This window comes from Saccostrea cucullata, unplaced genomic scaffold, assembly GCF_032062105.1.
Source record: "Saccostrea cucullata isolate Sc308-1 unplaced genomic scaffold, CSIRO_AGI_Scuc_v1 ctg1207, whole genome shotgun sequence".
NCBI classification, from domain to species: domain Eukaryota; kingdom Metazoa; phylum Mollusca; class Bivalvia; order Ostreida; family Ostreidae; genus Saccostrea; species Saccostrea cuccullata.
The window spans coordinates 202,348-329,118 of NW_026928115.1; the positions used below are offsets into that span (position 1 = coordinate 202,348).

A 126,771-nucleotide genomic window follows, 5' to 3' on the forward strand; every position below is an offset into this window, starting at 1 on the left:
TTGGTGTGGTCCAAGTGTTATTGAATACAGTGCCTGAACGATCATTGTAGAATTTATAAGGACAGTTAAGTAAAGAATCATAGTGTCTTACCTTGCTAAACAATTGCTGAACTAGCCTAATCAATTTTTGAGAGGAGCCAATCCTAAATTGTTACATTCACTAAGCAGACTTTTCTCGAAATAAATTTTCTGACAACACATGTTTAGCAGAAAAATTATATCTGCCAAAAGGCCACTTTCCTTATTCAACAATAGACTATTTGGAGTGCAACATCTGGCAAAACATTGTGCTTTCGGCATTAAATTGTTTGAATCATTCGATATTGTTACTACTGTAATGTGGCGGAGTCATATTTATTTAAAATATTTTTTTATCTTTATTGAACATATTATGCAATAAGTATTTCATTACAACAGGGAAGCATTAAAGTTTTAAATGCTGAGAAGTATTTATCTGTGAAAAAATTTAACTTTGAAAATCCTTGTGTAACCGTTTTTTTTTATATATACTGAGTTGAGCATCCCTGTCTGCGGGAAATTTAACTTAAAATAAAGCTTTTCAAAAAGCTTTTTTGAAGTAATCAATCAATATCTGTGAGAGAAGTGATAAACCTTTTGAGCAATACTTTTTTGTGCTGTCTTTTTATTTCAGAACCTTGTAAATATATTTAATTATTTAACTTGTAAAAGAACGATGTCTTTGCTGCAATTTGGGAAGCCGATTTAGCTCAAAGTGTGTGAAAGGGTAGCCAGTGACAATTTTTTTTACTTACTTGAAAATTGAAACAGGCAAAAAAAAGGTGTCTCATTATATCCGGTAGTATAAATCTTTTGCATAAAAAAGTGTAATTTGATTTTTTAAATTTAACTTTCATCATATGATATTAATAAAGCAGAATGGTTAACTTTTATATGGGTTTTTCCCAAGCTTGCAACTCCTCGGTCCCAGTTGTCGGGCATTTTTAAAAAGGAGACCACAAATGTTTCCTAAATTTATAGCCATAGTACACCCCCCCCCCCTTTCACAAACTTTGAAATAAAAGCATGGATGATGTATATGGACCTTCAATTCTTATTTTTTATTTTACAATGTAATGATATTATCTAAAATATACAATTATACAAACTGAAGTTTTTTACATGAACTTTAAAATTTTATAAATTAAAAACATCAGTGGGTAAAAATATTCCGATTTCGTTTTTTGATTTCTGTAAAAAGACCCGAGATGATGCGAATAATTTTCTGCAAGTAGATTTTCTACTTTTTAATCATAAAAAAAAAACATACAGATTTTCTGAAATTTTTTTTCAAAAAAAGCATTGTGAACATTTTAGAGAATGGAATATAACTAGATACATATGTTGTAGGAAAGCATTTTATAATGAAGTAAACAGTATATATGTGTTCATTAATCACTTGAAATGTGATATATTTTTTAATGGAATACATAGGTAAAACCAAAATTTAGGCCTTTGTTAAAGAAATCCAAGATTTTGCACAGGTAATTTCTTCCCGTCAAATTTGGAATGCGAACTTCAAAAGCATTTGCGCAGCACAATTAAGGTTACAAAAAGGAAGGTACATTTTTCTCCTTGCGAAAACTTGACTATGACATCATACACAATATACGTCATACAACATTTCTTAAATATACCACAGAATGAGTTTATCTGCTAAATTAACCAGTAAGAAATCATCAAAATACATAAAAACATACTGCAGCGTATTGTTTCGTCGTTAGTTAAATCCCACATAACAAGTTATAAACAAGTCACTGATAAAAAAACATATAACAAACAAATGAAACAAATAAATTTTCTGACAAAGTAGTTTGTATGCAGTGAGAGACAGATGTGTGTCAACAATATATGTAGAGTTAAATAAAATGTTATTTACAGATATTCTATGGGTCAATAACTTGAATTTAATATCTTCTTCGCTATTTTATTAATATATTTTCTGTACATTACGTATTTAATTGATATGTGTATGCAAGTACATCGGAGGGTAATGTGGGGGGTCTTAATAAATCGATCTAGTGCAAGGGCATACACTCTATGGATCGAAGTAAGCTTTTACATTTCAACTAAAGAACTATTAAGGTATCTGAAAAGTGCTGCGATCCTGATGAAATCTTAAAAACAATTTAATTATATCAATATTTCATGCCGCTGACCAGCAAAAAATATAGCATTCAGTCATACAAGTATAATTTTAACAATGAAATTGCAGAATTTAGACAGGATCGCAGCACTTTTTAGAAACTACAATGCGTGTTGAAAATATTTATATGCTAAACTTTGAAATTTAATTTGGTTATGCCCTTGCTCTAATGATATTTATATGTAACATCAAAGTTTTAAGTCAATTTGCTAAAATCGCGTGACTGCCGCATCACGTGACTAGTCTAAATATAAAATATAATCGTCCTCGATATGTAGTTACTTATCATAATTACAATTATCCGATATAAATAATGTACTAAAAATAAACGCCATCCCGATTACGAACACATTTTTAATTACAAAATTTAGTCGATATTTCCATTGCGCACCTTAACTCTATTGCGTGGTGATTTAACTAGTCCATTAAAATATGGAATAAACCAACAGAAGGGAAACAATTCAGAGAAATCATTATTTATGTTTTGTATGTCCATATTCCGATACATACGATTCATAAGTTGTTTTAAGGAAAAAGATATAGGTTGTAGATAGAATTTCTGAAACTTAGGAAGATGGAGGTTACAATAAGAAACTTTATTTAATGGAAGTTAGCACCCCCATTCATACAATAGAACAGTCCCAAGAAAAGGCGCGAAGATCGCTTACTCGTGACATTTGGCGCGAAAAGACCGATTCACCCCTTTTTTAGAACATAAATGGACTGATCCAGTAGTATAGAAATGCAGAAAAAAAGATAAACGGACACGTTGAAACGGTAAATCACATGGAATAATCTGTTTCATGCAAACAGAGTAAACAAAGTAGATACTGCATTATTTTGCATCAGTAAAATCATTGTTTCCCTGAAGAAAAGTTTCTTTTAAAATGCAGGTAAAAAATTTCCAAGGTAAATCAGCTTGCACAAAATCTAGCTCTCTGGGTATGATCTATTAGTTTCGGATCAAGCAATTATCAATCCTTATACGGCCTGACGCCGTGACGTCAGGCAATTACCAACAGCCCGTTGTCACAACTTGAAAGGTAATTTTTCTTAGTCTATTAATTTTTTGTATTTTATTTATTAAGTTCAAGTTATAATTTCATATTTTTGAGAGAAAGGTATTTTAAACTATGAAATTGACGTTTTGGGCTTAGTAAACTTAAAGTTTCTTAATTTTGAAGTGAATAGGAAATAAAAGTATCTTGTCTCAGTGTCTATGTGTATAATGATATTGTATATATGTTTTTGTATTTGTAGATCTGCCATTATTGCTTTTTCATTTCCAAATAAATTTGTTAAACTGGACCTGCGTTTTCCATCTCTGCTTGGTTACATTTGGCGTTGCCGGAAACTAAAGCAATGGCTAGTGGTGACAACGGAGAATTACATGTAAAATTCCAACAACGTGAGTAGAACTTCAAATTCCATTACATTAATGAAACATCGTGGGAAAGAATTGTTTACTCGAGCGTAAACTACCAGTACTTATAATGAATACCATTCTCAGCTGTAACAATGGCGAGACAGCCAACTGTAAAGTCGTTACAGAAAGAAATTAAAGGTCTGCATAATCAACTTAGCGAAATGGGTTGGAAAACAAATTACAAACCAAAAGAACCAAAAACTGTTTATGTGCAGCGAGATCGCACTGTTCCGAAATTCACCGGCAATAACATGGATATAGAGGACTGGATAGAAAATGTTCAATATGCAGCACGTGGTATGACAAAAGAAGAAGGGGCGGATCTAATTCTCCAAAATCTATCTGGAAATGCGCGAGACAAAATCAAGTATTTGTCAGTTGATGTACGAAAAGATCCTTTACATATGGTTAAAATTTTGCGGGATTTATTCGGTGATAGAGACAGTGCTATTAAATTACAGAAGAAATTTCTTGACAGAAAACTGAATGAAACTAAAACACTGCGTCAATATTCTTACGGTCTGACAGATATCATTAGAAGAATTACTCGGAAAGACTCGTCGGTTTTCGGAAACCAAGATAAAACTTGTATGGACACTTTTCAGAAAATGTCAGAGGCCACTATCTACGGAAACATCTAAAACGTATTCTGCGCACGCAAACGGGATATCACATTTAGGGAACTTAGAGAAGAGGCTATACTCCGGTCAGAAGAAGATGAACATAGCGAAGTCTCGTTTCAAGAATCAGTGGAGAAGAAATCAATTGAACAAAACCGGGAGTCCGAGAGTGAAAAGAAAACTGAGGTATCGACAGAAAAAATATCGAAGCAAACTGAAAGTGGAAACAAAATCGAAGAACTTACCGACGCATTGAAGAGACAATCGTGTCAGATAGAAAATTTAACAAGAGCTGTCAATTCCAAACAAAAATACTACGACAACAACTGGTATTATTATGATCTACCACTTACCATGCTTACATGTGTCCGATGCAAAAATCAGGGACACAAAGCTAATGAATGCCCAACAAAACTGGATTCTACAAATTCTGAACGGGAAAACAAAAGCCCTTTGTAATGCAGAGTCCCGTTATAGAGGGGAGTGAAACGGACTCATGGAAAATGGTAAATGTTCTTCAGTATTTGTGACAATGAATGGTGTTAGTGTTAATTGTTTACTTGATACTGGATCATCAGTTTCTACAGTGACAGAATCATTTTATGAGAAACATCTGAAGTCAGCAACCAAATTAAATACAGACATTGTGTTTTCTTTGAAAGCATCTAACGGACTTTCTATACCGTTTATTGGATACATTGAGGTCTCAATGAGGACATGGGTCAACAGTTAGAACAAGTGGGTGTGTTAGTTGTGAAAAATTCTGTTGATTTTGAAACACGTCAGCGTAAAGAGAACATTCCGGCCATTCTGGTAATGAACACGATTTCACTGTGTAAGGATATATTAGAAACGCAACATGGGGCAGAGTACACAGAAAAAGTTGAAGAAATTTCAGCAAATTACAAATTAAAAGAACAATTCAAAGCATGTGACAGAAATATTAAACGTGATGTCATAGAATATGTTAAAGTCTGTGCAAAGTCTCCAGTACGCATTCCGGGAAAATCTGTGACTGTTATCAATGGTACAACACCAAAGATGCCAAGACTGTATGAAGCCATGGTAGACCTTTAACATCTACTCAGTATATGTCATGAAACATTACGTTGTCCTGACTCTTAGTAAAGTAAACCGTGGATTTCTGTGGTTTCGTATCGCAAATATTGGTACTGACGATGTATGGTTAGCACCCAGAATAAGAGTTGCCATCCTTGTCAATGGCAATGTACTTGAAAATTCATCTAACATCGAATTCACTAGAAAAGGAAATACTGAAGAGATTTTTGTTCAACAAGAATTTATGTGCTGTGAAACCACAAATTCAGAGGAAGTGACATGTGATTTCAAAATTCTACCGGAAATAGAAAAGTTGAATTTAGATCCTGCACAGATGAAAGATATTCGCAACCTTTTCTACCGAAATCAAGATGTATTCTCTCAAAATGATGATGACATAGGATATACTACAGCCATAAAACATACTATTCGGACAACAGACGATCAGCCTATAGTGCAACCTTACAGACGAATACCCCCATCACAATATGAGGAAGTGAAATCACATATTCGTAAATTGTTGAACAACAATATTATAAGGGAGAGTACTAGCCCGTACGCATCACCGATTGTGTTAGTCTGAAAGAAAGATAATTCGCTCCGCTTACATGTGTGCAAACTTAACAGCAAAACTCACAAAGATGCCTATCTATTACCCAGAGTAAAAGAATCATTTGATGCTCTATGGGATGCGAAATTTTTCTCGACGATGGATCTTACCTGTGGCTATAACCAAGTAGCTGTCCATGAAGGTGATATCGAAAAAACGGCATTCACAGCTCCAATGGATCTGTATGAATATCTTCGTATGCCGTTTGGTTTGTGCAACGCCCCTGCGACGTTTCAGAGGTTAATGCAACACTGCTTCAGGGATGAAATATTTAACATTTTAAGTGTTTTTGTACGACATTATCGTCTATTCAGAAGACATATCAGGACATTTGAAGCAATTAGAGACAGTATTTAGAATCATCCGGAAACATGGATTAAAGTTGAAAATGTCAAAGTGCAATTTTTTTTTCAAAGTGAAGTTTGTTATCTCGGACATGTCATATCCTCTGAAGGAATCAAAACTGACCCATAAAAAATAAGTGCTGTGTTAAATTTTGAAAAACCGACAACTTTGAAAAAACTCAAGTCATTTCTTGGATTAGCGGGATACTATAGACGTTTTTTGAAAGGATTAAGTAATACAGCCTCACCGTTACACAAGTTGTCCCAGCAGTTTACACCTTATCCAAGGAAACCGTTTGGAAATAAATGGAATTCTCAGTGTGACGATGCGTTTACTACATTGAAAAAGCTTCTCGTGAGTTCTCCTATCTTAGCATATGCAGATTTCTAAAAGCCGTTTATTCTTGAAACAGACGCAGGTATGTTAGGTTTAGGAGCCGTTTTATCGCAAGTCAAAGACGGAAAACAACATGTCATCGCCTATGCTAGCAGATCCTTGAGACCAAGTGAAAGGAACATGCAAAATTATAGTTCTCGAAAACTGGAATCAGTGATCAGTGTATCAGTGATCCTGATGATTCATCGCGGCAAAGTGATTTAGAGATTCTACTAGAGAAGTTCTCCAATTCTACGAAACTACCCTTGGATCTACAGAAACAAAGTATTTCAAGTGTAATCGTGAATGAAGTTTATGACACTTTTCCATCTACTAAAACCGATGAAATACAGTCTCTTCAGTCAGCTGATTCAAACTTGGCAACATTTCTGAAGATTTTCAATAACGGATCTAAACAACAAAAACAGAAATCAGAAAATTACCGAGATCTGGGATTACATTAGTAAGACAATGGGATAAAATTGTAATGGTGAAAGGAATTCTTTACAGAGTGGTACACTGTAACAGATCCTACATTAGGAGATTTAAAACTTATTCTTCCCAGATCATTACGTGAAAAAGTTTTATTCAGTTGTCATGACAACTTGGGCCATCAACGGATAGAGCGCACTTTTTCTGCTGTTCGTTTAAGATATTATTGGTCTGGAATATTCAATTCTGTGAAGAATTATTGTAAGCGTTGTGAACGTTGTGTAATTTCCAAGATGCCTCAACAAGCTATACGCTCTACAATGAGCCATCTCATCGCATTTAGACCTCTGCAAATTCTAGCAATCAATTTTACTGTTTTGGAACCAGCGCACGGAAAAGAAAACGTTCTTGTGATGACTGATGTCTTAACAAAATTTACGCAAGCTGTTCCAACAAAAGACCAGAAGGCAGATACCGTTGCAAATGTTCTTTTAAACGAATGGTTCTTCAAGTATGGTGTTCCCGATCGTATTCATTCGGATCAAGGCCGAAATTTTGAAGCAAATATCATTGCTCAACTGTGTAGGATGTATGGAATTACACAATCTCGAACCACACCTTACCACCCAGAAGGAAACGCCCAGTGTGAAAGATTTAATAGAACCTTACACAACTTATTGAATAGTCTTACACCTGACCGAAAGCGACATTGGCCAAAATATCTGCCCGAATGACTATTTTCCTACAACGCAACACAGAATTCAACAACCAGATACAACCCATTTTATCTTATGTTTGGACGTCATCCAAAGATACCCATCGATTTTCTACTTGGAGCTTTGGACAGTGACGATGATGATCAGATGACGACTGACGAATGGATCAAATCTCACCAGGACCGACTAAAGTACGCGTTCAACAAAGCAAGTGATCATACGTCTCTGATGGCCAAAAACAGGAAGTTGACCAACGACAGAAAAGCCTTTGACCCGGAATTGAATATTGATGACAAAGTGTATGTTCGAAACCGTCAAATCTGCGGCAGAAACAAAATCCAAGTTCATGGGACTCTACTGTGTATCGTGTTGTGATTATTTCAGGAAATGTTGTTAGTTTCGTGTCAGACGATGGCTGCCAGAAAACTTTAAACCGCCGTGATGTGACGAGATGTGTTTCCTAAATAACGCTTTTACTTATGCAAAAACGTTTTCTTACTTTTGATGTTCATATACTAGTTTTCTGGAGAGTATGTGGCTATTATTGAAAAGTGTATTTTGATAGAATTTATATTTTTTATTTATCGAGACGCCAAATTTAAAGCTTGGGAGTATGTGGCGGAGTCATATTTATTTTAAATAATTATTTTTAATCTTTATTGAATAACTTACTGAGCCATAATTTACTTTATGCCATATTTGGTAGATTGATTGATTGTATATTGTTTAACGTCCCTCTTGAGAATTTTTCACTCATATGGAGACGTCACCGTATGCCGGTGAAGGGCTTCAAATTTAGACCTATACGCGGCACGCAGGGCCAGCCATTGAGCAGTGAGGGTTCTTTATCGTGCCAGCGCCTACTGTGACACGGGACCTACGTTTTTAAGGTCATATCCGAAAGACCCGTGACTTTCACTTCTAGTGCCGAGCGCTTGGCGAAGGAACAGTCACTGCCTTTGTTTACGTCTTAGGTATGACGCGGTGCCGCGAACGAGAATCGAACCCGGGCCTCCCGATCACGAAGCGAACGCTCTACCACTAGGCTACCGTGACCCGTGCATATTTGGTAGAAGTCTCCATTCATGAATTCTACTCACAAAATCTCATTGGCCAGTAAATTTGTACCCCCTTCTTGTTTAACCGGTTTTTCTGTTATATATACTGAGGCATGGGCCTATCCCTGTCAGTGCGGGAAATTTAACTTACTTATTACCAGTTGCCCGATGTCACAACTTGAAAGGTAATTTTCTTAGTCTGTTAAACATGTTAAATTTTTGTATTTTATCTATTAAGTCCAAGTTATAATCTCAAGTATTTATCATATTTTTGAGAGAAAGGTATTTTAAGCTATGAAATTGACATTTTGGGCTTAGTAAATTTAAAGTTTCTTATTTTTGAAGTTAATAGGATATAAAAGTATCTTGTCTCAGTGTCTATGTGTATAATGATATTGTATATATGTTTTTGTATTTGTAGATCTGCTATTGCTTTTTCATTTCCAAATAAATTTGTTAAACTGAACCTGCGCTTTCCATCTCCCCTTGGTTACAGTAAACAATATCATGTGCCCAAAAAATTTAGACCTTTCTCATCTGCCCCGCAAAAGAGCAGAAGAAAGTTAGATAACTGCTAGGTACGCATTGGTATTCACGATGTAATGTATTGACGTTCAGAGCCGGTTAAAGTTTGCAAGATTGATTGAAAGGAATACGAAAGAAGCGGACACCAACACATACCGGTAGTTCTAAAATGAAACATTTATTTAAATGACACTTTAAATAAAAACATTGATATGAACTTTGAGGGTTCTTAAAAGCCAGATATAAAGCAAGAAATTATGTGTAACTTACAAGACAATGGTCAGAACTTTATGAGCCTGAGTCTCATAAGTCAATTAGAACAATGTCGGGAAAACACTTGGAGAGTAACATTTTAAGATTGATTGCCATAGTAACTGAAATGGAGAATGTTAGATACTTCAGACTCAAAATAATAATTTTGAATATATGCTGATTCAAATGATATATAAAATTATGTATGGAGCCTTTGTTGTTATTTATCTCTCTGTCTTCATATGTGTGAAATATATTGTGAAACATCCTGTACATGCTGTACATTCTTATAAACAAAAAGATTCTATTGATTTATAATCGTGCATACGTCATTCTTCAAAAATTACAATTTTTTTTATGTAAGTTAAGTTTATATGTCCGGGACTTTTCTAATAGCCAATGTTCATTATTACATGTAGCTGTGTTTTTCGTTAGATCACGTTTACTACAAAACATACATCCTAAAACAATTCCTGTTATTTTACATATACATACATATAAATCACACTTCCATGAATTGAAATGTAGATTTACATATACATATATATATATAATAGTTTTTATAAATGTAGTACAGTTTTTTGAAAGTGAGTAAGACTCTGAGCAATTAGATAAGTTGTTGCAGCCCGTAGGACTTGGCTGTTCTATACATATATGTTTAAGTCTTGGTGTATTGTATTGGGATGGGAGAAGATATTCAGAATTAAATGTTTTCTAAAATTAAAAAAATTGTTAATCAGAATGTTCTTTCCCTCTATATCTTTTATCAAGAAATAGCCATAGTAGACGTAATCAAGTTTTTCATGAAAGACAAAGATGAAGTTTTGTTTGTACTAATTCCGGAAGTAAACTCACTAACCCGATGTCATTCTTTCTCTTTAAATATAACAATGCCCATTGAGATTGATTAAATATTGAATTAAGTGAAATTATCTTTTTAGTACGTACAGCTGAAGAGTACCTCAGTTATGTTAAGTACCGATGTGGAAAATATGATCTTAGCACCGTTTAAATGTGTATGATTTCTATAAAACATTGTAACAAAGTAACTGAATATATGTAGAAAATGTAATATTGCTATCCTAATGTAGAGTACTTGGCCGTACACAGTGACAATTACTTCGCATGTATATAAGCTGTGTCACGTGATTTGTAAAAAAAAACTGTTAAGCTGAATGTAGAAAATGAAGATAGTTCAAGAGCATACGCTTCTTTTTGAGGGAAAAATTTGATACACAATGAACGGTGTTTTTTTTTTCTCTACCTCACACAAAAGCTTGAAATTTCCACTTCGATTAAATTATGGTATAAATAAAAATAATGTGTTGCAGACCAGGGTCAGCTCCCGTCAAATATCAAAATATCAAAATGTTCACCATATAAGCAATAAATATTCTATATTTCATATCAAACAAAATATAATAGTAGTTTATATGCCCTTTCACTTTTGATGTACATCACTAATACGCTTATCGTTCCAGCAGTATCCTATACATTCCTTGTCCCTTTGTAGATCCAAGGGACAAGGGATATATATATTTATAATCTACAAAATTTATGTTATATTTTAAAATAGGACTTTAAGTTTTAGAAGTGCAGAGCACTGGTGTTATTAGAAAAATCAAAACACACTAATTGCTTGTTGTACAAATAGTCTCCAGTAGATTTATCATTCCAACTCATTTAAGTACTTTCTCGTTATGATTACAGAAAGAGGAACGTAAAGGATGGGTGAGTTTTTTTTATTTCAAATTCAAACATGAAAAGCGTATTCTTTTATACTTAAAATCTATTTCATTTTTCTGTCATTTGAGCTTCATAGGTTACTTGTTGCTATCTGTTTTAATCTACCGTCTGTCATGATATGCGTCATCTGTTCATATTTATACATATATTTTTCATATTTTGTTTATTTCATAAGAACAACTGCCTGAAATATCAAACTATAAAAACATTGTATTTTAATTGAAATCATGATTACAATAATTTATAATTAGAGATAACCGAAATGTTTTCTTTCAAAACAACAATGAATGTTGCAGAAACAATTTTCTAGAATGATAATGAGGATATTATTTATTGGATTTCATTGGGTTGATGAATGTTTTTCTAAAGATATATGTATGATGTACACTGTTAAAAAGCGTTTTTAAAATGTTTCAAGATATTTGTGGATCGATGTTATTAAATGTAGCTCAGAAAAATATTGTTAATTAAGTTATTTGACAGGAAATCGCGATTTTGATAGTTTCATTCACTGTGTGTACATGCACTACAACACCTGAGCAAACAAAACAATTTATTTTGTAATTCATAAGAATAGTCCTGCGAAAACAATATTACAAGAAGGATATGGAGATAACGAACAGTATTCAATCTCAAAGTCCATAAAACAATGCGAAATTGGAGTAGAGCAAACATGGGCCTCCGAAACATCAGAGCTTATTGACAATAATGTTTTCCATTATCAGTGTTCTTTCTGTGACACGTTTTCTCGTACATTTAGAATAAATAATCTTCTGTACAATAATGTATTTTTTACAATACTATGTGCACACTTAGTTGTAAAGATTAATCACCAACGTATTTTAGAGCTTTACATTGCGGTTTGGGGGGGGGGTTGTGTGCTGGTAAGATGTGTTTGTTAAAGCGGAAGATATTTACTGGGTGGTTTGTGTGTGAGGATAAACAAGGTTTTATACAATTTAGTTAATATAATACTTTCCTTGCAGAAGCTCTATTTGATTTTATTGTTTTGTATTTTTACTTCTTATTATACATGTATAGGAAATAGGTATTTTTTATGATATAAACTCCCTTTTTATGTCCCATTATTTTTTGTACACTTATTTCTGCTATTTCTTGTTTATATCTTACTCTTTATGATTATAGGAAATAGAAAAAGAAAAAAAGAAAGCATATAAAAGAGTAAGTATTTTGATCACATATTAATCCAAGCTGGTTTTCCTCTGAAATAATGCGAGATAGCAACAATATTTTTTTTTTCAAAATATCACTGAATGTTACATGTACAAAAATTTAGAAAGATATAGAAATGTGTTATTTATTTGATGGATGGGCATGATTACTATTCTACCATGATAATTTTCGAGATCAAACAAATACCGCGGACATTATTCTCTAATAAATCACGAACGTCATCAAAAAATTAGAAACACATATCAAACCTAAGAAATTCAAATGCATGTTTGGCTGTAGAAAGAAACACTTGCTTAGACCACTTCGATGTGTCGTCTTTTGCAGTATAAACAATGTAGATTAGACAAGGTTGTTGATGACTGTCTTTTTTCATAGCTAAGCGGGACTATTCCACGGACCTCCCTTCACATTTGAATTTAAACAACCTTATTATAGTCCAAATAGAGCAGCAGTAAAACAGAAATGTGTAATTTAAAATTTAAAAAAGGCTATTTTTAATGCAACAAAAGCGCAAATCGTCTGCATTCTATACACAGGTAAGCAAAAGTATTTACACTCTGGTGTTAAATGGAACAGCGTTATCGATACATGGTGACCTAATTCGTTTCTCTATAGAGGAAACAATCAGCACCTATTTTAGCGATTCTTGTAGACATTGTAGAGCAGAAATAAAGTCCTTGTTGTCGTGAATGATGCAGGATAACCTCCTGGGTCTCGAAATGTTGTTTGAAATATAAAAGACTCGGCTTTTATCTTTTAAACAGCATTTCTCGACCCTTGAAGTTATCCTTAAACATTTACGAAAACGCGGACTTCATTTCTTCAACATGTGATAGACGCTGTAGAAAAATTGAAATTGTAATAGTTTTATTAGATTTTAGAACACGCAAGGATTAAATAGAATAACAAATAGCAACTGAGCAGCTGTAAAATAAGGTGTTTTTTCAATTATATGTCGTTGAAAAAGAGTTCGTCTAGTCAATTTCAGTCCATTTATTTGCAAATTTCGGCTAATTTTGTTAATTTTTTGTCTATTAGTATAATAGTGCTTTCTTTTCCAAATTCTTTTTTTTTTTTTATAGCCAAGCGCTCTGAGAAAAAAAATGTTATTAACCAAATAAAAACATTCCAATTGTTTTGTCTGAAAGATTCGATAACATGATTGTTTATTCTACCGTGGCAATATTAAACTATATTTTTTCTTCCGACGATAGAATGTACAAATGTACATGTACTGGAATAAAAGCTTAAAATATTGCGTTTGAACAAAGAGTGGTGTCATCTACCTTAGCAAAGAAAACCATATACGTGTACACACACTAATGTAATAGAAGACATAAGTGTTATATTTAAGATAGTTATCTATAATTTACTTAGATGGTAGAATTTTACTGTGGTAAATCAAAGTATTTTAACAACGAACCTCAACTTGTGAAATTTAAAAGAAATTGTCATTTCATTGCCAGGAAAATCAAAGCAAATTCTGACTGATCTACCTTTTTTCTTTCAAAAAAAATCAAGTCAATTATAAGTCTTTAACCTCTTACAGTAATAGTTTTAATAGATAATAATAGGTAATAGATAATTCCATAGGGAATCGCCCAAAATTCACTTTTTTACTTTAAATTCATTCAGGACTTCATATTTGTTTAGATACGATATTTATTATGCTTTTTATATTGCTAATAGTTGCATTTTTCAATTTTATCCTGTGAAACTGCTTATTTGTTATTTATTTAAAATAAATGAGAGATGTTTGTCGGACAAAAAGGGGTAGAATTTAAATGCCTTAAGACACTTTCTATCAATAATGCATGCAAACACAATATTATAAGGGTATGTTTTTGTGACAGATTTTTTCTGTATTTCGGTAAAAATAAACACCGATACAATGATGTCGTTGAAAAGGACGTTTATCTAGACACTTTCAGTCCAACTACTTGCGAATTTTAGCTTATTTGGTTATTTCTAAAGTCATTCAGTATAATTTTATTTTCTTTTCCAAATTCTTTTCCTTATAGCTAGAAAAAAATTCTATGAACCAAATAAAAACATTCCAATTGTTTTGTCTGACAGATTTGATAAAATGAATGTTTATCTTACCGTTGCAATATTTCAATATTTAACTATAATTGTTTTCTTCCAACAATGAACTGTAGACATGTACATGTACTAGAATAAAAGGTTAAAATATTGTGTTTGAACAAGGCGTGGTATAATCTACCTAACCGGGAAAAGAACATGTATGTGTAAAACACACTAGTATAATAGTATATTAAATATTATAATATTTCAGATAGTTAGCTATAGTTAACTTAGGTAGTAGAATTTTTATTATAATAAATCAAAGTATTCTAACTACGAAGTTCAAATTGTGAACTTTAAAAAAAAATTTCATTAAGAAACTCATGAAAATCAAACCAAATTCTGATTTATGTGCAGTTTTTTTTTTCAAAATTATCAAGTCAATTACATGTATATAATTTCTTACAGTAATAGTTTTTAACATAGATAATAATAGGTACTAAATAATTCCATAGGGAATCGCTGGAAATTCACTATTTTACTTTAAATTCATTTTGGACTTCTTTTTTTAGATTTCAAATTTAATGAGCTTTAAATATTGCTAAAAGTTCCATTTTTAAGCTCACTTGAGCCGAAAGCTCAATTGAGCTTTTCTGATCACATTGTGTCCGTCGTCCGTCCGTCTGTCCGTCCGTCTGAAAACTTTTCACATTTTCGACTTCTTCTCAAGAACCAATGGGCCAATTTTAACCAAACATGGTACAAAGCATTTTTGGGTAAAGGGGAGATTTAATTGTTAAAATGAAGGGCCAAGTCACCTTACAAGGGGAGATAATCAAGAAAATACAAAAATAGGGTGGGGTAACTAAAAAATCTTCTCAAGAACCACTGGGGCAGGAAAGCTGAAACTTATGTTGAAGCATCCTTTGGTAGTGTAGAAATTAAATTGTTAAAATCATGACCCCCGGAGGCAGGGCGGGGCCACAATAGGGAATCCAAGTTTAACATGAAACATATAGAACAAATCTTTAAAAATCTTCTTCTCAAGAACCACTGGGCCAGGAAAGCTGAAACTTATGTGGAAGCATCCTTGGATAGTATAGATTCTAAAGTTTTAAAATAAAAAAGGGAAGGGGGTTGTTGGGCATGATAGGTATAGCAAGAGGGGGAATCTGGTAAAGATTTGCATCACCCAAGTTACTCAGGTTAGCGATGTGGCCCATGGGCCTCTTGTTTAATTCTATCCTTCTCATGTTAAACTACTTATTTGTTCTTAATTTAAAATAATTGAGAGATGTTTGTCGGACAAAAAGGGGAGTAGAAGAATTTAAATGCCTTAAGACAACTTTTTATCAATCATGCTACAAACACAATACATTAATTATTTCATTATCAGTGTATTTATTGTGACAGAATTTTTCGTAGATTTCAGCAAAAATAAGCATCGGTGCAATGATATACATATTTTTACAAAAGTAAAAATTATGAGAATTAACCGATGTATACTAGGCTGTTCAGTAATTAACGTCTTTGTATTGTCTGAAAGTGTGAAGTATTCATATTCAAAACAAGGGGGTAGTTGTTGTGGATTATCTATCCTGACGATATACACTGTCAGGTCTCTATGTGAGAATAAACCGTCTTACAAACAACTAGATTTGACAGAGCATTAAATTATTTCTTCTCTTTACTTCTTTGGATTTTATTGGAAGAGGATGGGGTGGTGGTAGGATATGAGTTATTAGAACTGACGATATTCACTTGTCTTTGTTTTAGGATAAACAAGATTTTACACAATTTATTTCATATAATACTTTCTTTGCAGAAGCTCTATTTGATTTTTTTGCTTTGTATTTTTACTTCTTATTATACAGGAAATAGGTTATCTAATGATATATACTCCTCTTCTATGTCCAATATTTTTTTTACTCTTATTTCTGCCATTTTGTGATAATATCTTTTTTTCTTTATGGTTATAGGAACTTAAGGAATCGCTAAGAGTAAGTATTTTGATAATATATCAATCTAAGCTGGTTTTCCTTTGTAATAAATAGAGATAACAGCAATTTATTTTTTTTTTCAAAACAACACTGAATGTTACATGTACACAAATTTAGAAAGATATACAATGTATTATTTATTGGATGGATAGGTATAATTACCAAACATTTGAGGCACGCTGTATAAAATTTGAAATTGTAATAATTTTATGATATTTTCGAACACGCAAGGATTAAATAGAATAAAAAAATACAACTGAGCAGCTGTAAATTAAGGTTGATTTTTTTTTTTCATTTTTATGTCGTTGAAAAGACGTTCGTCTAGTCACTTTCAGTCCAACTTCTTCCGAATTTTAGCTAATTTGGTTAACTGATTGATTAATTGTATATTGTGTAACGTCCCTTTCGAGAACTGTTCACTCATATGGAAAATTCTAAATCATTTAGTACAATATTGATTTCTTTTCCAAATACTTTTCCTTAGAGCCAAGAAAAAACTGTTATGAACCAAATAAAAAGATTTCAATTGTTTTATCTGACAGATTTGATATCATGATTGTTTACACTATCGTGGCAATATTTAGCCATATTTTTTTCTTCTGACAATAGACTGTACATATGTACATGTACTAGAATAAGAGGTTAAAATAATGTTTTTATATCCTTAAAAAACATACTAGTATAATTGAAGACAATAGTATAACATTTAGGAAAACTAGGTATAGTTTACTTATTTGTTAGAATTTTTATTGTAATAAATCAAAATATTCTAACTCTAAACTTCAAATTGTGCATTTTACACAAATTCTTTTATCAACAAACCCAGGAAACCCAAAGCCAATTTTAATTTATCTACCATTTTTTCTTTGAAAATTATCAAAGCAATATAAATCTATCTATCTATCTAATCGCCGGAAATTCACTATTTTTCCATTAAATTAAGGATGTACAACACACCTACCCCCAAAAATTCCTGTCGTTTAATTTTCGTTATTTTTGTATATTTAGTACATGACTATATCTACTGCATGTATGCACATTTTGGACAAAACCGTTCGAGTGGTTTTTGGACAGGAACTTCCAAAAGTTACCCCCCTTTAGTTGTTTACAAGGAGAGAAAATTTTTAATCAATGAGCTACTTAAACCTTGATTTTCAAAAAAAAACAGGTGAAAATAGGCGATATTTTCTTGTGAAATCGAACTTTCAAGCATCACCATATTTCGAAATAGTTTTAAATATCATAAAATGTATCTCATATCTTTTCTTATGTTTTACGTATATAAATAAAACATATATGAACAAATAAAATACATTTTGTTTTGTTTTGATTCGAGGTAATGCGAACCGACATGCACATTGCATTGTTGGTAGTGACAGAATGTCTGCTGCAATTGCCGATATTCATAAATGCAGATAATAAATTTCAGTACTAGTGAACAATATTTTTCAATTCTATACTTACATTGTGTATATGAGGTCTATAGTATTCAGTTCTCGGATTTATCAGGTCTTGCTGTAAATGTATTTCTGTGGAAAATCGTGAATAAAGGGAGGAAAATAAACATCTCCTACATTTTCAGTGTTGTTCCTCTTTGATCAGTCAGGGTCTGAGAACAACATCGATTTTACATTGTAAAAAGTTTTTGTTTGTTTATCGTTGTTTTATTTAATTAAAGAAGAAAAACAATATCTATATCGTAAATGCACAAATTCTAATGAAGGAGTAGAAGAATTTAAATGCCTTAAGTCTACTTTTTATTAATCATGTTATAAACACAATAAATTAATTATTTCATTATCAACATCGGTGCATTGATGTACATGTTTTTTTTTTCAAAACTGAAAATTATGAGGATTCACCAATGTATACTAGCCTGTTCAGTAATTAACGTCTTTGTAATGTCTGAAAGTGTTAAGTATTTATATTCAGAACAAGGGGGTAGTTGTTGATTTTTAATCCTGACGATATACACTGTCAGGTCTCTATGTGAGAATAAACCGTCTTACAAACAACTAGATTTGACAGAGCATTAAATTATTTCTTCTCTTTACTTCTTTCCTTCTTTGGATTGCATTGGAAGAGGATGGGGTGGTGGTAGGATGTGGGTTTTTAAAACTGACGATATTCACTTGTCTGTGTGTGAGGAAAAACAAGATTTTACACAATTTATTTCATATAATACTTTCTTTGCAAAAGCTCTTTTTGATTTTTTTTGCTTTGTATTTTTACTTCTTATTATACAGGAAATAGGTTATCTAATGATATATACTCCTTTTCTATGCCCAATATTTTCTTTACTCTTATTTCTGCCATTTTGTGATAATATATTTTTTCTTTATGGTTATAGGAACTTAAGGAATCGCTAAGAGTAAGTATTTTGATAATATATCAATCTAAGCTTGTTTTCTTCTGTAATAAATAGAGATAACAGCAATTTGTTTTTTATTTTAATGCAATAAGTATTTCGATACCCCGGTTACCCATCAACTGGTTAATTTCTTTCCATAATCCTTTGAAAGCTAGAACACCTTATCTTTTCCTCCTTCAATGAGTAAAAAGTCTGTAAAACAGTTTGTCGTGTGTTGCCACCTTTGTGACGTTTAATAATATGTTTGAAATTCTCTCTATGTTTGAAAGTATTATTAATAATGACATATAATTTTTAGCAGACACAAGATATCAAGATGAGAAATAAAACCAATTTTGTAAAGGGAGATAATCCAAATTTACAGTAATTGCCACTTAGATTTAACAGAAAAATCATGAAAATGGGTCTGAAAACGCTAAAACATAAATTTAAACAACAAACAAATGGCGGAGGCGGGGCGGCAGGAGGTAAATAACAAACTTTGAAACAACGTCCGTCCTCCAAGGATGTAGATGGGAGAAAAGGCAGAGTAACGCACCGAATGGTCAGAATTTCATTTGTTAGATTTTGATTGGTCAGATTTTGATTGGTCAATCTCTGCCTCTCCTACCACGGTAAGACATGGAACAAAATTAAACTTAAATTTTTTTTTCCAAAACAACACTGAATGTTACATGTACACAAATTTAGAAAGATATAGAAATGTGTTAAATTATTTGATGGATGGGCATGATTACCAAACATGTGGGGCACGCTTTAGGAAACTTGAAATTGTAATTATTTCATGATATATTGGAACACGCAAGGATTCAAAAGAATAAAAAAAATTACAATTGAGTAGCTGTAAATTAAGGTGGTTTTTCATTTTTATGTCTTTGAAAAAGACGTTCGTCTAGTCACTTTCAGTCCAACTACTTCCGAAGTTTAAACACTGTGCCGAATAATTATGCCACTTCAAAAGTGGCATTTTGGCGCCCGCCAAATCCTCATTTCACATAAAAATCATGTATACCAAGTGGTAGACCATCACTCACAGAGTTCATAACTACCTTTGTTACAGGTAAATATCACCTGTCAGGTGAGATAATCACCTTTGAGCAAAAAATTCCCATAGGAAAAATAAAGTTCCTATAGGAAAAATAAAATTCCTGAGGGATATTATCAAAATCCTGCAGGATTTCTTAATTTCCTGCAGGATATTTAAAAATTCCTGTAGGACTTTATTTTACCATGGGAGAATTTAATTTCCTAGGGGAATTTATTTTCCTAAAGGAGAAAAATAAATCCTATAGGAGAAAATATATCCTACAGGGAAAAAAAATTCTCCTAAGGGAATTTTTTTCTCCCTTAGGAAGAAAAATTCCCATAGGATTAAAATTCCCATAGGAATTAGAGAGTTTTTCCTATAGGATTATTTTTTTGTGCTATCTTCTTCTTAATTTCATAATCTTCGTTTTAAAAAAAATCCCTTAGGAATTTAAAATATTACTCCAATAGGATTTTTTGTATCTACCCATTTTGAGTATGTTGTACTGTTTCCTCTTATTTGTGTGTGGATGTCAGTGTAAAATAAGAACATTAGCCCCAAGAGCCTTGAATCCCTCTTCTGATAAATTATACAATCTATCACAAAGCCTTGAAATTCCAAAAGTAGGCCATCATGACCTACATTTTTGTTAAAAGACTCTGAAGACCTATGATGATAAACTGACAAAGGATGATGATTCTTAGCCAATAAGTACTAGAGATATTCAAATATGGCCATAAATTTCAAAATGTAAGTCTTTGTGACCTATTTTTTAGTTGACGTTATCTGAAGACCCAGTTTGCTAGGTATTCCTAATATGAAAATTTTGATTCCCTACTGTGGCCCCATCCTACCCCTACCCCTATGGGTCATGACTGATTTGATTTGAAGATGAAAAATTCACCTACAGTACTTGAGGATGTTTCCATATCAAAAGGATTAAATCATGGCTTTGCTTCTCTCAAAAATAAGATTTTAAACTTTTTTAAATATATATATTGCTGTGTGTAAAACTTTGATTTTCTGTTGTGACAAACTTGAATCTATACTGCATGATGATACTTCCATATCAAAATGACTGATCAAATCTTTGTTGTTCTTGAAAAAAAGATTTAAAAAAAAAAATACAGGGTATTCCTATGTACAATTTTGATTTCCTATTGTGACCCACCCTTATCCCTGGGGTCATGATATGATCAAACTTGAATCTAAACTATGTAATAAATGTTTCACATAAGTTTAAACTTTTCTGGGCCAATGAATAGTTCTTGGGAAGATTTTTGAAAGATGGCTACAAATATACATATTTCTTTATTAAATCCCCTTTAAATAGTGTGCCATTATCTGAACATACCTTATTAAAAATTCTTACACTGACAAGATAACCCTAATTTTTCAATCAAAATGTTATCAGATAGACTGTTATGTGACAGAATGTGGCCTAACGTGTGCAAGTTGTGCTAATCCGTTTGTGCGGTACGAACCATCCTAACCGTACTTACAGTTTGACACATTCAAGGCACTTCCGTCTGCTGACTTTTGGTCTTGGTCAAGTTGGTGGTGATGTTAACGGAGTAATTCACACAGGTTAAATCAAGAAACTCAAACAGAATGATTTACACTTGCATGAATTATCCCTTCAATCTTCTTCAGTTCTTGTTCTTACTTTCGATTTCATGCTCTTTTTAATAAAGCGTTTTACTGACTTGGATCATAGGGTGCGTCAATTTACCCAAATGGACCCAAATGGACCCAAATGGAACCCAAATGGACCCAAATGGAACCCAAATGGACCCAAATGGAAACTCAAATGGACCCAAATGGAAATCAAATGGACCCAAATGGAATACAAAATATATATATTATATCGTATTTCAAGTTTTTACTTTTTTAAAATATAGAAAATTATGAAATTAAAACAAATAGAGAATATTATGATATCATTATTTTCTTTAATTGTATTTTTAAAAATGTGATTTAATTCTATTTGTAATAAATATAATTGAACATACTTGAACACAAATACAAAACTGAAGTATTTGATATTTTTTATGGCCATATATAGGAACGGAGGTGGGGGGTGGGGTGGAGGCCATGCCTACCTCCTGCCCCTACCCCCAAATAATTTTGCCGGTATATAGAATACTATCAAAACTTCGTGTTTCAAAATACAATATTATAGATTATTAAGTTAAAAAAATCCATTTGTAACTGTAAGTTCATCTATTTTCATCATTTAAATAAGTATTAAAATACGATAATACATATTCAATATTCCATTTGATTTCCATTTGGGTCCATTTGAGTTTCCATTTGGGTCCATTTGGGTTCCATTTGGGTCCATTTGGGTAAATCGACGCGCCGGGATCATATCGCGGTGTACACTATATAAGGACCCGGACCACAATTAGCTTACATATAGACTTATATAGTAAAAACATGTGTTTTATTTTCTTTGTAACTTTTTTAAAAACCTTCATTTCCAAAATATCTTTGACCACATGATAGAGCAATATGTTAGATAAATATTCACATCCAGAAATAGGGGTGTTGAATGTGGAATTCCCTGGTTATTAATAAACTTCTGACGTCATGACCTCGGGATAGCTCTCGCTTGGCAAAAAAAGTGACTAAACAAACCAAATGAATGCTCTTTTCAATTCATATTTCTAGGCATAATTTTTGCTTGAAATGCACCTTGCTGCATATCATTGTAAACTTTAGACACTCTACTTTTATTCTATACCCCAAAAGTATCTAAAACATGTGAGCTATTTTTATTTTTATCATTGAAAGGGAGGCATATGAATTTCCTACATGTGCTACGTTTTAGCCATTTGACCTTCACCCTTTAATTGTGGCCCGGATCAATTTTCATGCCCCCGTAATCGAACTCGGGGGGGGGGGGGGGGGGGTTTACAGGTTTTTTTTTCTAATTTATACAGGTATCATACCATTTACAAGCACATTCTGTTTAATTTGTGTTTTGTATTGTTATAAAATAAGATCTACCGAAGTTGAAAATAATTTTTTTTTTTAGAATTTATTTTAAAAAAAAAAGAACTTACCATTTACAAATGCTCAGAAAGTTAAATATGCGACATAAAGGGAATTAGTTTTGTGTTCTAGTTTTATTTTGAATAGTAAAAACAAATATTTTCATGGGAGGAGGTGTTATAGCGAACTACTATACGTAAGTTGTAAATCACATTTTCAAGGAAACTGTACACTCCAATTTGAAAAAAAAACGTGTTTCCGTGTTTTGCGTGAAAATAAAAAAAAACTTTAATCAGAGCAAAGTTTTTAAAAACAGGGACCCATATCATTGCCGGGCGGATCCAGGGGGGGGGGGTCGGTGGTTAGAACCCCACCCACCCCCTTTATTTTTGTACACAGAGAGAGAAAGAGAAAGATTTCTCTGTAATATAGATATAACGTCTAATAATTTGAAGAAAAAACTCTGTCCTTTCTGTTCGCTAGATCTGTAGATTTTTGTGTATATTTGCTTTCTTTTGTGTACTCGTACCATAACAACCCCGGCTACGGGCTCCGACCACCCACAATTAAGTAATATGCGAGGAAGATTCCGGCGAAGTTAAACTATACCATTTTTAGACCATCTTCAGAAGTAACTAACTTTTTGAAGTATGTATAAAATATTTCAATATTTCATATTCAATGACGAAGAGAAAGGTTCCTGTAGAATGCAGATTGAAAGAGGTGTGTGGGTCTGACTGTAGCTCTCCGGTCTTTCAAAATATTTTTTCGGGGAGTTACAGTATCTGTTATGCTATGCATCTAATGCAAAATAAAAGCTGATATAATTGTCTCAAAACCTGTACATCAAATAAACAATTTGAAGAAACTTATCGTAGTCATTTTACCATGCAGGGACCTATATACTAGTATATACAGGGGTGGATCCAGCAATTGTAGAAAACGGGGGGGGGGGGGGGTCCCTGGTCGGTGTCCCCAACATTCTTGCATAGAATCACATATTGGACGGGAACCTCCAAAAACAATTAAGAAGCAAAAATGAAAAAAAAAATACCAAAAACAAAAAATGAATTTAAAAAAAAAACAACACCTAATGTATGCACCATGTTCTAATTGGGGGGGGGGGGATTCCTGTAACTTAATTTTTCTGTTCGGTACATGAATTTACATTTAATGCTTGAATTTGCGTATTTTCCGGAAACAAAATGTATGGAAGGAGCTTCCAAACTATAGTATTATTACAGCAAAATTAGATTATTCTCAGATTGTTGTTTCCATATCCTTGAAGTTCCTTCGTACATTTAATTAATTTAATTAATATTTTACTATGTAAAGTGCGATTACATTATTGGATATACATTATAGTATTATTCAAACATGTACACGTACATGTCCTGAATCAAAATAATTAATTTCCCCTTCAAATAGTTAGAATTACTAGATGTAATATATTTTTGTGTGATAAAATGTAATGACCGTGAACGCAAATTAATCAAAATTTTATTTATTATATTGGTGTTGGTAAACTCATATATCGAATGCGTGAATTGGAATAAGTGCAGTTACATAAAATCAGTGATAAAGAAATAAGTTGCGACAATTGATTAAAAAAAAAAAAAGAAAAAAAAGAAGAGTAAGTATAGTTACATAGAAATCTATGTAAACTGATCTGATAGAACTCATTCATCGGATAGGGTAGCTAGGCTCTGAGTATTATATTATTTAGTATTTTGCTATAGTACATTGTTTGGTTTTCTTTTATTTATTTATTTTTATTTGTTTTGTTTGTCTTTTTTTCTTGGGAAGCCCCCCCCCGGGGGGGGGGGGCAAAAAAAACCCCAACAAAGTCTTTTGAAAACGTTGTTACGGTCTGTGTAACTACGGGCACCTGTCCTCACGTGTCATATCAGGGGGAGACACGTGTCAGGAAGACACCTGTCACCGTGTATTTTTTGTATATTCTATGTGATTTGAGAGGGTTTTCTACCTAAAGGGAACAAAGGGCTGTTGTCGTTCATGTACACACACAGTCTCCGCAAGATGATGATTCAATTTGTGTGCGTTTTTTATATTCAATCACTAAAAATTATTGTGTAATAATTCATAAGTTACACAAGAGAACATTATTTTAAGAAGTTCAATGAAAGAACAACAATTTAGAACTTAAGATTTCATTTTTCATTACTGATTAAAAAAAAATATCCGGTTAAAAAATTATATAAATTTCTTAAATACCGGTATTTCACATGATTTTCTTTTCCTCAAGAGCAACCGTTACGGCTTTTGAAGTTACCCTATGCTAAGGCAATCTATAAAAAGAATTAATTGTATAGTTGTATTTTTATGCAGTTTCTGTTGATATCATTATATAAAGATGTGAAGTTTGTCAAAACTACTACAAACATGTCTTTATCTGCGTTGTCCAATATTTTATTTTAATTCGCCGACATGCTGGATCAATTTACTCTTTTTAAGAAAAAAGATGTGTGTCCTTAAATTTATAACGATAGACTCGATCAAACTACAGGCCTGTAGGAAAGTTATTTCCGTTTAGGTAACCGTATAGTCCGAAAAATCTGACGTTTTTCTGGCTTTTTTACGATTTTGATATTTTACATGCCAGGAAAACGTCAGAACCGGCGCCATTACGAAAACTGGGAAATCGCCGCCTCCAACCGGAGGCGGCATTCAGAGGGTGATGTTCGATACTTGTAAACCGAATTAAATGCTGAATTCACATATTATCAATAGTACAAAACCTTTAGTACTCACCAACATCGTTTTTATGTTTCGTTTATGAAATAATATAATCCGATGAACACATTTTATCTGACTGTCGAGATTTGTTTTCATTTCGTGCATTTTAAAATCGTGCAAGTTCTGAATCGGAATGTGGAGTGGTAATTTCTATTCATCGCTATTGGTGAGTTCTAGTAGCATTGTGCCATTGATAAATTGTGATTTCGGCATCTAATTCGGTTCCCAAGTATAGAAAATCAACTTCGGTTGAAGACGGTGAAATTCCCAGTTTTCGTAATGGCGCCGGTTCTGACGTTTTCCTGGCATGTAAAATATCAAATCGTAAAAAAGCCAGATAAACGTCAGATTTTTCGGACTAGTAACCGTAATGAATTTTCCGGGAATTATTTACTAGCATACCTTACCAGATTCTTAACGAAAAAATTACATTAGAAGAGATACAGGGCGAGAACAGCTAAAACTGTGTATATAAGTACAGCCCACACATTAACGATTAATCAAGACTTTCCTGTGGCTTTCGCTGAATATTCAGCGAAAGCGCAGTATTACTTTTCTTTCCGCGATTCAAAACAGCTTACCGCGAGAAAAATCGTGCTTTCCGATGACAAATTATACAGCTTTTTCCGCTATTGTACTCTCTGCTTTCTCGTGACATATTTTAGCCTTTACCTCTTTCGATCCGTTAGCAATCTAAAACCTGCCTTTTCCTTTACTCATCATCACTATGCAACCTGGGCAATTCTTTGTTTTTATCTCATCAATTAAGAAATGATGTTCTAAATAATAATTAAATTATATTGTTATGCAATTAATACATGTACATGTATATTGTATAGCCTGTACAAATGTTATGTTTGAATATTGTATACCTATGAGATGTAATGTCTCTGGTTCAAATAAAATACAAATACAAATATTCTGTCTACTATATTCACATTATACTGAGATAGTCCAAATTACTGAAATTTATCGCCGATTATAATTGCGCAGGTAACTGAATATAACACGTTCACTCGATTATCAATTTTGAATGAAAAAAAATTATCTTGGACATGATTCTTTTGACATTATTACACCTTTGGAATAATCATAACAGTTTTAAATTTCATAAAATAGTTCTTATATGTCTCTGTTAGGAGTAAATTAATTATTTCATAATTGGTTGGGCAAGAAACCATTCCGCAATCCTAGTACCGTAATTATGTCAAATCTGTAACTATTTCTTGAATGTATCATTTGCAAATTGAAAAGGGTAGATGGCATAATATTGACAGAAATTAAAAAATTTTAAGAATATGTACCGTTTGTGATTTTAAAACTGTTGGTGATGAATATAATCATATTATGGAATGTAATTACTTTTCGAAAGACAGAAAAAATATTTCTCCCAAACAGATATTGTAATAATCCTAGCACTTTCAAATTCAATGAACTAATGAGTAGTAATAATGCAGAAATACAAAACTCATTATCAAAATTTAAAAAGAAAATTTTTAAAACTGTCTGTTCTTCTTGAATCCTCCATGCGTTTTATATATGGACGACTACATTTTTTTCTCACTCTTTTCTTGTTTCTTTATTTACTTGTCTATTTCTTGACCCTTGACTGTAATATTTTGTTTGTACATGTATATATGTATATATGTACCTCTTGTACCAGTGATCTGGTTTTGAGCGAATAAAGAATTGAAATCGAAACATGGTATAATTATGAAAGGATGAAAATAATTTGGGAAAAGATTTTTTTTATTATTATTCAAATATAGCATTGAATCTCTCTCTTTACACCCTCCCCTAACATTACGTTGACTGACATAGCCCTGTTGCTGTTTACCATGTTTAGGGCTATCGTTGAAGTTCAGGCGTGCGTAACAGTGTATATACACCATGTACACTGTTAGTACTTCTTGAGTAATCCCAGCAAGCCCACTCGGCTCTACTCCTCGTCGAACCTCATCTACACAATTGTATCGTAAATTAATGTTGAATTTCTGTATGACTCTCAGCGGTGTGTTCCCGTTTTGCACACATTTTATAATAAGGTATAAAACAAAAATGGTGTAAAATGTGTTTAATAACAATTATAGTCTGATTTTGGTTTACCTTATTTTACCTTTGTATCATAAACAGAAGGAATAAATAGTAATTCAATGTAACTATATGAATATTTATTTGGAAAAAGTGAATTTATTGAACATTTAATCTAACATTATAATTTAAAGAGACTGCCATTTCTAGAAAAACAAATAATTTTGTTTAAAGCTGGTAATTCAGAAATTGACACCGATTACTATTCATGATTAATTATTTAGCATAACTTTTTATTTTGTTATTAAAGTAATAAATGAAAACTTGTAAATGCACATGATAATTTTTGTTAGTTTAATTTTTCATTTTATTTCAAATTCCTTCCTATAGGCTCATATTTCCCCTATCTACTGGCTTTGGTATAGACTATACTAATAAAGTAATTATCTTACTCTTTTATGTACTCACAAGGTCAAATTGATTTCCCGTTTTGTCTCAAATTCAAGTTTATTTATTCACTCAAAACCATTTCAAATACATGGTACATGATGAGGATAATGAAAAATATATACATATACATCAATTCAGGTCAGGGGTACAAGAATATGAAGTACACTGTACATAATCAGAATATGAAAAGGGAGATAAAGAAAAACACATATGAACATAAAATTATGAAGTAAGCGCCTGGCAAAATCATGGAAGATAGACTAAATCATGTATTTTCAATATAGAAGTTCCTCACTGTCACAATGATCATCAATAATGACTATCGAATATGTGTTAATTTTGTAATTATGTATTTGTCCTTCAATTAATTTTTTTTACGTCGATGAAAAAGTATAAAAGAATGATGATAATATATTCATATTTTCGTTAGGAATAAAGACAGACGTTAGTGGAAATTCGATTTAATACAAGTACTAATTATAACATAGTGTAGATGGTTTCCATATGTAAACCGGTATTTACGAAGATAACACATGTGAAAAGTGAATCTTTTGTAATCCAATGTATTCCATTTTATCATTGGACTTTCAATTACGGCAAATCACTCCCAAAAATTCTACAGATATCTTGGACGACATACCTCACACAAGAACCATTTAGAAATGAAGATTGAAAACATGTATTTAGCCGCAGAACTGTAGCGTTATGGTTTAATATCTTAAGATTTGACATAACGCAACAGATCCAGTAATGCAAAAAAAAGCGTAATAAAAGTATTTTTCGCACTGTTGGGGAGAATTTCTCAACTTTACAAAATTTGTAAATCACCAACCTGTCCATGCATAACATTATGATTCTAGACACGTTTTAAATAAATCTGTATATTTCATACGCCTCCCAACCCTTTATAACCGTCTCTACAAGCAAAAAACTCGTTTGTGTTAGAATTTCTTCAATCTCTCAGACAATTCAAAATCAAGCCAGTTTATCGCGCACCTGTAAGTAGACTTTCTCAGAGGCGTCTATAAAGGGTTGAGAAGTGTATAAAACATATAGATATAAGTAATGGTCGTTTTAGAGAACAGTGCACAAATTAATTATATCATGTTAATGGTTGCTCTTTTAGAAAATTTTAGGCTTAATTTTTAATCAAAATGTAATATTACAAAAGAGCCCAGAGGTATGTTAGGTCTTCTTTTAATTAATTAACAATAATTAATATTTAGAAAGTTTAAGTATCATAAGAAAAAAAATCAAGTTTGACATGCATGTAGATCTATTTCAAAGAAAAAAGCAATATCGCCTAACTGCACCATGCAGGATGAAAATTCAGTTTTCTTTTAAGGTCATACCCAACATATTTTGTTTTGTTAAGTAGTTCGAACTTTATTAGGTTCTTCCCTGGAGTTTAAGAGTTTCACTAAATGAAGGACCTGTGTGCAATACTTTTAATGTCTATACATGTATATGGATCCGTACACCTCTTCTTAAACAATGTTTGATGAAAAAAATCTGGAAATTATGTTTTGTAATTTTTGTATTTTTCTTTGAATAATGCAAACATTTTCACAATTTGATATCTTTTCAAAACCCCTGGTAACATGTGCTGATTTTTTTGTCAAAGAAAATGAGGTGAGATTGAAAGTTAAAATTTAGAATATCTTGATAAATTATCAGTAGGTAAGGTACCTTGCCTATGTCCTTAATTTCAGAACTTCTTTTTTTTTTCTAAATTAGAAACAGAAAGAATTTTTGTTGACTTCCTATATATAAATTCTAATATTAATTATAATGAACATAATTTATGTAAAACCTTAATTGATTTGTTATCCAATGTAGTTTTAATAGTCGAGCTGGTGGATGTGATCATGGTGATAGGGATAAATTTCAAAAACTTACTAGTAGTAAATAAAGTACCATAGTATATCTATGAATGCTTTTATAAAAATGTCTTATTTCATCATGTTCATTGTACTTTTTTTTTTTTTTTTTTTTTTTTTTTGCTGATATTAAGTGGTTATTTCAGTAAGGTTTATCAAGAGAAACATACAGATGCAATTAAATTTCATTCTTATTATTATTCTAATTCATTCTAATAATTATTGCAAATTTATTTCAAACATTTAGGTAATCTTTCTTTGTGTGATAAGTGGTGGATCAAAGGCATGTATATTTTACCAATAAATGTTTTGATAGTTGTGGTGGATTCAAGAGGGGTGGATAGATATATTTTTAGATATTTGTAATGTGTCAAAGGAATCAATAATGATCATGTGATGATTATGGTTAATTGATTTTAAACATTTAACTTATATTTCATATGTGATCAAAATCTAAACTTATAAGTGGTGGATCCAAGGGGGTGGATGTTAATCATTTTTAAATATTTGTGGTGGATGCAGGATCAAAGAATGTTAATGATCAATGATTATGGTTAATTTATTTCAGACATTTAGCTTATATGTCATGTGTATTCATGATCTTAATTTTAAAGTGGTGGGTTTTGAATATTTGTGGTGGGTAAAAGGATATTGATGATTATGGCTAATTGATTTCAATCATTAAGCTTATATGTCATGTGTGATCGAGATCTAAACTTATATAAGTGGTGGATCTATGGGGAGTGGATATTAATTTTATTTTGTTTAAATATTTGTTGTGGATCAACTGACAAAGGATATAAATCATTATGGCTAATTGATTTCAACATTAAGCTTTTATGTCATATGTGATCAAGATCTAAACTTATTAGTGGTGGATCCATGGAGAGTGGATATTAATTTTATTTTGCTTAAATTGTGGTGGATCAAAGGATATTAATGATTATGGCTAATATTGAGTTCAAACATTAAGCTCATAATTGATTTCAACATTAAGCTTTTATGTCATATGTGATCAAGATCTAAACTTTTAAGTGGTGGATCCATGGGGAGTGTATATTAATTTTATTTTGTTTAAATATTTGTTGTGGATCAAATGATTATGTGTAATTGATTTCAACATTCAGCTTATATATCATGTGTGATCAAGATCTAAAGTTATAAGTGGCAGATCCATGGGGAGTGGATATTGATTTTATTTTGTTTGAATTGTGGTGGATCAAAGGATATTAATAATAATGGTTGATTGAGTTTAAACATTAAGCTCATATGTCATGTGTGACAAAGATCTAAACTTGTAAGTGGTGGATCCATGGGGAGTGTATATTAATTATATTTTGTTTAAATATTTGTTGTGGATCAAAGGATATTAATGATGAAGGCTAATTGATTTCAAACATTAAGCTAATATCATGTGTGATCATGGTCTAAATTTACACGTGGTGGAGTAAATATTTTATTTTTTTAATATGTGTGATGGATCAAAGATTTATAGTTTTTCTTTTATGATATTTAACTGATTGATTTCAACTACATGTAATTAATATTTTGCTTTATAATATATTAATTTATTGTACCTGAATTAATTAAATCCAACCATATAAGTGGTAAATGCAAGGGGAATGGAGATTAAAAAATCCACAAACTAGACACGATAAGCATAAAAATCAAATATTTTCCCATCAGTTAAAGGAAGAGAACCTCTTTGGACACTGTAAATTAGTTTCTTTTGTATATATTATGTTTGTATTAAATTATCTTGTTTCATTTCCTTATTTAAAGACTACCCTACATATATTCAGATTAAATGTCATTGATCAAATAATCTGCAAAAATTCTATAATAAATATTTCATTATAGGAGACAGCTGCCTAATAGAAACCTGTTTTCATATAAATCTTCTTTTACATAAGCATAAATTTGAAGAATGAATACTTGAAAATTTGAAAAAAGATAATAGATATTTGTGATAACTATCCACTTTTATAGAACGACAAACAGAGAAGATACAAATGATCCATTAGTTTAAGAAAAAAACCCAAGTTTTTAAGAATCATCTCCAGTAAAAATATAAGCAACATATGGGTTTAAAAACCCCACATTGAATTTTATGGGTATATTTCGCCCATGGGGGAAATTCTAAACCACATCGGGTTTTTGTTGGTTTTTTCATGGGGTAATTTTAAGTACATGATTCCCCATGGATATTTATTTTTGACACTAAATATCTCAAAAACTAGCAGAAAATGTTGCATTTTTTATTTTAGAAATTCATATAGGTAGAAAAATCCCATCATTTAAAAAAAAATTCTAGAGGATAGCTTCAAAGGAAAAGGGTGCACAAGTTCGGAAAAATGTCCATTCCGAAGTTGTCTGTCCCACTGTTCAATATTCATTTGTAAATGTGTGTTTTCATCTATATTTTTTCAAAGTGATTCTTTCTATGGACCATGTTGACACATTATAAGGTTTATTGCTGATTTTTAGCTGTAGCTAAAAGCAGTTGAATCAAATTCAAATAGGAGAAGAAGAAATCCTATAGGAATTTAAAATTTCCTACAGGATATTTTTCTCCCTTAGGAGCAAGTAAATAATTCAAAAGTGAAAAAATTTCCTACAGGAATTTCTGACTGAAAAAGAGAATCCTACAGGAATTTAAGAAATCCTATGGGATATATTTTTCCTAAGGGATTTTTTCTCTCTCCTATAGGAAACTGTATTCCTACAGGAGATTAAATTCTCCCATAGTAATTTAATTTCCTGTAGGATTTCTTAAATATCCCACAGGAAATTAAGAAATCCTGCAGGATTTTGATAATATCCCTCAGGAATTTTATTTTTCCTATAGGAACTTTATTTTTCCTATGGGAATTTTTTGTTCAAAGGTGATTATCTCACCTGACAGGTGATATTTACCTGTAACAAAGGTAGTTATGAACTCTGTGAGTGATGGTCTACCACTTGGTATACATGATTTTTATGAGATATAAGGATTTGGCGGGCGCCAAAATGCCACTTTTGAAGTGGCATAATTATCCGGCACAGTGTTTTTAGCTAATTTGGTTAATAGATTGATTTATTGTATATTGATGAACGTGCACCTTAAGAAGTTTTAACTCATATGGAGAATTATTCTAAAGCTATTTAGCATAATATTGATTTCTCTTCCAAATTCTTTATCTTAGAACCAAGAAAAAAACTTATAGACCAAATAAAAAGATTTCAATTGTTTTGTCTAACAGATTTGATAACATGATTGTTTATTTTACTGTGGCAATATTTAATTATATTTTTTCTTCCGACAATAGACTATACATATGTAAATGTACAAGAATAAAAGGTTAAATAATATATTTGAATAAGGCGTGTTTTGATCTACCTTAGCAAAAAAACATAAACATGTAAAACATACGGTATAATAGAAGACAATAGTATAATATTTAAGATATTAAAAAATCAAAGCAAATCTTGACTTATCTACCACTTTTTCCTTGGAAAACTTTCAAGTCAATTACATATTTAAACAGATAAATCCATAGGAAATCGCCATTAATTCTCTTCTTTTCTAATACTCATTTGGGACTTAATTTTTTTTTTTTTTTTTTTTTTGATTTCAAATTGAATAAGCTTTATATATTGCTAAAAATTGCAAATTTTCAATTCTATCCTTCTCATGTTAAACTGCTCATTTGTTCTTTATTTAAAATCTCTTAGAGATGTTTGTCGGACTAAAATGGGTGTAGAAGAGTTTAAATGCCTTTAGTCCACTTTTTTCAATCATGCTACAGACACAATACGTTAATTATTTCATTATCAGTGTATTAATTGTGACAGATTTTTTCTTAGATTTCAGTAAAAAAAAAAAAAAAAAAAAAAAAAAAAAAACATAGGTGCCTTGATGTACATTTTTTTCTTCAAAACTGAAAATAATGAGGATTCACCAATGTATACTAGACTGTTTAATAATTAACGTCTTTGTATTGTCTGAAAGTGTTAAGTATTCATATTCAAAACAAGGGGGTAGTTGTTGATTTTTAATCCTGACGATATACTCTGTCCGGTTTCTACATGAGAATAAACCTTCTTAGAAACAACTACATTTGACAGAGCATTAAATTATTTCTTCTCCTTACTTCTTTGGATTGCATTGGATAAGGATGGGGTGGTGGTAAGATGTGGGTTGTTAAAGCTGGCGATATTCACTGGATGGTCTGTGTGTGAAGATAAACAAGATGCTACACAATTTATTTGATATAAAACTTTCCTTACAGAAGCTCTCTTTGATATTCTCTTTTGTTGTGTATTTTTACTTCTGATTACAAAGGAAATAGGCTATTTCATGATATAAACTCCTTTTCTATGTCCAATAATTCTTTTACACTTATTTTACCATTTTGTGATTATATCTTTCTCTTTTATGGTTATAGGTACTTAAAGAATCAGAGAGAGTAAGTATTTTAATAATATATCAATCTAAGCTGGTTTTCTCTGTAATAACTAGAGATGTCAACAATTCCTTTTGCTCAAAACAACACTGAAAGTTACATTTACACAAATTTAGAAAGATATAAAATTATTTTTTTTTTGGGTGGATGGGAATGATTACCAAACATTTGAGGCACACTGTAGAAAATTTGAAATTGTAATAATTTTATGATATTTTGGTACACGCAAGGATGAAATGGCATAAAAAAAATTACAACTAAGCAGCAGTAAAATAAGGTGGTTTTTCATTTTTATGTCGTTGTAAAGACATTCGTCCAGTCACTTTCAGTCAAACTACTTCCGAATATTAGTTAATTTGGTTAACTGATTGATTTATTGTATATTGTTTAACGCCCCCCTCAAGAATTTTTCACTCATATGGAGAATTCTAAAGTCATTTGGTATAATATTGATTTCTTTTCCAAATTCCTTTTCTTAGAACAAAGAAAAAAGACTGTTATGAACCAAATAAAAAAGATTTCAACTGTTTTGTCTACAGATTTGATAACATGATTGTTATGATTATTAGTTATGATTCATTGTAAAATGATTATTTTGATACCCATTTTGATACAAAAAGAATTTAAACTGAATATGATATTCTTAAAAATATAGTACCCAGGTAACTCTTACACTAGGATTGTCACTAAATTTTAGACATTAAACCCATTAAAATCCGCAGCATATTTAAAACAAATAGTAGAATATGTTTTTCATCTTTCTTTTTCGATGGTAGATTTTTGTGTTTTATCTTTAATGAATTTAATTTCAATCATGATTTGATGCTTACATGTACGTGTATAATTCTTCGAATAACAGAGCGAAGAATTCATTACATCAATCTTAAAGCCAAACTCAACGATTGAGAAATATTAATATTAAATATTAATATTAATGTGATATAAGCCTTTTAAAAAAGATCCATAAATATAATTGTTTATTTTTTGATTGATAAATCAATTCAATACTTTGGAAACTTTCAACAAAATACGAGGGTCATTAAAAAAGTTCGTAGACTTTTGTCATAACTTTTTTATTTAACGTCATATTTAAACCAAATTTGGTACATATATTTTAACAACAGATTCAACAGAAACGAGGTAAATTATTGACAAGCAAGATGATGAAACAAGAATATCAACAGTCTCGTTTAAAGTCATCATTTCGTAAATTCTATGGTCGGTACAATGACCTTGTCAGCAAATACAAATTATCATTGAGTCATATGCTGACTGACGTTTTTCATACTAATTGTTAGTCCATTATTTATACACTGAATTGACGACGGATTTTTTCTGTTATTTCCTGATCATGATAACGAGCACACGGCGGGTGTGACCGGTCGGCAGGGGATGCTCACTCCTCCATGGCACCTGATCCCACCTCTGATGTTTCGGAGGTCCGTGTTTGCTCTGCTCTTATTTTGTATATTGTTTAATGGACGTTGAGATTGAATACTGTTCGTTATCTCCATATCCTTCTTCATTCAAATATTTTGAGCAAAGAAAGTGGAATATATGTTGATTTTTGTCAAAATTATCAAAGATTTAAGACAGCAAAAATGGGGTCATGGAGCAGGGTCAAAATTGAGTTATTGACTGATTATTCACTTTTCATATCTATAGCCATAACTCTTTAAAATTGGCCTTAAATAAAATAAAATTTACAAACTTAAATTTAGTATTGTTTCATTCCTTCAAAAGCAAAAAGTTAATGTAATACATTGCTTTGTTTAAAAGATATCCATTTCTATAGACAGATAGACTTGATTTAAAAAAGCAAAAAATCATGACGTCGAAGGACGTCACGGAGCAGCGAGTAGTAATATAATTTTGATCTGCATTTGGAAACTTTTAAAACAAACTCCGAAAATTCTGGAGAGACCAGGAAAAATACATAAAATGAGCCGTGTATTTGTTTATAATGGAACAGATAATTTTTGAGGGGTAAAGACTTTAAATTTGGCGATGGGCGTTCTGCAAACAAACAGATTATAGTTCAAAATCTTGTCAAAAGAGTTAGTAACGTCATGAAACGTGATGTGGGATTCACTTTTGCGGAACCTGTAAGATCAGAGTTACATAGTAAAGGATTTGAAAACATTGGCAATCTTATTTAAATTATACTCAAATTATTGTTAGCATACTAGGTGTCAAGTGTTGTGGAAACGTTGTAATGAATGAGGAATACGATACAAACCATGTATAAAATTAAAAGGCACTGTGAGTTTGAGAAATGTTCTTTAACGTTGTTTTTGACGTTACACTGGTTTTGACCGTGCTCCGTGGTGACAAAACATGTTGCATTTAAAATTGTCTAGTATGAGTTCCTTTTAATAAAATAGAATGAAACTTCAGAATTCTATAAAATATATCCTTTTACATTTAAAAATGTACTGATATTAAGATTTGTAAAAATAATGTGATGATAAGGAACATTGTATACGTATTTTTTTGAATGACCCTCGTATATACTTCCGAAGATAGACTGCATGTGTATTTGTACATGTACTAGAATTAACTGTTAAAATATTGCTTTTGAACAAGGCGTGGTTTGATTTACCTTAGCGAAAAAAAGATATAGTACACAATAGTGTTATATTTAAGATAGTTTCATGTATCTATGATTTACTTACATGGTAGAATTTTTTACTATAATAAATCAAAGTATTCTAACTATAAACTTCAATTGAGATTAAAAAAAAAATATGTCATTTACAAATCCATGAAAATTTAAGCCAATCTTGACTTACCTACCAATTTTTCTTACAAAATTTATAAGTTAATTACATGTATATAACTTATTAGAGTTATAGGTTTTTTTTTAAAAAGATAAATCAATAGGGAATCGCCGGAAATTCACTATTTTACTTTTTATTCAGTCTGGATTTTAATTGATTGCAATATTTCATTTTTGTTTAGTTTTTGAAAGTCAATATGCCTAATATACTGCCAAAAGTTGGATTTTTCAATTTTATCTTTTCTCATGTGAAACTGCTTATTTGTTATTTATTGAAAATGACTGAGAGATGTTTGTCAGCCAGAAAAGGAGTGAAATTTAAATACCTTAGAGCCCTTTTAATTAAATATGCATGGAAACATTATTATGTATATACAGCTATTTTCCAACCTTTTCCAACTTTGTAAATTTTTAAAAAATAATTAGTATTATTTATGGAAAAAACCGGTCTAATTTTTTTTTCTTCAAGACGTGATCAATCGAGTGGCTTGCTTGAGGTGTTTATGCATTTAATCGCACATCTTAATCAATTGGTCATCGTCATGAAAAAAAACCTGACAGTTATTTCGTATACATGTATTTACATGCTGTTGATTCCGTCAATATATACGCGTGCTACAAGCCCCGCTTCTGACTCTAATTGTACTGGCCCGCACGTAATATTTTTAATCCGTGCCTATGGATGACCGAGTGCCTTTAAGTAAAAATAAGGTACATTAACTATTTGTTATTTTATCTCAGACAAAGACATTGTAATGTAACGACTACTTACGGTGTAGATCATTGACGCCGAAGTTATTGACAGGGCGGTTTTCGTGTGAGCTAGGATAATCAGTCTTCCAAATAGCTAAGTTTGGCAGTCAAATAATTTGTTTTTATTAATTTCATTTATTTATAACTTTTTTTTTTAAAGCCTGTGATTCTCTGGAAATCTGATGAAGAATCTGATGATGAAGACGTATAATGGAAATATGGATGCCGTGCTTAACCGCATGAATTGAAATTCATTTTACAAACCAGTCCTGTAAACTGCTTAAATTAAATGCCATTAGTTTAAAGTATCATATTTTATACTTTTATAGTATGTGTTTTTCTTTATTTGAATATTGCTGTATAGGCACGCAGTAGCCTTTTGAAAGTCGCACGTTTAGGGGCGATGACTGCAAAATGACAATTGACCTGAAAACCCTGTCAAGAAAAAAAAATGGGAACTGTCCAAATTCCCAAGCTGGAACATTTTGTTTCGGAAGGAGGAAGAGGGAAGATGATAATGATAACTTTCTTTACAGCCACATTTTGATAATACAGTATTAAGTTACTTTGCTCTCAGAAAATGGATGAACCAGCCTTTTAATGTCCATTTTAGATAACAAAAGATTATTATTGAAAAAAAAGTTTTGGTGCATCCCCCCGATGCTGTAAGCCTACTGTATTGTACATGTTTTTGTAACTAGCATAGAAATTATGACAAATGTACATAAAATGCATTGATGAATATATTACAACTTTTATCTTTTGTGCAATGTAGGTTCTTTTTATCTAACTGATTTTATAATGCTTATAAATTCTGTGAAGAATGTGTAAAAATACTTGATTTCTTATGAATCAAAAGTTTTCTAGCAAAAATTGCTAAATATATAAGCATATTACTGTCAAGAAATGTCAAAATTTAAACAGGAATATAATATTTAAAATTGTGTGCTATATTCTCGACATCACAAATCTTAAAATAACAATTTTTCCAAAATAATACTGAATATATATTTAAAAAGAAAATAATGGGTATAAGAAGTCATTTTACTTTTTTTAATGCATTTTAAATACCAGTATTTTCGATTCATGCTGACCGAATATTATTTTTCACAATTGATGTCTGGATTTAACTTGACAATAAAACGTATAAGTTTTTAATATTCAATCGCGACACTTTGTTCTGCCATACACTGCCGACGGCAATAATGTGTACGAAATTATACAGCAACAGCTAATGTCTCCTGTTTTAATTGTATAGAAAACTGAAAAACTGTATCTGGAATAATAATAAAGAAAAATCTAGATGAAGGTAAAAATAATATAATTAGTGGTACGAATAAAATAATATCAATATGCTTATCAGATCTGCTTTTACTATAATATAAATGAAACTATCAAAGAAATAACAGCCCCTTGAACCTACGATCAACTCTGGCTTAAGGTATCCGATCCATATTAGCCTCAGATTCAAGGGAATTGAATGCACAATAGATATGTATGGGCTGAATAATCAGTGTAGTTAGAACTAATTTTCATCTTTTACTTTTAGTATAAGAATGTAAGAGTGGGACATGTCCTAATTTATGACCTTTTCCTGCCCTTGACGAGTTATCTCCCTTTGATTTTACTCAATGAAAATCAATTTAAAAAAATCTGTCTGGTAAAAAAAACATTTCTAATTGTTTTTCTATTCCCAGTGATTAAATACATCTTTCCACCATAGCATTTTTTTTTATATTTGAAGTATTTATTTCTTTATCTTAAAAAACTTACTTCCTTCCATAGACTTCAATGCAATCTTCAATAATTGATTTCTGCTTAGGTAATAAAATTTTTAAAAATTTCTCTTGGTTAATCCCTTTCTACTCTAAAATGCTTTAAAATTTTATCAGAATATTTTACAAACAATTGATATTTAAGGTTATAATATGGGTCGGATACCTTAAGGAGTATTTATAATTCAAAGCGTTTATTAATCTGTTGTATAGAGCCTACGAACAAAATTCTTCCACATTTATAGTATAAAATTACCCTAACTTGAATTATTATCAGGTGCGGTCTGTTTCAACGTGAAATTACCATTTTTTCCAACATTCTTCATATTGGCACTTATTCCCTTTTTATCGTATCAATTTTGCTTGTTCTTGTCACAATTTATTGATTTTAAATGATAATGCTATATTTTGTAAAAGAATATATATTTGGTTTATAAAGTGGCTTTCATTTTTTTGACTTTCAAATATTGAATATTATAAGCTTTTTCTATTGTATTATAATTTATGTTAGGCATATTTTTGCCGTTTTATACATCGATTGTGCTGGGTTTTTTTTCTCTTCTTCTTAATAATTGTGAGTTGTTAGGTCGTTGTTGATTTCTTACCGAAATAAAATAAAAAAATTGTCAGCATATAAGGTAGGATTCTTCTCACATTTCTTGTATTTAAAATTAATCAAATTTTCACAGAATCAAGAGGACAATATCAGTAAGTCATGGTATCAGTGATATTTAATTTGACCGTTCAATATTAAAGGCAATGTCAGGTCAAGGTCATTACCTTTTTTTCTGGACATTAAGAATAAAAAAATCACTGTTTCCATTCATGCGATCTCTACTTGAAATTCAAGAGATTGAATGTTTTTCTTTTTGCAGAAAAAGATACAACCGTTTTGGGCCTATAAGATGAAATTACCAGATTGACATGGATAATTTAAATAAAATGGATATTTGCTTATCCGAATTTCCTCTACTTTTCTAAATTTTTTAGAATGAATTAGTTATTTTTATATGCTTTCTATATTAACTTTTTCCAGTTTTCATATATAGTAAAGTTGTCGCATTAAGGTACAAAATGATACAAAAACTAAAAGTGTTGATCGTTTACTAAGAGAGAAATAACACTTTTTACGGATTTTTGGCTCAAATCTATACTTAGATTTGAAGCATTTAAAAGCCAACATAGTTCTAGTATGTGTGAAAAATCTTATTTATTTGATATATTTTGAAACTTTGTCCCTTATTATTAATTTAACTTACAATTGAAAATTTCGTCTACTCTTTGATTACGTAAAAATTATAACTAAATTCAATGTTCTATGATAATTTTGGGAAGCAGAAAAGAAGATTTTTTCATACGCCATCATTCTGCCAAAAGTTTTTCCTTTCAAGTTCTCAAACACAGTTTACCATTTCTATTTAAAGTTGTCTAATTGTGATGAGGGAAGAAAATATGGTCTTTAAAATCTCTTACATCTAAATATATAAAGAACATCAACAAATGTTCATTGAATATTCCATCTAGTCAGAAACCATAGAAGAATCCCACCTTAACAGAGACAGACACGGCATGGTACTGTAAGTCATATTTTATCCCATATTATATACTGTATCTGAGTTAAAGACATGATTTGATTAATTCTATGCCCTTTAGAGATTTTTAATTTTATGTAATCATCATATATTTTTTATTCTTCATATTTCATTTAGTCTGATAAGGGAAGTCTACTTCTGAGTCTTGTAGTGTTACAGTGTATAAAAAATATTGACTAAAAGGCGTTTGAAACTCCTTTAATTTATGAACTTATGAATATCTTTTTAAAAACCATTTTGTTTAAAAAGTGAGAGAAATTACATGTTATATAGATGTGCTACTTGTAGGAAAGCTGTTAAATCACAATAACAAATTGTTGCATTTACTTCAATACGTTTTATCTTAATGAACTGTTACACAGGAAAAATGTCCACATGTGTTAAACATATGTTAAACATGTGTCTAACATATATTTTTTACACATGTAAAACACATAAAAAGAGCACACATGTATAGGGTGTTTATTTTTACACATGTTAAACATATGTTTCACATGTGTTTAATATGTGTAAAAATAAACACATTGTATATTTATACATATGAAACATGTGTTAAACATGTGTTTTATATATGTTATACTTTATATGTGAATTATACGTGTATAATATTACTGTTGTACTTATTATCATTTTTCTACTTTTTTTCATGCCTGTCCACATATGTGAATCATATGAAAAGGGCAGCATTTGTAAATCATATGAAATAGTTACAATGTGTTCTCTTTCAATATTTATCACAAGGAAAAACACATTCTTGTACACATTTAAAAATCAGATATTTCTGCTTTAGATGAAAATCCATTACATTCCAATGATCTATCTTCATGGGTTCCCGTGGGGATCCGGGTTAGAATAGGTCCTCAGTACCCCCTTGCTTGTCGTAAAAGGCGACTAAATGGGGCGGTCCTTCGGATGAGACCGTATAAACCGTGGCCCCGTGTCACAGCAGGTGTGGCACGATAAAGATCCCTCCCTGCTCAAAGGTTGTAAGTGCCGAGCATAGGCCTAAATTTGCAGCCCTTCACCGGCACTGGTGACGTCTCCATATCAGTGAAATATTCTGGAGAGGGACGTTAAACAGTATACAATCAATCAATCAATCTTCATGGGTTAAATATTTGAAAATTAATATCTTAAAATGCTTACACAACTTTTTTGATAAATTATTTTCATCAAGAGAAATAACTTATTTTTCAGTGTACTTTCTAAACATGAAAGTATACAAACAAGTCAGTGGTATTTGTCGATACATATATTTTACATATTCTAAGTTGAGTACAAATTATAAGATTTCCACAAAATGATTAAATAGTTAAACATGCATACATGTACAAATGAATAACATAATTAGTCCATGTACTTTTTTATAAATATGATTTGACATGAAATGACACCAAAGCAAAATTGAAATATCACATATAACATTTGTCATGTATTCTCTATTGTAAATTTATGAAAAATCAAGTTATTTGATATTACAGCATACAAATAAGAATGGGAATTAAATCTTTACAGGTCAAATGCAGACAAGATTGTGTACATCATCCCAATTTCATAATCATTTCATATATTTTCTTGTTCTTTTTCCTTCTGTATCTTTCAGTTTTCTTCAGTTGTCCTCCCTCTGATCTTCCATGAGTTTGACCTTTTTGAACTCTGTTTGAACTGTACCCAAAATGCAAATCCACCATTTCTCCCTTTCCTGAACAATTTCTTTGTGGCACAGAATGGTCTCTACGAAAATTTCAAAAGTAAAAATAAAACAATTCTTAAATTACAAAATCAATTCTACAAGTAATATTAAAGTTCAGCAAACAAATGTATGCCCAATTCACCAACACAGATATGATACGAGATAAAACTAATGTTATACCCAGTATATGTCCCTATACTAGGTGTTTTGTGGAATCCTATGATGTAATTTGCAAGACAATTACACTGTTGGAAGATATGTTTCATAATAAAGTCAAAAAAGCATTCTTTTTTTTTGATTTTGACAATTAAATTTGGAATGTTCAAACAGTATTACTAATTCATATTGCCAAAAATTAAGAAGATTCTGACACAAATAATTTATTTTTGGACAAAAAATACAACAGAGAAGTAGACAGGCAGAAAAACAGACAGCGTGATTCCAGGATATCCCAAAGATTGTTGGGAAGAATATAACAAAGTTTATTTAACACTATAACAGTGTATAGTTACCTTAATTAAGCTTTTAAGCAAGTCTTGGATCTGGGGATTAGTTCTTATGAGACGCTGACTGTATATTGAACCTGTAAAACAAATATTCATGCAGTAGATATCTTCTAAGCACAACTAAAACTTAATTAAACTACAAAACTACAAAAAAGAGAGAGTACATGTTTGTAGGTTCTTAATAGTCTTAATTAATATCTTACATTTTACCAGAAACTATGTTCTCTAGTGTTGGAAAAAAAATTATAAATGTCAGGTACATAATAGATGTAAATATCCAATGGATTAACTAGCTGATGTATTTTCAACAATCATCACATATGCACATGTACTTGTACCTTGAAAGTTGGATGTCACTGTTATTATTAATTTTTAACTGAAATTCAAAAATTCAATTACCCCCCCCCCGAAGTCATTTACAGTACATGTACCAGTTTCATAGCTTTTAAAGCCAGCAAATTCTATTCATACTTTCCATATTTTAAAAGTGCACTGGATTAAAACTGTTTTATGATAAAGAATAAAATTATTGTAGTATTGAGTTGGACTTATTTTTTATAAAGTCGTGCAAACAATATAATGTAGAATTATAAAGGAACAAAAAGAAATTATCAAGAAATATTTTGTCATGAAGGAGTCCTTACAGATGTTTACTTTGATTTTTTTATTGCAAGTATTTATTTTTACCTTTAATATTGCGATGATGCAATCATCTGTCAAATCAGCCTTAGGATCAATCGCCAGTCTTATCATCTTTGGGCTTTTTAGACGCAGCACTTTGACACTGAACAGGTCCAGTCCAAAGACTATTTCTACCTACGTAGGTATTAATAGCTACGTAGGTATTTAAAGCTACCCAAAGTAGCTATTTTTACCTACTTTCTGCTTTACTTGCATTTTGTGGCCAAATGCAAGCACGGCGCAACATGGTGAGCACACAATTTCTTTATACAGTCACACTGATGATGAATATGACAAAAATTTGGCCAAAAAATGAAAACTTCGTATATTATCAATTTTGCATAGAAACTAATGTAATATTGCCGATTCAGGAAGTAATCATTTTTTGGCAAAAATTTTGTCGTATTCATCATTAGTGTGACCATATCAAAAAATATGGTATTCACCATGCTGCGCCGTTTGGTCTCTTGGTCGCAAAATGCATAAATTATATAAAGTAGGTAAAAATAGCTACTTTGGGTAGCTTTAAATACCTACGTAGCTATTAATACCTACGTAGGTAGAAATAGTCTTTGGACTGGACCTGCTTAACATGTAATATTTACGTTCATTCAGAAACAAATTTATCCAAAATTACTTACCTGTATACAGATTATAAAAAATAGTAATGCCTTTAGCCTAACATGTAACCGCTTACATTCATTCAGAAACATTTTTCTCCAAAATTACTTAGGCCCTACAGATCACTATCGTTAGGTTTACGAAATGCATGACAAGTCACAATGATAAGAGTATTACATGTACATAGAAAGTTTATACGCACCTGTAACTATAATGAAATGATATTTAAACAATATGAATTAAAAGTCTTTAAAAAAATTGTTTGGAGATCACTTAGCCTACCTTTCCAATACACCAAGCACGTCTGCTTCAGCAGTGACGTCAAAAATGACGTACATTTTCATCCGATAAAAGACAAAACCGGCCCGGAGACAAATACGGAATTATTTTAATTTTACTCAAGAAGTAAGCCAAGCCCAAAAGATTTAAAATGAAAAGAAAATGAATTTATTCTTTATCAATTTTGTCTGATTAATGCATTATAACAGAAAAAAAATTGTGAAAGTTTTTTTAGAAGGGAAAAGGGGGGGGGGATCTAACATTTACAAATTCTTTTGTACACACATATGAGATAAAACTTAAACATGTGTATAACATGTGTATATGAATACACATACTTTTTATATAAATTAAACATGTATAATTCAAATAATTGAATATTTATTTTTTTCTTTTTCAAGCAATGCTAAACCTTATCAAACTTGATCACCAATGCCAAGTATATACCTTTAGCTTTGCCTTTGTATAAGGCTTGTACATGCGGGTGAAGATATAAATACATAGACTATGTATTATTTCACTGTGGATATGAGTTAGTATGACAATCCTAATAAATTCATTTAAAAAATAACACCCTCTGATAAAAGAATGGCAATTATTCCATACACATGACAATTAAAAGATTCTTTCTTTTCCCTCTCCCGACTCAGTACTAAAAACAGATCAATAGGAATGTTTTCAAAAATATTCAATATACTTTTTGAAAATATGAGAATATTTTAGGAAAAACGAGCTCTTGCAGATAAAAACATGTTTGAATACGCGAGTGTTAAGCAATCGGATGGAGAGGGCACACAAACAATGTTTTAAAGATGGTCAGTGATTGTACTGCTATCATATAAAAACGTTTTACGTTTTATATCAAAAACAGCTAATTATAATCAGTTAAGTTCCTTCTGTTTAATTAATAATATTTTTTAATCTTTTCACGACCATTCCGTGTTGAAAAAAATCCCAGAAAGTTGATTGAACAAGCAGAAAAGCCCTTGAATGATTTAGGACGAATGATTCTTCATTGTATATATATATATATATATCGAATTACTTCCATAGCAGACCATTTATATTAATAAGGAAATCCAATCCCCATATACACTGTACCTTACCAACGTAGCCAGGTAATTACATGTATATAGTGAGGACTTGTATTGGAAGCATTATTGTTGTTTGAAGGGTTAATGTTCTCTAGAAAATTGTCGAAAATTGTGTCCCGACTTCTTAGTGAACACATGTTAAGCTTAATATCATTATAGTCTACTTTTGTGCCATCTTTTTTCAGTATTTTTTTTGTTGTAGTCCAACGATTTCGTTTGACGTATATACGTGTTTATAACTGTTTGATTTATGACAATAAGAAAAAATCTTTTAATTTTTTTTAAACTAATCATGTTTGAGCTCAGCTGATATATAATAAAAAATCATAATGCATACAAGAATAAACGTGGTAAGATTCGTATGGCACATCCTTATGTAATCAAATCGTTCGTGAATAAAGTACTTGTCAGTCGTTTCACTTTACGTCCACCTGTAAACTGTTAACAAATTTTAAGCTTAATTTAAAAGAAAACTGTACCATTTTCATAATTCTCGAAAGCATTCCTTAGACAAAAGGATTTAGACTTGTTCAAAAAGGGACATATCCTATTTCAAGGTGAGAACCATATTATAATAAAGAAGTTACAGTTGTGAATATATTGTTATCGAAACATACTGTTATAAAAAATCAAAGCTTTTTATTTGCTTTGAAATCATTTTCAAAACATTTTAACAAGTGTGAATTCAAAATAGTTCAATCAAAGGTCAAACATATATGTAGAAGCTAAGGTTTGGACTACCTAAAGGTGTTGCATACGGTAATATAGGGTATACACAGGAAAATAATTTAAGAATTTTTTTTTCTGAAGAAAACAGTCTCGGTCAAAATATCTACGAGGGGTTATCAAAAAGTCCGTGGACTGAGGCTATAAAATTAGTACTATGTCGTCTGAGCTTACAAAATTTATAAGGAACATAAAACAATAAAAACTAGAGGTACTGTGAGCGATGGGCTCACTAAATGATACCCCCCGCCTCCCATATGTGTATAAATGGCAGTGCCCATGTTTTGCTATGGGAAACCCAAAATATGTGTCGGATCAAAAAGTAAAATAGGAGGTGCACAATGGCAATATGTAATAAAGATTCTGTGAAAGTGTCATCAAATTTCATTTAGTGGTATAAGAGGAGTTGCGGATAAGAGATGTGTACTCCAAAGCGTAACAGACAGACGGACAGACAGACAGACGGACGGACGGACGGACGGAATTAACGATTACTATATATACCCTCCCGCTTTTTAAGCAGGGGGTATAAAAAAAGACATACTAAAAATTTTAGCTTGATTTGGTCATTATTTCCCAAATTATTATAAAATAAACAAGACATGATATGATCACCAGGCGCCGTCGCCATTTAGTCTCATGACGTCCGACAACGTCATTATTATACCCCCCGCTTGAAAAGCGGGAGGGTATATAGTAATCGTTAATTCCGTCCGTCTGTACGTCCGTCCGTCCGTCCGTCTGTTACGCTTTGGGGTACCCATCTCTTATCCGCAACTCCTCTCATACCACTGACGGAAATTTGATGCAACTTTCACAGAATCTTTATTACATATTGCCATTGTGCACCTTTTATTTTACTTTTTGATCCGACACATATTTTGGGTTTTCCGGCCACAGGAAAACATAGAATTTTTCACCAGTTATAACCATATGGGAGGCGGGGGTATCATTTAGTGAGCTCATCGCTCACAGTACCTCTAGTTTAAACATTTCCTAGGTGTATACAAGTGTTTCCAGGGGCAAAACTTTATAAATTGTTGGAAAAGGAAACCCCTCCCCCTTTTGACGTCATTTTCAAGGCAATATTTGTTTCGATACTCCGTGTAAAATTTACGATAAAATTTCATAGATCTTCCAGAATGAGGGAAAAATTTAATATTTTATGAAAAAATAGTGTCATAACATATACCTGAACTTACGGGATATTTGGATGTCAAATGTTCATATCAAAATAGTTTTTCTTAGTTACAATTAGGTCGGAAAAAAACGTCGTTTTCGAGGTTGCGCCGCATGGACCTACCATTGCTTACAAAGCATTATTAATTTATTTAAAAAATAAATTTTATGATTTGTGATTTATTCTATAAATAGAAAAGATTATGATAACTAAAAATTTTAAAATTCATTGATGTAGCTAAAGCGGTTTTAATTTTATGGCGCTAGTCCACGAACTTTTTGATAACCCCTCGTATATACAAGTGAAGAGATTATAAAATTTTCCTATCATACTTGTATTCTAACGGAATTTTGGAGCTGAGTAAGAAATCAAACTTTTACATATTACAGTAAGGGAAAAATCTTATAATTTTCAAAGTAATTTTAGAGAAATACATGTAACTTCATAAACATTTTGATATTGATGTCATATCAATATACAAGCTTCCTTCAGTGGCACAGATTCAACTTTGCAGTTAAAATCCCCGCGGGGGCGAAAGTGATTATATTAAAAAATTCAGTTTATTAAAATGACATTGGAACCTTTGATTGGATAGAGACTAAATTCCTTGATCAAAAGTATACAGGAAAAGATTTTCTTGATAAATATTCATTTTTTATTCTGATACATGTATTTCAACATGTATACATGTACCAGTTAATCGGGGCATAGTGTTTCACAAACACAACTTGTACACATAATTATGTATTTCTTTTTTTTTAACCTTAGTGTTTGACATTCATTTACAATAACCTTATCTAATCTAATACATGCAGGGTCATAAGGGTTTCACACACACATCTTTTTCATCTTCTGTTCAAATCAACATTCAATTGCCGAACATCAGACTGTTTTTCCTAACATCTATAGCTTATATTGGTTTAGAAATTGTACGTCTAAAGATCATGCTCGTGGGTAAACTAAACGTATCACAAATTGAGAACAATGTTTTTTAATCCTTTGAAAAAATCACAAAATAACCACCTTAACTATTCTGAGGGAAGAATTGTGATTTTGCATAAAGAATCATAAGAGAAGTGTAGAATCGTACGCATGAATGATCGTTCATGTAACTCGTTAAAGCGTGTGTTAATTGTGCAGAATCACTCCTGTTACGGGATCGTTCGTATTTGTTGTTATTAATAAAACTGTATCCACTTTATCTCCCTAATTTTACGATACTCTAGGGCATACTTCGAGTAACATTAATTTTTGAAACATGCTAATGACAGATAAGTTGATGTCACAGATATTTCAAAACTCTCGTTGAAGTCAGCATTTCGTAAATTCGTTATAATGACTTTGTTGGAAGTAGAACCTCTCACATGTTCGAATGTTATTTCAGAACAATTGTTACACCTTTTATAGTATTTTGAATTTAACTTTGTCTCCTTATGAGTGAAATTCCCAAGGGGGACGTTAAACAACAAACAGCAGAACACACCTCAGAATGTTCCCTATACCTAATCTATGCAAGGGTTAACTGCAGATATGTGAGTCAACAGGGGGTTCTTAGTCCCTATCTCTACTCTGGAATTTCCAGGGGCCCGTGTGTTATGTGCACATGTAACTAACACATTTGTGTTAATCATTGATTTTTTTTTTCGATCGCTCCTTGTTATGTTAATCTTGTCAAATTTGTAATTATATTTACTTTTTTCTATTACTAACTTAATGAGAAAGAAAAGAATTCTATCTGTCTAAATTTTAACGTTTACATTTGTTGTATTTTTAATGTATACAGAAGTGGCCAATATTATAAATTATTATGAACAGGTCACCTTTTATCTTCAATACACGGGGTATTCAATACGTTGGTATATGTAATCAATGTCGTCGGATAAACAATTTTCAACAAGGCAAATTACTTATCCGAATATGAAATTTGCTGAGCATATTCTGAACCTGAAGCTTGAAAGAATGTATTATTTCTGAAATAAATTATTTGTGTTTATTTTCTTTTTGTTTTACATGCAGCTGTATTCCAAACACGTATCCTATTTATTTTTGTTTACTTTGTTATCTGGATTTTTACTACTTCATACGTGTTTATCATTTATCTGTGTAACTATCTGGTTAAGCGTTTCGACTATTAACTTACTCATGCAGGAGGTGGTGAATCCGCCATATTACTATTCTTCTTTAACAAAAGATATATCGGAACTTTTACTATTTCAAAGTTATTTATTGAGGTAAACATTAACACTAATGTGTTTAAGACAGTTAGACAAGACAACGTCCCATTATGCCAATGGAACGAAACAAGACAATGGTATATCTTTGGATTTTCCTTACCACACTGTTTTGCTGGATAGTAAAATGTGTAAGTTAAAATTACGGATTCTTGATTTGAAAATACTTATTTTACTTCTGCTTTTCCATAATGTGCTGATTAAACACCTTTCGACCTAGTTATACAATGTATATTGGTGTGAAATGCTAATGAGTCTTCAATTTTTTGTTTGCACCAGCAGTCCTCGAAAGTGCTCGTATTTCCGGGAGTCATCACTATGAGTAATGTCATTTCCTTTATTTAGTTGTGGAAATCGAATATTCTCGTCATATGGACGGTTAGTTATGTATAAACCCCGAAAACTGTATCTTTAGCTTGGTAGTGGAATCGGTTGAAGATAAAAATCAAATACCTTGACAACTGAATTACATTGTATTTTTATTATTAAGACAGATGGGTTACATTATCAATATCATGCAGTTCTTTCAGACGACCTATTAAATAGGGAAAAAAGTGTTTCAATATCAAATTAAACGAGAAAAAATAGGGGGGGGGGGGTTAAGCCCCCCATTGCCTGTGGTCGCGCAATGCTGTGGACAAGTCAATCTTTTCAACTTACAATATGGTGTTTGCTTACATGGAGATTTTATAAAACCTCTCTTATTTTAATCTTTATTTTGCAACGAATATATGAATGATTATTAATTTGAGATGTTTATTATTACAACATTTGTATCAATCGAACACGTGATTACTCGGTGGTTATGTAGACTTTCAGTTACATTTTCTATTGTACCTGTATTCATAGAATACAAAAATGTGCAATGAAGTCGTATTTTTTCAGTTCATTGAATAGCAGGTTTGGTTAATTTTTATAAAACGATAACTGTAACAAAATGGCACACCCGTGATCGAAGGAGGTTAAAATGAATATTCGTAAAATGTTTAGTAGACCCTCTCTCTGTTTCGTGTACAAGGAAATTTCATGTTATTTTGATAGAGAGATTTAATACACAGGGCCGTTATCTACATACATGTACGATCAATGTCTCAATCGAGCCTCGATATTGAGAAGTAAGTTGATGAAACGAGGATATCAAGATCAACTTTTTAAGACCACAGTTCGCAAATTCTGTCGATATAATGAATTTATTTGCAAATACAATTTATCGTTAAGTGAATATTTACTGACTGGCCCCCTTTAAGATGATTATAAGCCCATATTTTCACAATAAATTGTCTATTGAATTTTCGTTTATTCGATTTTAAAAGAGACTACAGATGTGTCTCTGTTGATCTATTGTTATTGTTTTGTCCATCATTATTTATCTTTAGAAACAGATCTTTCATTGTGTATGTACATAAATTGCATCAGAGGTTGTGCTTTATATGAAATATTGCAAAAAAATACTTCAATTTTAGACCATTTTTAAGGAATTTACAGGATATGATGAAAATGACGCATTTCATGACGTCACAATACGTCTCGTCTTGATCAATAAATACGTGATCACCAACACTCCAGATGATGAATACTGCATTTGCAACCTAAACTGAACGGTTTTGACTTTTAGAAATTCTCAGGGCCAAATAAGGCACAAAACGGCTCTCAATACTTTAATTCCTTTTAATACTTTTACTAAATCTATGTCAAAATTTTAAATATGGAATATCCCTATGGAATACCCAAATTAAAAACATAAATTTTATTTTAAATTAAAAGGGTAAACTGAGCGGCTATTCTTTCCCAGTGTATGCCACATTATCTTGTCCCAGGAACCAATCAGAATGGAGAAATAGGTCATCTGACCTAAACTGTACAGAGAGTAATGGATACATGTGTATACCTAACGAGAACATTACACAGCTGTTGGAGTTTTGTTACAGATATCCAAAGATACCAGTTGAAAAGAGTAAAAACATTTCAAATGGCAATTTGATTTAAAACTTTTTAAAGGAGAATTTGTAAATGTAAAGTAAACACTAAACATTGTTGACATTATTGAATTGGCGATAACTATGATTCATAGTTCAAAAAATCAAATTGATCGTTGTACATGTAAGTAATGTAATGATGCATTATTATTAACACATCATATTAACGCATCAGCTTTTTATTTTGCAAGTATTCTCTCGCAACTTTCATAAGTCCAAACTTTTTAATAATGACAGTATTACATTGAATACATAGGTATATGTTTGATCCTGAAGAAATCTACATTTCTTGTTGATGCCTACAGCTGTAAACAATTTAGAAATGGATGCCCCAATAAGTTGTATTGGAGTGATGAAGTCTTTAAATGTACGTATAATGTATAAAGTATGTTTTTCACACATTCTTAGACGGTCATTAAAAAGGTTACATATAAAAATATGCAAAGATACATGTACACTGTACTAAAAAACAAAATATGTCTTCAAAATTTTGTTAAGACTTATGGTATAAACTTTAATTTTGTCATGACGTGTCATTTGAAAAGCTGTAAATCGTATAAAAAAGAAAAATAAGTGTGTCTCCGATGTAGATTGATAACTGGCTTAGGACTGTAAAAATCGGAACAGAGATAGAACATAATCCAATGTGATCTTGAATACTAAGCATTGTGTTTTTATGAAATTTAGATGTTATCTATATACTGTAAAAACACAAATATTTGTGGGAATTAAATTTCGTTTATTTCGTTGTTAATAATTTTCAACGAAATTAAATTCCACAACGATGTTTTTATTACTATAATTTGAATAGGGGTACATTTAAAACAATGAAACTAAAGGCCCACGAAACTATTGTTGATGACAAATCAACGAAATGATCCCCACGTAACCTTTTGCTTCTACAGTATTTATTTATTTAATTTTTAGATCAAAGTTGCCTTTCTATTGGAAACAGATGCTTTCTTGCTGAGCCTCTCTGTACTGAAAAAAGGTACATATGTATGTGATTAGTTTTTCTGCCTCAGATGGTTCAAAATATCCGCTTTGTACAAAAACCCTCTTTTTTGTCATTCGCTGTTTGTTAACTTTTAATTTTTTTATTTATACTCCAGAACCGTTAGGTCAAACTTTAGATAGTTTATCTAACAAAGTATTCGCCGATCAAGGGAGAATGATACCGACGTAATAAATATACTATCATTAAAAAAGAGTCTTTCAAAAAGAAAAAAAAATGTCATTTTTCTAGGAAGTATAACCCTTACATATGCATCTCCTACTGTTTATCTCAAATATTGTTTGTTCAAGGTCGATTATTTTCTTTTTTACATTTTTATTGCTTAAATTCTACCCCCATCGTGCTTAAAATACATCATTCTTATTTAAAAAAAAACTTCGTGTACAACAGTCCATCTAAGTAAAAGATTTTGTTTATTGCGGAGATTTGAATTTGTCTAATCTTAACCCAACTGAAGTAAAGTGAAAATTCAAACTTGTCTTTAAAAAAAAAATTAAAAACAAAACAATCTAAAATCTGTCATACTCCAGAGTAAATAACAGTGAACATTCAAAATGTTCTGTAAGACAAGGAGACACATTGAAATCCCCCGGACTTTCTTTCTCTCTGTGATTTAAAAATAGTCGTATATATGATACAGTTAAATACTGATTTATCTTGAAAAAATCAAGTTTCTTAAACCTCAAAACAATTAATAGTTAGAGTTTTCTCTCATGTAATGGATATTAATACAGTCTCAAATATGCAGGGTTGAACGATTTATGATTCATTAGTGCTTTTATATGGAAAAATAATATTTTTGCTTTTAAATAGAATTGCAACAATTGGACCTACAGAAACCAAGGGTGACGTCAGGGCAGGGGATGTTAATGAAAACAATTCATGGGTTTGGATCCTAGTTACAGGCGTATTTCTGCTGTTTTTACTCATAGCTATCTGTGTGCTTGTTATCATTAGAGGAGGAAAACAGAAGACTTCTGTCGGTATTAAAATATCTAAATAAGAAAGAAAAAAAAAAGAAATCCCTACGCAGCAGACTCTCATTCACCTCTACTTAGTGTGTTTCAAGATTTTAATTGATTTGATTATTTCAATATTAACTGGTCTACTACCGATATTAAGATTTTCATCTAATTCATTATCCACAATGCAACTTTAGTCCGAATGTGTAATTTGTGTGTTTCTATTCAATGCATCTTAGAAAAAAAGTCATTCTTTAGTTTAAAATACAATAGAATTTATTCAAAATAGTTAAAATAGACACCGAACTGATTGAAAATCAAACGGATATATATTTTTTACATGATATTATAAATCTGCTATTTTTTTTTCTTTTTAATTCAGTGGCGAAGACTCAAAATGGGGAGGATGATATTCCCTCTAGAAGACACAGCTTAAGAGAAAGAGATATAGATAATATGGGTAAATATGTCCCGTTCATGTCTTTTACTTTATTTATTCAGTGACAATGTAAATAAATAACGAACAGTGGTCGATCTTATCAATCTAAAAAAGAAAAAAAAATTAAGAATTGTAAGAAGGGCATACAACACGGATGGGAACTTCAGAGGGGGGATCAAGTCTCTAAGAGGAGTAAGCAACTTTTCTTGATCAGTCACAATCGCTTTTAGCCCTATTGCTCACGTAGACAGAACATTCAGAAGTCAAATTTAGTTTTTAAATAAAGCTTACAAATTGGGATGAAAAATGTCAGGCAAAATATATCCCAATGATAAGTTTTATTTGCTAACAAGCTTTAGGTCATTTAAAGAACACGGATTCTACGAAATGATGACTGTAAACTAGGTTACTGATATCTATTTTGAATATCAACACCTTTTTGTCGGTAGCTTGCCTCGGTTAAAACAATTATGATACTTAGAAATAAAAGGTCAATGGGCCTTACAGGTCACCTGAGTATCATGTAATAACTTTCCTACAATTGAATTTGTACCCTGAACCCAGGGGCCATGGAATTAACCATTTTGGCAAAGACACTTTTTACATCATAAATATGTTCTCAAATCATTTGCATTATACCAAAGAGCATATGACAAAAAAATCAAAGAATTAATGCATTTTCACTATATAATCATTATAACCACACCCAAACACCAGAACCCCTACCCAAGGGCCACAAAATTCTGCATTTTGAAAAAATCATTCTCACTCATTTTAACAAAGTTCTTAGTTTTTATCCCAATAATACCCAGGAGCAGAGAAGAAGATTTTCAAGGAATTAGTGTATGTTCATTTATCTATATAACCAATAGAATAGAATATAACACCAGAACCCACGACCAAAGGGCCAGGAAATTCACAATTTGAAAGAGGCATACTAATTCAACGCAACTATGAACTTGGTTACACATGTAGTTTATTTAATGCCCAAGAGCAGAGAAGATTTTTTTAGAAGAATTAATGCATTTTCACTTTATAATCAAAAGAGCCCTGCCTTGAACAACTGACCAAAGGGCAATGGTTTTCACAATTTTGGTAGAGGCAATCTCGCTCATTATAACTATGAACTTACACATATAGTTAGTTTGTTTAATACCCAGGAACAAGGAAGTCTAGTTTCAAAGGATTAATGTATTTTCACTATATAATCAGTAGAACCACGCCCCAACATCAGAACTCCTGCACCAGGGGCAATGAATTTATCAATCTTGGAAGAGGCATCCTTATTCATCATAACGATGTACATGTTTGTTTATTTCATGACTAGGAACAGATCAAGAGAGGAAGATTTTTCAAGAAAAATTAATCGTCACTATGATATTAATCGCGCCCCGTCCTACATGTAAAACCATAATCCCCGACCCTGAGGCCATTAAATTAACAGTTTTCGAAGAGGCAGCCTTATTCAACATAACAATGTATTTGTTTATTTTATTTAATGTCCAGGAGCAGAGATGAAGATTTTCAAATAATTAATGCATCTTCACAATATTATAAAAAGGGTTCTGTCCTAACACCAGAAAAACTGACCCAGGGGCTATGACTTTCGCAATTTTGGTAGAGGCATTCTCGCTCATTATAACTTTGTACATAGATTGTTTAAAACCCAGGAGCAGAGAAGAAGATTTTCAAGGAATAAATAAATATTCACAATATAATCAACAGAGCCCCACTCTAACATCAGAACCCTAACCCAGTGACCATGAATTTAACAATTTTAGTAGAGGACTCAATGCTGATTCCAATCTTGCCAACAGTTTTACTGCCTGATGTCCAGGAGTATAGAACCATATTTTTAAAGGTTGATTTAAGTTGTTTTGGCCGCACCCCTCAGGCCCCAGAGGGGCAAGGACAATGATTTTTTTTATTTCCCTTCAACCATAGATGCTTTGTGCTAAACTTGGTTGAGATTGGTAGAGCGGTAGCGGAGAAGAGGCTGAAAATGTCTAAATAATAACACAGAACGAACGACGCAGGACGACGACGGACGAAAACCTTAACGTAGGTCGCGGGTTTGCTGACGTCATTAAAACTGGGTACGCAATTTATATGATTTGGACGACTTTCTTGTGCACATCTGATTATGACGTCACGGTGAGAAAGGGAAAAATACAGTACATTATCTAGCTATACCTTTTATTGAAATTGGTTGTTTAGTGTAACCGTATACATAGAACATGCTGAAGTTATAAAAAATAATGAAGGCCTATTTTGATTCGAATGACCATCACTGAAAGTGTTAGAAAGCGTTTCATTATGTGTTATCAATCACATTATGTGTTTTCAAACGCATATTCTCGGGTCTATTCTGAGAGCACATGTACTTGTTTCGGAAATAAATTTTAACCCTTGTATCTAATATGATTTATAAATATTAAATACATGTATTAAATATGTATAATTATAAAACAGGTTATCTAACTCCGATTTACACTCGATTCCCCCTCCTCAGAAACGCACTCATTTTAGTGTACACTTTCAGTGGAAAAGCACTAACAAATTGTTTATTGCCATTGTTATCTACACAACCATATATGGCTGGCTGCAGTTCTGTAGCTCTCCGAAAAAATAATTTGACAGACCGGAGAGCTACAGTGCCACCCATTGAAAAAACTGTATATTTATTGCGCACAAAAATGTGCGCTGTTTATCGATTTATTTCTCCATGTTTTTAAAAATATAATTTCAAAATATTGCTAGCCGTGTACATGTATTCTCAACATAAGCTTTCACTGTTTTCACAACAAAACATACCTTACAGTTGCTGTTTATAGCCCTCCTTGCCCTGAAGTCGAGATCATAGAAAATTTCGTCTGTTTATACCGTCTTTTGGTTTGTTAGATAATTTGGCCTAACGCACTTCGTGTAGATGTCAACTACGAGAGTACTTGATAGAAGAGTAGGGAATTTTTTGAAATCTAATTTTTTTGCAATTGAGGTAAGAATTTGGAAGAATTAATCCATACACAAGCGCAAGTTTTTTGCGCAATAAATATTAAGTTACAGTTTTTCAATGCGTGGCACTGTAGCTCTCCGGTCTATCAATATATTTTTCGGAGAGCTACAGTTCTGCAGCTTATATATGGCATGCCTTTGTTTTCATTTATCTCCGTAAACAGCGTCAAAACTCGGCACACCGATGGAAAGTCGAACTCAATTATGAAAAGGTATGTGCTAATCTCGGACAAATCTATATACAGGTTGATCACAAATTAAAAACTGCTAAGGCACTTCCGGGGTAATACTAATGAAAAATAAACTAAATTATACACATTTTTTGAGCGGCACTGACCTCTTGTAAATAACCACAGGCACGTAGGATATGAACCCCCCCTCCTTTCCATTTACGTGCTACATGTAACGCCGGGGGTAAGTAAACTTTTCCCATTTTAAAATTTTAACTCCACGCTATATGTGCATGTTGATTTAATCGAAATATTAACTAATCGGAAGCACATAAAGAATTAATTTTATATAAATTGAAATCTGAAAAGGAAAAAGAGCGTGTTTCAAATTTATCGATGTCTGCATATTCCATGATTCTCCACGCTTTAGATAGTGATCAAGTGAAGATAAAGTGAGGCAGACGTCGAGAATAAAAACAAATTGCAAGCCATCTCTTTTTATTCGAAAACGAAAAACATGTATTTAAAAACAGCGTAAAGAGATAAAAAGGTTAACATTATTAATAACATGCAATACATATTAAAAATCCAAAATAGTTAAACCCCTAAGAAAAACAGAAAGGGGTGTGTGGGGGGGGGGGGTTCGATACTCCAATTGCCTGTGTAAGTAATAGCACGCGTTGTTGCTAGTAAGTAGTTACATGTACATATCTTATTCGCTGCGTTGCTTTCCACGTTCATGAAGTAGAATCAATGTTATATGTATACATTGAAAGTCTAAGAACAAAATAAAAACGCTTTTTCTATCCTTATACGTATATATAAACATAAAATAAAAACAAGTTAAGATTCATTTTAGTTATTCGCTGCCTCTTTGTAAACTTAAACAAAAACATGTTCAGTATATACACTGAATGCATTAATGCTTATACTCGGGAGGACATTTGGCGGAAATTGATTCAGAAGAAGTTATTGTTGATTTGATAGCCTTGCTGAATTTACTAAAGAAAAGGGATATATGCAAAGCGTAAAAACATATTTCGGGGTTGGGGGTGTTATTTTCCTTGACTTCTATATTTTCCTCGTACCTACGACTTTTCAAACAAACTTAGATCACAGATTTCCGATTTCAACGGGGATTGGGAGTCTTTCTTTTCCAGAGGGGAATACAAAATCACTATTATTTTGCAAATTCCGGCGAGAATCCGCGCATAAAAAAAAGAAAGAAACGGTAAGAAATAAACACATAAAGAAAAAATATATATATAAAAAAAAACTAAAGGACTGATTGTTGGTTTACACCTTTTACGTGAATTTACCTAATATTAGACGTAATAAGCTGAAAGGGAAAAATGTTTTATATTTATTTTATTGAAATATTATGATACTGGTCATTTAAAAGCTGATATACGTGAATTTCCTTTTTCTTAAAATCCGTATAATTTTTTTGTGCTCTGTATACAGGATCGATATTCGCGACGTCAAGCGTGACGTCGCGATATATTATGACGCTGTTCTTAGAAATACTACATTTTTCAATCTAAAAATAATTATCTACAATTAAATTATGAAAAAATGAACCCAAAGACATATTAATTTTTTTTTTTACATAGATTTATTTCAAATCAATTCTATATTTAAATACCAAAGGATAAAAAATTCGTCTGAACGATTTCAAAGTTATTGATATTTTTTTGAAAATCATATTAAATGATGAAGCTAATCTCCCTGAATAAATTGATATATAGCATGTGTGCATATTTTAAAAAAAAATATGAGTTGGAGGGAGACGCAAACCTTACCTTAAAAGCAAATATCGTGAAAATATGGTGAAATTCATATGGAGTTCAGGTAATAAAACAGGTATGCTAATTTATTTTCATCGATTTGATTCTCTTTAGAAGCCAGTCAGCTATATATGTCTCCCAGTCAGCCTTAAAATTTTCTCTGTCATTGTGACAAAAAAAAAATCATCAGAACAACAATAAGCTGTATGTTTCAAAACATAAGATTTGTACAGATGGAAAGTTTGTCTTTTAAAATACTTGGAAATTGAACTAGAATCCCGAGTTCAGCATGGTTTTACGAAAATACTCGCTTCATATGTAAAAAAAAAATCCAAATCATTGGGTAAGGTTTCGTGCGAATGTGTGGAATAATTATTTTGCTGACGGGACGGTGAGTTTTAGGTGCACTTTTTAGGCAAAATAGATGTCATTTCAACTACATAATTTACTCAAAGAAAGTATTAAACTCCGGGGTATTCTTGTTCTGTCATCTTTTTTGCTAAGGAAAATTTGGCTATTAATAGAATTCAATTGATTTCGTTGTGGTGGTGCACGTTTTTGCAATAAATAATAATAGTTTACGTTTTTCAGAGGTTTTGGTAAATCATGAACTTAATTTTCCAAGTCTAAATTTCCCGAAAAATGAATTATATGCCTTCTTAACATATCCGTGTTCTGTTACGTTAAGAGAATCTTTTAAAGTATAGGAGTCAAGTAAAATCATTTTTACTTGTAGAAGAAACTCCATTCATAAAATATGAAGATGAAGAACGGGAAATGGAAGACAAGCAAGATGAAGATGCTGAAATTGCACTTTTGTCGGCAAATAAAAAAACCTTGGAAAAAGAAAATATTTCTTCGGACAGATATTCAAGTATGTAATTTTCTAATTCATAAAAATATCCAAAGTTATATTATAATTCAAGATAATAAATAATGAGAAAACAAATCTGATCGATAAAACTTTTAACGTGCAATCGAAAAATACAAATGTTATGAAATATTTCGGGTAATAATTGGCTTAGAATCATCAAACTTTGAGTAAAACACCATGCACGTTATTCTTTTATGAACAAGTGATCTTCACAATGTCATTTAGACAAGTATTTTTAAACGCGTATGGACTTATCATATTTTAATACCGATGATGGAGTCGATAGCAATATGTGAATATTATACTATCTTGCTTATTTAACCGATTATGGTGAAGCTTGAAGTTCTAAAACTCGCAAGATGTCGTCTTTAAAGTCATGGAATGCATTTAAAAATTCTAAGACAAAGGTTCTATGTTTCAGAATGCCTGAACTTTATGAGAGTTGTGTTTAAATCTCATAAATGAATCTGTGCCCTCTACAGACTGACTGACAGAGATTCCCTGAATCAAAACTTTCTTAAGTCAAAAAAACTTTTTTTTTCTCATTTTTAAGTTACTCGTGTCTCATCACACTAATAATTTTACATCACATTCGCAAGTATTTTTTGAACAAAAAAATACCCCAAAATTACCGACGCCATATTGTTATCCTGAGTCGTGAGAGGGCAAAAAACATACCGTATAGCGGGCATTTTTAGCAGGGTGCTAACGTTGGTTTGTTTCAGCGATTATATAACAACCTTATAAAATTGAAATCACTAACTTTGCACCTTTGTGTATAAGTGTTAACGACAAGAAGTTATCTTGGATCTGTATGTTGCTAAACAATGTATCTTTTATCTCTTATTAATTGCACTCAAACACCTGCGTTAATCGGTATCTAACGCAGATTAAACGAACGGAAAACTTATCTAATTAATGAACTTCTTCTTTTACAATCTCATTGAACTGCAAGTCCGCCAAAGGAAGTTCAACCAAAGTTATTGGCATTCATTTCAAGCAATACGCCATATTTTTACCCTCTAATGAAACTCTTTATACAGTATTTTTTAAAGATAACCCTGCATTAAACTTTATTTGATGGTGTATTGAATTATGAATGTTATTATAAAACCATTTATCATTCTTATTTAACAATATTACCCGCTATGCAGGGATAAGAGACAAAGATTAAGTTCAGTATGAGAATAATTATAAACATGAGATTTTTTTAAATGATGGAAATAAAGAACAATGGTAAATTATTATAACTGGGTACTTTTATCATATGATCTAAAAGTCTTTTTAAAAATGTATCTACACAAGCCAAAAAACTAGGATAGGGTGGTGTTATTACGACCACCTGGTTTATTTCGACCCTTCATAAAAACATCACACAAAATAAAAATCCACCATTTAATCGAGTGAATAATAACTGAATGCCCACTGAATGGTCACTGAAAGGTCACTGAAAAGACTCTCTCCGTGACCTTTCCGTGATCATTCAGTTACCATTCAGTCGACTGAATGGCACATACATTTCAGTGATCTTCTGTTATCATTCAGTTGCATCTTTTTATTGAATAATCGGATTATTTTGAAATTAAAGACTTTATTTCACTTTTTCCCGGTATAATAGCATCAAATTTATCTTATCCCGAATAAAAAAAAATGGGGAAAAAATTAATGCAAGTAAAAAAAATACGTGCACAAGGCCAGAATTGAACCCCGTGTCCTGCTTTACTGTCCGCGACCTTATCAATTACGCTACAACTTTTTTTTAAAATAAAACGGATTTAAAATCAATGAATTTGTAGAAATTACACAACACACATATCTTGTAAATCAAACACATTTATTTCATATTATGACCAAAAAATATATAGAAAATCAAAGTAAACTGACAGATAAAAGGTTTTTCGAAGGTAAAAGTATCCCATACAAGCTGTAGCATAACATAACAGTAACATACTTTTACAAATCTTAAGTACAAAAAAGAATCGGTCGAAAAAACACCAACCTACCCTAATTTATACATCTTCATCACCTAATCTGTATGAAACAACCTGTGAACAAGTTAATAGTCCTTTTGATTAAAATATTTTTCTCTTTAGATGAAATAAACAGAGAGAAATTTGAGGAAGAGCTGACAGAAAGGGATTCTGATGATAAATCCTTGTCAGATTGTATCATAGAAAAACAGGATGACCAACTATGTTTAGAAGAAACCAGCAAGACAGCAGACTCTTCATCTGAAGACATTAGCATAGAAAAATATTCCTTATTGAATAAAGATGTTTCAGACGAGATAGATAGTTATTCAAAACAAAAGGAGAACATTGATAAGATCAGTTCGGAAAAACTTGAGACAGGTGAGGTTGAACTTAGAGAATCCAATATAGGAAATCCACATTCCCATTTATTTTTTGACAAATAAGTCGAAACATTTACATCAGGTCAAATTTAAGCCTGTAGGTTTCGGTGCTCCTATTTGAAAAAAAAGAAACAAACAACCGATTTAAATTAATCTACTTGCAAAGGATTATAATACGTTTTAATTGAATATGTATTTTGTGTATTAAAAAAAATCCCTTAAATGTGACAAAAAAGAGTAACTGATAATTCTAGCATATAAAAATATAATTCTATCATGTATTGTGAATGAAATTTTGTTTTTGCATTTGCTTATCACATTTTATTTCTTGAAGTCTTAAAAATGTTTTTTTAACTATTAAGTGTTTAACCCATTTTTGAAGAATATGATGAAACATTGTATACAATAAGATTTGGAAATAATTTTTTCTACTGTCTATTTTTTACCGTTACTGATCTTTACAGTTAACAAAATCAAGTGATATTCTGATTTATTATTACACACCTATTAATAGGTAAATGATTTTTCATATGTGATATGACTGGCGTCACAATAGCCGTATCAGCCCTGCAGGGCTGATACGGCTATTGTGACGTCTATATCACACCCTTAGTAAATTAAACCACAAAAACAGTACGTGTGTTCATACACAATTTTGGTGGGTTCATATTCCCTTAATTTTAACTTTTTGAAAATAAGGTTAATCTTAATTTACAAATACATGTAATAAATTATTTTCAAATTACGGATCGAGTGCATTGAAATAGAAGTAGAAACAAACCCAAATCGTACGAGACTATAGACCATGTACATGTATGTAAGAAGTCCATGCATGATTATTTACTTTTTTTCTTCTCAACCTAATGCATGTTGTATTTTATTACTAAGTATGTAATAAACATATTTATACATACCATTTTCTACATCACATCCTGTATCAGCCCTCGGGACTTCGGCCATCTGGCTGATATTGATGTCTCAGGCTGATCCAGGATGTGATATACAAAAGGGTATGTATTATTATTATCTATAGATCGATTGCTATAAAAAGAGTTTGATAAAGATTAGTTTGCTTATATATTTCTTTAAACTTTGCTTTAATGCAAACATAGGGGTAGACAATAATTAGTGGCAACCATTAAAAGAATGCAAACGTCTCCTCAATATGTAAGACTTTATTTGACAAACTCACAGTTCTGAGGCGTGGATCCGGGAACAATGAATGGAAAATGTTTTGTTTTTTTAAGTATTGTCATCACAATGATTTGCAAGACCTTGTAAAATGTTGACATTGTATGACTCGATAGCAGCTTCCATTTCTTATTCCATAATTCAAGACTAATTATGTTGAAAATGAAATATTTTAGACTTTCAGAGGTGCTTTATTAATAAATCTTTTTCATTGTAAACGCATTTAATTATCGAAATCATTATTTTGTTAATATAGAATGGTAATCATTTAGTATTTTGGTAAATCCCCGCCCTCCTACCATATGTTAGAGACGGATATACTAATATTGGTTTTGTGAAAGAGCTATATACTGTAGATTGGCAAATAATCACGAAGGTTTGAATTTCACTAGGTTCGCGATTCAACATTTTCCATGAAATTAAACCCATCCTGAATGCTCTTATTAACAATTAAATACTTGTGCGAAATTTGAATTAAAACCATCGTAATTGGTATATCTCGTGAAATTTAAACAACGTGGAATTAAAACGACTTAAATTAATACGTAAAGTCTTTAAGTTTTTTAATGCTAATGATGCAGTAATTCTTTAGCTTTCTTTGTTAAAATTAATTTTATTTTTGCGATAACAATGTGTTGTTTTGGGGATTTCACAAAAATGTTGCTTTGAATCTTATTATTAATTTTACCTTTTTTAAACATGATCAATTTGTAAAAAATGCATTACATTTCAATTGTTGGGTACTCCACATAAAAATGTGTTTGTGAAACACTGATGCTCCCGTATGACAACATAATAAAGATTAAATTTTTCTTAAATGCAAATTTAATATACTTTTATAAAAAGAGGCGGATTCTCACTTTATATACAATTGTGAAATATGAAAGTAGACCAAAGTTAAAGGTTTGTCATAAGTATGGAAATCTTCAAAGTGAATGTCATTGGTACATGTATCCAATGAAAGGACTTGCAACAAAAATACAAATGTAAAGTATGGACGCACTAGCCCTTACCCTCCAGAAGCTATGGTCAAGGCTAAAAATAAAAAAAGGAAGTTAAACTCCAACTACAAGGTCAAAGGTCTCGCTATCAAATGAAAGGTCTTGTCAAAAAGATTAAATATGTAATGTATGAAATCACTATCCATAAACCTTTCAAAAATCATGGATAATGTTTGCTTTTTAAAAGTAGGCCAAGCTCCAAGGTAAAGATCAAAGGGTCAATGTATTTGGTATTCAAAAAAGGGTCTTTTCACAAGGATTACATACGTGAAGTATGGAAGCCATATCCATTCCTTTTTCGCCATGGTTAAAGTTTTTTTTTCCCACAGAAACAGAAATCACGAACGCCAAGGTCACAAGGTCAAAGTTGTTGATATCCAATGAAAGATCTTTTAACAAAGAATATATATGTGAATTAAAAATGTCGTTGTATCTACTGTTCAAAAGATATGGCCAAAGCAAAACTGAAATTTTTGTGTAAAAAGTGTCTCAAAATGGTCAAAAAAAGGTCAAAATGGTGGTACGCACCAAAAACAGGTCTTCTCGTAAGAAATATAGATGTGGAATAAGAAAGTCATAGCTCCAGTAAATCTAACGTTATTAGCAAAGTAAACGTTTTTGCGAACAAACAAATAGACAGACTGGCTGAAAGACAGCTAGACAGACGGACAACACAATACCCTAAAAACTTCGTTTACGGGGACTAAAAATTAAAAAAAAATTATGCTTTGCTACATGTACTCATTTGCATGTGTAAAGTCCTGTATGTAAATTTCAATTCTCCAGACAGAGACTTTTTCTGTTTAGATAAAATAAACAGAGAAAAAACTGAGGAAGAGGGAGGAGATTCGAAGTCCAATGATGAATCCTTGAAAACTGATATAGCAGAAAGACATGACAACACACTACATTTAGATGAAACCAATGAAACGACAGACCTCTCTTCAGAAAGCTACAGCGAAAAAGAAAATTTACCGCTTGCTGAAGAAGTTCAAGAATGGAGAATCAGGTATGCAGAACAGCAGGAGAAAAGTGACAGAATCAGTTCGGAAGAGCTAGATAAAGGTGAGATTGAAGTAATTTTAGAAAATACAATATTGGCAATTTGCAAATTTGCTTTTTGATTAATTTACCGATATTGCTCTTTAGTGAGTAGACGAATTACTTGAAATTGTGCTCAAAACGTTCGTTTTTCTACGTTATTGGTCGTAGTGGTACAGCGCTTGATGTATGTATAATCAGGAGATACTGGGTCAATAATTGTTCCCAATGCCAATGCAGCGTCAAACTTGAATTAAAAATATCCCTACTTTGGTGAATCTTTTAGAAAGTTTCTCATATAATTATCAAACATTGACCCTTTACTTCCAAAAAATATTATTTTTTTTAGTTTGTTTACAATCATATAGATAAATTTGATCTATTTTCAGTTGGTATATATCTTGATGACTATGAAATATGGAAAACAGAGATTTCAGGTAAAGAAATGTCTCATCGTTTGCTATTTTTGTTATTTCAATTAAAGTTACATAATTGATTGATAGTATCAGAATGTATATTGTTTAACGTCCGATTCGAGATGTTTTTACTCATATAGTGAGTAACATATGTAACCTTACGCCGTAGATGGGCCCAAAAAAGATAAGATTACAAAATTATGTTTTTCTCTTTTTCTCTTTTTCTACACTACAATTAATAATTATATTAAATCTAAATTAAACCTTTTGTGTTGTTTGCATTGTTCATTATTTTCAAGAATACCGCATTATCTTTGGATTTTTAGACACTATATTAACACAATTAAGCCTGGTTTGTGACCGTTTGGTCTTTTACGAGTAAAGATATGTAGAACAGACGGGTGAAAGTACAAAAGAGGCATATGGATTTCCGAGAAATATGGTAATCTTAATTAATTCACTCAAATTTCAGTGCCTCCTATTATTTCATAGAAGTATAAGTACGTTACTTGAACCTATTCATAATTCCATGGACAGTTTAACTTGTTATTAAATCTGGAGAAAAAATAAACAAATACAGCTATATTTAAGATTATAATATTCCAACATTCATATTATTTTACCTGGATATTATTTCATTTTTTAAGGTAAAAACCATGTTCTACTTTTGCTTTCGGCGCCGCATCAATCCTTAGATTTTTAGCATTGATAATGGGTGTTTGATCAACAAGAACGCTTGCATAAAAAGTGAAAAACATAAATAATGATTATTTCGGGTGAGACCTTCAAATTAGGACCCCTTTCACGCACAAAAGAACTCGTGCAGCCAAGAGTGCAAAGTCTTAATTTTAAATCCGTTCGCCACTTATACGGCGTTGTCTCAGATGAGTAAAAATTCTCACAGGAGACATAAAACCTGATCCAATTTAATCGTCAGAACTGAGATGAAACACACCCTTTAAGCTTGGTTTAATGGTGGCTTATAGGTCCTTAATGATGGTTTAATGATTGTCTTTAAGTCACCATTAAGCGCCTTTAAGTAACATTCACACCACCATTAAGTTACCATGAGGCCATCTCAAAGTCCTAAATAGGTGCTTAAATATAGCTTAATGGTAGCTTACAGGTCCTTAATGTTAGCTTTTAGACCACCATTAAGTCACAATTAAACTACCATTAAGCTAGACTTACAGATGCTTTATGTCCAAAAACTCTATAAAGTTACCATTAAGCTACCATTAAGCCATCATTAAGGTCTTCCTTTTCTAAAGGAAGACCTTCTACTGATTCTGAAGATTGAGATTATTAAGGTCTCCCGCTCAGGCGGAAGACCTTCTACTGATTCTGATGGTTACGATTATTCCTATTATTCTTTTTTTTCCTAGACGCCAACTTTGAGACCTCGTAACTCGCTCATTTCTTAACGGATTTCGATCAAATTTTCAGAGTTTTTGGACGTTACAAAACTCAATTCAAATGTTTTCATACATTTCAAAAATTTCCTTCCGCTTTTGAGTTATTTCCCTTTAATTGAAAATTTGGTGCTGTTTGTTTCCAGACAAAGGCTCAGAAACGACAAAAGCTGGAGCAGAATGTCTACTGCATTTAAATACTAGAAGAATTGAAGTTGTGCACATCGGTTTTTCTTTTTCGATTTCTGCGCTCAAAACAGTGCTAGATAAGGGTAAAAAATAAGAATGCCTAAAAGCGCAAAAATTTACATCTATTTCCTTATGTATCTTTTAAACTAAAAATAATTTGTTAAGACATGTTTCACAAATATTGTGCATAATTTTAAGATCTATCATTTGACATCATTAAAAAGGGGCTGGCCCCTTAAATTACGGGCCAAGGGCGCTCGAAAGTTTTTGCTTTATAACTTAAAAACGGTAAATATTTCGATATGATTATCGATTTGAAATGGGTTCTTCAGCATCTTATTGATCTCATGAAAACGTAATTTTGTTTTAGTCATGTTTTATTAGATGAGCAGAAAACTTTATAGTCCATGTACAGGTAAGTGATTTTATACGGCAAGTGAAGAAGAATTCTATATGCGTACGCGTATAACACGTATAACTGAAATTAACTGGATAAGAATAATATACCTAGCTAAATTGAATGTTTAACTTTGTTGAAATAAGAATTTTAACGTATTCTCTAGCTGGATGTCATACAGATTATTCAGAGACAACTTTCTCCCTGTGTTTACTGTAAAGAACAAGACGGGAGAGAGGAAATATTTTTAAGTATTAATTATTTATTAAAAAAAAAATTCAAGCTTAAGATAATTCACTGTCATTCAATTCATGCATCGTGAATTTTACTCGGACCCTGAAAGTTTCGTGTGTACAGTGTGCGTGTTTTGTGTGTACAGTTATCACATGGTTATGAAACCCGTTTATCGATCGCGCATTGAACTGTATACATTCGTGAGGTCAACATTACCGTTGTTTGATTTTTACTAGAGTCCTAGATTTAAGATCAAGAAAACATGTCATTTGTGCTAATCGTAAGAATATTTCTTTACACAAATTTTAAGGTTTTCTTGAACATGATTTAAAAGTGTTGAATGTCGGATTCTATTCTTTGACGAATAAATAAAAGGTGCTGCGTATACGCGCGCTTTTCTCATCTGCTAAGGTATCTATGGACGAGTTCATCGGTTACACTGAAGGGTGACACAGGATGACCTATCGATGACTCTGCCAATATTGATAGTGATTTTAATTGCACATATACCATTAACATGATAAATTAATGTTCAATTCTACCCTTGTGAAGTCCATTATAGTCTCATTATTTAAAAAAATTGGGGATATCAATACTGCAACTTGTTTTTGATTTGTGCGGATGATTCTATTATTGGAAAGGTACACACGTAGTACGACGATTTTTTAGGCCCCGTCTCCCCCTCTACTTTGAAGTAATTGCAATTGTTACATGTATACGGGCCTATATCAAGTTATTCTAATTGATTTATATCAGAAAAATTTGCGATGTTGTTTAAATTAGCAAATATCTTGCAATGTTTATACATTGCACAGTAAATTGTAAGTGAAAGTGACGTTTCCAATTCTCATGAAAATCGCAAATGAAGCAACTTGGAGATTTGCATGAATTGATACATAACTCATAATTGCATTGTACCGAATATATTCCTTTTATTTCCTCGAATAAAAAGAATATCCCTATGATATGATTTTACGGGTACATGATGGTAACTAAATACATGCTATTTTACACGGAAGAACCCCCAAAATATATACATTCCGAGCTTTCAGAATACGAGAGAAAAAAAAATGAATAATTAGAAATTTTTTTTAACAAATTCAAAATTGTTTCTGAGAAAGCCATGTAGTTGCATACAAATATTCCAAGCCATTCTTTCGTGTTAATTGGACTAAAAGTGATAATTAAATTTCCTCTCACCGTGATACGTAACCCCCCTTCCCTCAAATGATATGTTTTCCTTCAGAGTCGAGAATGTCAGTTGGTTAGTTTGTTCAGGTACGTACAGGTCAGGACTGGTGTTGAAATCCATGATTAATCAATAACCTATTTTAATGTTAACCAACAATCATACGCGACTTTTTTTTTATTCACAGGTCGTCAAATAAATAAAAACTAGAAGTACTGTGAGCAATGATCTCACTAAATGATACCCCCCGCCTCCCATATGAATATATTGGAAGTATCTATGTTTTGTTTTGGAAAATCCAAAATATAAGTCAAATCAAAAAGTAAAATAGGAGGTGCACAATGGCAATATGTAATAAAGATTCTGTGAAAGTTTCATTAAATTTCCTTCAGTGGTATGAGAGGAGTTGCGGATAAGAGATGGGTACCCCAAAGCGTAACAGACGGACGGACGGACAGACGGAAGGACGGACGGACAGACGGACGGACGGACGGACAGACGTACAGACGGACGGAAATACCGATTACTATATACCCTCCCGCTTTTCAAGCGGGGGGTATAAAAAGATAAGTATGCGTCAAGCAATAAAAAGTTAAAGTACGTTTGTTTTTATGCCCCCGTAAACGAAGTTTCGGGGGCATATAGTTTTTGTCGTGTCTGTCTGTCTGTCTGTCTGTCTGTCTCTCTGTTTGTCTGTTTGTCCGCAAAAACTTTAACCTTGCCCATAACTTTTGATTTAGTTGAGCTATGACTTTCATACTTCATATGTGTATTCCTTGTGACAAGACCTTTCTTTGAGTACCACCAAATTTGACCTTTTGACCTTGACCTTGGAGTTTGACCCAATTTTACATGAAAATTTTAAAATTTTACTTTGGCCATATCTTTTGAGCAATAGATACCAAGACATTTATACTTCACATATGTAATGTTTGTTAAAAGACCTTTCACTGGAGACCAACAACCTTGACCTTTTGACCTTCACCTTGTAGATTTCAGTACTTGTGAAAAAACTTTAACCTTTGCCATAACTTTTGAACAATTAGGGATAGGGCTTTCATACTTCATATATGTACTCCTTGTGAAAATACCCTTTATTAGATACCAAGAACTTTGACCCTTTGACCTTGACCCTTGAGATTGACTTACTTTAAAAAAGCAAACCTTGACCATGACTTTTAAAGATTAAGTCTAGTGCTTTTATACTTTACATATTTAATCCTTATGACAAGACCTTTCATTTGATAACAATAACTTTGACCCTTTGACCTTGACCTTGGAGTTTGACCCACTTTTACATGAAAATTTTAAAATTTTACTGTGGCCATATCTTTTGAACAAAAGACACCAGGACATTTATACTTCACATATGTAATGTTTGTTAAAAGACCTTTCACTGGATACCAACAACCTTGACCCTTTGACCTTGACCATGTAGATTTCCGTACTTGTGAAAAAAAAACTTCAACCTTGGCCATAACTTTTGAACGGTAAGGGATAGGGCTTTCATACTTCATATATGTAATCCTTGTGAGAAGACCCTTTATTAGATACCAAGAACTTTGACCCTTTGACCTTGATCCTTGAGATTGACCTACTTTGAAAGAGCAAACCTTGACTGTAACTTTTATAGAGTTAGGGCTAGTGCTTTCATACTTTACATATTTAATCCTCATGACAAGAACTTTCATTTGATAACAATAACTTTGACCCTTTGACCTTGAACTTGGAGTTTGACCTACTTTGTAAGAAATTGAACGTTGACCATAACTTCTGAACGGTTAGGGCTACGGCTTTCAAGCTCTACATAAGTATTTTATGTGGCAAGACCTTTCATTTGATACTTATAACATTGACCTTTTGACCTTGACCTTGGAGATTTTTGTACTTATTAAAAAAATTTAACATAAGCTTACTTTCAAATTTCACAATCATTTTCCAGTGAGAATACCCTACTTTTGGTACCAATTAATTAAATTTGCATTTAAGAAAAGCATTATCTTTGATATGTTGCCATACGGGGGCATCAGTGTTTTACAAACACATCTTGTTGATAAATAAATCAAATCAAGTCACAGAAAACAAAGACAGGTTGTAAAGCTCACAAACCGACACACACACAAACGTTTTGGTAACACGGAATAGTCCAGAGTAAAACTATATTTTCTTGATGAAGGAATCTCCTGTACATCTAATGTTCACGTCCGGGATAGTCCGCGGAGGATCTAAAAACTCTCTCACACAACATACAGGTTTCACTCAAATTTCAATTAACACATTTACGCAATTTATATCATATACATACAAGTCAGACGCTCTTTGATGTAGAGGATTGACACTAATTTCTTAGATAAATACTTAGTGACAAATTCCTTTTTACTATTTAAACTCAATTTGATAGGTTAATAACTTAAGCATATGTCAAAAATAAGCATTAAAAATAATTCTTTTCATAAAAATAAATTTTGTTTAAACAATATAAATCACTAGCAGCGCAAAGACAGACTTTTAAAAAAAAATCAGAGGTGGAATCAGGCGAATTAAATCCTTTTATGGCACCACCAACCCCATAACGAGACATCTCATCGAAATGACCGGTCTCCGCGTCTTGAACCTCCAAGAACATGTATTGAATGTTCTTGAATAATATGTATTAATACGTCTTTAAGGAAATCTCATGTAGAAAACCTGATTTATATTCTAATATATTCTATTGTGTATTTTTTTTTAATTAGTCGTACTTCTCAATCTATCATGTTCAAATTACATGTATGGCACGCCAAATTCACAAAAATGAGATAATCATAGTTTCACAATCAATAAACTAGGTTTATCGGTTGTAAACCATAGTTTACGGACCGTAAACTACAGTTAACAACATTAATCTATATTTTACATCTGTAAACAATATTAGTTAGCGCGATAATCTATGTTTCACAACCGTAAACTATACTTAACACCGAAAACTATCATTTGCGATTGCAAAACATAGATTATCTGATAAATACAGTTTCACGATTTGTAAACTATAGTTTACAAACCGTTAACTATAGTTAACGATCTGATAAATATAGTTTCACGATTTGTGAAACTATGATTAACAACTGTTAACTATAGTTTACGATTGTAAACTATAGTTTACAAACTTGAATCTATGTTTATCAACAAAATCTATTGTTAACGCTTTATTCAGACAGATAAACTTAGATTAGCATTCGTAAACTATAGTTAACGACGGTTAAATAAAGTTTTACAGATGAAAACTATACTTAACAAATCGTTAACTATACTTAACGAATCGTTAACTATAGTTTACGGTCGATAAACCTAATTTATCAATTGTGAAACCAGGTTTATCTCATTTTTGTGAATTTGGCGTGCCATATACATGTATTTATTTTTTAGGGAACATTAAACCTTATTCGTCATCCAGTCTGTCCATCTGTTACGAGAACTTTAAACTTGATAATAACTATTGAATGAGTTGAAATAGGACTTTGATATTTCACATGAGCATTATTTGTGACATCTGATTTTCAAATATATTGTGATTTTTGACCCTGTGACCTTGATCTTGGAGCTTGACCTACTTAAAAAAATAACATTACTTTAAATTGACCATAACATTTGAAAGCTTCCATTTTATAAAAATGTATTGTGACAACACCTTTTAAAATTCACTATTTTTTTACCCTTTGACCTTGAAGTTTGACCTGCTTTTCAAAAACATTAACAATACTCATACCTTTTGACTGAGAAGAGATAGGGCTTTTATTTTATCCCTATGAATTACCTATGCCAACTCTTTTCTAAATACACTGACTTTTGACAACTTGACCTTGAGGCTTGATCATAACTTTTTAAATGAGGAGAGATAGGGCTTTCATATTCCCCATTTTCAAAAGTGAGATATCTCCCCTCAAAATCGGAACTTTTCTATACTAGCCCAACTTCCGCGGACTAGCGTTACGATAGTCCAACAAAATAGTGATCAACTTACACGCTGTATTTAAAAATTTTAAAAGAAGGAAACGGTTTGCATTTTTTTTTAGATAATAAATTAATATATCAGGGGTCTGTTACCCCCCCCCCCCCCTTCTAGAAAGCTAAACATGTACGAATTAGCCAGGCACGTAGCATCGTCTTTAAAAGTGAGGGGGGGGGTATCCAAAGAAATATTTTTTTCTTACCTGGAAACGTTGACAAGCAAAGAAAAACCTTGCCCTTGCCAGTTCCTGGCATACAGTACTACATTTCCCTTATATAACTTTACCGTAGTATAAACTGTGTGTGGGTGGGTGGGGGGGGGGTGGCAACCCGTCTATCAATGAACATTTTCAATAGAAAAAGTAATATTGGGGAAAAAGTGGGGTGGGGCTAAGCCCCTTGAACCCCCCCCCCCCCCCCCCCCCCGTGCGTACAGGTACAGAGAACGAATATGTAACTGGGTTGAACAGTTGAATAAGAACCATAGTTGTGAAAATTAAAAATTATTAGAATTATTAATTATGTATTCAATAAAATTACGGTACATGATGTACATGTATTTCAGTTACTCGGGGTTACATGAGTCTCTCTCTCTCTCTCTCTCTCTCTCTTTCTCTCTCTCTCTGATATTGTTTTTACACACTTTGCAAAAAAGAATAACTTGTACTTACACTGAAAGGATTTAAAAAAAATAAATAACACTTGAGAAAAGAATGTTTTCTCTTAATTAACGAGAATTATTGCATCAGTTTCGTGTTTCTGCTCTCAATTCTCTGATCAATCTAAAATAAAATGTGTATTTTACTCGGGAATATACATGTACATATGCTTAGATCCTACACTAAAACTTTGATTAAATGCAGCTCAGACTTTATACGACATAATATGTAACACGAATTCAGGTCGTTGCTATTTTAATTAGTCTTTCTTCGTTACATGAGCACATGAGATTAAATTATTCATTTAGAATTCCATTCAAAGTTTTAATACTATACAGTGAATCAATTATTTTACAAATAAAAAATTCTAGAAACATGGTTAATTCAAATGTAATAGGCCTTTAATTGTCACCAAATGTGTTCTAATAAGTAAAAGGTCTATGTTATAACATGTATACAATCGAGCAAAACCGGCGCTGTTTCTTGGTATCGGTCGCGGAAGACGAACTACTGCTGTATATGCAGCAATTTCAGAGGTAAAACTCTAGATTGACATGTCATCAGTCTCAAAAAAATTTCCAGAGATACAAAGATAATATGGCTGCAGCAGGCTAGATTAATTCGTAAAAATTTTGTAACTAAAAATTTGTTCCGCACATTTTGTAAATAATGATGATCCGTATGCAGAACATCCACTACCGAAAATAATCTTTTCTTTTTTTTAAATAGGCCTATTCGAATACGTATCAGCATTTTATCAGTAATTTGTTTCTTTTCTTTTCTTTTTTTTTTGTAAGGGGAGGGGGGTAAAACAGCATCTTTTTATAGTACGACACAGATTAATACAAATCCAGAAAGAGACTATGAGTGGGCAATTTAAAAAAAAATACAAACCAGTTAAGATTTCTTTTTATTCACAAACACAATAACATTTTTCCATATGACAGAGGCATTACACCATGAACATATTTACATCAAGAACGTCCGCGCAAGTGACTTTATTTATAGCGCATGCGTATTAAACACAGTATAAGAGTTCCCTTCAGGGGAAATAACTCACCTTTTGAAAATGGGGAATTACACAAACACCACAATGTCATGTACGTAACCTGTGATAAAATCATATCAAATACTAGTATATCATGAACTTTGACCTTGAAGTTTATCCGGCTTTTCCCAAATTTAAACATTGCTTAAAATTGACCATAACTTTTTACACATGTATATTAGCTGTGACAAGGCCTATCTAAAAAAAAGTATGGCTTAAATCATGGAGAGTGTGTTATGGCCTTGAATCAAGGTCATTTAGGATAAGATATTTTGACTGGATGCATTGTTTGAAAAAAAAAAAAACATGTGTGAATTTGTCAATACAGTAACACACAAATGGGGTATGCTCATCAGCATCTTTTTGTGTCATGGTGTCACTCAAGGCCATTTTGACAAATTCAAGGTCGCAAACATTCCTTTACTATCACTTTTTTAATAGTAAGACATAATAAGATGATATCTACCCTTAAAAGATTGCTTTATCATTAGAACGTGGCATGACCTTGACTCAAGGTCATTTCTCTCTGTCCGTAGCTCCGACGGAAGACCTACTCGTTGCTTTGCAACGAGCTTGGCTCTAGTTCTTATTATTCTTTTTTTTTTCTTCCTAGACGCCAACTTTGAGGCCTCATATCTCACTCATTTTTCAATGGATTTTGTTAAAATTTTCAGACATTATAGACGCTAATAAACTCTATCAGAATGCTGTCAATAATTTCAAAAAGTCACTTCCGGTTTTGAGTTATTTCCCTTTAAACGAAAAATTATAGGCTTTCATTTCCAGACAAAGGCTCAGAGACCACTAGAGCTGGAGCAGAAATTTTACTGGTTTTAGATAACAGAAGGATTGAAGTTGTGCAAATTCGTTTTTGTTTTTCGATTTCTCTATTCAAAATGGCGCTATACAGGGGTCAAAAAATAGAACGCCTAAAAGAGCGAAAATTTACACATGTTTTCTTTTTTATCTTGACAACTAAAATTATTTTGATAAGACATGTTGAACAAAAGTTGTGCATAATTGCCAGAGCTTTCATATAATTCTATTCAAAAAGGGCTGGCCCCTATGATTAGGGATTTAGGGAGCTTGAAAGTTTTTGCTTTATAACTCAAAAACGGTAAATATTTCGATCTGGATTATACGAACAAAATTGTTCTTTGACACCTTTTTAATCTGATGAAAATGTTTTGTGTTCGATTATACCCGGGGTATTGCGTAATACGTAGTTGAAAGCAGGCCAGGTAACGGGTAGCGTTTTTCATCCGGAAAGGAAATCAGACCTCTTCATGTGTATAATTTACACAAACTTCCTATCAGTAATAAATCCTATGGTATTTCATGTTAATTTTCTTCTAAATAGGGCTTTATACGTGTTCTACGGTTCACTATTAAATTATTTATAACGATTAGTCTTTCTTTTTTATTTATTATTAATTAGTTTTACAGTGAACACGTCTTCATAAACGGAATATATTAAATCTATCTTTCTACATTGATTATTATTACAATTATAAGTTATTTTAACTTTATGCATCGAATAATTCACGATCATTAGTTGTATACATTTGGCGATCCCCAAGATCGCCCAGATGTTTACACAAGTAACAGTTATGTAATCCAACTCGCAAATCCCACGCTGTCTATCTAGGTCACTAGTGTACCAGCCACCTGTCGTAAACAATGCAAGTGTCTGTGATCGTGTTTAAAATCCATTGTGTACAAAGACCTATCGATGTATAGAAAATCATGTTTTTAATTTATCGAATCAATAATAATATTTCACCGATCTCTCATTTAATCGTAGTTCGAAACACTGGTGCATAAATCATTTTGAATTGTGATCGCTTTCTTTGGCCTGTTCACGCAAAATTATTTCTTTATTCCGTGTTAATGTATTTTATTTAAATTATAATTGAAAAGGGGCTTCGGCAAATAATTAAAATTAGTGATGGAAGTCTTATGATACGTAATGTACTATTATGTACGTTTTATTTTTACCATCAATCTTTTGTTTCTCCATTATTTTTATTAATATAAATAAACATTGAACGTTAAAAAATACTTTAAAATATACTACTATTCACGTATTTGTAATAAACAGTTTACATCCAGTAAGTTCAAAACAATTTTCACTAGAAGTTGAAAAACTCCTCATTTTTTTTATTCACCATGCACTTTAACCACATCATCATTATCCGGAAAATCAAGATATTTCTTTTCAAATCTTACACACTCTCAGGCTGTGGAGTATCTGATGTAAACTCTTATTTATGACCATAAATTATCGACGATCATGAGATATTAATGGCAATGAAATTGAAATATATTTCAACATTTAATATTAAGTTTAATCAAGTTTTTAAATATTTTACGCATGATTTTTACTTCTTATAATTTACGAATTATTTTATTGAAGTAATAAAAAACGTCTCATTTCCCGATGTGCACTCCAACACAATCACAAAAAGATTGGCCGCTACCGCAGCCGATAATAATTACATGTTTTATATGTATGAACTTTTTCATAGAAGAGCGACCAAACATATACATTCAGAACTTTCAGAGTGCGATTTTACAAAATTAGAAAATTCGTTATTGCCTATTTATCATAAAATATAAAATAATTTCTTTCCTTCATTATTGAATTCCTGTGTATTTAACTAGGTACTTAAATTATCGATTCGCTCTGATATTTGGTTGTATAATGATTACAATGTATATAAACGTCCATCTGGTCAGTCATTGTTGCTTGACGACGTCTTGCTTTCTCCTCTCACATTGATAGCGCATATGAACAGCGGTATGAACACAAGCTTGTAAACAAAATAAACGGCAATTCACAAAAACGGAAAACCAGAAGAAAAAACAGTGTCTGTATAGATGAAATACACAACTAATTAATTTGTTTTTGAACGACCCCATACGTTTCTTTCTTTCTCCCATGCATTTCGACTATACAGAACAAAGATCACTAGAACCTTTGGTTATATTAAAAGAAAGGTGTTGGACCTTCAAACGGCACTATATCCGAACAGCTATTATACAGCCTATCAAATATATAACAGCGTCAATAAAAGAATTATTTAAATATTTCAAAAAATACTAATTTCATTCTAAGAAAAGCCACGCAGCTGTATACAGACATTCCAAAGTAATGTTTCATGGGCCGACAGGTTGTTAAATTCCTCTCATCACTATAATTACCCCATCCCTTAAAATGAATATAATGTCTTCCTTCTAAGCAGAGAATGTCAGTCGGTTGATTTGTTTTTGTACATGCATGTATACATTAGTTTAAGGGTTGAATTCCGAGACTGAAAGTTACGACCTATTTTTATGTAAACCAATAATCATACATGACATTTTATGCCCTGTCATGAATATGGCCAAGGCATTTGGTGTTTGTCGGAGTCTTCCATCCTTCCTACTTTTTGTCCTTCCGTCTCTCCTTCTGTCACACTTTGCCTTTAGCTCAGTTCAAAGCTCAGTTTCAAATAAACTATCCAAGATATTTTTATCAATCTTTATACACTGAAAGAAATTAAATAGAGTTGTGCAATTGCATTAACATTTTTTAAAACTTGACTTTATATACATGTACATGTATATACCTCACTTTTCTTAAATTAGTGTTTAGCTCAATTTTAAACATACCATTTAAAATGGTGTTATCAAACTTCACATGTTGATGCATATTGATGAGAGCTATTTAATGGCATCACCATTTTTGAACTTGGCCTTTCTTCCGACCTTGACCTAACTCTTTTTATCTCAATTTTAACTCTAACGAGAGTTAGTTATTGCTTAGCACAAGGTCATTTGAAAAGATCAAGGTCAAACATAAATGTTTTCCTTTACAGTCTTTTTCCTAGCAAAACATTGTAAGTTGCTTCTCTTACAAGGTTTTTTTTTATTTTTATTGGCTCTTTCTTCATATACAAACTTATAAAATAGAAAAGCATGCAACAAATTCAACTATAGACAATAACATCTATCTACATCTTTTAGGACAATGTTTCTGATTTATAAATCATTAAAAACTATTGTGGAGCTTACTATCTACAATAATATTTGATAAGAGTCTCAAATGGCCCCTAAAAATGAATATCTCAATTCTACTATATGTATAGCTTTAATCTGTTCAGCTATACATGCGACCTTTATTAGTCATTGTCAATTTGATCAAAATGCCGTTAATTTAGAAATATGACGTCATAAAGTTCACGTTTTCCCGCTATTTAAGCATATTTTTGTATAGATCTGCTTATTTTCAAGCAGTTTTTCTTCCAGAAAATATCGAGCGCAAAATAGAACATGCTTTAAATTTTTACCAAAGATGTATCTATCCAATACTAATTAGTGACAGAAAAATTATTCATGTTCTAAATTGCGCTCTATGTTTCCCATAAGAAAAAAACATCAAGAAAAAGGCATATTTTTGGCATTTTTGGGTAAATAACAAAAATAGCATTATTTTTCAGATCATTTACAGCCAGTGAGTGCCTATAAATGTGAAAAATATATTGGACATATTTCTAAAATAATCTCTTCCACAAAATAAATATCAATTAAACATATCTGAATATCATTCTAAAATGTTGAATTATAGGGGGCCAAAATCGGCTCTTGCCACATTTACTCCTTTATACAAATTTTCTGTTCATTGTTTTAACAAAGAAATCTATTATAGGGGAAATTACATTTTGATTTTAACACTTAATTTAATAGCATAGTATATCAAAAATATGATAAAATCTAAGATAATTATTATAATATATCTAATATTGGTTGCCAGATTTCATTAAAATTATCTAAATCACTATTTGAGCAATACACTTCTTTTTTAAGCAGTAATTTCTTTTTCAACATATTTAAAAAGTTGTGAAACTCTGGTACATTTACTTTTCTAATGACATCCAAATTAGATACTGTCACCGAATGTATATATGACTTTGCGATCAAAATGCAGTAATTCAAACAGTCACATTTTCTCTCATATAGACCTAAAATAACATTTTTACAAGAAAGATTTTCTACATTAAATATATGTAGATCATTCCACCATGTTAGAAAATGGTTCCAAAAAGTTGCAACACATGTGCAAAAATAAACTTTGTGTTCTAAAGTATCTTCTTTTTTACAAAATAAACATTGTGCTGAAGTTTGAATTTTCATTTGAAAGAGTAGTTTATTATGTGATAAAAATCTATGAGTTAGCTTATATTGAAAAGACTGTAATGATGTTTCATTAGAACACACAAAAGGTAGCATAAAAATTTTTTCTAAGTCTGCAGGTGAAAAGTTTGTGTTAAATATTTTCTCCTATTTTTGTACACATGTTGGTACTTCATTTAGACTATCTATTATAATCCAGTAAAAGTCTTTACAAGATAATTTTGACAATGGACTTATTTTATCATTGAATCTTAAGATCAAAGAATCTCTATTGATTAAAACTTTTTTGTTTTGCCTTAAGTATTTTCGCCAATGATATGGAATGGCATTCCTTAAACAAAAGTAGTCAAAAAAAGATACATTTAAGTTATATGTTTACCTAATTCCTCATGACTTAAAAAATCATAATCATCACCTAAAATATCTCCAATATATAAGATTCCTTTTGTGTACCATTTTTTCCAGAACACAGTTTCATTATTGATTTTAATGTTATCATTGAACCAAAGAGCTTCTTTAAAAATTTTTGGTTCAATATCAATATCCTTACATCTTAGTTGTGTCCATGTTTCAAAAATTTCTCTGTAAAACTGTGGTAATGTTAAATCTGTATATAGGCTATTTAAGCAACCTCTGCTAATTATAAAGTCATTTAATACTATATCCTTCAGATAATATTGAATTGTACTTCTCCATCTTGCTTTTGTATTACTAAATATCCTTCTAACCCAACCAAGTTTTAATGATTTCATTTGTGCTTCAAAATTAGGAACTTTCAATCCACCCTTATCACTTTTTTGGCAAGATACTGAACTTTTAACCTTTGGTTTTTCATTATTCCATATGAACTTATTCAGTTCTTTAGACACTTCCTTTATCATTTGTGAGGGAAGTGGAAGTACTTGTGCTTGATATACTATTTTAGATATTGCTAAAGTTTTTACTATTAGAATTTTGCCAATAAGTGTTAAGTTCCTCATTTTCCATAAATTCAAAGTTGCTTTTAGTTCATCTAGTTTTGTATTTAAGTTTTTAGAAAGAACTTTTTGTTCCCCACTTGAACTAAACCAAATTCCAAGGGTAAAAATTCACCTTTTGACCATTTTACTGGCAGAATTCCTGGTATGAAGTTTTTATTCTTTCCTATCCAAATTGCTTCAGTCTTATTCAGATTAATTTTCAATCCAGAACAATGCTTAAAATTTTGAATAACATTTAATATTTCAATTCCTGATTTTTCATCACTTAGCTGCTAACTGGCTAATCTTAAATTCGGTCTCCCCTATTTTTATGCCGCGTATATTTTTATTTGCTCTTTTAGCTATTGCAAGCAATTCAACACATAAAATGAACAAGTACGGTAATAAAGGGCATCCTTGTCTTACCCCTCTACTTAATTTGAAAAAAGATGTTGCATATCCATTGTTTATGACAGTACTAGATATATCTGTATACAGGATTTGAACCCAATGCCTAAAACGTTCACCAAAACCAAATATTTTTAAAGCTTTATCAATGAAACACCATTCTACTGTATCAAATGCCTTTTCAAAATCTACTAAAAGAATTAATCCAGGGATATTCTAGATACTAGTATAGTTTATAAGATCAGAGATTGTTCTGATATTTTCTCCTATAAATCTATTTTCTAGATATCCAGTTTGGTCAGAATCTATTAAATGAGGTAAATAAGTTTTCATTCTCTTTGCCAATGCCTTTGATAATATTTTATAATCAAAATTTAGAAGAGATATTGGTCTCCAATTTTTTAACAAAGTTCTATCCTTATCTTTTTTTGGAACTAAAGTTATTATTCCCTTTCTTTGGTCAACAGAGAGGGCCAGTTTTTTAGTGCTTTCATTTATGCTATCTATAACTAGTTCTGATATCTCTTTCCAAAAAACTCATAAAATTCCATTTGAAACCCATCTGTCCCAGGTGTTTTATTATGTATGAATGTTTTCAAAATATTTTCACATTCTTTATATGTAATTGGGCCTTCACATGAAAGGGATTCCTCAGCTTTAAGTTTTGGAATGTTAGAATTATTAAAAAAAATAACCAAGATTTTCTTTATATTCATTAAAATCCAAGTCAGATGTATATAATTTCTTGTAAAATTTCATCTCCTCTTCTAATATTTCATTTTTACATTGTACCATATTGTCATTTATATTTAATGTTGAAATACATTTATTTCTGTAATTTCTTTTTTCCAGAGATAAGAAAAATTTTGTGCATTTTTCCCCTTCTTCATGCCATTTGGCCTGAGATCTTAATATAATTCCTTTGGTTTTGTTTTCATTTATTATTTCCAACTCTTCTTTTATTTTATTATATATGTTTACATTTTCTTCAGTTGGGTCTGTTGCTATTTTTACATTTTGTTCCTCTAATTTCTTAGTTAGACATTCTTCATTCTCTCGATTTCTACGTGCTTTAAGTTTTGAATAATAAACTTACAATAAAACCCCTTTGTTCACATTTAATTGTGTCCCATTTTAACTGTTTATTTTCTAATCTAGAGTATTTTTCTTTTAACTGTACAATTGTTTCTTTTATTTTCTCTACAAATATCTCATCTTGTAGTAAGGATGCATTGAATTTCCAAAAACCAGGGCCTCTATCAACAAATATTTTCCCTTTCAAAGTTATGATTATAACACTATGATCTGTTTTTATCGATGGTTTTATACTTGCAGTTCCAAAAGGTACCAAAAAAGATGGAATCAAGAAAAAATCTAATCTTGACAAAATAATTGGGTTTTTTCGCAAAAATGTAAACAGTTTTCTGACATGATTTTTTTCTCTCCAAATATCAATTAAATTTAGGTCTTCCATTGCAGCAATTAGATTATCCCTATATCTTGATTTCCGTTCAATGCTTCCACCCTGTTTGTCTATGGTAGGATTTAAGGTAATATTAAAGTCACCACCTAATATCAAATTCTTATCACTCTCTTCATCTAAATGAGTCAACAAAAATTCTAAAAATTCAACTTGTTCAGCTGAGTTATCTTTTGTTGGAGCATACACATTTATCAATGTAAATTTTGAATCATCTATTAAAATGGATACTTTTAAAAATCTGCCAATATTGTCACTTGTTTTTTCAATTATTTTATAATCTATATTATGTGGACATAAAATAGCTACTCCTTTGTTATTTGATTCTCCATGGCAAAAAATTATATCAGATTCCAAATCAGTTTTCCATATTTGTTGATCTAGCTCAGTAAAATGTGTTTCTTGTAAATAAATAAAATGATCAGGAAATTTTTCTTTAAACCATGTAAACAAGCATCTTCTTTTACTAAGTAAACGTAATCCCCTTACATTCAGAGATATAATAGATATATTAAAAGACATAATCTATTTCCATTTCGTTATAGTACATCAACACAAGCTCACCATAAAAAAAACGAATGCAATAAACATTGTCTATACCAATGCAGTTGCAAGTAAACAAAAAAATCCTTTTTAACATAGAGCCAGGTTTATATCAAAAACACAAACAAAAAACATACAGCTTATATACAAAAATGGATAGTTAATTTTTATTCAGAGTACCTTAGGTTTTAACCCAAAATGTGATTATCATCTTGAATCGGGTTCGATACCGGAAAGGAAAAGCGGTGACAAATTTTAGACTCAAAACATAACGGATCTGAAAATTCCGTATTGTTAAATATTAGAAATGGGAGTGAAATTTTACTAAATGTTCAGTTTAGACATTAATTTTAAATACGTAAGTATATATAATAATAATCATTGATGAAAAAAAAACGCTACACATTTTACTATGCAACCAGGTCTGTTGATAAGAAGGAAATAAATACATTACATATATTACATATGATTTGCTGACCATGTTAACGATGGTTAACTATTAATACACCTCATTACATTGAGCACGACAGTTCCAATATACTGATTACCTGACCTGAGTACATAATTAGCCACTATGTGCAAGAACAATGTCTGCCATCAAGTGTTCCATGATTTGAAACCTGCGAAAGCCCAAATGTTTCCCATAGAATCTGGAAATCACGCATGTCATGTTTGTAACATTCATCGATCGTAGAATTTGAATAAGCCGCCTTCCTGCACCGTACTCACCGTCATCGTTGTGACCCTCGTGGATTACTCCGTTACCATCTTTGAAACGATACACTAAAATATTGTGTTCTGCCGTTGCGTATGATGGGTCTATAACAATTTTTTTGTAAAAGTTTCTAACCTGGTTGTATGTATCTGTTGTTGCTGCGGCTGCTTTGAAAGTATTTCCTTCGTCTGAGCAATCAATGGTAGACATAGGAATCTGCTGAAGCTTTTCCTTCTCTGCTTTGGTCATATCTAGTATATTTTCTGGCTTTGGTTTCAATACTTTGTCTCTGTACACATTTCCATTTGGAAAAACTAGCTTGTCTCCTACGAATCGTGTCTTCACTTTCTCTTTCCAGTACTGATCATTTATTTCCTGAAGTTTCTTTCGGTTTTCCGCGACTTCTATTGGTCTCTGTGGCGTGACGTAAAAGGTTCTTTCGGGTGACTTTGGTTCTGCAGTCTGATCCGTCTGGTCAGAGGCTTCACGCTCTCTTTTGTTTAGTTCTCTTTGCGCTCGGAGAATTTTTTCTTTATCACTGAATTTTGAAAGTCTGCCAGTAATAATTCGAGGTGTACCTGAAGTTTTTGGCCCATTTCTATGAATGTTTGCGAAGGAAGTGTCCACTCCAAAATGCTCCTTTATGAGACGGGGGATTTTCTCGAATAAATTTTCCTCATTTTCCTCTTCTGGTAGATTGTGAATAAGAATATTCTGATTCATTGACCTTGACTTTAAATTTGTAATTTCAGATTGCTGTTTTCTGACTGTTCTGTCTAAATAAATGACAACTGATTTTAACATGTTGACATTTTCTCTTAACATTTTGTTTTCCTGCTGAAGCATCTGAATATTGTCGATGTTCTCCTCCTGTTGTTGAGCAACATGAGATATACGAAAATCAAATCCATCTTCATCCCATAGATCTTTCTTTATATTACTTATATCTTGTGTTAAGCCTTTAATTGCCTTCAAAGATTCTGTTATTTCCCCCAGGCTTATCTGCAAGTTCGGTAGGGTCTGCATTGCACCGAGTAACTCAGGCGTGAACGGCGGCATGAATTGAGGAACAAACGATATACCGCTAGTGCTGGAGTCCGAAGTAGGCTGACCGTGTCCACTGTTCCTTTTTTGTACTGACATCTGCTCACGACTGGAACTCATAATTCTATTGTTCAAAAAGGGGCAAAAAGAAAACACAAATAAATCACTAAAAAACTTGCCAAAAACTCCAGTTTTTTTCCTTTAAGAAATGGTAATCATTACTCTTTAGGTCTGGCCACACATATCTTTAATCCCTGATCCAGAAGAACACACTTAAGGTAAAAAACCTCGGAGCTCAGAAATTCATGACTACCCGGCCATAAATCACGAGATCAATGTTACAAGGTTTTTTACTTGTATATCTCTAGTATGTGGCTTTTGACCTCGACTCAAGGTTACGTCTTCTAGTTCGTAGCTCCGACGGAAGACCTATTCGTTGCTTTGCAACCAGCTCGGCTCTAGTTACGCAGACTGTTTTTATGGGTGAAAAATTATTATTATAGTGATTTGTCATCACAAATTATAAATGTCGAGCTCACACATATCTTGATTTGGTAAAAATAAGGAAAAGGAAAAATAAAAAAAAATGTCAGCCATCTTAACCTTTAGGCTAACACCGCTCTTGTTATTCAGAGGAAAATATTAAACATTTATATTGCACAAAGGTTGTTTTGGACTTGTAAAAGCATTTAAATTTAATTGAACGTTTCCAAAGTCTTGAATTGATTTATTAATCAAACTATTAACAGTTTTATTTATGTTTTCTTTTTTTTAAAGGCTTATATTACATTAACATTTCTAAACGGGTTGAGTACGGTTTTTAAATTGTAATGAATTCTTCGCTCTGTTATTCGAAGATTTATACATGTAAGCATTAAATCATGATTGAAATTAAATTCATTATAGATAAAAAAAACAACAACGAAAACTATCATCGGGAAAGACAGATGTTTTTTTTTATTAAATAATAGAATATTCTGCGGATATTAACGGTTTTTATTTGTCTAAAATTTAGGCCCAGTGACAATCCTCGTTTACGAGCTTTCTGGTTTTGTTTACAAAAAACTTTTTTGGAATGTCATATTCAGTTAAAATTCTTTTTGTATCATAATAGGTATCAAAATAATTGTTTTATTTTTACAATAAATCATAATTTTTATTTTTCTATATGCTTGCGTTAAATTTAAATTTTGTAAAGATACTTGATCATCAAAATCTGTTAGTGTATATGTAAAGATTCCTGTTAGTCGACCGGGGACTGTGGAGACCTAATTAAGGTCTTTTGTCTAACCAGTCGGTATACTGTACACTGTTAATCTTACCCCGTTTCCCATTGTGTATATATCTAGTCGGATGTCATGTTTAATCTGGTTGGCTGTTCTTCTGGAAATCGATTTTGAAATAACAATATATATCATTGAAGACCAACTAGATTTTGACAGATACTTACCGCTGCATCAGAAAAAAAAATAACGAATTAATTCAAATTATTTTTGATGTAAAAGTCAAACTTTGAAAACTAAACATGTTTATACTGTGACACCCCCCCCCCTCTCCAAAAAAGAAAACAGATATTTTTTTTCATGAGAACATGGCTTTATATTCCTGGGAATTCTGTAGCGGAATATGTTGCTTTTAACACATGAAATAAAAATACCATCTCTTTGTAAAAAAGTAATATATATATTATGTTTTCATGGATAGAGATTAATTTAAGAACAAATTGAATTTCGGTAGTGAGAAAAATTAAGATGTTTTACAGGGGGTTGCCCTCGGCGTGTAATAATATATAATTATTTATTTTTTAAAACAAAAATCATATACACAAAGAATAAAAACAATGTATTTAATAATTATATATTTTTACAGAAAAAATCTGATGCGGTAATAAGATATAACGTCTTTTTATATTGAAACTGTAAATGATTTTTAAAAATATTAAAAACCGGGAGCAACCCCCTGTGGCTATTAGCTAACTTTATTCTCAGTGCCCGAGATTTCGCAGATTGTTGTCAGAAATGTTATATAATCAAAGTACTGAAAATACTCATTGGAGTTGAACATTGTTATCTGAAAGATCTCACAGGAAGTATAGGAACATCTTCATGCATTCAGATTCAAGTCAGCTAGAACTGAATTATTAGAGATACAAAATGATGCAATTAATTAAAAAAAACTGTACATGTATATTTATTATGCTATCCATTGAAAAAACTGTATATGTATATTTATTGCGCACGAACAGTTAAGTTTAGTTCTGGATTAAATGTTTCTAATTCTTGCCTCAACAATCTGACCAAACCAAACAAACAACCCCCATCACCAAAAAAAAAAAAAACAAGTATATACTGACAAAACGTCAGAAATACTCAAGCTGTAGAAAGTCAGTTAGGAAGTATCATTAATTTATCCTAAAATGGCATAAGATGAGGGCTATCGAGTTCAATCCTCTGTTGAATAAACTACATGACTGTATATATACATGAAACAACATTCATATATTGAATTTTATTAGAAAAAAAAAACATTATTATTAATCGTACTACTTTTTAAGATAAATTTACGTGATACACTTTCAGGAATATTTTATAGAGCATAGTAACGTTTCCGTTTCTGAATGAAATATTTTTTATGTAGACATTTAGTATACATGTACTTCAAACTATATACGTTTTTGTATTTTTTGCTTAATGACGTACATCTCATTCAATATATACATCAATTAAGATAGCTTGCTAAAAGCCTGAAGAAGAGTTTTTCAAAGTGGAAGGGGGGGGGGGGCTCCGCGGGCTCAAAAAATCCACGTGACTACGGGTTCATCCATCGTTGCAAACCACGGACAAAATGTACGATCCTCTCCTACTCCGGACCGTGGCTTGAGACGATGGGGTTCATCTATCTGAGCAGCATGTCCAATGCATATTCCGTACGAACCAAAGGAAGTTATTTAAGTTCCGGTATCAAAGCTCAATACGAGAATTCAACATTGATTTTGTGCTTTTATTTTACTGTCTCTCAAATTACACATCATTTACAGGCCCGTGGAAAGCAATTTTAGTTGGGGGGGGGGGGTACAGCCATACATTTTCTGGCCATGCATTGAAGAATTTGTTAACAATGGGGTAACCTGCGTCACCTTTCAAAGTCTGCAGTGGACTCGTCCAAGGATGCTTTGTCGGCGACTGTAAAAAGTTACCTGAGATTCATACGCAAAGGAAAGCGTGAAATCTCTGTATAGAAACTGTTGCGGCTGCGACGCTTCACTCATTGTTCATTCGCCATAGAAAATAATCCGCTATTTAACACTTAATATCTTTGAATATACAGACGTTTTCAAGATAAGCTTCATTTTTGTTTTTAGAAATATTTTTATCTACAAAAATAATATATTTTTGTAATTTTAAACTGAGTAATTCGATGACCTAGCATCGTTTTAGATAACTCAAGCCCCTCTAGGGCTTGAGTAAAAATCAAACTCGAAAATACTATTTTTGTTGTTAGGTTTCAAACTTCTTTCAGTACCATTTATTACTAAAACTCAAACACTACCCTTATATTTCTTAAATATTTGAATCAAAACGCCCCCTACTCTCTTTAGAATGTGTACAATATATTTGGTCCCAAGAAACAAACAAACAAACACTCTTTATATTCGATGTTACCATCACCAGACACTAGATTGTCATTTTTCTTCCTCTGATTAAAACAGGTATTTGCTATTCTCTTTTGGGTACATGTATGAATGTTTTTTTCGGACACAATAATTAATTCTTATAGAACACCATGTTCATCTATTTTATCAAATGTATCTATCTTTATAACTTAATCATCAAGTTTTGTTATTCCATAATTTTAAATTTCATTTCAAGTAATATCTATATAGAAGTAAGTTTGTCTGAATACTTTACATTTTGTTTGTTTTACGTTCATTAATTTTTCAATCATATTGAAACACTTAGCTACATGTAAGTCTACATTTTTTTTACCTATACACGACTCTTAAAACCATTGAGTAGTGAGGGATCGTTTTGTGCAAGCACATACTGCGACATATGGGATTTCGGTTTTATTGTCTCATCAAAAGAGTTTATCTCCAAATGCATCCCACAGGATTCGAACCTGCGACGGAAGGATCAATTAACACATTACGTTGAATCTCTAAAGCAAACTATTTTAACAACTGCGCCATGCGAGTGAGACTTAAAGTTTGTGATTTTGATTTGATTCAAATGTAATTAAAAAGTTAGATATAGTTTAACGAGCTACTATAAGAAAAAAAATAGTTGTAATCATGAGGAACGATCTTTCTCACATATCGATCATTTGGATTATTAGACCATTGTGTCTGTGCATACGCATCTATTCATTAATCTTAACTGTTTTAATTATATAGTAAAATCAAATGATACATTTTGTAAGGTATTACTGCAATGCAAGTACACACACATTTTTCAAGTTCAGATTTCGTGTTGTACACGTGACCAACTGAATGCTGATAAATTCATGAAATTAAGGATGCAAAATTAATGTCATTTGAAATTGTGTGATCGAATATAAACAAACTTTAATGCTATAATTTTTCCCTTTACCAACGTAAAAAAATGAGTTGCATGTATCTGGTCTGACAAAAATTTTTCAGTCTAAAAGATCATTTTACTTGTCAGAGCAAATAAATATTTTTCGCACGGTTAGCTTCGCTAACCGCTTTATGACATGTGTCCGATTTTTCTCGACATCGGAAACTTCCATAAGGCGCTACCTATCGACAACGGAAACTTCAACAAAGCCTCTACCTAGTACCTATGATTTGTTTCTAACATATATAACAGATGTTAAATAAAATCAAGACTATCAAAACAACATAATCTTTCGTTTTTTTAATTTTTTTTTCTGATTTTGTTTGTCAATGAAATAAATTTATAATTGTTGTATTTAAAAAAAATGATGTATAGGAGCATTTGGTGTCGAGATTAAATTTCCGTGACATCAGCTGATGGCGATCGGACCTGTGACGAAATTCGAAGTCAGCATGAAGTTTAGCTGATAACATTATCAACGCGTTAGATTTAAACTTTTGGAAGAAATGTATAGCGAGAAATATCATATTTGAACCCAATGCTACGCGAAAACAAGTAGGCATTTCCAATTTATGTGTTAAATTGAAGCCTGAATCGAACAGATGGTCAAAATGGCGTTGGACACCTTTTGTATTTATATACTGTTAAAGCACAAATATTCGTGGGGGATTAAATTTCGTTTATTTCGTTGTTAACAAAATTCAACGAAATTAAATCCCACACGAAACTTTATCTGACTATATATTGAATAAGGTAAGTTTTAAAACAACGAATTTAAATGCACACAAAATTAATTTTGATGACAAAACAACGAAATTTTATGCCCACGAAAATTTGTGCTTCTACAGTATAGAGGGGGTAGAATGTTTCGATATTTGGCTAATTTAGAGACTTACTGATAAAAATTCAGGTGCCTGTGATTAATTATAAGGCACCCCTCATAAACAATAAATATTTGACCGAATTATGCTACTGGGCACAGGGAGGACGGGTTAATTACTGGCTAAAAGGGTTGAAGGTTATTACCGACTGCAAAACATCGGAGAATCTCTCGATCGAGTTTCATTTTCCAAAATATTAAGGCATCCCTTTTATTAACTTAAAGGCAGAGGTTTTAAGCACCGCCTTCAAAATACCTGGTCTGGGTAGCCCTGTCAATCAAGTGCGTGAAGGTCCATCATTGGATGCTGAAACTTGATTGACATTTACTTACTGGTCCCTGTGTACATGTATACCCTGTACACCTTGTTTGGACTCACAGTGACCTTTTAATTAACTTTTGATCCTTTGATGTTTACTGAACATGGTATACACAAACTGTATTGCTATGAAAATTTTATATTGATAATATATGAATAATATATGAATTAAATATACCTTTAGTATTTGGAAGTATTATAATATAATATGCATTAAAAAATAAACTTACAGTGCAGGGAACTAATTTTGTTACATAAACCAGCATCAGGATCAGCATAAGTAGGATCAGGATAGAACTAGCATCAGCATCAGCATTAAAAAAAACAGCATTACTTGGATCAGCATCAGCAAGCAAAGGATAGAACTAGCATTGACCAAAGTGAAAACAGATAAAGGAAAGTCATTTAATACAAATTACAAATAAAAATTACCCCCAAAATTATTTTTAATGGCTTTAAATAGCGATGCTGTTTTTGAATTATCCACTTCCGGCAGGATAATCCTACTTCCGGTAGCATTACTAGCATTGACCTAGTTTCAAACCAGCATCAGGATAAGGATCAAACCAGGATCAGGATAAGGATAACTAGCATCAAAATCAGCAAGCAAAGGAAGCATCAAAATCAGCAAGCATAGGAAGCACCAAAATCAGCATTGATGCTGTAACAAAATTAGTTCCCTGCACTGTAAGCACATAAAACTTTTTTTTCAAATGAAATTTTGATATTAATTTTGATATGCTAAATGGTAAGCCTAAAGTGGGGGTGTTATTGACAAAGTTCAGAGCAGCACTGTGTGACGTAATTAAATTTAAAAATAATGTTTCCAATCATGGGTCCCTTATTTTCATTTTTTATGCAGTTAAGAATTTACAAGAAATCTTTTTAGCATGATTCATGGTGACAAAGTCCTATTGAGGTTAGGATAAACCTAGATATTTTTCTTCGTGAAAAGTAGTTGAATCAAGAAGAAGGTACAGTTTCAATACAAAATAAGCCTGATATTTTTCTAAAATATGAGAGTGGTATAAGAAAACAAAATTCATTCTTTCTACTTCGTAAAAATTTCCTGCAGCAAGAATATACAACTCGTTTTTCTCATATGACTTCCTTAATGCTTAAAACATACTCTGCCACCGTCGCCCGGAAAGATTTTGAGATATGTGATTTTTCATAACAGTTGACATAATATATCCAAAAATTAAAATGGCAGACACTATTTTCTAAAGGAAAATAAGTACAGAAATGAGTCATTTTGAGGCTTTTCTGCATGAAACTTAGAAATACACCAAATTAATGATGTCATACTTCCAGAAAGGACCTCCTTAACTCCATGTTCTTTCATGATTTATCATATTCATCTACTCAACTATTGTTAAAGCCAATATAATAACTTTTTAAGACCAATCAGTTTTAGGGCACATTAAAGCTCAATCTGTACCTTCTTCTTTATTTTCGTTTTATTAATAGATGGGATCCTGGGGAGGAATGAATTTTTAAAGTCTGATCTGGTTGTTACAGGAGTTTTTTTTTAAATCAACACATACACTAACATCTAAAACTATCTTTATTTTAATATTTGAATTTACAGTATGATAAAATAATAATTTTTTAACGGGTAAGGGTATTTTCAAAATGTTAAAAATAAATCAAAGTAAAATTGAAAAAAAAAACTTTTTACAACTAATTTTAAAATTTTCTCAAAATCTCCAACACAGGTAAAGTTTGACATCTGGGTATTTCACTGTGTATTAAATCACTTCCTGTGTATAGGGATTAGAAGACAGATGACCACAGGTAGACTGCTAGCCCCCAAGGCATTCACACCTGTACAAAATAAGCCCCTCCCTCACCTGGAATTTACCACCCGGTAAAAAATCTCTGCCTTTAAGTAATACTAGTACACGAAGAAAGCCTTTATATAAAAATACTGAATACATCTGTAAGTTGTACAGTTATGGAATACTTCCATAATGAAACGTTTGTTTTCTTCTCCTTTTTTTCTCAATTGAAATTATTTAAAAGATAATAAAAGCTTTGTTTCCAGGGATAAATTCTATACTCAGTCTAATTATTACAAATGATTTTAAACGATCACATATTTATTTTTTAAAAAATGGGAGCCTGAAAACTAAAATTAATTTTTAAAAAATTGGAGAAAAAAATTAAATCGGCATTCGTTCCTTTTCTAAAAATCAGCCGATATAAAATATGCACAGAAAAGAGGCATGAAAAATCTTGACTATAAGCACAAATTGAAAATTATATCTAATGAATGATTTTTTTTTGAAAGTTTGCTAAATTCCTATGCAAGGTTTAAGTTGTAAAAATACTTTATAAATTTGAATTTGTCCAATTTGTTAATTATCATTTTGAGCCTTTGAGAAGAAATAAAAATTAAAATACAGATGCTTACAGACATATTGATAGAAATTCGCATACTTGTTTTTAGTAAAGAAAAAAAAAACAATGTACTGCTTATGCGACATATTGAAGAAAGTGACAATGATACCTAGGTTCTGTAATTCTTGCAATGGACAATTAAATTGTTTGTTATACACTGACTTTTAGTGAACCTTTGATTTTTTTAAAATACTAGTATTGATGGATTAAACAACAAATTTCCTTTTCACACGGTTTTTTTTATACAATATTTCATGAAAAATATTTGCCAGATACTCAGTATATGTTCGCTTATACATATCGTGCAAGGATCTTTTTTAAATAATTGTCATATACCATTTACTTATTCGAACATTTAATTGTATGAAAAGTCAATAATGTCGTTTCTTAAAACTTTGTTATCTTGTTTACTTGTCTTTCTTCCTGTGAGAGAAATAGTTCATAATATTAATAAACAGATATACTCAGTATCTGTATCAAAATACAGAATGAACAGTGATCGGTCTCAAAAGAAAAACGGATCATTGAAAGTTCCGGTGCCTAGGAGAAGTAAGCATCCCCAATGACAGGTCACACCTGCTGACCCGCAGTGAGCCTACGAAACTGAAGCTCTCTGAAATTAATTAATTCTTTGCTCGTCCATCCGTTTTTCTCAGACTAGCCAGCTAAAGATCTATGTACAGTACTCCAAATCAATTAATCTAAAGAATTTGAATTATCATTTTATTTTATTTTCGAGTTGTTTGCTATAGAAGCCTTTACAATTACCTAATTTCAGAATCAATAGAGCATGAAAGCCAATTAATTTGCAGCATCAATATAATTTTTTTTCGTTCTGAGCACTTTTGGACGCCACCATTGGAGACAATTAGGGAGAAATTTTTGAAATTGAACTTCCTGTCTTTCAAACTAAAAATCTCAGGTTGATATTTTGAAACAAACATTTGTTACATCAGTCTGGGATGTAATTGGTTATACCATTTAGTTAAGTACTACAAAATTCAGTGTGCCTGCTTCTTTGCTGATGACACTGGAAAAAGATATGCATGCCTACTTTAATATCATCATTCAATGCATTTTTTGGTATTTTACACTGTACATATTCCATGAACGCATGCTAACCGTTTTTTTTAGTACTTTCAGTACTTTGATTGTAATGAAGCGTAGTGGAGTCAACCGAGAATTGCCGAATGATAAATGTCGGAAAACTGGGACTTTTTTTCATACGGAAATAAAAATTTATGTGTCATTTCTCAAGAAAGATAACAAAAACATGCTTTTCAAATTAAGTTAAATAAATTTCTATTTCATTTACTTTCAAATCTTTCATTAAAATTAGATTAATTCAGAAAAATGAGATGGACTATTTTTATTGCGAAAGTTTCTTCGAGTTATATAGACTGGTACGAGTTTTTATTGAATATCGCTGGGAGTAAATTGGGCGACACAGAAACACCACGAAGCCCGCTATATAATTCATTGTAAAATTACTGCGCTAGAAACCGCGTGACAAGCTAGGCAGTCTGAACATAGTTCAACTCCCAAAAATAACAATCGAGGCAAAATTATAGTCCCCCCCCCCCAAAAAAAATGGGTAAATGACATTGGAATAACTTAAAAATATAAATTAAAGATTCGATATAAGATGCGTAAAAGTTTAATGAGGTTTGACCATTAAGTCATCATTAAACTCGGCTTAATGAAGTTTGAACATTAAGCACCTGTAAGTTGCAGCTTAATGGTGGTTTAATGGTGGCTTAATGGAGTTAACTTCTTTAAGCACCATTAAGCGATTGCTTAAAGGTAGTCTTTCGTCTTGTGGCATATAGAAATTGAATATACAATATTCCTTTTTACACAACATCTATTGATCAAATAGATAAAGGATATCTGCGCCCAGTTGAAAATTTTAAAATCACATCAAGAATTTAGGAGAAGTACCATGTTTAGTTAGAACGGTGCTTTTGAAAATAAATTTCCCTTTGATTTGAATATGAATAACAACTTCACATCTTAACATGTTTAATGATTACACACAGATTAGAATCTAGTGTTTTTTTAAATATATAATTAGCATGTTACAACGTGTTAGTAAGAAGGCGTAGCAATATAATTATATTTTAATTGATGAAATCTTATACATGTAGTATGAGTAACTTTGTTAATTTTTGTAGGAAAATACAAGGAGTTGTCAGATGAGGAACGTGCTGTTTTATTTCTTCTACTCTGCAGCAATAAGAATAGCTTTATCCTGGAGAAACCAAAAACATTAACAAAACGAGTATCAGGAATGATTGGTACACTGGACGTTTCAAAGAGCATTACTGAAAGTATTCAAACATTGCAATCGAAAGGACTTGTATCCATTCAGAATGAAAAGGTGGAATTTGCTTCAGATGACGTCCACGACGAGACTATGTTTGATTATGTACACACATGTTGGAAGAGAAGCAAAGTTTATGTTCAACAAAAGTACAAAATTACAAATCTGTTTGAGAACATAGATAACCAAATATTCAGAAAATTTCGTTACTTTTTTTAAGAGACAGTTTCAAAAAGTTTCAGTGGAGAGTTCGCTGAAATATATAAGATCGCAATACTTCCAAAAAGGTAAATTTGTTCGCTGTTTAGGAAAAAACAGTGGAGAAACAAATACGAAAGATTGTTTTAAAGGGACGCCTTATCAAAAGATACTAACCAGAATTATATCTGAGCTTGGAAAAGATATACTCATTCATGACATCTTGGATGATAAAGCATTGCATTCTATTATTTCCATCCATTGTAAGTACCCTGCCTTTTTTCATGTTATCTCTTTCTTTCTATATCTCTCATGAAATGCACTGGTCCTGTAATATATCTTTTAAGATCATCTTTTCACAAGTATAGAAGATAGAATAGAATATAATAGAAGATACTCAAATTCGTACGAATAAAATGTAAATTATAAGTTTTTATATACTTTTGCCTTACACAGGATGAAATTACACCTATCAGTCGACGGAATGGTAACTGAATGCCCACTGAAAAGATCCTTTCCATTTATTTTTCCGTAATCATTCAGTCACTATTCAGTCGACTGAATTGCACATACATTTTAGCTTTTGTATCGTGGAGGGTTTTTTGTGTATATATCTTTCATCCCGCTTCAGAAAAATTTGTAGATTACTGATTGAATAAAAGCTATAATATGATCACTTGAAGCCCTGAAATTTTCCGTTTTACGTACGTAAAATGAAAATTGGTCACGCAATTCCGTTCGCAGCATTGTTATTGTAAATAAAATGGCTAAGAAACGGTTTGCATAGGTAGGTTAGTTAAATTTCTTGTAACGATATTTTATGTTGATTGTTATTTGATTAAAACTTGATATTTTCAGAATATGCACATCATATTTTAAAAAGGTCTTCAGTGGGATAAATTTGTAACACAACAAGATTGCCACTTTTCCTAAGGGTTAAGAATAAAGTTAAAATTTGTGAAAGCTAGGGAAAGAATTTGTCAATCAAACCCGCCAAAAAATCAAAAGTTTAAATAACTTTTAAATGAAATAAGATTTTTATATAATTTTTAAGTGAAATGCTATTAAAATATACAATTTGTGATATTATACAGAAAAATTTGCTTCAAATCTGTGTCAAAGTACATGTACCTTTAAGGACCTAGTAGACACCTTAGAACGAACGTAACTCGGCCTAACTTCCCGTATCTCTATAGTTTTCTCAGGACCAGTGATTGCACCCATGTAAGGTTTTAAATCAGAAGAAAAAGTATATGTGTAAAATAGAAGGGATAGTGTTTTAACCACTTTGTAATTAAAAATTGCTTGTGTCAAATTTATTCTAATCACTTACAATGTTTTAGCAAAGTGAACAAATAGAAGAAAATGCACCATATTACTTTAGAATGATTTGAAAACACGTTTGTCATGCGTCAGTGATTAAACGTCTACAAACTATTCGTAGTGTCCGCCTTGTTCATATGGAGAAAGATTAATTTTTATAGCTTGAAAAGAAATAAATCGGTGCAATCAAATACATGTAAATAGGTAGTGCGCTTTATAAGTGTCTTGTAGAGAGAGAGAGAGAGAGAGAGAGAGAGAGAGAGAGAGAGAGAGAGAGAGAGAGACAGAGAGAGAGAGACAGCGACGGACAGGGAGATAACTAACAGTATTCAATCTTAAAGTCCATTAAACAATATACAAAATAAGAGCAGAGCAAACACGGACCTCCGAAATATCAGAGGTGGGATCAGGTGCCATGAAGAAGTGAGCATCCCCTGCCGACCGGTCACACCATCTATGTGCTCGTTGTCATGATCAGGAAATAACGGAAAAAATCCGTCGTCAATTCAGAGTATATATAATGGACTAACAATTCGTATGAAAAACGTTAGTCAGCATTTGACTCAATGATAAATTGCATTTGCTGACAAGGTCATTGTATCGACCATAAAACTTACAAAATGATTACTTTAAACAAGACTGTTGATATTTTTGTTTCATCAACCTTCTTGTCAATAATTTACCTCGTTTAAGAAATTGTTCATACGTAGAGCATGCTCTTGCGTATCGAATCAACTGAAATATATATACTCCGTATGCAGGTGATGAAGGTATATTGCTGCATAAGTAAGTGAAGTTGACGATAGAAAAGTTAAAGTCTTCACGTCTATCATATAGCTTGGTTGTTAAATTACCATTAGTGTCTTTGTCAAGTAAAACATCCCAGTATGAAGCAGAAGTGTCGGACTCTGTGGTATCTTTTATCTCAAGCTCACCAGGATATATCGTATCGACGTAGGAATGGAAATTATCATTATTAATAGACAATACGTCGTCGATATATCTAAACGTCGAGTTGAAGGCCACAGCAAGTGTTTTTTTTTCTTTTCACGCATAAGATTTTGCATAAATTCTGCTTCATATGATTACAAAAATAAGTCTGCTAATAACGGAGCGTAATTTGTACCCACGGGAATTCCAATAGATTGTTGGAATACCTGGTTTTCAAAACCCACATAGATATTGTCAATCAGAAAATCAAGCATCTTCTTGATGTCAACTTAAGAGTACTTATATGTGCAATCAGAATCTGTTTTAACAAAATAATTTTGCAAATGACCAATGACAAGGTAAGTAAATTTTCGAGAGAGAGAGAGAGAGAGGGAGGGAGAGAGAGATTCTTTTTAAATTCAAAATATCACCTCAAAGAAATTCGTGAGATAGACAGTTTCTTCTTAGATGATGTATAAATGGCGAACTTACTATATTATCTTGGGCTGCTTTCATTTTATATATGTAACAGGCATGAAGCAAGCAATTTCAGTTGAGGGGGTATGGCAACGCACAATGAAAAAATTACGCACTTTGAAATTTTGTAACATTGGTACAAAATCAACACACTTTGAAAAAAAAATTGGGACCAACTCAACGTACTTTGAAATTTTTTTTACATCAACATATTTTATCATGTAGAGAAAAAAAGAAGATATATATGAAAAAACAAAAATTCTGGTTTTAGATTTTAGTAATGGAAATATTTTATTTTAGTTTATTTAAAATAAAACTTATGAATTATTAACTCCCGTGAAAAAGAGAATATCTCAGCGTAATTCTTTCTCTTTTAATACACAGGCGTCGGTAACAAATAAAACAGAGGGAGGGGAGTTAATAAACCCCAAAAGGGTAAGCCGCATTTTCAGTACCTATTTTATATATATATTTCCAAAATAAGTGGGGGGCTCAGCCCCATTCTCTTGCCCTTCGCCCGGTTTCGATTCCCATGCTATCCAAAATCATTGAGTGACGTTAGATACTTTGAATAAATGAATTAACTTAGAACAGATGAAAACTAGATTTTTTAATTACATTAAAACGTATTAGAGAAAAAGAATTTCTATAGTTTGCCCCCCCCCCCAATTCTTAAGATAAATGCTATGCTTTAAGTCTTTCACCTTTATCCCCCACCCCCTTACATCTACTTATTACAGACTACAATTTTTTAAAAGAAACGAAATAATGAAATTAAACAATCAACTCTCTATTTTTTTCTTAAAGATCCATTTCTCTTTTATGATATTTATCAAAACCTAAGATATTTCAAACATCAATACCTCATGTCCTGAAGTGATTTAATTTTTAAGTCAATTATTTATCACACCAATCATTTGTAAGAATATTGATCAAGCTTTACATTTTTGTCAAAGTGCGTTGATATGGTCGATATTAACGCACTTTGAAAAAAAAATTATTTTTTCAAAGTGCGTTAGCTTGGTCCCAAATTTAACGCACTTTGAAATTTTTTTTCAAAGTGCGTAATTTTTCAAAGTGCGTTTTAACAAGGGGGCACAACCAAGCCATTTTAGTTTAGGGCTACCAAATCATTCCTTTGGAAGCCAAAATGAAAGATTTTTTTTGTATTGAGGGTCCACAAGTATACGGTTACTAAGTTTTCTATAATATTACATTGTTTATTATCGACTTCATTATGAGGGGGGAGGGGGCTTATCACACACCCCTCAACCCCGTTCCAATATATATGTACTATATACGAACGTGTGTACATGATGTATATCTGTTTATATATGTTGACTACAAAAAAAGCTGACAATATGCATTCATGTAGGAATTTTAAGGTGCATTTTTCCTAGTCAAGTTCTTTTCTTTGTCTGAAAGTTTTGCTCCATTATGTCAGTGCTTGTTTACTATGCATCAATCGTCAAAATATAAGATTAGAAGATGCACTTTATACTTTTGACCACACACACCGAGGGTCCAATATACAAATAAAAACTATAACCGAAATTATAACTTGCTTCATTTGTAAGGACAAATAAACATTCACCGTTCTTTAAAAAAAATGATTTCAGAATACCGGCAAAAAGATACCGGACTTTTAAAAGTGTAAATAATATGAAAACGTAGTTCTCACTTACTTATCATGGCATTCTTGAAAAGTATGTGCACACATTTGCTTATCACACGTGCTTGTAGACCAGATAACCTCCCTTTACTCCCCCCAACCATATACTAGTACATATCTACCGGGTCCCAAGATATTCATATTTTTCTTCTTTTATGAATGAACCCTCTGGGACATACACAATGTATTTCATATAAACAATCCAAAAAGTATGCAGAATTCTCTTTTTATTAAAAAAAACATGCCGTATTATCTTAAATCGCCTTCATTTTATAATGAAAGAAAGCCACAAATATCTTTGGACCCGGGTTTATATATATGCCAGGGGTTGGGGGAGGGGGGGGGGGGGGTAGGTCCTATGATGGCATGTTCATCTGGAATTTGCTTTCATATATCTTAAATTGTGTCAATACACAATTCACTATACTTTCATTTTTGCGCCGACCCCCCTCCCCACTGAAATTTGGTGATTTTAATTTCGGTCTGCCTGTTCGTCTTTTAATTCTGTCCGTCTATCACACTTTTGTTTCAAGCAATATCTCGAGAAGCCTTTAAGCTTTTACAGTGAAATAAAAAATAGCTTTGGGTCTGGGATGTTAAAGGTGGGGGGGGGGTGTCTTGTCCACTTGTTCCCGTGAGAATTATATGAAGATTTTTAAGATATGTTTGTAACAAGAAGATTTATCAACCGACAAATTACAAACAGGCATCCCTCCTGATTTAAAATATGTCTAAAATACCTGAATATTATTGCCATAATTTTATATTACACAGCATATTGTATTTTGAACAAGAAGGATATGGAGATAACGAACAGTATTCAATCTCAAAGTCCATTAAACAATATACAAAAAAAGAGCAGAGCAAACACGGACCTCAGAAACATCAAAGGTGGTATCAGGTGCTACGGAACAAGAATTTCTTTTTGGGGTTTTGCAAATTATTTTTAGACCATAACTCCTTATTGTCCCAAAGGCCCTTCGTGCCCCCCCCCCCCCTTCCATTCGACCCCTACTAGGTCCGCACATAAAAACTATTATTTTGTTTAATTTCATGTCACATAATGACATTTTGTTTAACTAATTTTCTGTATACTGTGGAGAAAGATGCGCAACACAGTAAAATTAATGGCATGTGAAAATGGATTGACAGCCAGTTACTTGATGTTAATTTCCTTAAAGATGGTTTCTTTTTCAGTGAAAATCCCTGAAGAGGTATTACAATGGGATTTAGATGCCCGAAATCGGTACTTGAAATACTGGAAAAAAGGAAAAACACCCATTCATAGAGCACGGACTATGATAGTTGGTTGTGCGGGTGCCGGAAAAACAACACTGTTAGCAAGACTGCAAAAGAAATCAATGGAAGAGATACAAAACATCGAGTCTACTGTGGGACTAAATGTGCACAATGATATTTTTGAAGTACTGGAAAAAGAAGGAAAGCTAGAAGGTGAAAAATCTTAGATATGCACGACAAATTAGTTGTGTTGATAGGTAGATTGGTAGAGAGAGAGAGAGAGAGAGAGAGAGAGAGAGAGAGAGAGAGAGAGAGAGAGAGAGAGAGAGAGAGAGAGATGAAACACATTTTTTAATATTTAATTAATATATTTGATATTGTTTCCTACATCTTCAAGCATTTCTTTAACAATAAATATTGAAGACGTCAATATACACTCCCTCCCCCTAAAACACCTTTCGATATAACATCACAATTACTTAATGCTTTATACATGTATCTGTACATGTATAAGTTACTGAGTTTTTTTTTTTTGTAAATCATATTAAGATGAAAACACTGTATATTGTAACTGGTATTATAATTAAATAAAATTATGTTACATATTTTAATTTTATAGTTGCTATGCATAAATGCGATCCTGCAATCCATATAAAAGAAAATGTTCCAATTGATGATGCAGAAAAGATAGAGGAGAAAAAACTTTTAAGTATCTTGGATTTTGGAGGACAGTGTATGTATTACGCCTGTCATCAAATCTACCTCAGCAAACGAGCGTTCTACATTCTGGTAGTTGACATGTCTAAAAAGCTGGAAGATGTCATAGATGAAGAGCTGTGCGATCAGAAGGATACAATGTTCTCAAAATGGAGTCATAGGGGTAGGCTGAATCTCCATAAATATATCTTTTTTTTTTTAACAACCGTTATTGGTCAACCTCAGTGTGAATATTTAGTTCATTTGCGGTGAATAAAAAATGACCATATTTGATAAATTTTGATTATATATTGTTTAACGTCTATTTCGATAGGTTTTCACTCATATGAAGACGCCACCACATGTCGGTGGAGAGCTGCAAATTTTGTTCTATACTCGGGACTAGGGCCATTAAGCAGGGAAGGGTCTTTTTCGTTTTAGCACCTACTGCGACACGGGACCTAGGTTTATACGGTCTCATTCAAAGCACAGGTCTCCACGTCCATTTGAAAAAAATTCAACTGACCATAGCACATTTATCACTCTTATTATCATACTGTACTTGCATTCCAGTTAAGATTCCTGAAGTCACAATAGAATATAGAATTATGAAAAGTAGCATTAGAAATCTGTCGGAAAAATGACAGGTTAACATTTGTTACCTACTTCTGTCGTAGAGATTTCTTTTTTTTAGCTCAACTGAGCTGAAATCTCAATTGAGCTTTTCTGAGCATACGGCGTTCGTTGTCCGTCTAACTGTCTCTCTGTCCATCTGTAAAATCTTCACATTTCCACTTCTCAAGAACCACTGGGGACATTTTAATAAAACTTTATACAAAGCATTGCTATGGGAAAGGGAGTTTAAATTGTTGAAATGAAGGACCTAGTCCTCGTACACGGGGAGATAATCAAGATAAGAGAAAAAAATAGGGTATGGCGAGTTTTTAAAATTTTCTCAGGAATCACTGGGACAGAAAAGCTGAATCTTCTGTGGAAGATCCTGAGATATTGTTAATTCTAAATTCATAAAATCATGATCCCCGGAGAATCACAAATGAGAACTGAAATATGTAGGAAAAAATGTTTAAAAGTCCTCTCCTTAAGAACCTATGAGCTAAAATAAATCCTGAAACTTATTTGCTAGATTTAACATTCTCCAAATTTAGACTCCGGTTGGGGTCGCAATAGGTATACCAAAGGGGAAATCTGGTGAGGAATGGCTTGTAAAAGTTACTCAGGTGAGCTATGTGGTCAATGTTTTATTTTTTTTACTTTTTTGTCACATACATGAATTTCAAAACTGTCGACCATCTAGGTGGTCTAAATGATTATAGCGAACGTAGCTAGCCTCATGAAGCGAGTTATTATGTGATACCTTCCCAGAATTCCTGTACCAGCTAATACCCTTTGTGCGAATAAATAAATAAATAATAAAGTAAAGCATAACAAACTTTCAGTTTTTAGAAATCTTTAAAAGAAACAAAAATAACTGCAATGCCTTTCGACAAAAATTGCACTAAGTTAATAGTTTCAACTAGACGCTCGGTTATTTAAGTAAACCCCGACAAGCTCTCGAGTTACTTCATAGTCTAGATGTCTCTTGCGATTTGAAGTGCCGGATCGACGATTCAGAAGTAATACTGCGCTCGTCCCAATGGTCACACCGTAAAACATATTAACAAACATAATTCTTTTTCTCAATTGTTGGATAGTGATGCAGAGCACATGGAACACACAATATGGCTGAATCCGAAATACTTTATTGAATTATTGCGCAATGTAATTAAGCATCAAATAATATAACAAAAACCAATTACGAAAGAAATTACAAATCCGGAAAAAGATATAACATATCCTCCCTCCTTAATGTCAATGTCTGCAAATGTCCTGATCAACTTAATCAAATGTAAATCAAAATTAATTAACAATCAAACTTATAATTGACTTACAACATAATTGAAGAATTCAAATTCATGCAATTACAATTATTCACATGGTGAGGATTATTATGCCTCAAAACACAATTAACACAAATAAAGATCACTCGGCAATCAATCGCTTTGTTGGTTTTCGGTCGCGCACAGGGTAACGTCGTTCACAAGGTGGTGGTGTCTGTGTAACAATCTGTTTTTATACGACATGAGGTTTGCCTCCAGTTGAACGGTCTGCACAAGGTATGTTTCGATTAGTACTTTGTGTTTTACGACTTGGAATTGCCGGTGTTCCAGGTGAAATGGTATCATTTGTAGGTGGTGCAGCGTATATCTCATTTGGAACTACTGACTAAGAATCTAAAGTGTCCGTAACTGTTCTCTCTTTCATGTTTTCTGAAGTTTTCCTCATTTGATCTACGTGACGACGCCACACTCCTCCTTCATCTGTTTTGACTTGGTAAGTCAACGGTAGCATGAATCCACGGTGTGTGTTCCCGGTAGTCTCGTTCCATGACGGATTGACCAATGGTAAATATGCGTACGCTGGATCCTGTATGTCTTGATAATAAAGTACATGCGCCCTTTAAACGGTCCTGCAAAATCAACATGAATTCTCTCCCATGGTGAATTGGTCCATTCCCAAGGGTGTACAGGAGCAGTCTAGGGGTATAGTAAGTAATGTTGACAATCTGAACAGCTTTGACACATAGCCTCAATATCAATATCGATGTTCGGCCACCAAACATGGGATCTGGCAAGACTCTTTGTCCTCACAATCCCTGTGTGACTTCTATGAAGTTCAGACAAAACTTCTCTTTGTAGTGTTGTAGGAATGATGACTCTCTTTCCCCAAAGTAGACAATTTTGCTGCACTGTGAGTTCCATATGTCTATTTCTGTAAGGTTTGAATTCATTTCCCGAGGGAAAGTCCCGTGTACCTTGTAACACAATGTCAAGCACATGAGATAAAGTAGGATCACGTTGAGTCTCCTTTCTCACATGCACACATGATACAGGTAAGCTTTCAAACTGTGACGAGTAGTAGATTGTATCGATATCCTTATCTGTGGTATCGGTTACCGATGAAGTCAGCGGAAGTCTGGAGAGTCCTTCAGCGTTTCCGTGGTTAGCTGTCTTCCGGTACTTCCATCTGTAAGTGCGGCTGCGTTAAGTCAATCTTGCTAAATTTCTGTCCTCCGCTAAGGGACGCAAAGATATCTGCTATCTTTGGTAATGGATACTGTTCGATTTTCATGGCAGGATTAACTGTCACTTTGTAATCACCACAAATTCTCACTTTGCCGTTTGCCTTAGGTAGGGATACTATTGGGGTTGCACAATCACTAAACTCGATAGGTGAGATGACGCCTTCCTGCTGTAATCTGTTGAGTTCCTCTTCCACGCGAGGTCTGAGGGAATATGCCACTTCTCTGGCCTTGTAAAATTTTGGTCTCACACCATCCTGCATTGTAAGTTTTCCTTTGATGTCCGACAGTTTTCCGATTCCTGGTTCAAACACTTTCTTATGTTTCTCAAGAATTTCCTGAACAGTCATTTTCCCGGAAATGTTCTGTTTGTCATTCGATAATCTAATTGATTTGATTTCCTTCCAATCAAGTCGTAGAAATTTCATCCAGTTTCGTCCCATGAGTGTCGGTCCTTCCTGCTTCACCACAAGTAAGTCCAAAGTTTCACTCTGTCCATTCAAATCGACCTTGACCTGCACTTTACTTACTGGACGGATCTGCTCCCCACTGTAAGTCTTTAAACGAGTGTCTATATCCTCTAGGGTGTATGACTAAGGAATTTGTCCAACGTAGTCTCAGAGATGATCGACACAGCAGACCCTGTGTCAACTTCCATAGGAATGTCAGATCCTGCAATTTTAGGAGTCACAATGATTGGGTCTATCGAGACTTTGTTCACATCTCTGTAGTAGCTTGAGAAATGCAGCAGATAACCACCATTATCCTCATAGTTGTCGATTCCGTACTCATCTGCATCAACGTAATTCAGTTTTCCCCCGTTTTCACGCTTCTTCTTAAGACATACTCTCTCCAAATGTCCAACTCTTGAACAATATCTACATTTTGTGTTTGTGTGTTTACAGTCATTTGCTCTGTGTTCCCCTCCGCATCTGTAACATTTTCCCTTTACTGGTTTGGGTAGTGTTCTTGGTTTTGTTTTACTATAGTTCGTTTTCTTTGTTTTATTCACAGAAAGTTTATTTACAATTTCACGCTTTCCCTGTAATTCTAGTGCGTCGCGACTAGCCGTTTCCATGGCGACAGCTGTCTGAATGGCTTTTTTCTAAATCCAACTGTGATTCGGCAAGCAGTCGTTTCTGGATGTGTTCCTGCTGTAAGCCACATACAAATCTGTCTCTCAAAGTCTCAACGAATCCCCGAAATTACAATGTATCGCTAAACGACGTTATTCTGCCATGTAAACTGTCACGCTCTCCCCTGCAGCCTGATCTCGTTTGTGAAAACGAAAACGTTCAGCAATTTTTGAGGGTTTGGGGCTTAAATGTGCTGAAAGTTTCTGAATGAGTTCGGCAAATGTCATTGTAGAGGTCTTTGTGGGTGCACATAAATTTTTCAACAATGTGTAGCATTTGGGCCCGATGATAGAAAGAAGTGAGGGTACCTTCAGATCCTCGTTCACATTGTTTGCAATAAAATACTAGCCCAGACGTTCTGTATACGACTCCCACGTTTCCATCGATTCGTCATAAGGTCCCACCTTTCCGATGATCAATGCCATGGCTTATTGATGCTTCTGTTTTTAATCCTCGTCGCCAATTTGTTGGATAGTGATGCAGAGCACATGGAACACACAATATGGCTGAATTCCAACTACTTTATTGAATTATTGCGCAATGTAATTAATCATCAAATAATAGAACAAAAACCAATTACGAAACATATTACAAATCCGGAAAAAGATATAACATCAATGACCAATACCTCCAAATCTTCTACTGTAAACCAACTATTATACGCGTCATTTTTTATTCGCGACTGACCGCCAGAGAACTAATCCGCGACGATTTATTTCCGCGAACGAGTGGTCATATTTTTTTTATTTCCACGAGTATTTTTGAATCAAATAAACTTTCATATCCGCCCATAAACTAGGTAAAATGGTAGCGTGAGGTCTGCTTATGCATTATTCAAGACATTCTGTGCATTGCGTCCATTTAAAATCTTACATCCGCCCCCTAAAGTAGATAAAATGTTTACCATGAGTATACTTCATACGCATTTTCACAACGCTCTTGAAACAAAAATCGGGGTAAAATCTAGGAGATTAAAATTGATTTCAAACTCTCAATTGTAAAAGTGCCTGATACTAATTGGGTAATCGACGCTTTCTAAGATCTACACAGCCAAGGGGCAATTATTATAAATGGTTTGGACAGAGCAGGACTGTGCCATAATTAGCCGTAATTAACCAGGCTATCTCTGACTCGTCTGTAACAATAAATGAACAATAATAACACAAGCTAAAATGCTTATTGACATTTTAATCATTTTAGACAAATAGTTTTAGATTTGCCATTCGTTTTTATTTTTTCTGAATGTTTGTAATTGAATTTCAACTGCTTCTTGTACACTAACTGTAAAGTTTTTCCGTGATTACTTGTTGAACCGTCGGGATCGGTATTGAAAAAAGGGCAAATAACTCTACATAAATCATGATATAGGAATATAATGAACAACTGGTTCGCGACGATAAATATCCGCGAGCAGAGGTTACTCGCGGAACTCGCGGATATTTATCGCACGCGTATAATACTTGGTTTACAGTATACTGTTCTTATCAACGAAAATTAATTAAGTTAAATAAAAATAACAATACAATGTTTAAGTTGCTGGTATGGTTTTTTTTTAATTTCTGTTATCAGTTAGTGAGGGTAAAATATCAAAAGACTTCTTTTTTACTGAATGGAGTCTTGTGTCATTCTAAAACGTCATACATCTTACAAAATCGGAGCCATCCGCCGAGCCATTGCATGATTTCCCTTAATTTAAAAAAAGTTCATTTTCAGACCCATAAACTTTACATGTATTCATTAAATTTAAATTTGACTTCGGTATGTGCACGTTCAGTATCACAGAATCTAACAACGATTACACTAACTTCATGTCTTGTTTTTTTTTTATTATGTTTAAATGCAAATATCAAAAAGAATACCCGGAAAACAACATTCCTTTAGACCAAACCGACGCTGCTAATAACTATCAAAAAGCAGACACAGACCTTATAATAAAATAGAATAAATTTTTTGAAAAGAAAGCATTTTAATTGGCTTTTCTGATACCGTACTAATATATTCGAATGTTGTTATGTCCATGTACGTTATTTGTTTTCACTGTTTCATGTTCATTCAATTAAAAAGTAGTTCTTGCCATACACACGTGTTTTCTTCATTACTGGTCAAGTGTGTTCCAATGCACAACATTGGCGACGAGAAATGTTTTCAAGCCTACGCATAAATGTATGAGTTACTCGGATAAACTGTTTTGGTGAGTGTGACATTCTGATACAGTAGAATTTGTGCAAGTAAATGTTCGGATGGGGGAAGAATTTGTTCTGTGTACCGATCCACTTGCTTTCACAGTCATGGCAGGGAAAATAGGCCGATTTGAACCATTTGATAGTGCAGTTGAATCATGGGATTCATATCATGAAGGCCTTGAACAATATTTTATTTGTAATGAAATTAAATCAGAGAAAAAAGTACCCGATTAACTTACACTGATTGGTGGAAAGACTTATTCACTGCTGTGAGGGCTCACGGGACCCAAGAAACCTTCAGAAGTATCGATGGCGACCTAGTAGCGACATTACGAAAGCATCTGTGTCCAAAGCCTCTTGTAATAGCTGAACGTTTTTGCTTTCATAAGAGGGAGCAAGCAGAAAGTGAGACTATTCTTGATAATGTAGCAGCACTGAGGAAGTTATCTGAACATTGCTTATTTGATGAGGCTATTCTGGATGATATGTTACGAGAAAGACTTATTTGTGGCTTACGCAATGAGCATATACAAAATAAACTTTTATCTGAGGCTGAACTAACCTTTAGGTCTGCTACGGATATAGCCGTTGCCAGGGATGCTACAGAATTACACTCTAAACAAAGTCCTAGTACAAATGTACATAAACTACATACTAAAAAGAAGTCTCACGGATATGGTGGAACATCAGGGAAATATACGCTCAAGGGAAGAAAATCATGTTTCCGGTGCAATGGTGACCACAACCCACAAAGTTGTTATTACAGAGACAAGGAGTGTTTCAAGTGTCACAATAAGGGTCACTCTAAACATGCATGTCGCAGCCAGAAGAAAAAATAAGATGAGTGTTCACATGATAAAGATAAATGACAGTTCAGATAGTGATGAGATCTACATCAAGACTTTAGAGATGGATATTAACTCCATAAGAAGATCAGATGATGTAATAAGGATCAATCCCACGGTAAACAGTGTAAGTCTGGGAATGGAATTGGATGCAGTGGCCGCAGTATCTGTTTTTCCCGAGAAGATATTCAGGGAGAAATTTCAAAACGTCAAGATGAAACCCAGTGACATTCTGTTGAAGACTTACACAGGAGAAAGAATTAAACCTGCGGGTGTTACAGAAGTCAGTGTGAGACACCCGGACCAGCGAAAGGACCTTAATCTATATGTTGTGAAGAAAGCTGGAGTTACACTGTTTGGTCGAGATTGGCTGAGACAGATTACATTGAACTGGCCAGAAATAAAAGCGCTTGCAAAATGTAAAGCCGAGAAAAATCTCAAAACTGTGTTAGATAAACATTCGAGTGTATTCAAGGATGATTGAGGAACCTTTAAAGGAATCAAGGCCAAGTTGACAGTTCAACCTGATGCAAAACCCAAGTTTGTCAAGGCCAGACAGTTACCTTATGCACTTAAACCTAAAGTGGAGGTAGAACTAGAAAAGTTGGTGAAAGATGGTGTCCTGGAGAAGTGCAACTTTAGTGAATGGGCAACACCGATTGTACCCGTCAGTAAGAAAGATGGTTCAGTTCCTTTGTGCGGAGACTTCAAAGTGACTCTTAACCCAGTATTAGAAGTTGACCAGTACCCTCTTCCAAGAATTGAAGATATATTTGCTGCTCTGTCTGGAGGACAACAATTCTCAAAAGTGGATTTAAAACATGCTTACCTACAGATGGAGGTAGAAGACGATTCCCTTACTTACGATAAACACTGAGAAAGGCTTGTATCGTTACAGTCGCCTTTTGTATGATGTTGCGTCTGCGCCAGCGATTTCGCAGCGTTCAATGGATATGGTGCTTCAAGGACTTCGTGCAGTGAAGTGTATCATCGACGATATGATCATCACGGGTAAAGATGAAGCAGAGCATTTAAGAAATTTAGACGCAGTGTTTGGCAGATTGGCAGAATATGGACTCAGAGTAAATTTACACAAATGCCATTTTTTTCAAAGATAAAGTCTCTTTTTGAGGGCATGATATTGACCGCCATGGTTTACAAAAGACACAGAAGAAGATACAAGCTGTTGTAAATGTACCACAACCTACTAATGTGTCCGAGCTTCGTTCATTCTTGGGGATTGTGAACTACTATGCACGTTTCATTCCCCATTTATCTACAATGCTTCACCCACTGTACAACTTACTGGAAAAGGAACGCAAGTGGTCTTGGACAAAAGATTTTCAAGACTGTTAAAAATCTCATAACATCAAATGAAGTACTTACCCATTATGATCCAAACTTACCTTTATGTCTTTCGACAGACGCCCTACTTATGGCCTTGGGGCTGTTTTGAGCCACATTATGCCCAATGGTGAAGAGAGACCAATTGCTAATGCGTCACGTTCACTCAGCACATCTGAGAAAAAACTACTCACAGATAGAGAAGGAAGCTCTAGGAATTATCTGGGAAGTAAAACGTTTCAACACTTATGTTTATGGAAGACGTTTTCGTCTCATTACAGACCATGAACCGCTAATCTCCATATTTGGTCCAAAGAAGGGCATCGCAATCACAACAGCAGCTAGGCTGCAGATGTACGCATTGTTCCTGGCTGGCTACAGCTATGATATGATCTACAGAAATACAAAGAAACAATGCTGACAGTTTGTCCCGCTTAGCTGTCATGTGAGGGTAACCGATTAGTAGACAAAGAAGAGGAAGCGGAAGTGGAGATGTTGCATGTTAGTCAACTGGAACATCTACCTATCAAATCTGAAGAAATTCAACGTGAAACTAGGCGTGATTACCTCTTGTCGAAAGTTTACGATAATGTGTCCAGAGGTTACACGCCGAAGTGAACTTACTATTCATCAGAACTGTCTAGTATGGGGAATAAGTGTTGTGATTCCGCCGTCACTGGGAAGTCAAGTTTTAGATGAGCTACATCAAGGTCATATTGGATTTGTTAAAATGAAAACCTTAGCAAGAAGTCATGCTTGGTGGCCAGGGATAGATCGGGATATAGAACTTTTGACAAAGAGCTGTGCTGGATGTCAGGCAGTAAAGCATGCACCACCAGCCGCACCTATTTACCCATGGGAATGGCCGTCTAGACCATGGGAAGGGATCCATATCAATTTTGCGGGTCCGTTTCTCATTTCAATATTCTTAATCATTGTTGACGCTTACTCTAAGTGGCCAGAGGTGATACCTATGAAAACTACCACATTTCCCCAGACCATAGATGTATTACGTACCGTTTTTGCACTTAATGGCTTACCATCACAAATTGTAAGTGACAAAGGATCTAAATTCACATCAGAAGAGTTTGCGAATTTTACCAGAGGAAACAGTATAAAACACATAACCTCAGCACCCTATCACCCCAGTTCTAACGGTTTAGCAGAAAGATGTGTGCAGTCATTCAAGATAAGTCTCAAGTCGAGTAAAAAGGAAAGTGGTAGCATGGTGAAGAAACTTAGCAACTTTCTTATGGCTTACCGTAACGCTCCACAGTGCACAACAAATGAAAGTCCAAAAAACTATTCATGGGCAGAAACTTACCATCTCGTTTAGATCTCATGAAACCAGATGTCAGAAGGAAGGTAGAGGAGAAACAGTATGAAGTGCGTGAAAGAAGAAAAAGTGTGTTACGTAAATTCGAACCAGGAGATTCTGTTGCTGTTCGTGACTACCGAAAGCATCATTCTCAGTGGACTTTCGGAACCGTGACAGCTCAGACTGGACCTGTATCATATTCTGTAGAATTAACACCAGGAGTCACATGGGAACGACACGATGATCAGTTGCGTTCTTTGAATGTGCCAATTCAGGAGGACTTACATATTCAAGCTAGTAACACAGATGTGAGTCAACAACCAGTGAAGTCAAACACCACGAAACGGAACTCACCCGCGTCCAATGTAGAACCACGTCCTTTGCATCCATCCAATGACGACCGTGCTATGCCATCTACTCAAGCTGTTCCTGAACCAAAATCTGAGTTGTGTCAGGAAACCGCCCAAGCATCTTGCTGATTATGTTTGAAGTGATTATGTGATACTAGTGAAGACTGAGGCATAATAATCCTCATGGTATCACAGGGAAACTAAAGTTTCTCATTTGTACATATGTTGCTAATGCTTTGTTCGTAAATGTATAGTTTACATTTTTATGTTGTAATATGATTCCGTGAACTACATTATGTACAAACAAGACACAGAAATTAATGTGAAGGGGTAAATCTTGCTTCAAAACTTAAGAGGGAGGAATGTTATGTCCATTTATTCCGAAACTATATTATGTGTACGTTATTGGTTTTAACTGTTACATGTTCATTCAATTAAAAAGTAGTTCCTGCCATACACACACACTTGTTTTCTTCATCACTGGTCAAGTGTGTTCCAATACACAACAAACGTTGTATTATTGCTCATTGAATTGTATATCATTGTTCTGATTTCTTCCTCAGAAACTGTCACTTAAAACAAACAGAAGTAAATCAAAAATTCATTTTTTCATGATCAAAATAATGTTTTGATTACATACACTGCAGAATACTAACAGTAAATTCTGTAATTGTTTAAATATACATAGTTTTGCGTACAATATTTTTTTGCAGATTATCTCCTGTTTTGGTTGAAATCTGTAAACTGTTACTGTGGAAGTGCGGCCCCTGTTATTCTTGTAGCTACACACGCAGAGGGAAAATCGGAACAGGTATATATATATCCGTTTCTAAGTCACATCTATAATAATTTATTAAGATTTTTTATCGTATCTAGAATTATTTGAAGATTACGATCAACAACAGATCATATAATGAAATCATATTTTCAAGGAAAAATCTGAATATTACCGCCGAGAACTTATCAAGAAGTTTCCTAGGCCTTCGACGATTAAAAAAAACTTGTCCAGCGATAGATATTTTACACTAAGTCTCAAAGAGCATAATGGAGCATGTCTTGAAAGTCTAGAAGAATTAGAAAGAAGCATTGTGGAAGTGGTAAAGTCACTAAACCATTGGGGAGAAGAGATACCCCTGGATTGGGCTATATTTGAAAAATTCATTTCAGAGAAAAAAGAGACAAAGCTTCAGGAACTTGACAAATTAAAGGAATCATTTGATAAATTGCTTCCTTTAAGCAGACGGGAATTCAAAGACTTATTACGCTTTTATCACGATATTGGTGTGATTTTATATTTTCCATCTGAAGAACCAATGCGAAATGAAGACAGTCACTTTCATTTTTGTCCTGAAATAGTTATCCTGGATATTCAGTGGTTTGTAAATTCATTTAAATATGTTATGACTGATTCAAAACAAGACAGTTTCAACAAAGTAGTAGATGCAGCTCCAACTACAGAGGCGCTAGATACATTTACAACTACGGGAGAAATATCCGGGGCATTCTTAAAAGCAATCTGGACAGCTACAAAAAACCAAACAGCAGTTGAATACAAGGATGAAATGTTGAATTACATGGAAAGACTGGGTCTCATGGCGATAGAAGAAAAGTCTGATATTTGTTTTATACCAAGCATGAATAGAATGACAGTTCAAGAGCACGTAAAATCAAAGATTAATTCACATCCAAACAAATCACCGACTCTGTATTTTGAATTCCCTGTTCTGCCTGTCTTTCTCTTCTACAGACTGATTGTGCTTTGTTTGAAAAAAGGATGGGAACCATTAATGGACGGAAGAAAATGTATCTTTATTGACACTGCTATGTTTTATTATAAAGAATATGTTCTAGTTCTAGGTGTAAGTGAGAGTTACATACAGCTGATGTTGTATAATGATAATCATACTCGAGACGGATCAATACAGACGGCCTTGAGAAACATTACGGAGATGCGCATGCTGTATTCTCTACAACAGGCATTTGATTATCAGATGCAAGAAATATCAATGAATATGGCCTTTATTAACGTTAAAAGAGAAGTAATGGAGATGTTGTCATCTCTTACAAAAACATTTAACATCGACCTTCATTATAAAGTTGGACTTAGCTGTACACCTACAGAGTTTGGTAAAGAGTTAGACAACACTTTTATTACAGAAGATAATTTGTTCAAATACAACGGGAGAAAATGTCCCCTCCACGCCTATGCAAAAGACCATGATGTTGAAGACTTGCGCAGATTCCTGGTAAGATTCTTGCAGGAGAAATAACTATTTTTATGACCTCATTATCAATTGTATTGGTATTTTTTTTTATTATCTCATAAGCTTTAGCAAATTATTTCAGCATAATGTGAAGTTTCTTGCAAATCACCATTTGTTGGTGATTTCTTTTTCAGCATAGGTATATGAGCTACTATTTACTAATTATTATTTAGGACATAACAAACATATACTTTTTCGCAAAAAACAGTCTCTAAGGTGAAAGTGAACGAACAGAATATGATGTCTACCGAATATAATTGTATTTTAATATATACGAGGATTGTCCGAAAAAAACGAACTTTTTATCAACTCAAATACTATTCAACCAATGCTAATAATTTTTTGCATGCTGTTAGAAAATCATCCTGTAGATATGTTGACAAAATATTTAAAGCCTGTAGTGTTATATGCACATGAAAAGAGCTTTTAAGGGATGTTAAATATCAGTGTTCGGCGCACGGCAATTTTTTGACTTTTACAAATTGCATTGTCAATGAAGTTTTCTTTGCTATCGGGCTATATGGCAAGATAATGTAAAAAATTTTACCCAAATAGATTTTCTATAATTTGATGTACTCGAATTTAAAATAAATTTATATGACATCATACATGTGTAGATGACAAATAGATGACATATGTGCAAAAGCACTTTAATTAAAGATGGTCAAAATGGTGACGTTAAGCGTTAATGTGGAGCAACAAATTGTTAAGCAACACTATGTTGAGCGGAATAAGACTCCTGTAAGAAGGGAAAAGAAATTTTAACGATGAAATACATAACAATGGGAAACAGGTTTATCTCTAGTAGAAGGGATTAAAGGCTGATTTGACTGGCTTTCCGATTGAAGAGAATATACAAGTACGATGTAACTCAAGGCAAACAGAAAAGACAGGAGCAGAACGTCATAGCCTAAGTGAAGACTGCTGGTAAACATTTTGATCTGTTAGGTTTATGATCGGGAATTTGAAATTGTTTTAATTTCACTCTAGTTTACGGACTCTGTACTATAATGCAGTATCTCGAAAACTTAGTAGCCCTTGTTTTGCAGCTTCGAATAATGAAAATATGTGATGAAAAGTGGTCACATAAACTATTATCATTTTATCATAGATTCAATCATGAGAAAAAGTCAAGCGTTATGTAATATGAGATTTATTTGTATGTCATAGAGTTCGTGACATTGTTTATTATACAGGCCTCGCAAAGGTACAAAAGATCAATTAAATTCAGTTTTATACAGATATCATGGTTATTGAAGTTTAGTGTACAGTTTCGAAATCGAGATAATTGAAATATTATACATGTGATTTATCCGTTATTGTGCCCTATTAGCATGAAGGATGATACGTTTTCTCTAATAAATATGCAAAGATCTTTTGTTCTAGATAATCAAAAAATAGTTGGTTTCGGAACGGTTCAATTGCACGTATTTAAACATTGTTTTTATATACATATTAAACTTTTCATCGTTGTATCGCAAATGATATACTATTCCTAATGGGGACATAAAAGAAAATAGTTACATGTCTTCATAGTCTAACTATTAAATTCTAGAATACATATAAATTCTGTAGAACTGAAAAAAGGTGAAGAAAAGGAAAAGGTTTGAAATCGGATTGTCACGTTCGCCTTATGTCATGTTACTGCGTGGAACCTATTACTGTACATTAAAATCATTAATTATTTTCAAAATTAAACTATTGTTTGATTTTTATCATTTTTAAAAGACTTAAAATAGTAATTAATCGTAGATACACCTTCAAAGTACGAGGTAAATGTTCGTTAACTTTTGTATGCAGGACTGTTCTAATTATCCTTGTTCATACTTAGCTGTGGTTTTTTGTTAGAACACATTTATTTACCTTTGATAAATTTGCAAAAGTCGTTTGAGTGGCGCAGTGGTTAGAGTGTCTGCTCTTGAAACGGGAAGTAATACAATGGATTACAATTACAGTTATTGAAAATAAAATCAGTTACAAACCATATCCAATCGATTTGATAAACGTACATGTAATTCAATGCAGTCAATTACAATTACTTTCTTCCATATTACCCCATCCTTCGAAAGAAATGTAGTATGCTATACATTTTAGCAATTAAAACCATGTGCATTTATCAAAAATGTTACTAATATTCTTTTGTAATTCTATACGTCTTTGTGATGTCTTAGAGTGTTATGGATAATTACCAGTCATTATAGAACATACGAGTGAGTAGTCATACATGTAACAAGCATAGTAGTGGTGGGTTGCAGATTAAATTGTTAGAACTGAAGATATTCACTGGGTGGTCTTTGTGAGAAGACAAACATTCTTACAAACATTAGATTTAGCAGACCACTTTATTATTTCTCTTCTTTTTTTATAGAATTTTCAAAGGTTTTTGATGGTAAGTTATTTTTATCATTAATATTTTCTTAAAATTTTGATGATATGATATTTTCCTTAGTATAGAAACTTCACTTTCAGTTTGTTGTTACGTTATAGAAATGGGTTCTTTGGATAATGTAAAAACAATTTCTTTGGCTGATTTTGTTTTTCTTTTTATTTCTGCTATTTTTTATTTTTACTTGATAATTTGATTTATATATTATTTTGGAAAATAAAACTGCATATCAATATTCATGGCTGCACTTACATGTAGATGTTATGACAAATCATGATGGAGGTGAAAACATACACTTTAGATAAAAGATAGATATATATATTCTAATCCTTGGTGTATTTTTAAACCATACACATGGGAAATATACACATGGAAAATTTATTGAAAGGTTAAAGAAATGCATGAGAACATAATATGTGAAAACTTTTGATTATGTGACTAAAAAGTATGAAAATTGGTTAGATATGTATTTTTGTTACTATGGCCTAAAATTGCGAATCAAAACAAAAGGGATAAAAAAGCCAAATACACATGCATGTTGATCGCTTTGTGATCACAGTTTGTAATGTCATACGATGCATAAAAGTTAAAGACATCGTTTATGCATATTTGCTGTCAGTATATAAAAAAAATGAAGAATAAATAAAGAAAAGTTTTAGCACTTTCAAGCAAATGATACAAATACTACAATAAATGTTTTGTTCAAACTATAATATTTAATGAGTAATAATATATTGTACATCATGTGGAGGAACCATAAAATTCTACCTTCTCGTTACCAGAGGGGACATCTCAAAATATAATGAATATTTATGTTTTTATAGAGTGTTACAAAATGTGATGGACACGAAGTTTTGTATAAAAAACATACCCAAAATAATGATATTCTCAAATTTATATGCTTTTAATTTCAATAGCGTATGCTTATAACCTTTTTATGATAACATTTTTGTAGTTCAAGCATATAATGTACATAATAGTATTACTCTCCATATATTATACTTTGAACAAAAAAAAAGCATTTGTATATTTGCGTGAAAGTGGTAAAACTTGATATTTTCCTATATAATCCTATAGTACATGTAATTGTTCCTTAATTTTGAGACGGGTCTTTAAAAATAACTGGACGGTAGATCTCCCCTGAACTTTGCATGTACACTGAATATTTTGAAACACAAAAGTCTACCATCTTGTTACCAGAGTGGTACCTTCTCAAAATGAAAAAAAAAAAAACGAATGGGTGTCTTGTTATAGAGTACTACAAAATATGACAGACACAACGGATTAACATAAAAACATACTAAATATCATGAAGAAATTCTCAGAATTCTATGTTTTAAATTGAAGAGCTTGTAATAATTGCTTGTTCTTTAATAACATTTTCCCTTTCATTAAGAGCTACAGTTTATCATAAAGACATAAATACTGTAACGACGTAAACTACCTAGTAATTGCAAAATCGGTTTAAAATCAGTTATTTTTTAAAAATTGTAATTTTGTCTTTAAACTTGCCATTTTTTGATTTTGCTTAATTTTGTCAATCAATCGAAAAAAATGCTTTAAAACAGTAAATGCGCTTCATTTTACTATGGAGCGAAAAATATTGCCCATGAAAACAAATGTAGGTCCCCTTGATAAAATAGTATTTATCTAATAGTAATAGTAAATTATTTATTATAGTGACATCTGTTATATATAGTCAACAATCATTTGATCAGAGTTGATTTATATCATGAAGATTCTAAAACCCAGTCCTTGGACGTATATGTCACCAAACAAAAAGTATTGCCCACGAGTTCAATTAAACGTTTCAAATACGAGGTGCTACTTTTAATGAAGACTGTTCTGTACTCTCCAGTTTTTGTTAATTTCCCTCCGTTTTGCAGGACCAATAATTTTGCATCGTTGTTTCTTGAGCTCATTTTATATAGTAATTAACCAAGGGCGGTGGACTAGGCTAGCGTAAATCTGGATGGTTCATTCAATGTTTTAATTTGATGTGTTTTTTTTTAAAGATTTTATTTCAAAATTAAGATAAGTACACTAATCAATTGAGTAAACGACAGTATCTTCGCTCCATAAAAACCGTGAATGTGCCGGAAAATGATATTTAAAATTATTAACAAGCAAGTTGATGAAACTAAAATATCAACATCTCGTTTATCTATCAATATCAATATCTCGTTTAAAGTCATCTTTTCGTAAATTCTATGGTCGATACAATGGTCTTGTCAGCAAATACAATTTGTCATTAAGTCAAATGCTGACTGACGTTTTTCATAAGACTTGTTTATCCATTATTTATACACTGAATTGACGATGATTTTTCCCGTTATTTCCTGATCATGACAAGGAGCAAACGGCGGGTGTGACCGGTCGGCAGGAGATGCTCACTCCTGATCCCACCTCTGATGTTTCGGGGTCTGTGTTTGCTCTGCTATTATTTTGTATTGTTTTATGGACTTTAAGATTGAATACTGTTTGTTTTCTTCATATCCTTCATTTAATTCAATACATACATGTACATGTAATTTAGTTTGAAATTAATAGAACACAAGTAAAAATATATACAGCACATGTAACACCGTCTTGCTATCAGATTTTCTTTAAAATAAAAACTACTTGTAAATATAATGTTTCTAAATCTCTGTTTTTGCTGAACTCATGATCAGAATTTTATCTCAGGTTTCATATTTTTTTATCTATGAATAATGTGTTGTCCGTGTTTTTTTTTTTTTTACTTATTTGATTTTTCTCTGTTTCTGTCTAGATTATGTGTGTTTCTTTTCTTAATTTAAATTCATATTCATTTCATATTGTCCATCATCTTGTTTTCATGTTTTAGTGGGAATTGGTGGATGTATAAATACATGTACATGTACATGCTGATACTAACATGGTATATACATGAATGTATTAATAAATATTGTTCTTCTCTTTATAGAATTTGTCTTGAATTTTGCAGTAATCTGATGACGAATTGGAATGGATATACATATATATGGATTCCATGCTTACCTACATGTGCATTTGAATCAAAATTCAGTTTACAAAACAGCCCTAGTAAATAAGCTGAAATTATATTCCTCATTTTGAAATTTTACTTAGCATAATTGATACTCGTATTTTAATTGTATTTTTTGTATTTTCAATATTTTGCTGTACATGTGCGCTACATTTTTTAAGTCGCGGGTTTAAAGTGTTGGCTAAACAAAAAAAAGTCAATTGACTTGGGAAACCTGACAAGAAAAAAGGGGAGATATGACCGAACTCCCAAAATCTTAAATCCTTTTTTTTGGAAAGAGGGAGAAGGAGGAGGATTCAGACACAACATTTTTTACAGCCAAAAATTATTAATACAGCACTAAGTCTGTTTGCTACAAATAATAGGTGAACCAGCTTTTTAAATAGTAAATTATATTTTGATTGACAAACATTCGGTGCATGCCTCCCCCTTACGATACTGGGTGTCTGATGTATGCGACATGTACCTATCATATCAATTTTGACAAATATATGTATATATTGGTGAATGTATAACTTCTCTTTTGTGAGATATGGTTCTTTTCATCGCTTTAATTCTATAATGCTTGTACATTTTGTGAATTATGTGTAAAAATACTTGTTTTCTTATTAGAATCAAAATTTTTCATGTAAGAATGGCAAAATATGTAAGCATGTTACTGTCAAGGAAAGTCAAAATTTGAATAATAAATAATGTGTAGAACTGTTTGCTACATTTTCAACGATAAAAATTTTAAAATAAGATTTAAAATAAAAATTTTGAACATCTATCTAAAAGGAAAATAATTGGAATACGAAGTCATTATACTTTTTCCTTCATGTGAAAATACCATTTTATTGGATTCGTGCAGCCGAATTTTTTTTTATCACGATTAAGGTCTAGATTGAACATGACAATAAAAAGTATAAATCTTTAAAATTCAATTGTGACAATTGCCATGCACTGCCGACGGCAACTGCAACAGTAAATGCCCCCTATTTTTAATAGAAAAAAAACAGAGAATCTCTATCTGGAATAAATAATCAAAAAGATGTAAGTTTAAAAAAATTAGTGGTGAGAATAAAATAATATTAGTTATTTTTATCAGTTCTGTATTTTAAACTGTGAAAGAACAATCTCGCCTTAAACCATCAACCCTGGTTTTAGGAGCATTTTTAATTCAAAGAGTTCATTAATTTCTTGTATAGGGCGCACGAATAAAATTTTTCCACGTTCCCAACAATTTCAAAAATACATTTTGTATAAAAATACTCTAACGTGACACATATTCTGGCGAGGTCTGTTTACACGTAAAATTTCAATTTCTTTCAACATTCTTCTTATTGCCACTTATTTGTAACAGCGATTCACTTTATCGTATCAATGTCATTTGTTCTTGTCACAATGTTTTGATTTTAAATGGATATGCTATATGTTGCAAAAAAATGTCTGTTTTGTATATTAATTAGCTTTTCTTCATTACACACTTTTAAATATTGAATTACGCTTTTCGGCTATAAACATAATAAATATTATGTAAAGTTTTTAATAAATGTGAGCTGTTCGGTCTTGGTTGATTTCTTACCAAAATTAAATGAAAAAATGTTAGTATTTAACAGCGAGTTGGGGGTGTCTTTAACTCTTTTTTTCATGAGGGAGGGTAAAACAACAAACAAATAAACAAAAACCAGAATTAATTTAGTTCAAATCATGGATTTGAGGAGCAGAAGGGATTATAATTGGTGATCAAAGCTTTTGATCGAAACATATAGAGAAAATCGTTAAATGTCTTCTCAAGAAACAAAGGCGGGTCTAGCAATGACACCCCTGGCCTGTTTGTTTGTTTTTTTATCTTTGTAAATTCTGTACTTTCTAGTAGCAAGTAATGAACGCAGATATGTTTAAGACAGACAGCTTGCTATGGAACGTAGCTTGATGATTGGTTAATATTGTTGAATTTTGTTGACAACAGTATTTTGCTGGGTAGTGACATGCGTAAGTTTATATTTTTTTGATATTTTATATGTACTTAATTACTTTATTGACCAATATGCATTATCCACTTAATTGAAACTATAAGTGAGCTGAGAATAATATATACCTCTTTATTTTTATATATTGTTATAAAGTCAACAATATATAAAATAGATACATAATGGGCCCGGTTTTTCAAAAGGTACATGTCGTTCGATTAAACACCGTGGTTAGGTTAACAAGTTAAATCCTAATCAAGTGATAAGCTAACTCAGTGGATAAATTTTGTTGATCAGAAGCAATTTAACACAATGGGTTAGAGAAGGATTAGAGAATGAAGAAAATGGTTATTATGTATCACTTTATTAACTGAGTTGATCACTTTGTAATCAATTGGTCACCAATAATGCCCTTCTACTTAAATATGGAAAGCACCGGCTTCTGCTTAAATCAAAGCGGGCTATAGAAACCCGAATTTTAGCATCATAGAGATAAGTACATTATGAAATCAAACAAAATCTTATACTCGAAAGTTAGCATTCAAATACAGTAACTACATATAATCAGATAAAACAATAATTATTATTGCAAGGTCTAGGTTTTGCCCTGAGAAACCCGATATAAGTATCAAATCAAGAAGTAAAATAAGAGGTGCACAATAGCATTATGTAATAATAGTCATAAAAATTCATTTTTCCTTTTTAATTTGAAAAATATGGAATTGATAACATTATTTAGAAAATTATAATGTCGGTGCAAACTTTTCATTCGTGTTTAAGTTTAATGTTTACATGCATACTGCGTTATATGTATGGATAAAAAAGACATATGTCTTTATCAGAACTTGTTTACTGGGAATTTTTAAAAAATGAAATTAAGGATATATTCTTCTGATACCCGGAAAAAAACGTGCATTTAACTTTCCACATGCTTATATTTTACTGAAAGTGTAATATCCAAAGAATAATTTAAAGACAAGAAAAGTGTATGTTAGTGTTCATCTAAGAGAGATTCAACCCCTCAAACATAGGCCAAAATAGAGCATGGGAAATTTCATTAAAATAGCTATTAGACCATAAAAATACCTCATAAACTTATAAATACAATTAATTGAAACCTAATTTGGCTTAAATTTACTTGAAAGTATTGCAAAGTTAATTTTTTAAGCAAAATATGAGCAAATAGACACCAATTAGATAACTTGTACCCAAAATTGTTGTACACCGGTCTCCAAATTAGACAAATTTTTTACCATAAAATTGCTCAAAAAACCAGAGAAAAACATATTTTTACAATTAAACTTTTTGAGAAAATTGTTGTACAGTTTCTTTAGGTATTATGGTTCCTTTTCAAAGTATGAAAAGTAGGGGTTAGTGTGCATATAAGAAAGTTTTGATATTTTTTGATATCCCCACCCCCTATTTCTTTTTCAGCATTTAATGAAAATAAATCAAGGCATTTAGGCTTCAAAGTATGCGTTTTATTCACCAAATATTCAAAATTTGTGTGATAATATCAGGTAATAATTGCAATTTTGTTTAGAAAAGCTTTTATGAACAAAAAGTAATTATTTATCACATAAAACTTCATAATTATAGTTTGATAGATTTCCTCTCTTTCTCTTGCTCTGCAGGTTCTGGATTGGGTTCTGGTTTGTGGTGTTGGATGGTGGCTTCCCTGGGATTAGTCAAATCCAGTCCCACTTTCTCAATCTGATTTGCATGGTTTTCACCATCCAATTTTAGTTGTTCTAAAATCCTGCTCTCTTCTAAAGTTCTTCATTAAAATTTTGTGATTCTTGTGACAACAAGACTAACCTGAAAAAAATTATTTTAGAAAAAAAAAATTATAATTACTGGTAATTTCAATGTTTAAAAAATGTAAAATTATTATTTTGTTTATCTGACTTTGTTTTTATGAACCCAAGCCTGTAGTTTAGAATCAAATTATTTCTATATGTTCTATGATGTTTCAGAAATATTCTATTTTTTAACCCGAATAGGCCGCCATAAAAGGAAGCGACCTAGTTTCTTATCGAATGTAAACAGCTAGAAATTAGATATGATATCTTATGTTTTTGCACGGTATGTCTATAAATTTGGGATAGATATTCTGCATTTACATTATCAAATGAAATTTATCATATACTACGTGCTAAAGTTGCAATTAAAAGGATAATACAAATGCTGTCGTCTGCAAAAATCTGAATACGTTCCGTACAAATATGTGACATGTGTATGCAATGTTTCAGTTTGCGATGTGACAATATACTAGGTATTTTAAAACTTTTGTATCTATAATGCATAAACATTGCTATTTTCAATAAGATTGAAAGCATTGGAAACCTACATTTTCCACTGCTACTGGAACGTCGTCAACATGTACACTTCAGAGCTCTAGGCTGGCATGTTTGGGGCTCCGAGAATGTACATGGCCTGATTGTGATATCAGCGATTTTTAAAATGTTTTCAAATTTCTGTCGACTCTTTTAACGAGAATACTTTAAACGGAGTGTCATTCGGCATTCCTGTCGCTTTGAAAGGTGCAATCCCGTCTTCTTCCTCTCTCGATCATGTCGATTTCACTTCTTATGCCTATGTCGTAAATATCGTAATTTTGCACATGTCTTGGTCATCAATACAATATAGAAAGATTTTTTATTGAAAAATAAATGTAGTTAAACATGTAAATCATAAAAACTTTAAAAACTTGTTTGTAAATTGTTCTCAGTTTGAATTTTACGACATGTCTAAGTACGAAGACCCACTTGGGGTAAAATGATCATTAGAATTCAACCTTAAACAGAATATTATTTATAGGTTTTAATAAGCTATTAATACCAATATATATCCTTTCTTTAGTGCGATTGTTCATTAACTATGGATAGAATGTATTTAAATAATTCTGTCGTGGTTTTATGTTTAGATTAGGAATATTTACATTGAGGTGCCTTATTAAATCGTTCTTTCGCAAGGGCATACACTTAATAAATCTTAACCATTTTTTAATATAAGTTAAGGATATGTTCCTTAACTTGAAAAGTGCTGCTGCTTTCTTTAAATCGAGAGCGTGACTTTATAAGTACACAAAATATTTGGTGAAAGTCAATCATATTTCAACATGGTCCTATTTACTTGAAATTTTAACTATTAAAACGCGAATTCTATTCAAAGCAGCAGCACTTTCCAGAAAGTACAACGAATACCGAAACAATTTTTAATTTCAAATAGGGTATGCCCTTGCGATATTGAAATTTGTTAATGACCTAGCTACATTCAGTACACGTACTATGCATTCATCACGTGGCTGTCCATCGATGGGACCAAACTTCATACAGTACAGAGTAGGTTATACTATGCTGTTTTCATAAGTATATAAATTCTGTGATTATAAAACAACTGAATAAAAATAAATTCAGATTTTAAAAAAAATTCCGTTTTTGCACCTTTATTTTCCGTTGATTTCTCATAGCAGCCGTAACAGTGCTGCATTGGGAATTAGATATATTTCTTTTCAGTTTTATTACATGTTTTATATATGTGTTATTACCATATTGTTTTTCCCTTGATTGAAAGCTATTCATGTATTCTTTACATGCACAGTATATCTTAACTTATACATAGGTGTACATACTGAAGTTTAGGCACACGATTAGGTAGCAATTTTATTAGGCTTTGAAATTTTAAGATGATTGTTT

The 126,771-nt window shown here is 32.3% G+C and overlaps 2 protein-coding genes across 2 annotated transcripts; both read left to right on the forward strand.

The window, feature by feature from the left end:
• The first annotated feature begins 50,334 nt into the window (after positions 1–50,334).
• On the forward strand, positions 50,335–96,815 carry LOC134276460 (uncharacterized). Its single transcript, XM_062758712.1, has 11 exons — positions 50,335–50,546; positions 52,180–52,369; positions 52,648–52,758; positions 53,319–53,382; positions 54,220–54,389; positions 54,751–54,828; positions 60,516–60,653; positions 62,747–63,004; positions 65,985–66,263; positions 66,629–66,676; positions 96,448–96,815. The coding sequence occupies exons 1-11, from the start codon at positions 50,469–50,471 to the stop codon at positions 96,813–96,815; spliced, it is 1,782 nt and encodes a 593-aa protein (XP_062614696.1). The 5' UTR covers positions 50,335–50,468.
• Positions 96,816–96,958: 143 nt separating this feature from the next.
• Positions 96,959–115,692, forward strand: LOC134276461 (uncharacterized; the record flags this gene model as incomplete). The annotated part of the gene is made up of 5 exons (XM_062758713.1): positions 96,959–97,057; positions 102,394–102,648; positions 103,055–103,315; positions 114,160–114,279; positions 114,614–115,692. Coding segments are annotated over exons 2-5 (1,614 nt in total), but the record flags the coding sequence as incomplete, so codon positions are not given.
• Between the last annotated feature and the right edge of the window lie 11,079 nt (positions 115,693–126,771).

Excerpts from the sequence above, each read along its gene's own strand:
- LOC134276460 (XM_062758712.1), top strand. The coding sequence starts at position 50,469 with ATGCCAATGGAACGAAACAAGACAATGGTATATCTTTGGATTTTCCTT. Across the intron at positions 50,547-52,179 it reads TTTGCTGGATAGTAAAATGT|GGTAAACTGAGCGGCTATTC; the intron begins GTAAGTTAAAAT and ends TTAAATTAAAAG. Across the intron at positions 66,264-66,628 it reads TTCGGAAGAGCTAGATAAAG|TTGGTATATATCTTGATGAC; the intron begins GTGAGATTGAAG and ends ATCTATTTTCAG.